At 44.4% G+C, this 121,896-nt stretch overlaps 4 protein-coding genes across 4 annotated transcripts; all 4 read right to left on the bottom strand.

The window, feature by feature from the left end:
* Nucleotides 1-8,172: 8,172 nt before the first annotated feature.
* Nucleotides 8,173-34,648, bottom strand: LOC137535261 (zinc finger protein 79-like). The gene is made up of 7 exons (XM_068257079.1): nucleotides 34,539-34,648; nucleotides 33,502-33,621; nucleotides 29,969-30,139; nucleotides 29,764-29,887; nucleotides 16,556-16,653; nucleotides 16,217-16,433; nucleotides 8,173-9,869 (listed from the first exon to the last, which is right to left on the bottom strand). The coding sequence occupies exons 2-7, from the start codon at nucleotides 33,583-33,585 to the stop codon at nucleotides 8,662-8,664; spliced, it is 1,902 nt and encodes a 633-aa protein (XP_068113180.1). The 5' UTR covers nucleotides 33,586-33,621; nucleotides 34,539-34,648; the 3' UTR covers nucleotides 8,173-8,661.
* A 13,020-nt stretch (nucleotides 34,649-47,668) lies between these two features.
* LOC137535247 (zinc finger protein 33B-like) lies at nucleotides 47,669-62,108 on the bottom strand. The gene is made up of 7 exons (XM_068257061.1): nucleotides 62,057-62,108; nucleotides 60,259-60,378; nucleotides 59,685-59,807; nucleotides 59,476-59,599; nucleotides 59,276-59,373; nucleotides 57,772-59,158; nucleotides 47,669-49,575 (listed from the first exon to the last, which is right to left on the bottom strand). The coding sequence occupies exons 2-7, from the start codon at nucleotides 60,352-60,354 to the stop codon at nucleotides 47,996-47,998; spliced, it is 3,408 nt and encodes a 1,135-aa protein (XP_068113162.1). The 5' UTR covers nucleotides 60,355-60,378; nucleotides 62,057-62,108; the 3' UTR covers nucleotides 47,669-47,995.
* Nucleotides 62,109-68,745: 6,637 nt separating this feature from the next.
* Nucleotides 68,746-120,699, bottom strand: LOC137537088 (zinc finger protein 585A-like). Its single transcript, XM_068259231.1, has 14 exons — nucleotides 120,634-120,699; nucleotides 114,871-114,972; nucleotides 114,580-114,747; nucleotides 114,401-114,494; nucleotides 114,181-114,278; nucleotides 112,330-113,540; nucleotides 79,369-79,430; nucleotides 76,736-76,836; nucleotides 76,461-76,631; nucleotides 76,252-76,375; nucleotides 76,033-76,130; nucleotides 75,590-75,931; nucleotides 74,877-74,979; nucleotides 68,746-72,860 (listed from the first exon to the last, which is right to left on the bottom strand). The coding sequence occupies exons 2-14, from the start codon at nucleotides 114,958-114,960 to the stop codon at nucleotides 71,938-71,940; spliced, it is 3,585 nt and encodes a 1,194-aa protein (XP_068115332.1). The 5' UTR covers nucleotides 114,961-114,972; nucleotides 120,634-120,699; the 3' UTR covers nucleotides 68,746-71,937.
* On the bottom strand, nucleotides 96,210-102,840 carry LOC137535266 (zinc finger protein 615-like). Its single transcript, XM_068257084.1, has 6 exons — nucleotides 102,763-102,840; nucleotides 101,943-102,036; nucleotides 101,692-101,767; nucleotides 101,485-101,582; nucleotides 99,095-99,383; nucleotides 96,210-97,839 (listed from the first exon to the last, which is right to left on the bottom strand). The coding sequence occupies exons 2-6, from the start codon at nucleotides 101,943-101,945 to the stop codon at nucleotides 96,803-96,805; spliced, it is 1,503 nt and encodes a 500-aa protein (XP_068113185.1). The 5' UTR covers nucleotides 101,946-102,036; nucleotides 102,763-102,840; the 3' UTR covers nucleotides 96,210-96,802.
* Nucleotides 120,700-121,896: the final 1,197 nt, after the last annotated feature.

Consider the following 121,896-nt stretch of genomic DNA (forward strand, 5'->3'; position numbering starts at 1 on the left):
GGGTACAATTGGCCAATGATTGCCTACTTTTACCAACTCCATGCAGAATGAGGGCCAACAGATTTTGAATACTATGGTTGGCTTATATGCATAAAGATCTGGTTTATGTAAAGTGAGTATGTACTAAACAAAAATGCCCCCGAAGATTTGTGAAAAGTTGGAATAAATGGATTTCTTACTATAATATGGAGTTAGTTGATTAGTACCATTCTGATACTGTTGTATATATGATATTGGAACTCTCTGGAGAGGGACTCCGGGGTGAGTGGACCTTGATACTTCACTGGGTAATAGTTACTGGACTGCATTGTTGTATTGTACTGTATTGGTCTTGTCATAGCACTGTTGGCATTTTAAAATTATCCAATAAAAAATATTCTTTCAAAAATATATATTCATTTCCTGAAATGTAGCATTTTTGTTAAGGTTTTGTTCCGACTAAAGAAACCATTTACTGTTTTTTTGGAGCACTTGCAAACTCCCATTCAATTGTACCGTATGGGACAGAAATAAAGTTTTACGCAGCATGGGGTGACTTTGCGCATTGGTGAAAACCGGAGCGCACTAGTGGGAATGGAGGAGCACAATCTGCAGGGTAGGCATAGCATCCTTGTAATCAGCAACAAGCATGAGTTTAAAAGTTTGCAAGTGGAACAAAGACCCTCTGGTCTCATCAAGACCTTAGAGAGGGGCTGGCCCACTACAAGGGCCCCCTGGTCTACAGAATGGCTGATGGTTGATGATTCTCCATGCTGAGATAACTGGTTCATGTCTCGTAGGTATATATGCACAGACAGCAACACATAGTCAGCACGGTGGTGTAGTGGGCAACACTCTACCCTTGCAGCACTCGGTCCCTGGTATGAATCCCAGCCAGGGCACTATCTGCACAGAGTTTGTATGTTGTCTGCGTGGGTTTCATCCGAGCACTCTAATTTCCTCCCACATCCCAGACACATACAGATACGTTGAATGGATTCCACCTAAAATTGGCCCTAGACTATACTGTATGTATATTAGAGATTAGATAGTGAGCCCCTCTGAAGGACTGTTAAGGGATAAAGCTATATACTTTGTACAGTGCTGCAGAATGTTGGCGCTATATACAGTACATACTAAATAATAACTAATTATGACATGGTAGGAGGACTCTCGGACAAGTTCAGGACCATCAATGGGCAGCTGGAGGTATTTTATTCCACCCTCTGCTGATGTCAAAAGGGGGGGGAGGGGGAGGTGGGGAGGCACTATTTCTTGTGAGTTGGCCACCACTGCACTATCCAATATATATTCCGCTTTACACAAGGTACTTGCAAGAAAATGCTAGTTTTCTCTAAAATTTTCCCAAAGCACACTTTATTCTATACAACTGACAGCCACCTCCACTGAACAGTAATCTGGCACATAATTATATCAATCTCTATCATTGGGGTCTACAGCTTTATTATTATTTGCATCATGCACATGGTTTACATGCAGTCTATAAAAAAAAAAAAAAAAAAAAAAAAAAAAGACATCAGGGATCATCCAAAAATTAGGCATGCGGTCTTGGAAAGCTTCTAGATATTGCCGCATTTTGTATTGTGTCGCTGTTGGGATAACAGAATCTTAGCCAGTCCTTGATTTTAAAATTACTCTACATCTCAGAATTCAACACAGCAACACAGCGTAAGGAGGAGGCAAACATGATAAGGGTTTAACGGAGATGATTCTGAAGACAAAAAAATTAGTGCAACACCACACACTTAACACACTTAACACAACATTATGCTCACTTACAGTAGAATACACACAAACATACATGGCAAAGCTATCTTTGGCTAAAGTCTATTCCTGAGTCCGGGATGAACAACTTTGGCATTTGGGCTCCAGAAGGTAAAGAAAAATATACCGTTCTTGGAGAAGAGAGAAAACTTCCTTCCTACAGCCATCTGTACCATGCAAAAGTTTGGGCAAAGTTTTAAAACCGACCAACTGATGAAGGGTGGAGGACCAGGAACATGGAGCTTGATTGTCCAAGTTTTATTCTGAGTCGTCCTACTTTGTTGCAGAGAAAAGGAGTGGTGAAGTGAAAGGATGGCCATGACAGCTCTAGATTATGAGTCGGCCAGAGTTCCAAGATGAACAGTGGAAAGCTTGTTTGATGGAAGACACAGAAGGTGAAGATGAAAGAAAGCCTTCTGAGCACCCCCCCCCCCCCTTCCTTTTAACATTATGACATGCAGAAACAGTAAAGAGAACAGATTCTATCATCTAGACCACTTTAGTATTTTCCTAGTCTGCCTCATTCTCATCCATGGCTATAGGTCTAATGTATACCTCATTTATGTAGCTACATCTAGCTTACCGAGCGATCATGTCTAGTAAGATGGAGGAAATATCCAGACTCTACAAGTACCTCCCTTACTCGAGCTAATTCACACACATTATGCAAATGGTCATTGTTTAAATGCAATGAAGGTGTGTGTGTGTGTGTGTGTGTGTGTGATGCTATTAATATATGTCTATGTAAGAAAAATAGCACTATTTGTTTATGATAAATGATGCAGAGGGCCCTCTACCCCTCTTTACCTGTAGAATGGTTGTTCCAGATTAACACTGAAGGCCTTTTTCACCTTTCTTGTGAGAAGTTCTCTGCTTTGTCCCCCTCCCCCTCCTGAGACCGTCCCTTCTCTTTGAGATGTAGATGCAGCGCAAAGACCTGACCTGCAGAGCTAGTTATCCAGTACTTGACCATGCACCTTCTCAGGAATTGCTTGGTATCCTCAATGAACAAATCTCTTCTCAGTTGCCTGGACAGCAGACACCAAGTCACTTTGCTTGTGTTTGCAGGTTAGTCCCTCAGAACATGAGAGTTATTGGCCTGGAGAGTAACTTGCGAACTTTGCAACTAACCTCAGCATAAAGCAATCATTCTCTGGCGAACTACATCTAAGGTATTGCTTGTTGATAGACTCTCAAGCTGTGGGCTGAAGGCATATGTGTGTCTGTACTGGGAGCACTCTATACAGCATTGCCTCTACATCACACTACCGGCATGTCCATGATGTATACAGGCTATGTGATGTAAATAATCTTTGCTGATTGTCATTGCAAAGCTGCATGCTGCATACTGATCGTCTATGAGGACAATTGACCTACTAACTGCAAGCGTTTGTCTTCAATGCTGTGACTAATCATCACCTTATCGTCAGCCTGTGATGTCTTTGTGCCTTTTCATTTATGTGCTTTGCATGAGCCGGACAAAAGTCGTACTGACTATGCTTTAGCTGCAGTGTGAATGGAGTACTCCAGACCAACCGCTTTGCAACACTGGACTGCTCAATTATCAAGCGGGTTTTTTTGATCTCTAATCAACCACCCTACCAGTCTGGTAGGATAGGAATCACATCATCTGATTCACCATCTGTTGCATATGGAAGTATATATTTTTTCATGTTGGCCAATAGGAAAGCTGTGTGATATGTGTGCTTGGATGGATGCAGGGAGCTCCCAGGTAGTATTATAGGGCAGTTGGATATTGAGGTTTGGGCAATTTTAAAATATTTTGTATAGATTTTTGATACTCATTAAAGTCTTTTTGATAAATTCACACTTTGTGTATGTAATTTTTGGTGTGTATCGTCTACCGCATGATTCCTTCCTAGTAAGTTTGTACTAGTTATCCAGTACTTGACCATGCACCTTCTCAGGAATTGCTTGGTATCCTCAATGAACAAATCTCTTCTCAGTTGCCTGGACAGCAGACACCAAGTCACTTTGCTTGTGTTTGCAGGTTAGTCCCTCAGAACGTGAGAGTTATTGTCTCAGTTTGTTAGCAGGTGTGAAAGGGAAAATGTGATTTTTTTTTTTAAGGGAAACCTGAGGTGAGTGACATATGGAGGCTGCCAAATTTATGTCATTTTAAACAATACCAGTTGCCTGGCTGTCCTGCTAATCCTTTGCCTGTAGTACTTTGAGCCATAGACCCTGAACAAGCATGCAGATCAGATGTTTCTGACTGGATTAGCTGCATGCTTGTTTCAGGTGTGTGATTCAGACAATACTGCAGCCAAAGAGATCAGCAGGGCTGCCAGGCAACTGGTATTGTTTAAAAGGAAATAAATATGGCAGCCTCCATCACCTCAGGTTCCTTTTAAAGATCGTCTGACACCAGCGACATACAGGGTCACATCGATGCTCAGAGATTCCTGAATCTCTCCTGTGTGGGTGGCCACACGTGTTTATGGCTACACGTTCAGCCTGGGAACCTGAATTATTAACATCTGTGCAACGAGGATGATTAAGCTACACGGTCTATGGGCTGGTGTCAGTGGATTACCTGTATACCCAAAACTAGCCATGCATTCAGCAAGTTCTGAATAATCAATACAACAATCAATTTTTTCCTTAGTTAAAAATCATTATTAAATTTCATCCAAAGCTGCAATGAGATGGATGTCAGAGTACATGGTCGGAAACTCTAAAGCTGCAATGAGATGGATGTCAGAGTACATGGTCGGAAACTCTAAAGTTGCAATGAGATGGATGTCAGAGTACATGGTCGGAAACTCTAAAGCTGCAATGAGATGGATGTCAGAGTACATGGTCGGAAACTCTAAAGTTGCAATGAGATGGATGTCAGAGTACGTGGTCGGAAACTCTAAAGTTGCAATGAGATGGATGTCAGAGTACATGGTCGGAAACTCTAAAGTTGCAATGAGATGGATGTCAGAGTACATGGTCGGAAACGCTAAACTCAATCTACAGTCCATCGAAAGCTGCCAAAATGACGGCCAATTCCTGTGTGATCAATTGACGTCGACTGACTAAATTTTGATTTATCAGAATTTAGCATCGACTCATTATTGATTGCTTGTCCTTATCGAACAGCCAAAAGTGTATTTGATTCATGTTCAATTGGATTTAGTAATCAAATGTTAAGGTCGATCAAGCATAAAAATTGCTAAGTGTATGGCTAGTTTTACCGTCTGGGCGTTTCCTTCCCCATTTAAAAGTGTGGAAGTTGATAAATAGGGATGGTGAATGAAATGCAAATAATTTCGAGTTGATGCAGGATTATGCACATTTTATATACAAACTTACGCAGCTTGGATATGAACCAATCAAATCCTGCTGAGGTAGACATCGATTGGAAAATTTTCAAGCTGCATAAATTTGCATAATTCTGTATCAACTTGAAATCATTTGCATCTCATTTACCTTCCCTACGGAGTACGGACAACAAACAAAGGGGCAACCAATCAGGACACAATAGAGTCCTGATTGGTTGCCCCTGGCTTCAAATTCCTTTATCGTGCCTATTAACGTTCTAATTTCTTGTACAATGGCCCATTTGTTCCAATTGTTGTGATCAATCAGAAACTATTGTTCAGGCCCTCCAGTGGAGGGGAACATAAAAAAACCAAAGAACCTTTCCAAAATTTGGATCCACAGAACGAGTGGTAAAAGGATCGTTTGTCACCATTAGTTGTCATAAATCTGCCCCTTGAGCAATTAGAGTGAGGATTTATTAATAGGTTTATAACATTACACTTCATGCATAAATCATTGAATTAGAAGTCTATCTCTTAAAGAGACACTGAAGCGAAAAAAAAATTATGATATTATGATTTGTATGTGTAGTACAGCTAAGAAATAAAACATTAAGATCAGATACATCAGTCTAATTGTTTCCAGTACAGGAAGAGTTAAGAAACTCCAGTTGTTATCTCTATGCAAAAAAGACATTCATTTCTACGACTTTCAAAAGTCGTGGAGAGGGCTGTCTTCTGACTTTTATTATCTCAACTGTAAGTGAACAGTTTTCTTTTTATCTGCCAGAGGAGAGGTCATTAGTTCGCAGACTGCTCTGAAAGAATCATTTTGAATGCTGAGTATTGTGTAATCTGCAGATATTAGAGAATGATGCAATGTTAGAAAAAACACCATATACCTGAAAATAAAAATATGAGAATATTTTCTTTGCTGCTAATCTTCTAGTAATTATTCATAGTACACAACCAATTCATTATATCATATATTTTTTTCGCTTCAGTGTCTCTTTAAAGCTATCAGGCTTATCAGAAAGGGGGACCTCGGCATGCATGAAGTACTGAAACTCCAGGAAAAGGTTATGGATATCGCTGACAAGGAATCGGGAACTTATTTAGTGTCTTTCCTGTTGTCCATGTTCACGTTTGGAGATACTTTTACACACTTCCTGTTTCTGTGAGAACTTCCTCTCTAAGCAACAGCATAATGACCTTTACAGAAAAGCATTTCTTTGTTACAGCTGATACAAATCCTGCAATAAATCTGCAGTGCGTCTACTCCCTGCTTTCATGGAAGCAGACATAAGGTTAACATTCCGTGTTTACAAATTAGCTGCTTTGCCAAGGCAGCTAGCTGACACAGCTGAGAGATCAAATTACACTTGTGATTAGTCATTAATTAGACAGACTAAACTCTCTGAATACATACAGGGTGAATTTCTCTATATTTACTTCTGTTCGGTGCAAGAGTTCAGGTCCACTTTAATGAGAAGCCTATTTGAGGAGGTCTTACATCTTCTTCTTGACTTAAAAAAAAAAGTGTGAAGTTTTATTTGTTGATATGCTTTTTGCTGTTAAAGACATTAGAATTACCCACTTCCTGTGCTCCTAATATGAATACACAGACAGCATTAAGGTGGACCTGAACTCTTGCACAGGACACAAGGAAAACATAACAGAAATACACCCTGTATGTATTTAAAGAGTTTATCCTGTGTAATTCCCCCTCATTTGTGTCTAATCACTAGCTGTAATCTGATATCCCGCCCTGTGTCACATGACTGCCTATGGCAAATAAGCTAATTTGTAAACACAGGATGTTAAACCTATGTCTACTCCCATGAAAGCAGGAAGTAGACACACTAAAGATTTATTGCAATTTATTGCAGGGTTTGTATCAGCTGTAACAAATGTTTTTCTTTAACGGTTATTATGCTGTTGCTTATCTTTTAGAGCAAAGAGGAAGTTCGCTTTAAAGGGAACCTGAAGTGAGAGGCATAAGGGGAATGAAATATTTATTTAACCACTTAAGGACCACAGTCTTAAACCCCCTAGTGACCGGGCTATTTTTTAGAATTAAGGCCACTGCAGCTTTAAGGGCTCGCTACAGGACCGCACAACTTAGCACACAAGTGATCCCCCCCTTTTCTGCAAATTTTACAAGCATTCACGGTGGAGAGGGAATATAAGCAGAGTATAGAAGCACAATGGCAGCCAGAATATGCAATGTGGCTGTCAAACTCCAATGCAGCTCTCTCCCTCTCCGCTTCACCACGTGACCATGACACACCCAGAGAGCAGGAAGACAAATATCCGAGTACAATTCCCAACATCCCCATTTCTGTTTACAAAAGGAAACAAACAACGTTCAAGGAACAATCACATCATACTGGTACTTGTTCATCCTGCCCGATGCCACTCCCTCGTGCTCCGCCCCACCCCCTTCCACTGAATAGAACAGCGCTTGTTCAGTCTGTACAGTACTTGTTCCCACAATGTCACCCTAACAAGTGAGCAATGATCGTTAAGGGAGACATTGACTGAGTGTGTGTATGAATAGATGCACTCCTGCATGCGAACACAGCTACACAATAGGAAGTTTTCATCTTAAATACTTACCTCCAAAGATAATCTTTTCCCATAGTTATTTTAAAGGACCATTGTCATGAAAATCATAAGATTTATATATATATATATATATATATATATATATATATATAAATCTTATGATTTATATATATATACACAAATAAGAAGTATGTCTCTTACAGAGTAAAATGAGCCATAAAATAATTTTCTCATCTGTTGCAGTCACTTACAGTGAGTGTAGAAATCTGACAGGATCAACAAGTTTTGGACTAGCCCATCTCCTCATGGGGGGTTCTCAGGGTTTTCTTCATTTTCAAAAGCACTTAGTGAATGGCGTTTGCTCCGTTCAACTGCCAAAAAAGTGTGCGTTAAGCAGGGAGGCTGTCCAGAATCATTGTATAAATCCTTTTCAGGGAGTGTCTTTATAAAAAATAAAGGCCATGCTGAGAATCCCCTATGGAGAGATGGACTAACCCAAAACCTGTTGGTAAAGTCAGATTTCTATTACTTACTATAAATAACACCAACATAGGAAAAAAAAGTGGCTTATTTTACTCAGGAAGAATTATACTTTTTAATTTGTATATGTTTACATATATTTTAAATGTTAAGATTTCCGCGACAGTGGTCCTTTAACTAATCAACACATGACTGTTTGAGAATTTGCTTTGTTCAGCGTGGGACATCGTCAGGCTTTTATCATGTTAAACAACAATAGACACTGCTCAGTCTAAGTGGCTAGTCTTTGGCTTTTCCAGTTTTTGATTTATGTCAGTTTTCAAGACCTAAAGTTAAAAAGGCATTTATAAATACAAAGAAAAATAACTTAAACTCACAACAACAAAACATTTGTAAAGCGCTTTTCTCCCACAGGACTCAAAACGAACAGAACTGTCTTAAATAAATAGAAAATAACCTAGAAATGTGCATTAGTATTCCTTGGATCTGCTTGGTAACGTTACGAAACCTTGCAAATGAATTTAAATATCTCTCCTTTCAGGACGTAAATCAGGGTGTGATGTCCAGAGACCAATAAGGATTATTTCATGTGAATTTTCTGGTGCGAAAGAAGGTTTCCCTTTTCTATGAAGCATTTCCCACATTTTGAACAGGCGAAAGGACGTTCGCCGGTGTGAAGTCTCTCGTGTCTTATAAGACTGGCTTTCTGCGTAAAACATTTCCCACACTCTGAACAGGCAAAGGAACGCTCTCCTGTGTGGATGATCTGGTGCTTCAAGAGGTTTCCTTTTTCGAAGAAGCATTTCCCACATTCTGAACATGAAAAAGGTCGCTGGCCCGTGTGACGTCTCTCATGGACGATCAAGCCCGCTTTCGAAGCAAAAGACTTCCCACACTCTGAACAAGAGTAAGGACGTTCACCGGTGTGGCTTTTCAGGTGTATCAGGAGGTGGCCTTTACGAATGAAACATTTCCCACACTGTGAACAGGAAAAGGGCCGTTCACCTGTATGGCTTCTCTTGTGCCTCAGAAGGTCTTTGTTCCTTTTGAAACATTTCCCACAGTGGGAACAGGAAAAGGGCTTATCAGCAGCATGAGTTTCTACGTGGGCATCAAGGCTTTCCTTGCATAAAAAACATATCCCACACTCTGAACATGAAAATGGTGCTTTTCCTGAAGGAAATTCAGCTTTCTGTTTGGGATTCTGACCATTCTCAGGGTCCGAGGAACGGGTGTGAATCTTCAAGTGTCTCACAAATACAGACTTGTCTTTGAAAGCTTTCCCACACTCTGAACACGAATAAGGGCGATCTTCATTGTGGACCCTTTGATGCCTGACAACCTGTGCTTGTGACGTAAAGCCTTTCCCACACTCCGAGCATAAAAACGGACGTTCTCCAGTATGGTGTCTTTGATGAATAACAAGGTGTGATCGGCAGGTGAAACATTTCCCACACTCGGTACAGGTAAATGGACGTTTCCGGATGTGTCCCTTCTGGTACTGTTCATATTCATTAAAATAGTGAAAGATATAATCTCTTGGTTTAGCATTATTTAAATGATCAGAAGTAGATTCCATGGGATTAGGTGCAACGGCTGATCCATCAACATCTTCAAATCTTGGCTGGACATTGGGGCTCATTCTGTGCGAGAGATCAGAATATTTCCCAAGGTTAGAATGATCTGTTGAGTTTTCCTCTGGAGAATTCTGTGTGGGGCTACCATCTTCTCCATAACGATCTGGTGATAACATAAACTCCTCTGAGGGGGTTCCAAAATCGTGCCCATCTGTTGGAAAAAAAACAGTTTTAAAATCTGGCGTCATCAGAATCAGAATCATTTATTTCGCCAAGCATGACACTATCATGCCTGGATTTGGGTTTGGCACATACAGGGCTCGGCATCTACAGAAACATGAAAAGTAGTGACAAGAACATGAAAAGTAGTGACAAAAAACAAGAGACATTACATGATAAAAGTAGTGCAATATACAGAGATGTACATGTTAAAGCATTAGCAAGATACTACAGATATTGGTGGCAAGCTATGAGGGCAGAGCCCGTGAGGGCAGCCAGTGCATAAGTTCCAAGCACAGAGTGGCAGAACATAAGTTGCCTATGACAGTGCCAATGACAGTGCATAAGTTCCAGGCACAGAACGGCAGAATGCCTATGACAGGACCCAGTCTGAGAACCTAAGAAGGATGGAGTGGAGGTGGAACGTGAGTGGAGTTCAAGAGATTGACTGCAGAGGGGAAAAAGGAGTTCCTGTGCCTTGTGGTCCTGGTGGGGATGACCCGGAATCTACGCCCTGAACGCAGGCGACTGAAGTAGCAATGGCCAGGATGAGAGGGGTCCATGGCTATCTTCAGTGCCCTAGTGCGTAGTCTCAAATTGTAGAGAAGGACAAGTGGAGGGAGGGGTCTCCCGATGATTCTCTCTGCTGATCTTATGACCCTCTGGAGTTTTTGTCTGTCGCTGACGGGGGAACCAGCGTACCAGACCAGGATGGAAGAGCAGAGGATAGATTCTGTGGTGGCACAGTAGAATCTTGTGAGGACCTGATGGGGCATGCCAAACTTTTTCAGCTGATGGAGGAAGTAGAGCCTTTTCTGGGCCTTTGCCACGGTGAAGCTGGTGTTAGCCTTCCATCTCAGGTCATTTGAGATGGTGGTGCCCAGGAGGTGGACACCGGGAACTATCGCCACATCAGTGCCGTCAATGTGGATTGGTGGAGGTGAGGGTGCATGCTTCCTGAAATCGATAATCATTTCCACAGTTTTTGCTGCATTAAGGACCAGCCTGTTCTCCCTGCACCAGTGAAAGATTCTGTCTACCTGCTCGCGATAGGCACTCTCGTCATTGTTGGTAATAAGGCCAATGATAGTGGTGTCATCTACAAATTTAATAACCTTGACTGGGTCCGCTGTGGATCTGCAGTTGTTCGTGTAGATAGAGAACAGCATAGGAGACAGGATGCAGCCTTGTGGAGCCCCCATGTTCCTGGACCGTGGATGGGAGGAAATGTCTCCCAGCTTGACAGATTGTGACCTGTGGGACAGGAAGTCTGAGATCCAAAGGCGTAGGGTGGAATGGACACCGAGTGCAGCCAGACCCTCCTGAAGTCTGCGTGGACAGATGGTGTTCAAGGCCGAACTAAAGTCCAGGAGGAGAATTCTGGCATACGAGACTGGCCTATCCAAGTGGTTGCTGATGAGCTTCAGGCAGATATTGATGGCATCATCAGTGGATCTGTTTTCTCTGTACGCGTATTGGAGTGGGTCAAGAAGGGGCGTGGTGGAGGACTTCAGAAAGGACAACCTTTTTGAGGGTCTTCATGATAACGGATGTTAGTGCCACAGGCCTGAAGTTGTTGAGGTCAGTGACACCTTGCTTTTTGGGGACCTGAATGAAGGTGGACCTCTTAAGACAGGCAGGGACCTTGCCCATCTGAAGTGACTTGTTGTATATGGTGGTGAGAATGGGGGCAAGTTGCCTAGAACAGGACTTCAGGCAGGCAGGGGACACGCCGTCCGGACCAGGGGCTTTCCTGGAGTTCATTGTTCATAGGAGACGCATGACGTCGGATTCACTCACAACCAGGGGGGGTGAACTTAGACTCGAGGCAAGGTCCGCTTGTGTCGGCTGGGAAGTGGGCGGTGACAGATCCCCCGCAGGCAAATCCTGGCGCTCAAACCTGCAGTAGAATTTACTGAGCTCTTCGGCCAGTTCGATGCTAGGTGGAGCGTGTTGGGGGAGAGGCTTATAATTGGTGGCAGCTTTAAGGCCTTTCCATACGGCACGTGAGTCATTTGAACAGAGGTTTTGTACCATCCTCACAGCGAACTCTCATTTGGCAACCCTCAATTCGTGATTGAGGTCATTCCTCACCCTCCTATATTCCTCCAGGTTGCCTGACTTATGCGCAGCTACCTTGCGTTTCCTAAGTTGCCGTAGCTTATTGGAGAACCATGGCTTGTTGTTCGGGAAGACTTTATAGGTTTTGGTTGGTACACAGGAGTCCTCACAAAAGCTGATGTACGAGGTTACGTTCTCCACCCACTCATCCAGGTTTGGTGTTTCCAAAGCCTGCTAGTCCGGACAGTCAAAGCAGGCTTGAAGTTGGAGCTTGGCCTCACTAGACCAAATCTTGGAGGATCTGAGGACCGGTTTTGCAGTCTCCAGGCGCCTGTTGTAGGTGGGGATGAGATGGATTAGGCAGTGGTCAAAGGAGCCCAGCGCTGCCCCCGGGACCGCTTTGTACGCATTTTTCAGTACAGTGTAGCAGTGGTCGAGAGTGGCCAAGTCTCTAGTGGGGCAGACAACATGCTGGTGATAGCCCGGAAGCTCGTGGCGGAGGTTGGCTCTTTTGAAGTTGCCCAAAACTATGAACAGAGAGTCAGGGAGAGATGTCTCCCACTGGGAAATGGAGTCGCTCAAGTCAAGCAGGGCAGAGTTGACATTGGCATCCGGTGGGATGTACACTCCAACCAGGACGAAGGAGGAAAATTCCCTTGGGAGTACACTGGCCTGCAGTTAACAAGAAGGAGCTCAAGGTCTGGGGAGCATTTCCTGGCTAGGCCAACAAATTCCCTGAATTGATTGCAGATCACTCGTCACATGCATTTGTTGGTGCTATGATGTTATTATGAGGAATGGAGATGTGTCCCTCATATGGTGTACAGTATCTCCTCCTCATTTGTTGGTACTATGATGTTATACTGAGGAATAGAGATGGGCCTTTCATATGGTGTACAGTATCTCCTCCTCATTTGTTGGTGCTATGATGTTATACTGAGGAATAGAGATGGGCCTTTCATATGGTGTACAGTATCTCATCCTCATCTGTTGGTGCTATGATGTAATACTGAGGAATAGAGATGGGCCTTTCATATGGAGTACAGTATCCCCAACCTCATTTGTTGGTACTATGATGCTATACTGAGGAGTGGAGATGGGCCTTTCATATGGTGTACAGTATCTCCTCCTCATTTGTTGGTACTATGATGTTATGCAGAGGAATAAAGATGGGCCTCTCATATGGTGTACAGTATATCCCCCTCATTTGTTGGTACTATGATGTTATACTGAGGAATGGAGATGGGCCTTTCATATGGTGTACAGTATCTCCTCCTCATTTGTTGGTACTATGATGTTATACTGAGGAATGGAGTTGGGCCTCTCATATGGTGTACAGTATATCCCCTCATTTGTTGGCGCTATGATGTTATACTGAGGAATGGAGATGGGCCTTTCATACGGTGTACAGTATCTCCTCCTCATTTGTTGGTATTATGATGTTATACTGAGGAATGGAGATGGGCCTTTCATATGGTGTACAGTATCTCCTCCTCATTTGTTGGTGCTATGATGTTATACTGAGGAATGGAGATGGGCCTTTCATATGGTGTACAGTATCTCCTCCTCATGTGTTGGTACTATGATGTTATACTGAGGAATGGAGATGGGCCTTTCATATGGTGTACAGCATCTCCTCCTCATGTGTTGGTACTATGATGTTATACTGAGGAATGGAGATGGGCCTTTCATATGGTGTACAGTATCTCCTCCTCATTTGTTGGCACTGTGATGTTATACTGAGGAATGGAGATGGACCTTTCATATGGTGTACAGTATCTCCTCCTCATTTGTTGGTACTATGATGCTATACTGAGGAATGGAGATGGGCCTTTCATATGGTGTACAGTATCTCCTCCTCAACTGTTGGTGCTATGATGTTATACTGAGGAATGGAGATGGGCCTTTCATATGGTATACAGTATCTCCTCCTCATTTGTTGGCACTATGATGTTATACTGAGGAATGGAGATGGGCCTTTCATATGGTATACAGTATCTCCTCCTCATTTGTTGGCACTATGATGTTATACTGAGGAGTGGATATGGGCCTTTCATATGGTATACAGTATCTCCTCCTCATTTGTTGGTGCTATGATGTTATACTGAGGAGTGGATATGGGCCATTCATATTGTGCACAGTATCTCCTCCTCATTTGTTGGTACTATGATGTTATACTGAGGAATGGAGATGGGCCTTTCATATGGAGTACAGTATCCCCAACCTCATTTGTTGGTACTATGATGCTATACTGAGGAGTGGAGATGGGCCTTTCATATGGTGTACAGTATCTCCTCCTCATTTGTTGGTGCTATGATGTTATACTGAGGAGTGGATATGGGCCATTCATATTGTGCACAGTATCTCCTCCTCATTTGTTGGTACTATGATGTTATACTGAGGAGTAGAGATGGGCCTTTCATATGGAGTACAGTATCCCCAACCTCATTTGTTGGTACTATGATGCTATACTGAGGAGTGGAGATGGGCCTTTCATATGGTGTACAGTATCTCCTCCTCATTTGTTGGTACTATGATGTTATGCAGAGGAATAAAGATGGGCCTCTCATATGGTGTACAGTATATCCCCCTCATTTGTTGGTACTATGATGTTATACTGAGGAATGGAGATGGGCCTTTCATATGGTGTACAGTATCTCCTCCTCATTTGTTGGTACTATGATGTTATACTGAGGAATGGAGTTGGGCCTCTCATATGGTGTACAGTATATCCCCTCATTTGTTGGCGCTATGATGTTAAACTGAGGAATGGAGATGGACCTTTCATACGGTGTACAGTATCTCCTCCTCATTTGTTGGTATTATGATGTTATACTGAGGAATGGAGATGGGCCTTTCATATGGTGTACAGTATCTCCTCCTCATTTGTTGGTGCTATGATGTTATACTGAGGAATGGAGATGGGCCTTTCATATGGTGTACAGTATCTCCTCCTCATTTGTTGGCACTGTGATGTTATACTGAGGAATGGAGATGGGCCTTTCATATGGTGTACAGCATCTCCTCCTCATGTGTTGGTACTATGATGTTATACTGAGGAATGGAGATGGGCCTTTCATATGGTGTACAGTATCTCCTCCTCATTTGTTGGCACTGTGATGTTATACTGAGGAATGGAGATGGACCTTTCATATGGTGTACAGTATCTCCTCCTCATTTGTTGGTACTATGATGCTATACTGAGGAATGGAGATGGGCCTTTCATATGGTGTACAGTATCTCCTCCTCATCTGTTGGTGCTATGATGTTATACTGAGGAATGGAGATGGGCCTTTCATATGGTATACAGTATCTCCTCCTCATTTGTTGGCACTATGATGTTATACTGAGGAATGGAGATGGGCCTTTCATATGGTATACAGTATCTCCTCCTCATTTGTTGGCACTATGATGTTATACTGAGGAGTGGATATGGGCCTTTCATATGGTATACAGTATCTCCTCCTCATTTGTTGGTGCTATGATGTTATACTGAGGAGTGGATATGGGCCATTCGTATTGTGCACAGTATCTCCTCCTCATTTGTTGGTACTATGATGTTATACTGAGGAATGGAGATGGACCTTTCATACGGTGTACAGTATCTCCTCCTCATTTGTTGGTGCTATGATGTTATACTGAGGAATGGAGATGGGCCTTTCATATGGTGTACAGTATCTCCTCCTCATTTGTTGGCACTGTGATGTTATACTGAGGAATGGAGATGGACCTTTCATATGATGTACAGTATCTCCCCCTCATTTGTTGGCACTATGATGTTATACTGAGGAGTGGATATGGGCCATTCATATTGTGCACAGTATCTCCTCCTCATTTGTTGGTACTATGATGTTATACTGAGGAATGGAGATGGACCTTTCATACGGTGTACAGTATCTCATCCTCATTTGTTGGTGCAATGATGTTATACTGAGGAATGGAGATGTACCTTTCATATGGTGTACAGTATCTCCTCCTCATTCGTTGTTCCTATGATGTTATACTGAGGAATGGAGATGGACCTTTCATACGGTGTACAGTATCTCATCCTCATTTGTTGGTGCTATGATGTTATACTGAGGAATGGAGATGTACCTTTCATATGGTGTACAGTATCTCCTCCTCATTTGTTGGTACTATGATGTTATACTGAGGAATGGAGATGGGACTTTCATATGGTGTACAGTATCTCCTCCTCATTTGTTGGTACTATGATGTTATACTGAGTCCATAAGAGAAAAGGGTAAAATATAAAGCCTTTCTTTTATTATTATTTACCTGTGCTGATATCTTCAGTAGATTCCTCCTCTTTAATGTTCCCTAGTATGTCACCCTCCTCCATAGATTGCTCATCACCTATTACACACGTCTCTTCTTCTCCCTCCTTAATTTTCACAGTTATTTCCCCCTCCTCTTTAGATAGCTGATCACTCCTCACATACATCTCTTCTTCTTCCTCTTTGACCTCAACTTTCATGACAATAAGTTCTTCATCCTAATCCACAAAACGATGGAAAATAAATACAGTACTTTTAAAATAAGTGTGCACTAATTAGACAAGATTACACAGATCAGAATGTCAAACAATTTTGGTTGTTGCCCCTCAGCTCCATCTACCTGATAATGGTGGGGCACGTCGAGTTGTTCTTGTTTAGTGTCCAGGGAATAAAGTGGACTGGTTGACCTCTCTGGTGGGTTTCCATCTCTGGATTGATCTGTAGGAAACACAGGCAATGACTGAGTACATGTTTATAAGTTTAAGAAGGCTTTAGTCAGACACCTCAAAGAGAATTAGGTCAAGTAGAGAATGTGGGAGCGTTGCACGACTATGACTGGAGCGAATGACATAAGAGTGGGGAAGAGCCCCGACCATCACGGCCCAACTCAGGACCATGTTACCGTGTCCTTCAGTGCTAGGAGGGAGGACTTCCCAATAAGGGTGGCTTCTGGTGGGCAGGGTAACCAATGTGTCCAGCCATCACTGTTGCTTGAATACCTGGCGTGCCATATTGGTAAATGATCTCTGGGGACACCTGTTTAGAAATTAGATTCTAGTCCAAGTACCATCTAGTATAAATACGAGGCTAAGTTCAGTGTGTTGTCCTATAGACTGGAGAGAAGGAGATAGTGCCAACTATCTCCTTCTCTTCATGATTGGGGACTTAGGACGTTGAAACCAATAGCCTGGCACGCTCCTCCTATTTTGTGGGTGCTGTTCCCCTCCTTTCTTGTCCTGTAAACTGGAGCATGTTAGTACTTCAACACTCGTAGTCTCCTCTCCTGTCACATTGTGATTGCTTCACTAAATTTATTATGCGTTTTCTCTCAGCCCCTACTTCTCACCTTATCTAAAACATACATTTTCAGCACTTACCAAGTAAAGAAAAAAAGGACTCAAAATTAAATGAATGACTATATTACATTGCCCGTCTTATTAAAGGTATGTTTTACTTGTTAGGTGATTAAAAAGTTTTATGCAGATGAGATTAAAAATAGATAAGGGGAGATGATTCAATAGAAAAGTTTTGTGAAGCAATCACATTGTCTGTATAATTCCATGTGTGGAACATCTGTAGAATGGAGATTATTCTTTTAGTTATTGCTTTTCGTATCCATAATGTTACTTATTTGCCTGTCACTTACCACCTGCCACTTATCTGGTTTGTTTTTTTACCAATTACCAACTGTCACTGATCTGCCGGTCACTTACCTGGTTTGTCTTTCACCGATTGTCACTGATCTGCCTGTCACTTATCTGGTTTGTCTTTTACCAACTGTCACTGATCTGCCTGTCACTTACCACCTGTCACTTATCTGTTTGTTACTTACCAATTGTCACTGATCTGCCTGTCACTTACCACCTGTCTTTACCTGCCTGTCACTCACCACCTGTCACTTATCGACCTGTCACCACCCGTCACTTAGTTCCCGGTCACCACCATCAATTATCTGTTACTTACCAATTGTCACTGATCTGCCTGTCACTCCCACCTGTCACTTATCTGTTACTTACCAATTGTCACTGATTTGCCTGTCACTTACCACTTGTCACTTATCTGCCTAAGGCTCCCTGCACACTGCAAATCCGTTTTCCGATTCCGATTCCGTTTCCGATTCCGATTCCGTTTCCGATTTTCCTTGAATACATTCAACAGAAAAACGGATCAAAAAATGCAGCATGCAGTTAAGATTAAAAATCTGAATCGGAATCGGATGTAAAAACAGATTAAAAAGCGGAATCGGAATCTGAAATGCATGCAGTGTGCAAGAGGCCTTACACTCACCACCTGTCACTGATCTGCCTGTCACTTACCACCTGTCACTGATCTACCTGTCACTGATCTGCCTGTCACTTACCACTTGTCTTTACCTGCCTGTCACTCACCACCTATCACTTATCTTCCTGTTACTCACCACCCGTCACTTATCTGCCTAACACTCACCACCTGTCACTGATCTGCCTGTCACTTACGACCTGTCACTGATCTACCTGTCACTGATCTGCCTGTCACTTACCACGTGTCTTTACCTGCCTGTCACTCACCACCTATCACTTATCTTCCTGTTACTCACCACCCGTCACTTATTTGTTACTTACCAATTGTCACTGATCTGCCTGTCACTCACCACCTGTCACTGATCTGCCTGTCACTTACCACTTGTCTTTACCTGCCTGTCACTCACCACCTATCACTTATCTGCCTGTCACTTACCACCTGTCACTGATCTACCTGTCACTAATCTGCCTGTCACTTACCACTTGTCTTTACCTGCCTGTCACTCACCACCTATCACTTATCTGCCTGTTACTCACCACCTGCCACTGATCTGCCTGTCACTTACCATCTGTCACTTATCTGTTTGTTATTTACCAATTGTCACTGATCTGCCTGTCACTTACCACCTGTCTTTACCTGCCTGTCACTCACCACCTGTCACTTATCGACCTGTCACCACCCGTCACTTATTTCCCTGTCACCACCATCAATTATCTGTTACTTACCAATTGTCACTGATCTGCCTGTCACTCACCACCTGTCACTTATCTGTTACTTACCAATTGTCACTGATCTGCCTGTCACTCACCACCTGTCACTGATCTGACTGTCACTTACCACTTGTCTTTACCTGCCTGTCACTCACCACCTGTCACTTATCTGCCTAACACTCACCACCTGTCACTTATCTGCCTAACACTCACCACCTGTCACTTATCTGCCTAACACTCACCACCTGTCACTTATCTGCCTAACACTCACCACCTGTCACTGATCTGCCTGTCAAACATATTTAATCTTTATTATCAGGTTGTCATTAGGTAAACTGAAATAGTGTAAGAACTATAATTAGAGGAACATATATATGCATATCTTATGGTATATGGCTAATGTAACTGTTTGCATGATTATCTCATGGGCAGTGTGTGTTTAATAATCCTATTATATCTGGTGTGCTGTGAATTATAATAACCTTATGACTTTCAGTTAAACTGAATGGTCACCTTTAACCTACTAAGAAAGAACTGCTTGTGAACAGTGAAATACCCTTTCACCCAGAAAGAATAAACTTTTGGTGAACTCTGTAGAATAAGAACTTTCACCTAGTAAAAGTATGAACTCTGAACGACCTATCAACTGTGTATAAACCCTGGAGTCGTAAATTTTAAGTTGGCTCCATCCAAGGCCAACTCCCCCTCACATGGATGGGACATGTCTAGACATGTCTGGCCTTTTGGTGACCCTGAAGGAATAAATAGTATAAATATGGCCTTGAAAAGCTCAGTTGGGATCATCAGAGAAACCCTATATATCGTATGGCTTAGAATGGGACTCAAATCTCAGGCTCGTGGGTTCGGACACCCAGGAAGGAGAGTTTGGTAAAATATCTTTTTAATTCATGTACTTCAGATGACCAAAGCTGTTAGATATTTATTATGTTACTTCAATATTTCTGATAACATTGTTCTATGTAATTTTGTATATTGCTTGTATATAACAAGAATACATTTTTATACAAAAGGATCTACGTCTAAGACTATTATTTCAATGGAGATATCTGTGATACTACAAATACATATTGTTGGTATGACAGTGGCTATACAGCCCATCTGACCCACTCCAGGAGAACTGACGCTTAATGTGAGTTTAGTATTCTCCATAGTTGGTTCATCTATTTTATATATAGTCCAACATGCCTGTCACTTACCACCTGTCACTGATCTGCCTAACACTCACCACCTGTCACTGATCTGCCTAACACTCACCACCTGTCACTGATCTGCCTGTCACTTACCACCTGTCACTGATCTACCTGTCACTGATCTGCCTGTCACTTACCACTTGTCTTTACCTGCCTGTCACTCACCACCTATCACTTATCTTCCTGTTACTCACCACCCGTCACTTATTTGTTACTTACCAATTGTCACTGATCTGCCTGTCACTCACCACCTGTCACTGATCTGCCTGTCACTTACCACTTGTCTTTACCTGCCTGTCACTCACCACCTGTCACTTATCTGTCTAACACTCACCACCTGTCACTGATCTGCCTGTCACTTACCACCTGTCACTAATCTGCCTGTCACTTACCACTTGTCTTTACCTGCCTGTCACTCACCACCTATCACTTATCTGCCTGTTACTCACCACCTGTCACTGATCTGCCTGTCACTTACCATCTGTCACTTATCTGTTTGTTACTTTCCAATTATCACTGATCTGCCTGTCACTTACCACCTGTCTTTACCTGCCTGTCACTTACCACCTGTCACTTATCGACCTGTCACCACCCGTCACTTATTTCCCTGTCACCACCATCAATTATCTGTTACTTACCAATTGTCACTGATCTGCCTGTCACTCACCACCTGTCACTTATCTGTTACTTACCAATTGTCACTGATCTGCCTGTCACTCACCACCTGTCACTGATCTGCCTGTCACTTACCACTTGTCTTTACCTGCCTGTCACTCACCACCTGTCACTTATCTGCCTAACACTCACCACCTGTCACTTATCTGCCTAACACTCACCACCTGTCAACTGATCTGCCTGTCACTTACCACCTGTCACTGATCTACCTGTCACTGATCTGCCTGTCACTTACCACTTGTCTTTACCTGCCTGTCACTCACCACCTATCACTTATCTTCCTGTTACTCACCACCCGTCACTTATTTGTTACTTACCAATTGTCACTGATCTGCCTGTCACTCACCACCTGTCACTGATCTGCCTGTCACTTACCACTTGTCTTTACCTGCCTGTCACTCACCACCTGTCACTTATCTGCCTGTCACTTACCACCTGTCACTAATCTGCCTGTCACTTACCACTTGTCTTTACCTGCCTGTCACTCACCACCTATCACTTATCTGCCTGTTACTCACCACCTGTCACTGATCTGCCTGTCACTTACCATCTGTCACTTATCTGTTTGTTACTTTCCAATTATCACTGATCTGCCTGTCACTTACCACCTGTCTTTACCTGCCTGTCACTTACCACCTGTCACTTATCGACCTGTCACCACCCGTCACTTATTTCCCTGTCACCACCATCAATTATCTGTTACTTACCAATTGTCACTGATCTGCCTGTCACTCACCACCTGTCACTTATCTGTTACTTACCAATTGTCACTGATCTGCCTGTCACTCACCACCTGTCACTGATCTGCCTGTCACTTACCACTTGTCTTTACCTGCCTGTCACTCACCACCTGTCACTTATCTGCCTAACACTCACCACCTGTCACTTATCTGCCTAACACTTACCACCTGTCACTGATCTGCCTGTCACTTACCACCTGTCACTGATCTACCTGTCACTGATCTGCCTGTCACTTACCACTTGTCTTTACCTGCCTGTCACTCACCACCTATCACTTATCTTCCTGTTACTCACCACCCGTCACTTATCTGCCTAACACTCACCACCTGTCACTGATCTGCCTGTCACTTACCACCTGTCACTGATCTGCCTAACACTCACCACCTGTCACTGATCTGCCTAACACTCACCACCTGTCACTGATCTGCCTGTCACTTACCACCTGTCACTGATCTACCTGTCACTGATCTGCCTGTCACTTACCACTTGTCTTTACCTGCCTGTCACTCACCACCTATCACTTATCTGCCTGTTACTCACCACCTGTCACTGATCTGCCTGTCACTTACCATCTGTCACTGATCTGCCTGTCTCTTACCACTTGTCTTTACCTGCCTGTCACTCACCACCTATCACTTATCTGCCTGTTACTCACCACTCGTCACTTATCTGCCTAACACTCACCACCTGTCACTGATCTGCCTGTCACTCACCACCTGTCACTGATTTACCTGTCACTAATCTGCCTGTCACTTACCACTTGTCTTTACCTGCCTGTCACTCACCACCTGTCACTGATCTGCCTGTCACTTACCATCTGTCACTGATCTGCCTGTCTCTTACCACTTGTCTTTACCTGCCTGTCACTCACCACCTGTCACTTATCTGCCTAACACTCACCACCTGTCACTGATCTGCCTGTCACTTACCACCTGTCACTGATCTACCTGTCACTAATCTGCCTGTCACTTACCACTTGTCTTTACCTGCCTGTCACTCACCACCTGTCACTGATCTGCCTGTCACTTACCATCTGTCACTGATCTGCCTGTCTCTTACCACTTGTCTTTACCTGCCTGTCACTCACCACCTATCACTTATCTGCCTGTTACTCACCACCCGTCACTTATCTGCCTGACACCACCTGTCACTGATCTGCCTGTCACTTACCATCTGTCACTGATCTGCCTGTCTCTTACCACTTGTCTTTACCTGTCTGTCACTCACCACCTGTCACTTATCTGTTTGTTACTTACCAGTTGTCACTGATCTGCCTGTCACTTACCACCTGTCTTTACCTGCCTGTCACTTACCACCTGCCTATCAATTACAGACTTGACACTTTCTGCCTGTCACTTATCTGCCTAAAAATTGGTGCTGGCCACTTATGTGAGGGTAACTTACTATTTAAAAACTTATTTTCTGGCTACTTATCAGCCTAACACTTACTGACTTTTCTGCCAAGTATGTATATTCCTGTCATCTACTATCTTTTATCTGCCTGGCTGGCATGTACTGTAAATGCTGCCTATTCCTGCAGTTTCCTGGAGCATGCACCCAAATCCCATGGCTAGGCGATTCAGGCTGTGGCTTTGCATAAGCAAGGGGTGCTGCGGCCCAATCCTAAACAGCTGTGGCATCTAGTGGAGATACGCCCTAATACAGTGGCTTGCAAAAGTATTCAGCCCCCTTGAAGTTTTCTACATTTTGTCACATTACTGCCACAAACATGAATCAATTAAATTGGAATTCCACATGAAAGACCAATACAAAGTGGTGTACATGTGAGAAGTGGAATGAAAATCATACATGATTCCAAACATTTTTACAAATCAATAACTGCAAAGTTGGGTTTTGCGTAATTATTCAGCCCCCTTTGGTCTGAGTGCAGTCAGTTGCCCATAGACATTGCCTGATGAGTGCTTATGACTAAATAGAGTGCACCTGTGTGTAATCTAATGTCAGTACAAATACAGCTGCTCTGTGACGGCCTCAGAGGTTGTCTAAGAGAATATTGGGAGCAACTACACCATGAAGTCCAAAGAACACACAAGACAGGTAAGGGATAAAGTTATTGAGAAATTTAAAGCAGGCTTAGGCTACAAAAAGATTTCCAAAGCCTTGAACATCCCACGAAGCACTGTTCAAGCGATCATTCAGAAATGGAAGGAGTATGGCACAACTGTAAACCTACCAAGACAAGGCCGTCCACCTAAACACACAGGCCGAACAAGGAGAGCGCTGATCAGAAATGCAGTCAAGAGGCCCATGGTGACTCTGGACGAGCTGCAGAGATCTACAGCTCAGGTGGGGGAATCTGTCCATAGGACAACTAATAGTCACAAAGTCCACAAAGTTGGCCTTTATGGAAGAGTCGCAAGAAGAAAGCCATTGTTAACAGAACACCATAAGAAGTCCCATTTGCAGTTTGCCACAAGCCATGTGGGGGACACAGCAAACATGTGGAAGAAGGTGGTCTGGTCAGATGAGACCAAAATGGAACTTTTTGGCCAAAATGCAAAACGCTATGTGTGGTGGAAAACTAACACTGCACATCACTCTGAACACACCATCCTCACTGTCAAATATGGTGGTGGCAGCATCATGCTCAGGGGGTGCATCTCTTCAGCAGGGACAGGGAAGCTGGTCAGAGTTGATGGGAAGATGGATGGAGCCAAATACAGGGAAATCTTGGAAGAAAACCTCTTTGAGTCTGTAAAAGACTTGAGACTGGGATGAAGGTTCACCTTCCAGCAGGACAACGACCCTAGGGCCCGTTCAGATCACAAATGCGGATGGCCATGCGTGCGGAACGCGTGCGAACCGCAACGCGTACGAACGCATGGCCATCCGCGTTTGTGCGCGTTGCGTGGCTGATCCCATCACTGAAAAGTGAATGGGACAGCCACGCGTTTTGTCAAAATCTGCATGCAGCATGCGTTCCCGGAACACACTGGTCCGGAACGCATGCAGTGTGAACATCAGACAGTGCACTCTATGCACTGTCTGATGTCATGCGTGTCGGCCTCCTGCACGCGTTTCCAAAACGCGGCTGTAAACATGTGCAGTGTGAACGGGCCCTAAACATAAAGCCAGGGCAACAATGGAATGGTTTAAAGCAAAACATATCCATGTGTTAGAATGGCCCAGTCAAAGTCCAGATCTAAATCCAATTGAGAATCTGTAGCAAGATCTGAAAACTGCTGTTCACAAACGCTGTCCATCTAATCTGACTGAGCTGGAGCTGTTTTGCAAAGAAGAATGGCCAAGGATTTAAGTCTTTAGATGTGCAAAGCTGGTAGAAACATACCCTATAAAACTGGCAGCTGTAATTGCAGCAAAAGGTGGTTCTACAAAGTATTGATTCAGGGGGCCGAATAATTACGCACACCCCACTTTGCAGTTATTTTTTTTTAAAATGTTTGGAATCATGTATGGTTTTCGTTCCACTTCTCACATGTACACCACTTTGTATTGGTCTTTCACGTGGAATTCCAATAAAATTGATTCATGTTTGTGGCAGTAATATGACAAAATGTGTAAAACCTCAAGGGGGCCAAATACTTTTGCAAACCACTGTAGGTATCCCGGAGATCAGAAGACATACATGTAGTCCTTAGACAGATAAGTAACTGGCAGATAACTGGTTGGCATAAAAGTGATAAATTGACACTTATCAATTTGTCACCTTTATGCCAACCAGTTATCTGCCACTTACTTATCTGTCTAAGGACTACATGTATGTCTTCTGATCACCGGGATACCTATTAGGGCTTATCTCCACTAGATGCCACAGCTGTTTCTAATTCGGCCGCAGCACCCCTTGCTTATGCAAAGTCACAGCCCGAATCGCCTAGCCATGGGATTTGGGTGCATGCTCCAGGAAACTGCAGGAATAGGCAGCATTTACATGCCAGTCTCGCCTGCGGGGAAATGCTGCATATTCGGACCTAGTTCGGCCTTAGTGGAAACGGGCCCCTACTGGGAAATCTGCTTTTTACTGTAGTACATGCCTTCATTGGAATCTGTTTCTTGTTGAGATCTGCATATTATTTAAATATTGCCACGATTACAGGTGCTTGGTATTGGTAATATATGCCTGTCTCTGATATAATTTTACTGTTGTTATTATGTGCATATCATTTGTATTTGCCAGTAGTTGCAGTTATGTGCATATCATTTGTATCTGCCTGTTGGTGTTATGTGAATATCATTTGTATTTGCCAGTTGTTGGTATTATATGCATATCATTTGTATTTGCCAGTTGTTGGTATTATATGCATATCATTTGTATTTGCCAGTTGTTGGAATGATGTGCATATCATTTGTATTTGCCAGTTGTTGGTAATATGTGCATATCATTTGTATTTGCCAGTTGTTTGTATTATGTGCATATAATTTATATCTGTCTATTGTTGGTATTGTGTGCATATCATTTGTATTTGCATGTTGTTGGTGTTATGTGTATATCATTTGTATTTTCCTGTTGTTTGTATTATGTGCATATCATTTGTATTTGCCAGTTGTTTGTATTATGTGCATATCATTTGTATTTGCCAGTTGTTTGTATTATGTGAATATCATTTGTATTTGCCAGTTGTTGGTATTATGTGCATATCATTTGTATTTGCAAGTTGTTGGTATTATGTGCATATCATTTGTATTTGCCAGTTGTTGGTATTATGTGCATATCATTTGTATTTGCCAGTTGTTTGTATCATGTGCATATCATTTGTATTTGCCAGTTGTTTGTATTATGTGCATATCATTTGTATTTGCCAGTTGTTTGTATTATGTGCATATCATTTGTATTTGCCAGTTGTTTGTATTATGTGCATATCATTTGCATTTGCCAGTTGTTGGTATTATGTGCATATCATTTGTATTTGCCAGTTGTTTGTATTATGTGCATATCATTTGTATTTGCCAGTTGTTGGTATTATGTGCATTCATTTGTATTTGCCAATTGTTGGAATGATGTGCATATCATTTGTATTTGCCAGTTGTTGCGTGTTATATGCATATCATTTGTATTTGCCAATTGTTGGAATGATGTGCATATCATTTGTATTTGCCAGTTGTTGGTATTATATGCATATCATTTGTATTTGCCAATTGTTGGAATGATGTGCATATCACTTGTATTTGCCAATTGTTGGAATGATGTGCATATCATTTGTATTTGCCAGTTGTTGGTAATATGTGCATATCATTTGTATTTGCCAGTTGTTTGTATTATGTGCATATAATTTATATCTGTCTATTGTTGGTATTGTGTGCATATCATTTGTATTTGCATGTTGTTGGTGTTATGTGTATATCATTTGTATTTTCCTGTTGTTTGTATTATGTGCATATCATTTGTATTTGCCAGTTGTTTGTATTATGTGCATATCATTTGTATTTGCCAGTTGTTTGTATTATGTGAATATCATTTGTATTTGCCAGTTGTTGGTATTATGTGCATATCATTTGTATTTGCAAGTTGTTGGTATTATGTGCATATCATTTGTATTTGCCAGTTGTTGGTATTATGTGCATATCATTTGTATTTGCCAGTTGTTTGTATCATGTGCATATCATTTGTATTTGCCAGTTGTTTGTATTATGTGCATATCATTTGTATTTGCCAGTTGTTTGTATTATGTGCATATCATTTGTATTTGCCAGTTGTTTGTATTATGTGCATATCATTTGCATTTGCCAGTTGTTGGTATTATGTGCATATCATTTGTATTTGCCAGTTGTTTGTATTATGTGCATATCATTTGTATTTGCCAGTTGTTGGTATTATGTGCATATCATTTGTTCATGTCACTCCCACCACCAACACCACGTGGAGAGCGACTCACCCTTTATGATGGACCACAAGTTACAATGGTCTGGAAGCGCATCTGGGGCATTTAAGGCTCCCCTCACCTGCAAACGCTATCCCTCCCTTAAGTTCCAGGAGTTTGATAGCGCTTAGAGTTTATCCCGCGGGCTCTCCCCCGCTCGGCCTCCCGGTATGGCCGAAGGTGTCCTCAATCCCTATGTGTGCGGGTCCGCTCCTTCCTTCCTCCTATCCCTTGTGCATTGAGTACGCCGTTCGTAGCTCCGCCCTATCGATTTCGTCACATTACACGTGACTCATCAGGGGTACGGAGCCACGCCGGCGTTGAAGTCCTATAACCTGAACTGGGGCTCTCTGATTGGGTGGTCGGAAATCCGTTCCGCCCACAAAAAAACTTTATCAAAAACTATGCTCTCCAGCGTGGTCTCAGAGGACTTGTGTTAGTGTAACCACGCCGGCAGGGCCAAGTCAGAAGACGTTTAATACTAGAGGGGTGAATTTATCCCAGCAAGAGTGGCTAATAGGTTACCTTTGCCCCACAAGTTTAATAAACTATGGTCATCCCGGTAAACCTACTGGGTGAGAGCCCACAGTGTACAAAGCACATACTCACATGTTCCATAAACTACATTAAAATATTTAGATGTTTTTCTTAAAAATACATATATAAAAGTACATATATAAAAATACATATATAAAACATACAACATGTATTTTTATATATGTACTTTTATATATGTATTTTTAAGAAAAACATCTAAATATTTTAATGTAGTTTATGGAACATGTGAGTATGTGCTTTGTACACTGTGGGCTCTCACCCAGTAGGTTTACCGGGATGACCATAGTTTATTAAACTTGTGGGGCAAAGGTAACCTATTAGCCACTCTTGCTGGGATAAATTCACCCCTCTAGTATTAAACGTCTTCTGACTTGGCCCTGCCGGCGTGGTTACACTAACACAAGTCCTCTGAGACCACGCTGGAGAGCATAGTTTTTGATAAAGTTTTTTTGTGGGCGGAACGGATTTCCGACCACCCAATCAGAGAGCCCCAGTTCAGGTTATAGGACTTCAACGCCGGCGTGGCTCCGTACCCCTGATGAGTCACGTGTAATGTGACGAAATCGATAGGGCGGAGCTACGAACGGCGTACTCGATGCACAAGGGATAGGAGGAAGGAAGGAGCGGACCCGCACACATAGGGATTGAGGACACCTTCGGCCATACCGGGAGGCCGAGTGGGGGAGAGCCCGCGGGATAAACTCTAAGCGCTATCAAACTCCTGGAACTTAAGGGAGGGATAGCGTTTGCAGGTGAGGGGAGCCTTAAATGCCCCAGATGCGCTTCCAGACCATTGTAACTTGTGGTCCATCATAAAGGGTGAGTCGCTCTCCACGTGGTGTTGGTGGTGGGAGTGACATGAATATTTGCAGCGCTGGTCAAGCACTTGAAAATTTTACAGTCAAATAAGAAGGATTACTCGCCTATTGTTGACTTCAGCGAAGCTAAAAGCTATTTTGTCTGGGGACATTATGGTAATTTATGTGAATTGGAACAGTATTGAAGGCGTTTAACTGAACCAGTTCCTTGTGTATTCAGAGTGGCTCATTATTCAGGGGTGGTTTCTTGAGCCATAAGTATTTTATATGTAGAAACTTGTATTGTTTTTACTGTGTTTTATTGTGTTTATTGTGATTTATCTCTCAAGGATTTGCTTGTCTGTTAATCCATTAATCCACTTCAGTGAGCGCGGGGCGTTACCAGTGTTTGCCGGAATTGATAGATGCATATCATTTGTATTTGCCAGTTGTTTGTATTATGTGCATATCATTTGTATTTGCCAGTTGTTGGTAATGTGTGCATATCATTTGTATTTGCCAGTTGTTGGTAATGTGTGCATATCATTTGTATTTTCCTGTTGCTGGTATTATGTGCATATCATTGTTATTTGCCTATTACATACTTTTGAGTTGAGTATGTTACCTGGCTGGCTTCACCCACAGTATGTTAAACCTATGCTTAGTTCTGTTGGCTGTTTCCACCACTAGTGACTTAGTATAGCAGGACAGGGTCACACGATCAGTCAGGGTCAAAGTATGGCAGCGCTAGTCAGTCACTAACGCAATAAGGTCAGGCAATTTGAATAGTGAAATTCACTAACTAGTTAAAGTTTTCTTAATACCAGGTTACACTACTTTCACTTTTTAATTGATTTTAAATTACTCTGCATATCGTATCTTGGGTGTGTGCCTCACTGGATGCCTACTGTGCTCACATCAAGCCCACTTAAGTAACATACCCCAGACCCATCACTGGTTTAGGTGGACCAACTGTACTAGTCCTGCTAATGCACAAGAATTGAAAGTCTCCTCTTACCCGGTGATGTGAGGAGAGGCGTATTCTCCATCATGCTGTCCTTGTTCCTTTCCTTGTGTCCTTCTATATACTGCCAATCTTCCATTGAGAAATTGACTGTGACATCTTCACACCTTACAGGAACCTAACACACACACAATGATACAGTCACCACATGGACACACCTCTTTCTGTTATTTGTCCCATAATTCCCAGCACCGCTCACCTCTCCGGTCAGCAGCTCAATAATCTTCTTGGTGGTTTCCAGAATCTTCTCCTCATGGTTTCCGTCTGGTGTCAGGCAGTGCGGTTGAAGCACTGTAGAGATTGACGATGCCTGGTGAATGTCACTGAGATCCAATCGCTCACCCGATGTTTTCTTCACCAATTCGTAGTCCTTTATCAAAAGAAACAACAATAACTTAGTTCTCCTACTCTAAACAGGTGTATGTGGTATAAATGGGCAGAAGAATGATACCATCGGGCTATCCTGAAATCCTTCTCATGTCTCCAGTCAGGCGTGTGTGTTATTAATAGAGATTAGTGATGATATGTGACCTCCCATAATCCTCCTCACCTCTCTAGTCAAGTGTGTATTATATTAACAGAGATAAGAGTGAAGTCACGTTTCTTCCCAGAGGCCTCCTCACCTCTCCAGTCAGGTGTGTGTTATTAATAGAGATTAGTGATGTCATGTGACCTCCCATAATCCTCCTCACCTCTCTAGTCAGGTGTGTATTTTATTAACAGAGATAAGAGTGAAGTCACGTGACTTCCCAGAGGCCTCCTCACCTCTCCAGTCAGGTGTGTGTTATTAATAGAGATAAGAATGATGTCATGTGACCTCCCAGAATCCTCCTCATCTCTCCAGCCGGGTGTGTGTTTTATTAATAGAGATAAGAGTGATGTCATGTGACCTCCCAGAATCCTCCTCACCTGTCCGGTAAGGTGTGTCCTTTTAATCACTTTCTGTTCTATGATGTGAGTCTCACGTCCAAATGAGTTACTGTAAAGATTCCTGGATGTGAGACTCATGTCCAGTACTAAAAAAATGCTCCCGCCACTCGTGCACCCATTCAATAGTGAATGATTGCTGCCGTAGCAGCAATGATTCAAATAAAGTTACAGGGGGAAAAAAAAGTGGAAAGTCTCTTTAAGTTAAAGTGACAGTGTCACATTAAAAATAGTGTGTGTGCGTGTGTGCGTGTGTGTGTGTGTGTGTGTGGTGACCTGCAAACTTGTCTCTCCAGCTGTTAAGGAACTACAAGTCCCACAATGCATTGCAGGAGTCTGACAGCCACAGTCATGATTCATAAAGGTAAATGCATTGTGGGACTTGTAGTTCCTTAACAGCTGGAGAGCCAAGTTTGCAGATCACTGGACTAATATCAACTATACTTGGCTTTAAAGTGGACCTGAACTCTTGCACGGGACAGAAGGAAAACATAGAAAAATGCACCTTGTATGTATCTAGAGAGTTTAGTCTGTCTAATTCCCCCTCATCTGTATCTAATCAAAAGTTGTAATTTGATCCCTTAGCCGTGTCACCTGACTGTCACGGCAGACAGGCTAATTTGAAAGCACAGGATGTTAACAATATGTCTGCTTCCATGAAAGCAGGAAGTAGACACAATGCAGATTTATTGCAGAATTTGTATCAGCTGTAACAAAGAAATGTTTTTCTTCAAAGGTTAATATGATGTTGCTTATCTTTTAGAGTAGAGTGGAAGTTCAGGTCTGCTTTAAAGGGAACCTTAAGTGACATGTGACATGATGAGATAGACGTGTGTATGTACAGTGCATAGCAAACAAATACATATGTTGTGATGCGTTTCTTCTTTCTCTGCCTAAAAGAGTTAATATTCAGCTATGAAACTACGGATAAGGAATTACAGCCATAAAACACTTTGCTCCTAATGATCCAATCTTTTTTCATCCAATTTTACCAAATCTGTGTAGTATAAGGGTAAATTGAGTGAATATGTTGAATGGATACTTTAGGCAGTTCCCTTAAGGGGGTCATACATTAGCCGACCAACCAACTAATCAACCATCCAATTCGATTATTATAATCGAATTGGATGAAAATTGGTGCTGCCAAGTGCATGCCCGACCGATAAAGCGACCAATTTCGGGACAGAAATTGGCCGCATGGTCGATCGGGCATGCTGGAAAATTTCGGGCTGAAGTTGGTTAGTCGGGTGCGCGGCGGTACGGCGGCCAAATTGCGAACGGGCGACGAGATGACGAAACCCCTCCTCTGCCGCCGCAATGTATAAATGTATGTAGTGTAGTGCATTTATACATTACCTGTCTGGTGTCAGCCTCCACGCGGTCTCCGTCCATCTCGCCGGGTTCCGCATACATGCTGGTGGCGCATAGCATCTGACATCAGACGATATGCGCCGCTAGCGTGTATGCGGCTTACCCCGCAAGATGGGCGGACACCGTTTGGAAGCTGCTACAGTACAGGTAATGTATAAATACACACACACTACATACATTTATACATTTTCTGGGCTGCGGCGGGGCGGACGCGGCGGCTCAGCCGATTCCCTGATGATTTCATGCTGAAATCGGACGAGAATTGGCCTGTAGTGTATGGGCAGATTCGACTAGAGACAAATGTATCTCTAATCAGATACTATTAGAGATACATTTGTCTCTTGGTCGAATCTGCCCATAATCGTTCTAATGTATGGCCACCTTTATATTACATAGAAATGGTAAGATTGAATGAAAAAGATTGGATCATTAGTGGCCACCATAAGAGGCCCAGTTCTCTGCCAGAAGAGGATAGATAAGAAAAGGTCAATAGTTCATATATTTGAGCACTCTGAGACACAGAGACAGGCCGTTACATTCTGCTGAGACTTTTAAGTTTTTAAACATAACATAAAATTGTGGAGCATCTAAAATTTATTTTTAGGAGAAAGAGGATAGATACAATTGTTTATCTCTTCACTTTGCTTTCACTTACGTTTCACTATAAGATTCCTGACAATGTTGGCATATCTGCTCTGTGGCTATTGATACAGCAATAACTTTTTATTACTTTTGCCATCAAAGTGTTACATCTTAAAAGATAAGCAACAGCATAGTAACCTTTAAAGAAAAACATTTGTTACAGTTTACAGAACTCCTACAATAAATCTGCAGTGTCTACTTCCTGGTTTCATGGGAGCACAGAAGGAGTTAACCTCCTGTGTTTACATATTAGGACATAACTCTCAGTACAGTTCAGACAGAGCTGACGGCTCATATTACACTTGTGAATCCTTGCTGAATTAAACAGGCTGTTCTAAATAACATGTTCACACACAGGGTGGATTTCTCTGTGTTTTCTTGTCTCCTATGCAAGAGTACAGGTCTGCTTTAAAGGACAACTGAAGTGAAAAGAATATGGAGGATGCCATATTTATTTCCTTTTTAACAATGCCAGGTACTTGGCGGTCCTGCTAATCTAATTGGCTGCAGTAGTGTTTGAATAGCACCAGAAACAAGCATGTAGCTAATCTTGTCAGATCTGACAATAATGTTCTGCTGCATGCTTGTTCAGGGTCTATGGCTAAAAGTACCATAGGCAGAGGATCAGCATGATAGCCAGGCAACTGGTATTTCTTAAAAGGAAATAAATATGGCAGGGTACATGTACTTCTCACTACATACAGTTGTCCTTTAAGGGGTAAAAAGCCAGGAATGTGAAGTGGTTAATAGAAATAAGAATGATGTCGGGTGACCTCCCAGAATCCTCCTCACCTCTCCAATCAGAAGGCAAATAATCTTCAGCGTAAGCTGCAATACTTTCTCTGTCGTGTGACTCTGTTCTTCCTCAATCCCCATTGATGGGGTCAGGTGATTTTTACCCAATACTTGAGCCTGTAGAAGAAGAGAGAGATATCGGAGAATTATCTGCACTGTTTTTTATCTGAATGTCTGGTACACACCATACAATTTCTCTTCAGATAGATGGGTCGAATATATAATTTCCAACAGGTCCATTCTGATTTCTGATCGATTTAGTTAGAAGTGATCAGAAAAGCAGATCGGACCTGTTGGAAATGATCTATTCGACCTATCTATCTTAAGATAAATTGTATGGTGTGTACCAGGCTTTAGATAGCCAAGAAAGCAGAAGTGAGAGGGATATGGAGGCTGCCATAATTATTTCCTTTTACAGGCTGGGGAAAGCAGAGATGAGCATACACTGCAGCTAGTTTACTATGAGTATAGGCACAGAATAACAGCTCATACTGTACATACTGGGGGAAGCAGAGATCAGTCCACGCTGCAGCTAGCTTACTATCAACACAGGCACAGAGTAACAGTTTATACTGTTCATACTGGGGGAAAGCAGAGATCAGTACACAATGCAGCGGGGTTATTATCAGTACAGGCACCGAGTAATAGCTTACACTGACATACTAGTGGTAGCAGGGAGAAGCACACACTGCAGCTAGTTTGCTATAGGTACAGAAACAGAGAACCAGCTTATACTGTACAAACTGAAGGTAGCATAGAAGTATGGGGTGTTTATCAATATTTGTAGATGTTTATATTCCAGCTCTATGTAGAATTTCTAGTTATGTTATCCATATCCCCCCCTTGTATGTAATGTATGCTGTATAACAATAATATATAGCATTCATGTAGCCATAAGTGGTTAAGTGACATACTATTCTTATTACAGTATACACATTTGTGTAGCAGCAGCTGTTAGTGGTGGAGAGTGGACACAGCTGATTGTACATATATTTATGAATTATACATTTTAAATAATAATCTCTTATTATTACCTCCAGTGCTGCCAGTCCCAGTAATGTCTCCTCACTGTTTCCTGTAGCTTCACCCCCTGGCACCAAACTTCCTGCCAGTACGTCCCTCCCTTTTCTGGTATGCGTTCCACCATTTCTTATGTATGCGTTCCACGTCGTGCACCATCTTGTGGAAAATATGTAAACTTCAGCCTTCCTACTGTCAAAGCATCATGCTACATTTTCACATTGGGTTTGAAATATTCTATTACTTACACATTACTAATTAACTTTTCTTACTTATTAACTGTTCTTCTGAGTGATTTCTTCATGTCTTCTTATCTGTATGGATTTTGTATGTTTGGTTTTTCGAAACCACTTATATAATGAGAAAAACAAAAATTTGCTTTCCTAAAACAGAAAGAATTTGCGATAATTCAGGTTGGAGTAAGCTCGAGATGTCTCCCAGAGCACCACTGCTGAATATATGCAAATTAACCATTGTACCCTTAGAAGCTAAACACACCTCCAGAACCGCTGGAATGCAATGATGTGTCAGCTTGTTAAATTGTACAGAGCCATAATAATCCAACATGCATACAGACTGTTTCGGATTGTTTGATCCTCATCAGTGCATGGCATGGATTAATTTGGCTCTATGGAGTAGGGCTTGTAAACCGAGAGGTACAGACTAACCAGCAAGCTCATGGTGACCCAGAACTCATTGGAGTGTGTAAGGGACTACAATGGTCCTAAAAGCCCCCTTACTAAGATGTTAAGAAAAACAAAAATTTGCTTTCCTAAAACAGAAAGAATTTGCGATAATTCAGGTTGGAGTGAGCTCGAGATGTCTCCCAGAGCACCACTGCTGAATATATGCAAATTAACCATTGTACCCTTAGAAGCTAAACACACCTCCAGAACCGCTGGAATGCAATGATGTGTCAGCTTGTTAAATTGTACAGAGCCATAATAATCCAACATGCATACAGACTGTTTCGGATTGTTTGATCCTCATCAGTGCATGGCATGGATTAATTTGGCTCTATGGAGTAGGGCTTGTAAACCGAGAGGTACAGACTAACCACCAAGCTCATGGTGACCCAGAACTCATTGGAGTGTGTAAGGGACTATAATGGTCCTAAAAGCCCCCTTCCTAAGATATAATATATATAATGAGGACACACAGCTGTACCTCTCAACCAATGACCTTAATTCCCACACATCAGGCAAATTTCTAACTGCTGTTCATTTTTCCACCATCTGTTTACACTTCCCCACCTGATAACCGTGACGGTCATTAACACCCCTATAACATTGCCTAATGGTATTATTTGATTTTTTTTTTCTCCCGTTTATCCCTCATATTCACTCTCTAGCCACTTCCTGTCATCTTCAACTCAAATCAGGGGTGTAACAATAGCCCTGCAACCCTCGCCTAGTACTTGGGTGCAGAGCAGCAGCAGTGGAGGTACCTTGTGTGTGCTCCCGTGTCTTAAAGGGATACTGTAGGGGGGTCGGGGGAAAATGAGTTGAAGTTACCTGGGGCTTCTAATGGTCCCCCGCAGACATCCTGTGCCCGCGCAGCCACTCACCGATGCTCCGGCCCTGCCTCTGATTCACTTCTGGAATTTCAGACTTTAAAGTCAGAAAACCATTGCATCTGCGCTGCCGTGTCCTCGCTCCCGCTGATGTCACCAGGAGCGTACTGCACAGGCCCAGTATGGTCTGTGCCTGCGCTGTGCGCTCCTGGTGACATCAGGGGAAGCAAGGACACGGTAATGCAGGCGCAGTGGTTTTCAGACTTTAAAGTCTGACATTCCTGAAGTGAACTGGAGGCGGGGCCATAGCATCGGTGAGTGGCTGCGCGGGCACAGGATGCCTGTGGGGGACCATTAGAAGCCCCAGGTAACTTCAACTCATTTTCCCCCGACCCCCATACAGTATCCCTTTAAACTCTCCTCTTCTTCTTCAACACCCCCCAGATTTAGCAGAGCAGCCACAGCGGAGCATAATACTTTACCTCATTCAGGCAGGACGTTATCTTCAATCCTGTGTGTAGCCGCATCCTGCAGCCTATTAGCTTACGGCTTCCAGTCACATGACATTAGGGTGGCCACTTGCAGAACCCCAAAAAGGAGGACATCACACCCTGAAAAGGAGGACATCGTACTGAGCGTGCCAAAAGTGGGCGTGGTCAAGCATCCCGTGGGCGTGGTCATGGGTGGGGCCAAATATACATGACCTTAGCAGTGGTGTAAATGGTCTGCTGGGGAAGTTTGAGCTCTGCCGTAGTGTAGCCCCCAAAAATAGATGTAATCCAACAGCATTTCACCAAAAAGACACGTAATCTGGTAGAAGTTCCTCCAAAATACAGATTATATGGCAGTGGTTCCCCAAGATAGACAATGTGGCAGCAGCAGTTCCCCCCAACATACACATAATCTGGAAGCAGTTCCCCAAAATACGCAAAACTTGGCAGCGGATCACCCAAAATACATGCAACACCCAAAATACATATAATCTGGCAGCAGTGGTCCCCCAAACATACACAATCTGGCAGCAGTTCCCCAAAATACGCAAAATCTGGCAGCATCCGTGCGCCTAACATACACATAATCTGGCAGCGGTTCCCAAAAATATACTTAATTTGTTAACAGCGGTTCCCCATAAATACAGATAATCTGACAGCAGTTACCCCAAAATAGGTACCCCCAGCATAGGTAGCCAGGTCTATAGGTGTCCCCAGTATAAGAAGTCATGAGTATAGTTGTCCCCAGAATAGGTAGCCAGGTGTATAATGTCCCCAGAATAGGTAGCCAGGTGTATAATGTCCCCAGAATAGGTAGCCAGGTCTTTGGGTGTCCCCAGAGTAGTTAGCCAGGTATATAGATGTCTCCGGTACAGATGGCCAGGTTTTTAGGTGTCCCCAGAATAGTTAGGCAGGTCTATAGGTGTCCCCAGTATATGTAGCCAGGTCTTTAGGTGTCCCCAGAATAGTTAGGCAGGTCTATAGGTGTCCCCAGTATATGTAGCCAGGTCTTTAGGTGTCCCTAGAATAGTTAGGCAGGTCTATAGGTGTCCCCAGTATATGTAGCCAGGTCTTTAGGTGTCCCCAGAATAGTTAGGCAGGTCTATAGGTGTCCCCAGTATATGTAGCCAGGTCTTTAGGTGTCCCCAGAATAGTTAGGCAGGTCTATAGGTGTCCCCAGTATATGTAGCCAGGTCTTTAGGTGTCCCCAGAATAGTTAGGCAGGTCTATAGGTGTCCCCAGTATATGTAGCCAGGTCTTTAGGTGTCCCCAGAATAGTTAGGCAGGTCTATAGGTGTCCCCAGTATATGTAGCCAGGTCTTTAGGTGCCCCCAGTATAGTTAGCCAAGTGTATAGGTGTCTCCAGTACAGATAGCCAGGTGTATAGTGTCCCCAGTATATTTAGCCAGGTCTATAGATGACATGGAGTGATGGGAGCCGCTGCAGCAAGCTAATAGGCTGCAAGGCACATCTACTCAGAGTGAAGAGGACTTTTCCTGCTGGAATAAGGTAAAGTATTGCACTCCACTGGGGGGCTGCTCTGCAAAATCTGGGGATACCAGAAGAAGGAAAGTTCAGGACTCAGGAACTCACACAAGCTCTTCTTACTAGTCCACACAGGCATGAGATGGAGAGGGGAGACCTGCTTCATTTTGCGGGGGGGGGGGGGGGCTCGCCTAAGTAAGTTTCACCCCTGCTCAAAAACATAGCTTTCAGGACACTACTACAATGCCAATACACGCCCTATAAAATCTTGTCTAGACTATTGTAAGGTGGAGTGACCATATTTTTGTGGGTCCATTGTGGGACGGGGAGGGGGGCGCTTGGCGAAAAGTGAGGAGGACTGAGGAGCGCGCAGTGACGAAGACTGGGGGGGGGGGGCCGCGGCGAAAAGTGGGCGTGGCCATGACATTGTATGGGCGGAGCTAACGTAATGATGTAACAGCGAGGCATAAGAAAGCAGTGTTTACACCATGATGTGGACAAACAAGACTTTGCATCATGGGTGTGCAGAAACTGTGTGATGCTAATAGTATACCGTAACCACAAAACAGCAAACATAGCCATTTATGACCATTAAATAATAAATGCAGTAACAGTTACCCCGGACACCAGAAAATAAACGCAATAGGCAACATGTCAGCACAAAACAACCGCAATGCGGGCAACATGTCAGTACAAAATAAACGCAATGCGGGCAAACATGTCAGTACAAAATAACCGCAATGCGGCCAACATGTCAGTACAAAATAAACGCAATGCGGGCAACATGTCAGTACAAAATAAACGCAATGCGGGCAAACATTTCAGTACAAAATAAACGCAATGCGGGCAACATGTCAGTACAAAATAAACGCAATGCGGGCAAACATTTCACCAGAAAAGAAACGCAACGCGGGCAAACATTTCACCAGAAAATAAACGCAATGCGGGCAAACATTTCACCAGAAAAGAAACGCTCTGCGGGCAAACATTTCACCAGAAAAGAAACGCACTGCGGGCAAACATTTCACCAGAAGATAAACGCAATACAGGCAAACATTTCACCAGAAAAGAAAAACAATGCGGGCAAACATTTCACCAGAAAAGAAACGCACTGCAGGCAAACATTTCACCAGACAAGAAACGCACTGCGGGCAAACATTTCACCAGACAAGAAACGCACTGCGGGCAAACATTTCACCAGACAAGAAACGCACTGCGGGCAAACATTTCACCAGAAATGAAACGCAATGCGGGCAAACATTTCACCAGGAATGAAACGCAATGCGGGCAAACATTTCACCAGGAATGAAACATAATGTGGCCAAACATTTCACCACAAATGAAACGCAATGCGGGCAAAGTACACCTGGAAAAAAAACATTTACTCACCTGGCAGAAGTCTTCCTCTGGCACGCTGCTCCGTCCCGGGACCGTCTTGTTCCTCCTGCTCTCTCTGGTCTCCCGCGCTGACAGGGCTACGGCAAGATGGCGCCCGAAGCCCAGTACTGGAGACACAAATAGGTCTCCAGTACAGGGCTTCGGCAGCCATCTTGCCGTAGCCCTGCTCGCCTGCCGGTGTCGGAACAGACACCGGAAGAGGAGGCTGGAGCGGGGCTGCAGGAAATGAACTGGCACGGCGTCTATAGACGCCGCTGCCAGTTCATGAAGAGAGAGTGGCCAGAGTCCCGAGGCCGGGACGTCCCGCTGCTTAAAGCGGGACTTTTCCCGGGACCTCATGCAGCCTGGGACAGCGGACCCCGAATCCGGGACGCGTCCCGGGCAATCCGGGACGTCTGGTCACTCTATGTAAGGGCATGTTCACACCTAGTGCGGTTTCAGATTTTTTTTTAAGCACCAATGATTTTGAAAATCACCCTAAAAGCGCTTCCCTATGAGAGTGTTTACGTATGAGCTGTTCAATTCCGATCCACTCACCAAAGCGCTGCCTGTACCATTTTCTAAACATTTTGACTCAATGGAAGGTATAGAGAAACCACAAAGCGCTTGAGAAAGGACTTTGTATAGCGATTTCCCCAGAGCTTTCATGAATAAAAACATTGGGGTTGATTCACTAAACCGTGCTAACTCACAGCAAGGCCGTGCTAGCATTTTGTGCGCATTATAACGCGTGTAATGGTTTTCACATGCAATCACGAATGTTTGCATTTGCACGCGAAAACTGTTGTGCGTTATAACGGGCACAAAACGCTAGCGCGGCCGTGCTATGAGTTAGCACGGTTTAGTGAATCAACCACATTGTATTTATTCATTTCCGGGTGAAAAAGTTCACTTCCTGACTGACATCAGGAAGTGAAAAAATGAATCGCTCTGCAAAAGCGCTTTTCTAAGCGCAAAGCGCAGGAAAAAAGCACTGAAAAAAACTTTCAATTAATCGCTCAGCGCTTGCAATAGCGCTGGAGATTTCTGATTTGAACAAGGCCTAATACTATGCTTTGTGGACTATCTAATAACAGACTTGCAATCCTCCTGTCTATACTTAAAGCAAACCTTTGATACTTCCCACATCCTCCTCGGCCACACTGCCGCTGGCTGGGAACGTCTTTTAGTTGACGGCCCGCCCCCTTTGTACATGAATGTGGATGTACTGCAGCTGTGTGATTATAGCTACGTCTGCACAGGAGCACTGAGCCTCTCATGTACGAGCAGCTTCGGCTTAGTGTACTTTTACACTTATGCGTTGTGTTCAAATGCGTTTTTAACTTTCCATAGCAGTCCATTGTGAAAAAGCTTCTGGCATCCGCAAAAAAAGCATGCAGAATGCTTTTTGTGGATGCAAAAATGCAATGCATTAAAACGCATTAAGTGTAAAAGTACCCTTACTGTGCAGCCCTGACCTTACTTGCACAGTAATGCAGTGGGGGTGTCTCGGCACCCTGTGGAGAAAAATTATAGGAGACAAAAACGGGAGCCCAATAGTGCAGTATGTCGATGTAAAAATGGATAATACAATTGAAAAATTACTACTCACAAAGGGGGGTTGCAGAGGGCAACCGACCATATGAAGCAGGTGGAGACCATAAACCCGACTCCACTCGGGGTAGTCCCAGCCGGGACCTGGATGTGGTCGCTCTCCTTGAAAAAGTAGGGACAGTCGTCCACTGTGGTGAAAACCACACGTGGTCTGTCACCACCCCTCAGACACTACGTGTGTGGGGGTATACTAAGCACAGTAGGAGTAAAAGAGGCGTCCTAGTTGAATAAAAGCGTCTAAAAACAGCTTAAAAATGAAAGTATGAGGTGGCTTACCTCAATGACGAAATCCTTGTATATCACAAAAGATTTTTATTTAGCACAGGCAACGCGTTTTGCGGGTCTGAGCCCGCTTCATCAGGCCAATAAAATGTGCCTACAATAGTAAAAGAGGTCCTCAATATAACAGTATAAACCACGCTATGTAATAATACAACAATAAACATTTGTGCGTTATGCAATCGTATCATAACAGTGCAATCACTCTCAGGGTGATCAATTAGTGAATTAGTCTCTGCTAAAAAGTTAATTCTTAATATAACCTGTATTAATCTTTTAGCAGAGACTAATTCACTAATTGATCGATTGATCAAGCTAACAAATAAGTGACCCATTGTAGGCACTTTTTAATGGCCTGATGAAGTGGGCTCAGACCCGCGAAACACGTTGCCTGTGCTAAATAAAAATCTTTTGTGATATACAAGGATTTCGTCATTGAGGTAAGCCACCTCATACTTTCATTTTTAAGCTGTTTTTAGATGCTTTTATTCAACTAGGGCACCTCTTTTACTCCTACCTTACTTGCACAGGCACGGTATCATGGCAACAGATCCAACAAGCTCTTGTCAGATAAATTCAGAGGGTCCGTGAGGACATTACTAACTAAAGCAGGTGCTGAATTTTACTTTGTTTTTTTTAGTCTCGGATGTCCTTTAAGGCCTCTTTCACAAGGGAAGCTGAACTGCACTCTTGTTGGGCAATTCGGCCTCCCAGTTGTCGGCCACGATTGCCATGTGGGTGCAATTAGAATGCAGCATAATGCCAATGTTTGTAACACCCTCAGAATGCAGCATAATGCCAATGTTTGTAACACCCTCAGAATGCAGCATAATGCCAATGTTTGTAACACCCTCACATATCAGCAGGGCCGGACCGAGGCATAGGCTGGAGAGGCTCCAGCCTTAGGGCGCAGTGTAAGAGGGAGAGCAGAATTCATTCAGCTGTCATTCCTAATTGTGTTTGAAGCAGAAAGAAATAAGAAAAGGGGATACATGGCAGTGACTGCAAGCCAGATAACTAGATATTAAGGTGTTGGGGAGGTTGTGGGCCCTGTGGCGCCTCTTAGTCTAATAGCAATCAGTGTGAGACGGCTAGGGTGGCAGGGATGGAGAGGCGCACTTTGGTGTCTCAGCCTTGGGTGCTGGAGGACCTTGTCCCGGCTCTGCATATCAGTACTCTGCAGCTGGGAATCATGCCTTGCTCAGATACAGTATGACTCCATAGGGGGCAGGGGGGTATAGGGAGTGGGAATTCAGAAAAATGCCAGTGTTTGTGACACCCACGCGTATTAGTGCTTAGCACAGGGTGGTGTTACTCAGCAGCAGGGAGCTGCGCCTTGCTCAGATATGACTCCATAAGGAGGTCACCTCTTCATGGTCAGTACTGAGCACTAGCAAGCACACGGCCTGTGCACCGGAGCAGCTGACACGTCATGAATTCACCACCTTCCGCCTCCAGAGTAAATAAATTATGAGTCAATAAATGATACAGAGTGATATAAAAGAGGCTTAACTCACCTGACTCTTTTCTTGCCCCTCCGGCCTGTCAAGCTCTTCACTGGCTGTCAATTAAAGTGGACCTGAACTCTTGCACAGGGCAGAAGGAAAACATAGAGCAATGCACCCTGTATGTATTTAGAGAGTTTAGCCTGTCTAATTCCCCCTCATCTGTGTCTAATCACTATGTGATCTCTCAACTGTGTCAGCTGGCTTCCTTGGCAGAGCAGCTCTGCTTCCAAAAAAGCAGGGAGTAGACACACTGCAGGTTTATTGCTAGATTTGTATCAGCTGTATCAAATAAATGTTTTTCTTTCAGGGTTATTATGCGGTTGCTTTAACCAGAGGATTTACTTCCAACTGTAACCTACAAAGCTCTCCACAATCTCTCTCCCCCGTACATCTCTCCTCTCTGGTCTCCAAGTATCATCCCAACCACCACCTCTGCTCTGACCAAGACCTTCTGCTATCCTCCCATAGATTGTTTGCCATTGTGCGGCACAAACCATTAGGAGCGATTATGGTTCGAAAGACCTGCCAGGATGGATTGGTCTACATGGACGTTAATTGCGGTCTTTTACTATCATTGGAACTCTTTTTTTTTAGATGATTCTTGGCTGAGCCTTCGTTTATCCTTCATTTCTGATTATTATTATTATTTAGGATTTAAATAGCGCCGTCATCCTCTGCAGCGCTGTACAGAGTATATAGTCTTGTCACTAACTGTCCCTCGGAGGAGCTCACAATCTAGTCCCTACCATAGTCATATGTCTGTATTGTGTAGTGTATGTATCGTAGTCTAGGGCCAATTTTTACGTGGAAGCCAATTAACTTATCTGTATGTTTTTGGGATATGAGAGGAAACCGGAGTGTCCGGAGGAAACCTACGCAGACAAGGGGGAGAACATACAAACTCCTTGCAGATGTTGACCTGGCTGGGATTCGAACCGTGGACCCAGCGATGCAAGGCGAGAGCGCTGACCACTACACCACCGTGCTGCCCACTACACCACCGTGCTGTCTGATGACCACCAATCCAGTCACATGATCACAGCTCCTCTGTCACTCATATGAGGCCACCTAGGGGTGAGGCACTGCGTTTGCAGGTAAACATTTTTGTATTTATGCCCCTTATAAACACGCAAGAAACTGGCAAAGCTTGAAGTGATGGTGACTTAGATGCCAGAAGGTGCGGAGGTGCAAGACCTGTTAAATGGCCCGGGGTGAAGGAGGGGTGCCCAGCTTCCTCCATCAAATTCAGACCCTCACACTCCCTCGACACAAGCTGGCTGTCCAGTGCCTCCCACTGCAAAGTTGCACAACAGAAGATATATTATCTGCTCCAGTGCGGGGTCCCCTCTTCCATCTGGTCTCCCTCACTCTCTTCCTCATTCTGGTTGTCTATATTGTGTGATGTTATGTGACTTGCAGAAGAGTCAAAGTGGGCAGCAGGGCAGAAAAGGGAACTTGGCGCTTGAGCAGGTGATATACCTACACACTATGGTGAGAGACAAAAGAAGAAATAAATCGAGAGCCCCAATCGTGTATTATTGATTGTAACAATGGTTAAATTGTCAGAAAAACAGAGATATACTCACAAATGTGGGTTGCCACCACAGGCAACCACTATATGCACTAGTGGGGAGAATGAACCTGTCCCCACTCAGGGTTAAGATGTCGCTCTCTGTAGGCAGGAAAAAAGGGTGATCACACCTATCCACTGGGTGGATATATACGGTAGATATTTTTGATTATACAGAAGTGCCAAAAGAATAAAATATCATTAAGAACATATTAAAATGGGGGGCTTTGGTGGACTTACCTCCCCAGAGAAGACACAACAGTTGTGGATCACATAATACAACGTTCATTCAAAACTCCAACAATTCTGCAAACGCTTTTCGCGGGTCTATAGCCCGATTCCTCAGGCAAAATACAACAAGGAGTACCTGAAAACAAAATGCATATAGGGAGGTACATATAAAAAGGGTCCAGAACATGTTATGTCAAATTGGGTAGGCATACTAAAAATATACTAAACATACTATATACTAAATATCCATTTTGAATAAACAGATAACTGCATGTTAAAGTGCAGCCTATATGGAATATTGGCATATTACATATACATATATATATATATATATATATATATATATATAAATATATAAATATATATATATATATATATATATATATATCACACAATTTGACATAACATGGGCTGGTAAAGCAAAGGTCGAATATTTAAACATGGATTGTGTATTCATTTATTATGTGCCCTGGAGAGCAACATGTTCTGGTCCCTTTTTATATGTACCTCCCTATATGCGTTTTGTTCTCAGTACTCCTTGTTGTATCTTTCCTGAGGAATCGGGCTATAGACCCGCGAAACGCGTTTGCAGAATTGTTGGAGTTTTGAATAAACGTTGTATTTAGTAATACACAACTGTTGTGTCTTCTCTGAGGAGGCAAGTCCACCAGTACCCCCCATTTTAATTCGTTCTTAATAATATTTTATTCTTTTGGCGCCTCTGTATAATCAAAACTACTACACACTATGGTGTATGGGAAGTGGGGGGGGATCTTATAGTTGGGTATAGTTGCAATGATGTCGGCACATGTTAAGAGGGATGGCAGTAATTATTGTGGAGGAGGGACAGAAGACACCAATTGTGAAAGAACGTTAGGGGAGAGCACTTGTTAAGGGAGAAGGAGGGGGGGGGGGGGGGGGGGGGGCGGGGTGCAATGATGGCCCTATCCAAACAACCTCTGAATAATTCTTGCGAGGCAGCCTTCATCTTTTTAAACATTTGTTTATTTTTCATATTGTAAAAAATACACAAAGAGGCACAAAGATCAATAACCGCAAGATAGGCAAAGAAAACCGTAAAGTGATCTCCCAGTATTCACCACCCAGCAGTCATAGGACATAGGTGCCCATTAATGGTACAACCTCACAGAAGATTATTCGGATTGGGCAACGTTGATGGTGCCAACTGGTCTGGAACGATCGATTTAACGACCGTTCTGTCGATCCGTTTTTCAGATCAATCACATCGATCTGACTTTTTTCTCCCTGTTTATGAGCCAGAACAATTATTTGCGACCAACCGTTGATCAGATCGTTCAGGAGATTGCACTGTTGATGGGCATTAAAGAGGAACTTTAACGAAAAGGAGAAAAAAATAAATCAATACATTTCGAAGTGAAAAGTTTAAAAAACAGAAGAGAGATTAAGAAATGATTGATTCACCATGGATTTTGTCCATATTGTTTGATCCACAACCAGCCTGCATGGAATCATCTTTACTACTGGCAAACATGAAACAAACCAGACAGCACCAACTGCCATTAGCTATAACCACACCCCCTAATAATGAGAGGCTAAAAGGTTGATTTTTTTAAAAATAGATTTACATATACACAGAGAGATACTGGTTGCTTTGCCACCATGCAACAAGGCTCCCACACAGGAGCCATGACTTGCTCTGATATGCGTGCGTCTGAAACGCGTGAGCTGTATTGCTGTTTGCCAACAATTGCCTCAATAAATATTGGACTTTTATCCTGAGATCGGTGCAGCGGAATTCTTATCTACTACATTTACCTGGCTCTTTGGTGTTCTGCTCCCGATCCCAGAAGTGCAGTGGTTGCGGAGCCCTGTTCCTTGGATTGTAAGGCTCCCACAGTGTGATGTCAGGACCTGGGTCCTGACATCACACTGTGGGAGGGGTTTCACAACAATATCAGCCATACAGACCCCCTGATGATCTATTCAAGAAAAGGCAAAGATTTCTCATGGGAAAGGGGGTATCAGCTACTGATTGGAATGAAGTTCAATCCTTGGTCACAGTTGCTCCTTAAGAATCCCTTACATTTCTAGCTCTTCAACAATTTCTAATTATTAAGGAGTCCCGCCCTTTTTCAGTGCTGACAATTTGTGAATAGTGATTATCCTGTGTTTGCACACACACACGGTAAATAGTGCATGTAAAGAACACACTGCTATTCTGCTACTCCTATTGGGAGGCTGAGAAGTGCCACTTTCCTTTCCAGTATCTAATATGTACTCATCTTTCAGCAAGGCTGGTGATGGGAACAAGGATCCCCCTCTTTACTAAGTCACTTCTGCCTGACCATTAGTAAGGATTGCAAGATACCCTCTTAGGGATAAGAGACCAGCTAAAAACAGGGAGGATCCAGGGCCCAAATACCAACCAGAGGAAGAACTGTTCAATATTTAAAGAGGAGCTGTAGTCAAAATAACATAAGGGATAAAATTGCTTTTTTTTTTTTTTTTACAATATTCATGTATAAATGATTTAGTCATAGTTTGCCCAATGTAAAATCTTTCCTCTCCCTGATTTACATTCTGAAATGTAACCCAGGTGGCCACAGCTTTAGTCCTGTCAGGTGATCTCTGGTTGTTTACTGAGAGTTCTAAAGCCAGTAAAAAACATCTCTGGTCTCCCAGCATGCTCTGGGAGAAGAATTCTGCATATTAAACAGCCTCACTGGAAGGACAGGGCTACATAGCAATATACAGCAATATATAGATATAAAAGTGTTTCTCATGTTGAAAGCAGGATAATTAAAGTAACCTGAACACTGATTGAGCATCTAGAAGAAAAAATATATCAAATGAACCTCCCCCTAAAGAAGGGTCCATAAATGGTGTGGATTGTTGGGGGGCAGCAATTAATTATCTGCATGCAGTCCACCATTTTCTCTGTCCCAGCTGCCGCTGCTGAACATTGAAGTGTCTGCACCAATATTGCACAGGCTCGGACGCCACAATAATGGACTACGTCTCCCTTCATGCATTGCGAAGGCTAGGGCCACATAATATCACCCCCCCCCCCCCCCCCAAGGTAATTGAATGCTTGTCACCTCCCAACATCCCACCCCATTAGTTTGTTGTTGTTTTTTAAACAGCTGCTCAGATCCCTTTAAGATACACATTAGTATCTTGTACAATTTATAACATTCTGCTAAGTGTCATTACAGCTGCTCTTTCATTCATTTTATTATTTCTCCATAAAACAAAAGTCATGTGTGAACTTAAAGGGTGAATCAACCTTCAAGATCCAACCTATAAAAGGGAGATACCAGTTTTAAATGGACAAACTTTATGAACATAGAAACTCGAGCCTTTAAAATGTTGTTATAATATAGTCACTAGCATCAGCAGGCGTGGTCTCCACCGTGTTGAATTAGAGGTCTTCCAGGTGGCTTCTCTGGTGTCTAATCAGAGCTCCGTTGTCAATAAAACTATTCCCACACTCTGAACATGAGAAAGGCCGCTCGCCTGTGTGTAGTCTCTCATGCCTTATGAGGTTGGCTTTCTGTTTGAAATGCCCGCTACACCATGAACAGAAAAACAAACCCTCTCCCATGTGGCTTGTCTGATGTGTCTGAAGGCTACCTCTCTCGGAAAAACATTTCCCACACTCTGAACATGAGAAAGGCAGCTCGTCTGTGTGTAGTCTCTCGTGCCTTATGAGGCTGGCTTTCTGTTTGAAATACGCACTGCACAATAAACAGAAAAACAAACGCTCTCCTGTGTGGATTACCTGATGCTTCCGAAGGTTACCTCTCTCGAAAAAACATTTCCCACACTCTGAACATGAAAATGGACGCTCTCCTGAGTGACGTCTCTTGTGGATCAGTAGACCAGTTTTCAAGGCAAAGCTTTTACCACACTGTGAACAAATAAATGGCCGCTCATTTGTATGACTCCTCTGGTGCCAGAGAAGGTCCTTATTTCTTATGAAGGCTTTCCCACACTGGGCACAGGAAAATGGCTCGCCACTGTGGAGTTTTAAGTGGTTATCGAGATTTCCTTTTAACGAAAAACATTTCCCACACTCTGTGCAGGAAAAAGGGTTCTCACCATTGTGAACTCTCTGGTGAGTGATGAGATTCGTCTTTGTCGTGAATGATTTCTCACACTCTGAACATGGGAACTTCCCCTTGTGAAATTTCCGATGTTTGCTGAGGTATGATTTCTGAGAAAAGCCCTTCCCACACTCAGAACAGAGGAACGGCCGTTCACCACTGTGGGTTAGCTGGTGTACGTTAAGCTTAGTTTTCTGGGCAAAGCATTTCCCGCACTCTTTACAGGAGTAGGGCATCTTGCCTATGTGCATTCGCTGATGCACCTTAAGAGTATTAATTCGAGTGAAACTCTTGTCACATTCCGAACAGACGAAAGGTGTTTCATCTGTGTGAACCCTAAGATGCTCAGTCAGATCGGCCTTGTGTTTAAAACACTGGCCGCGCTCAGAACAGGACTGAGGCCTTTCGCCAGTATGGAGCTTCAGGTGTCGGAAAAAGACCAATCTGTCTTTAAATGATTTCCCACACTCTGGGCACAAGTAAGGTCGTGCCTCGTTGTGGATTCTTTGATGTCTGGCGAGATCAGACTTGGTTGTAAACCAACTTCCACAATTTGAACAGGTGAACGAATGCTTAGCTGGGTGAATTTTCTTGTGTCTACTAAAACTTGATCTGGACATAAAACATTCTTCACAATCAGAGCATTGAAATAACGTCTTGTGTACATGGTTAGCATCATTTGAACAAGGAAAAGACGATTCTTTTGAAAGAGATGTGTCTGGTGATCCATCTACAATTGAAAGTCCTGGCTGCAGGTCTGATTTCTCTCTCTGGGAGTCGGTAGATGACTTCTCAGGATCTGAAGTATCCATTGGTCTCTGTCCATTATCACATAGACCATGATCTGCAGATGACATTAACTGTTCCTCAGAGGTATAGGAGAATCTATGGCCATCTGCTAAATATAAAACAGAGAAGTCATATTTCAGTAATGTTTTCTATATTGTAGTCACAAAACATGTACAAAAAGTTTACAAAAACATATTCATATGTAAGAATTTTTGCTGAAAATGGTAATTCGTATAGACCTTATTACCTTGATTTTGACAATAAATCATATTGGTGGTTAAAAAGCATATACTGGTAGTGTTTTTTTTTTTTTTGTACAATTTTTGACCAGTGCTAGTTCTTACCTAGGTTGCATACGACTATATGAGTTATGGATTAATGGTTTAACCATTTCAGCCCGCGGATATTTTTCACCTTATGCATTAGAGCAATTTTCACCTCCCATTCATTCGTGAATAACTTTATCACTACTTAACACAATTTATTGATCTATATCTTGTTTTTTCCACCACTAATTAGGCTTTCTTTGGGTGGTACATTTTGCTAAGAATTCTTTTTTTATAAATGCATTTTAACCACTTGAGGACCCACCCTTTACCCCCCCTCAAGGACCAGCGCTGTTTTAGCTGATCTGTGCTGGGTGGGCTCTGCAGCCCCCAGCACAGATCAGCGTGCAGGCAGAGCGACCAGATCGCCCCCTTTTTTCCCCACTAGGGGGATGATGTGCTGGGGGGGTCTGATCGCTCCTGCCTGCCGGGTGTTGCGGGGGGGGGGGCACCTCAAAGCCCCCCTCCGCGGCGAAATCCTCCCCCTCCCTCTCTCCTACCTGGCCCCCCCTGGTGAACCGGGCTGCACAGGACGCTATCCGTCCTGTGCAGCCAGTGACAGGCTGTCTCCTGTCACATGGCGGCGATCCCCGGCCGCTGATTGGCCGGGGATCGCCAATCTGCCTTACGGCGCTGCTGCGCAGCAGCGCCGTACAATGTAAACAAAGCGGATTATTTCCGCTTGTGTTTACATTTAGCCTGCGAGCCGCCATCGGCGGCCCGCAGGCCATTCACGGAGCCCCCCGCCGTGAATTGACAGGAAGCAGCCGCTCGCACGAGCGGCTGCTTCCTGATTAATCAGCCTGCAGCTGGCGACGCAATACTGCGTCGCTGGTCCTGCAGCTGCCACTTTGCCGACGCACGGTATAAGCGTGCGGTCGGCAAGTGGTTAACAGGATTAATAAGAAAAAAATGGGAAAAATTCATTATTTCTCAGTTTTCAGCCATTATAACTTTAAAATAATCCACGCTACAATAATTAAAACCCATGTATTTTATTTGCTCCTTTGTCTCGGTTATGACACCATTTAAATGTTGTCTCTATAACAATGTATGGCGCCAATATTTTATTTGGAGATAAAGGTGCATTTTTTCCGTTTTGTGTCCATCACTATTTACAAGCTTATAATTTAAAAAATGTTCGTAGTATAAGCCCTTCAAATGCATATTTAAAAAGTTCAGACCCTTAGGTAACTATTTGTTGTTTTTTTTTATTTTTTTCCATTAAAATTTTTATTTGGGTAATATTTTGGTGTGGGACATAAACAATTATTTTTTAACCACTTGAGGACCGCAGGCTTTACCCTCCTTAAGGACCAGACCCTTTTTTTCCATTCAGACCACTGCAGCTTTCACGGTTTATTGCTCGCTCATACAACCTACTACCTAAATGAATTTTGGCTCCTTTTCTTGTCACTAATAAAGCTTTCTTTTGGTGCTATTTGATTGCTGCTGCAATTTTTACTTTTTATTATATTCCTCAAAAAAGACATGAATTTTGTCAAAAAAAATGATTTTTTTAACTTTCTGTGCTGACATTTTTCAAATAAAGTAAAATTTCTGTATACATGCAGCACGAAAAATGTAGACAAACATGTTTTTGATTAAAAAAAAAACCCATTCAGCCTATATTTATTGGTTTGGGTAAAAGTTATAGCGTTTACAAACTATGGTGCAAAAGTGAATTTTCCCATTATTAGCGTCTATGACTTTTCTGACCACCTGTCATGTTTCATGAGGGGCTAGAATTCCAGGATAGTATAAATACTCCCCAAATGACCCCATTTTGGAAAGAAGACATCCCAAAGTATTCACTGAGAGGCATAGTGAGTTCATAGAAGATATTATTTTTGTCACAAGTTAGCGGAAAATGACAGTTTGTGACAAGAAAAAAAAAAAGTTTCCATTTCTGCTAACTTGTGACAAAAAAAAAATGAAATCTGCCACGGACTCACCATGCCCCTCTCTGAATACCTTGAAGTGTCTACTTTCCAAAATGGGGTCATTTGTGGGGTGTGTTTACTGTCCTGGCATTTTGGGGGGTGCTAATTTGTAAGCACCCCTTTAAAGCCTAAAGGTGCTCATTGGACTTTGGGCCCCTTAGCGCAGTTAGGCTGCAAAAAAGTGCCACACATGTGGTATTGCCATACTCAGTAGAAGTAGTATAATGTGTTTTGGGGTGTATTTTTACACATACCCATGCTGGGTGGGAGAAATATCTCTGTAAATGACAATTGTTTGATTTTTTTTTTTACACACAATTGTCCATTTACAGAGATATTTCTCCCACTCAGCATGGGTGTGTGTAAAAATACACCCCAAAACACATTATACTACTTCTCCTGAGTACAGCGATACCACATGTGTGGCACTTTTTTGCACCCTAGCTGCGCTAAGGGGCCCAAAGTCCAGTGAGTACCTTTAGGATTTCACAGGTCATTTTTGTTTCAAGACTACTCCTCACGGTTTAGGGCCCCTAAAATGCCAGGGCAGTATAGGAACCCCACTAATGACGCCATTTTAGAAAGAAGACACCCCAAGGTATTCCGTTAGGAGTATGGTGAGTTCATAGAAGATTTTATTCTTTGTCACAACTTAGCGGAAATTGATTTTAATTGTTTTTTTCACAAAGTGTCATTTTCCGCTAACTTGTTACAAAAAAATAAAATCTTCTATGAACTCACCATACTCCTAACGGAATACCTTTGGGTGTCTTCTTTCTAGAATGGGGTCATTTGTGGGGTTCCTATACTGCCCTGGCATTTTAGGGGCCCTAAACCGTGAGGAGTAGTCTTGAAACCAAATGTCGCAAAATGACCTGTGAAATCCTAAAGGTACTCATTGGAGATTTCTCCCACCCAGCATGGGTATGTGTAAAAATGCACCCCAAAACACATTATACTACTTCTCCTGAGTACGGCGATACCACATGTGTGACACTTTTTTGCAGCCTAGGTGCGCTAAGGGGCTCAACGTCCTATTCACAGGTCATTTTGAGGCATTTGTTTTCTAGACTACTCCTCACGGTTTAGGGCCCCTAAAATGCCAGGGCAGTATAGGAACCCCACAAGTGACCCCATTTTAGAAAGAAGACACCCCAAGGTATTCCGTTAGGTGTATGGCGTGTTCATAGAAGATTTTATTTTTTGTAACAAGTTCGTGAAATATTACACTTTGTGAAAAAAAAAAACAATAAAAATCAATTTCCGCTAACCTTTGACAAAAAATAAAATCTTCTATGAACTCATCATACACCTAACAGAATACCTTGGGTGTCTTTTTTCTAAAATGGAATCACTTGTGGGGTTCCTATACCGCCCTGGCATTTTACGGGCCCAAAACCGTGAGTAGTCTGGAAACCAAATGTCTCAAAATGACTGTTCAGGGGTATAAGCATCTTCAAATTTTGATGACAGGTGGTCTATGAGGGGGCGAATTTTGTGGAACCGGTCCTAAGCAGGGTGGCCTTTTAGATGACAGGTTGTATTGGGCCTGATCTGATGGATAGGAGTTCTGGGGGGTGACTGATGGGTGTCTCAGGGGGTGGTTAGAGGGGAAAATAGATGCAATCAATGCACTGGGGAGGTGATCGGAAGGGGGTCTGAGGGGGATCTGAGTGTTTGGCCGAGTGATCAGGAGCCCACACGGGGCAAATTAGGGCCTGATCTGATGGGTAGGTGTGCTAGGGGGTGACAGGAGGTGATTGATGGGTGTCTCAAGGTGTGATTAGAGGGGGGAATAGATGCAAGCAATGCACTGGCGAGGTGATCAGGGCTGGGGTCTGAGGGCGTTCTGAGGGTGTAGGCGGGTGATTGAGTGCCCTAGGGGCAGATACCCTCTATTAGGGTAGAGAACAGATGTAAACAATGCACTTGGGAGGTGATCTGACGTCGGATCTGCGGGCGATCTATTGGTGTGGGTGGGTGATAAGATTGCCCGCAAGGGGCAGGTTAGGGGCTGATTGATGGGTGGCAGTGACAGGGGGTGATTGATGGGTGGCAGTGACAGGGGGTGATTGATGGGTGATTGATAGGTGATTGACAGGTGATCAGTGGGTTTTTACAGGGAAGAACAGATGTAAATAATGCACTGGCGAATTGATAAGGGGGGGGGTCTGAGGGCAATCTGAGCGTGTGGGCGGGTGATTGGGTGCCCGCAAGGGGCAGTTTAGGGTCTAATCTGATGGGTAACAGTGACAGGTGGTGATAGGGGGTGATTGATGGGTAATTAGTAGGTGTTTAGAGGAAAGAGCAGATGTAAACACTGCACTTGGGAGGTGATCTGATGTCGGATCTGCGGGCGATCTATTGGTGTGGGTGGGTGATCAGATTGCCCGCAAGGGGCAGGTTAGGGGTTGATTGATGGGTGGCAGTGACAGGGGATGATTTATGGGTGGCAGTGACAGGGGGTGATTGACAGGTGATCAGTGGGTCATTACAGGGAAGAACAGATGTAAATAATGCACTGGCGAATTGATAAGGGGGGGGTCTGAGGGCAATCTGAGCATGTAGACGGGTGATTGGGTGCCCGCAAGGGGCAGATTAGGGTCTGATCTGATGGGTAACAGTGACAGGTGGTGATAGGGGGTGATTGATGGGTAATTAGTGGGTGTTTAGGGTAGAGAACAGATGTAAACACTGCACTTGGGAGGTGATCTGACGTCAGATCTGCGGGCGATTGGTGTGGGTGGGTGATCAGATTGCCCGCAAGGGGCAGGTTAGGGGCTGATTGATGGGTGACAGTGACAGGGGGTGATTGATGGGTGATTGACAGGTGATCAGGGGCGATAGATGCATACAGTACACATGGGGGGGGTCTGGGGAGAATTTGAGGGGTGGGGGGTGATCAGGAGGGAGCAGGGGGCAGTTTAGGGCATAAAAAAAAATAGCGTTTACAGATAGTGACAGGGAGTGATTGATGGGTGATTAGGGGGGGTGATTGGGTGCAAACAGTGTTCTGGGGGTGGGCAGGGGGGGGGGTCTGAGGGGTGCTGTGGGCGATCAGGGGGCAGGGGGGGGGGGGAAATCGGTGTGCTTGGGTGCAGACTAGGGTGGCTTCAGCCTGCCCTGGTGTTCCCTCGGACACTGGGACCACCAGGGCAGGAGGCAGCCTTGTATACATTACAAAGTGTATTATACACTTTGTATGCGGCGATCCGGGTGCTAGTAACCAGCCGGCGCTTCCGAACGGCCAGCGGGTTACAGCGCGAGGGGGGCGGAGCCAGTCGCCAGTGGCTGATCGCGTCACGAATGACGCGATCGCTCCGCCCATGCCCGTACAAGGACCGCTGTCAATTGTACATGCGGCTGTCCTTGCGGGATCCACTTTCCGGCCGCCCCTGTGCAGTGGGTGGTCGGGAAGTGGTTAATGTAATTATATGTGTAAATGTTAATGTAAAATATATGTTGATGTAGTTTTACTATTCTACCTTGAGTTTATTTTTATTTTCAAAAATGTTTTATTGGTTTTTCAATATAATAGAACAACTCAACAGTGCAATATCAAAGTGCGTTTTACAAACCGCAACTTAGTGCAAATTTATATGCATCGCAGGGTACAACAGAATCTGCAAGGGCAGATAATATTACATGTGGAAACATTTTGGATGTCAGCAGCTCGAAGGCATCAATTACTGACATCCCAAGTCAACATTAAACTAGTATAAAAAGTACTTGAGGAGGGGAAACCACCATACAGTGTCGGCGGTTTAATGATCTTGACAGTTTATACCGTGTAGATTTCTGTGTAGACCAGAGGTCGCGGAAGTGCTGAATAATATGATCATGGACCAATCCATGGGCCACTCTATACGTTTAGCCGACAGTCTGTGAGTAGCTATTGTTATTTATTGCCTCCTCCTGATGGGACAGAGACCATCAGGGAGGAGGTAAGAGAGGAAAGAGAAGAGAGCAAAAGAGAGAGTGATAGGAGAAGGGGGAGGTAAGAGGAAGATGGTGCCGAGCTGCTACCAATCCCATTATAGTGATGGAATCAGAAGATAAGGAAGTGCCTAGGTGAGATCGTTTAAGCTATACTGCTGTGAGAGACGCAGGAAGCCAACGGGAATAATGTATAAAGTACGGTTTCCAAACTTTTTCGAACTGAGGGAGTGTGTCATCTACTGTGGCTTTCATTCTGTCAAAACATAGGGCATGACTAAGGTTGGATTTCTTGATCACCGGAAGCACAAGGAGGACGGGGAAACTTTTTTTTGCAGAAAGACTGAAGCCTCTAGTAAGAGAGCTTCGGTTTTTCTGCTGGGGACACGGATCGGTGATCGGGAACCACGTTCCTGTTCACTGATCCCAGGGCTACCGGGGGACAGCACGGGAGCGCGCCGAAGCGCAGCACCACAGCAAAGCCGCCGCCTGGACGTGAGGATCACGTCCGGGCGGCTGAAATGGTTACCGGTAATGTACAAAAACTTGACTGCCACAGATGTATGGAGCTTTAAAATGGAAGGTTGGGTGCAGATGTAAAACCTAGAAAAATTATAATAGAGGTAATAATAACTGTGGTACACTAATTCAAAGAAAATCTATACTGATAATACCATTGTGGAGTGGTGAGGTGGTATGTGGTTGAAAATACGTTGTTTTATTGGTTGGTACTGTGATGTTATACCGAGGAATGGAGATGTGCCTTTCATATGGTGTACAGTATCTCCTTCTCATTTGTTGGTACTATGATATTATACTGGGGAATGGAGATGGGCCTTTCATATGGTGTACAGTATCTCCTCCTCATTTGTTGGTACTATGATGTTATACTGAGGAATGGAGATGGGCCTTCATATGGTGTACAGTATCTCCTCCCCATTTGTTGGTGCTATGATGTTATACTGAGGAATGGAGATGGGCCTTTCATATGGTGTACAGTTTCTCCTCCTCATTTGTTGGTACTATGATGTTATACTGAGGAATGGAGATGGGCCTTTCATATGGTGTACAGTATCTCCTCCTCATTTGTTGGTACTATGATGTTATACTGAGGAATGGAGATGGGCCTTTCATATGGTGTACAATATTTCCTCCTCATGTGTTGGTACTATGATGTTATACTGAGGAATGGAGATGGGCCTTTCATATGGTGTACAGTATCTCCTCCTCATGTGTTGGTACTATGATGCTATACTGAGGAATGGAGATGGGCCTTTCATATGGTGTACAGTATCTCCTCCTCATTTGTTAATATTATGATGTTATACTGAGGAATGGAGATGGACCTTCCATACAGAATAAAAATAATTTGATATGTGATATAAAACTTTCAATATTAGATGGGTATATTACATAATGTTCAGTACTAGAGATGAATTAAAAAAAAACAGTTTAGGTTACTTCTGCTGTGTTTTAACAGATATAGGGCTTGATTCACTAAGACAAATAGCACGCCTTATCAAAGTTAGCACGCCTTATCACAGGAGTCCAGAAAACTGTTTGGGTTGAGGGCCGGGTCAACATACTTCAGACTGCTGGGGGGCCGGAGGATACATAAAATGATGTATACGTCTTTGCCGGGCCGGACAGTAGAGCATACCCAGGGGAAAACCTGCAGTCCAATTGGAATTGAATTTGATTGGAAACCAGCGACTAACTGCTTTCTGGCTTCCATGTGGATGGGTGGTGCCAGCACTGCTATTCTATATGCGGACCACCAATATTTAAAGATGTAGCTGACCGCATCTATAAGTAATACATTTTGTGCGTGGGGGGCCAGTAAAAAAGCCTCAGGGGACCACATTCAGGACCACTGCCTTATCAAGTAGCATAGCGAACTTATGCCTGCTAATTGGCAATGACGAGAGCTGCACTCATCCTGACCTGAGCCCCTGCGGGTTCGTAGAGTTCGCTATGCTACTCTGATAAGGCGTGCTGACTTTGACAAGGCATGCTATTTGTCTTAGTGAATCAAGCACCTAATGTTCATAGCTCAGTCTTATGCTCCCATTTCAGCATTTAGTGTTCATTACTTACCTTTGCCTATGTTTACAGAAGTTTTCTCCTGTTTAATTTTCCCTTCGATTTCACATTCCTCCATAGCCTGCTGATCACCCCTCACATACATCTCCTCCTCTTCCTTTTTATTTGTCTTTATCATGTCACCCTCCTCAATAGACTGCCGATCACTCCTTACATATGTCTTTTCTTCCTCTTTAATTGTTGCTATCATGTTACCCTCATCTGTAAATGGGTGATCATCCTTCACATATGTATTGTCTTCTTCCTTAAGCTTCCTCATTTTTCCCTCAACAGGCTGCTGATCACTCCTCATATAGGTCTCTTCTTCATCCTCTTTAATTGTCCTCATCATGTCACCTTCCTCCATAGACTGTTGATCAATCCTCACATACAACTCATCTTCTTCCTCTTTATTTATTCTCATCACATCATCCTTCTCTGTGGACTGCTGATCACTCATCATATATGTCTCTTTTTCCTCTTCAATCATCCTCATAATGTCACCCTCCTCTGTAGACTGCTGATCCCTCCTCACATATGTCTCTTCTTCCTCTTTACTTGTCCTCATCCTGTCACCCTCCTCCATAGATGTCTGATCACTCCTTACATACGTCTTTTCTTCTTCCTCTTTAATTGTCCTCATCCTGTCACCCTCCTGCATAGACTGCTGATCACTCCTCACATACATCTCTTCTTCTTCCTCTTTAATTGTCCCCATCATGTCACCCTTTTCCAGAGACTGCTGATCACTCCTCACATACATCTCTTCTTCCTCTTTAATTGTCCCCATCAGGTCACCCTCCTCCATTGACTGCTGATCACTCCTCAGATACATCTCTCCTTCTTCCTCTTTAATTGTCCCCATCATGTCACCCTCCTCCATAGACTGCTGATCACTCCTCACATACATCTCTTCTTCTTCCTCTTTAATTGTCCCCATCATGTCACCCTTCTCCATAGACTGCTGATCACTCCTCACATACATCTCTTCTTCTTCCTCTTTAATTGTCCCCATCATGTCACTCTTCTCCATAGACTGCTGATCACTCCTCATATACATCTCTTCTTCTTCCTCTTTAATTGTCCCCATCATGTCACCCTTCTCTATAGACTGCTGATCACTCCTCACATACATCTCTTCTTCTTCCTCTTTAATTGTCCCCATCATGTCACCCTCCTCCATAGACTGCTGATCACGCCTCACATACATCTCTTCTTCTTCCTCTTTAATTGTCCCCATCATGTCACCCTTCTCCATAGACTGCTGATCACTCCTCACATACGTCTCTCCTTCTTCCTCTTTGATTGTATTAATCATATCACCCTTAACAGCAGACTGTTGGACACTCCTCACACATGTTTCTTCTTCTTCCTCCTCTTTAATATGAATCGATTTTTTTCCCTAAACCCACAAAACATGAAATCAGTATTCAATATCTGAGCACTAATAATCTGACACGATGTAGAAAAAAGATACGTTAGAGTGACTACTGAGTTGTAAACCCTCATATCCACCTACCTGATAATGTAGGGGAATGGTGTGATCTTCTTGTGGACAATTCTGGGTATAAAGAGGACCTGTACATATCGCTGGTGAGTTTCTGTTATTAGATCCATCTGTAGGAAACATACACAATGACTGAATGCATTGTCTCTATGTGTTTATCAGATCATGGGGGATATAGGTGGACTCTCCATGAAATGAAAGTCTCCTCTTACCTGGTGATGTGAGGGGCGGCTGATTCTCCATCACAGCAACCTTGTAGATGTCCTTGTGTCCTTCTACATACTGCCACTCCTCCATGGAGAAATAGACGGTGACATCCTGACACCGCATAGGAACCTGACACACATAATGATATAGTCTCCACCAAGGCATGCCCCTTTCTGTTAATGGATAATATCCCATAATTCCCAGCATTGCTCACCTCTCCTGTCAGCAGCTCCATCATATTGTTGATAATCTCCAGAATCTTCTGCTTCTTGACTCTCTCGGGTGTCAGGGAGTAAGCGGTGGTCATCTGGTCACCAAACTTTAGAGGAAGAAAACTCTGCAATGCAAAAGCAACAAAGTAGTAGAATACAGCATTACCCGTCTTGCTTGTCTCCTCCTTTAGGCGTGCTTTTTTATGAAAGAAAATGTCACTTCCAGAATCCAATAACAAGTGTGACATCACCCCTCTCCCATAACAAGTGAGTGAAGCTATTATCTCACTCCAGTGTACCCATAATGCCTCCCCCTCCAGGTGTTGCAGAACTCCCTCCTCCTCGGGCTGTAGACAGAGCTAAGAATGCAAGCATGATTCAGTTGCAGTTACCTGTTCAGATTGGCAATTGTTCCCATAGATCTGTCTCTCTCATCTACTCCTATCAATGGTGTGTGACATCATATAACTGTATCAAGCACCCCTGCCTGACTCAGACTACAGTGGGAGGGGATCAGACATAGCAGCAGCATAATGGTTACCTAAGAATGCAAGGAACTCCCAGAGTCCTCCTCACCTCTCCAGTCAGCAGGTAGATGATCTCCAGGGTGAGGTCTATTATCTTCTTGGTCACGTGACTTAGATCTGTGTCCATTCTCACCCGTGAGGTCATGTGATCTGCACAGAACACTGTGCTCTGCAGAAAGATAACAAACAGAATAATTATCTGGACTGCATCGCTGCACCTTCTGGGTCACTAGGCAACAAAGAGATGCATCTCATTCCATCCCAGCAGCCCCTGAGAACCAATACTCTTCTAAGCATGACTGGTACTCTCACGCTTAGAGTATTGGTTCAAACCTTCTGAAATCATCTGAATATGCATCTAGTATTTTACCAAGCTTCAATATACTGACACACCTATGATTACTCTGATGTTACTCTGATCCTCCCACTGAATCTCTCCATGCGCTTCACAGTAAGTCATCAGCTGCCAAATGTTACTGAGATGGAAGTGATTACTCTCAAATGCACCATATGCAGATCCAACAGAAAGCAGGACAAGCACCCATGTGTAAGAGATGAGGTGTGCCCAGGTCAACAGCCTCCACCCCACCTGGACTGTAGTGTCGCTCATGCAATGCAGGACAGGAACCACCAACCGTGATTTAAAAGAAACCTGAGATGGGGCCACAGCAATACATACCTGGAGCTTCCTCCAGTCTCCTCCGGCCTGATCGCTCCCACGCCGTCCTCTTCTGACTGCCTGTTCACCTGTAATTGGCCCCAGAAAGTCCTCCGGCCCAGGGCCAAGTGTGCATGCGAGGCCCAGCCGTAAACATGCTCCCGCCGCAATCATGTTGGACAGCGTGGGAGCGATCAGGCCAGAGGGGGCTGGAGGAAGCCCCATGTATCTATATTTTATTGCTGTGGCCCAATCTAAGGTACACTTTAAGCTCTTTTAATTATCACATCAAAGTCATAATAAGCAGTAGTATAGAGATAGATGCTGTTTTGAGCTTTCTGTAGATCTCTATCAAGCTGTTAGCCATATGCAGAGCCAGCATCCCTACGGAGGTGTAGGATCCCGCCTGCCTGTGGAATAAGTGAGTCATTGCAGTAAACCAGCCAAGCTGAAGGGCTGCAAATGGAGCACTACATTTTACTTCCTGCTTTGTGCTGACTAAAGGATTAATGAGACGTTGTGCAGGTGCAGAGCTACTGTACCTGACTGTGCAGAATGTTCCCGGTCACTGGAGCGCGGCCGGATGCTAACGCAGGGGCAGATGATGCTGAACTGGCAAGATCAGCATCTGCAACAGAGGGGATCCCGGGACACCAGAACTGCGGCAAGAGACATATTGGCTACCAGGGGCTGAAGGAAGTCCCGGTTAAGCAAAACTTGTTTTTTTTTTCTTCTGACCCTTTAAACAGAGGTTCTATTATATCATGGTTTACTATGCCAGACATTACACCCATATACTTATAATGAGGCTTGGCTGGGACTTGGACATTGGTTTATTATACCCCAATGTTTACTACATCAGTTCACTATAACAAGATTATACTGTATACTTATATTTCCATCAGAGATCTCCTCTTACACCTCCCTCATTCCTCCAAGGCCTAAAAATAGCACATTATGCTACTAATACTAGTTATCAGCTGTGATCCTCTGGTGCACAGAGTGATGCAAAACTTATTAACGTTCTCTATACAGCAGCACTGTGGAGTACATGAGAGAGATAAAATAATAGTAAAATAATTGTAAATATCATTATAGAATACCATATGCTGAGTATTGAGGAAAAAGATTAAGATAACAATTACAGTTATTAGAATTAAAATAAAATAAAAGTCGAATGTCTTACTACCTCCTCCTCTGCCAGCCCCAGCAAGGTCTCTTTTCTACTTCCTTCAAGCTCGCTCCTGACAAGGAAGTAGTTGTGCGTTCCACCTCTTTCCCCACATTTCTGGATTGTGCGTTCCAGTTAACATGAGTGAGATCGCCATCTTGTGGAAATTATAATAAAAAGCAGTTCTTCTCTATTTTTTAGCAGATTAAAAAAAATATATATATATATACTATACTTGGTTACTTTGGTCGAAAAAAAAACTAACAGGATATCATATTTTCCGCTTCAGAGTATTCTGCAAACATTTCCTTTTTTTTGTCTACTAACCTATGCCGAGATTTCCCCTCTCATGAATGATTTTGCCTGCTTCCCCAGAATAAAGGCAGGTCCTGTCCAAGGTCAGCATTATTACCGGCATAAACTAGCCACCAGCTTTGTAATTCGTCTGAAAAGCTCTCCTGCACTAACTGGCTATATTGTGATATCAAATATAATAGACACTACGCAAAGTGCATAGGTTTACCAGAAATACTGTATTTTCCGCTGTATAGGATGCTCCGGAATATAAGACACACCTTGGTTTAGAGGGCAAAAACCAGGGGAAAAAAATATAGATATACTAAAATATCTGGTGCATCCATATTCCAGGAGCATCTTGCACATGTTTTCCCCGAAATGTTGTCCTCCTGTATCCCCCAGTCTGCCCCATGTGTCCTCTCCTCCTGTGTCCCCGATGTCTGCCTCTTGTTGTCCCCCCATTTGTCCTCCTGTCTCCCCGATGTCTGCCTCTTGTTGTCCCCCCATGTGTCCTCCTGTCTCCCCATGTGTCCTCCTGTGTCCCCCATGCCTCCTCCTGCGTCCCCCCAGTTTGTATGCAGCGTGCCCGGAACCACCCCCCCTTCCCCCCCGTGCATGCCTCTGCTTCCTCTCCTGCCCCCCTCCCCCCCACCACCACCCCCGGTTGTGTAGCAGCAGAAGACTACCTAATTTTTTGGGAGTGTAAGTGCTTCTGATACGGTGGGAAACTTGGTAAATCAATCTGCGATAAAGACGCATGTACCGGTGAATAGAAGGAAAGGTCCAGTAACAGAGGGTTCAAAAAGCACCAAGCAGACCCAAAGACTCCAGTGTCCTGGCCTGGGCTCTGTAAGCTTTCAGAATCATAGTTTTATCTGCATAGTGTATTGTTCAGGGCCTATACAGTGAGCCCACTCAGGGCCGGGCCGAGGCATAGGCTGGAGAGGCTCCAGCCTCAGGGCGCAGTGTAGGAGGGGGCGCACAATTCATTCAGCTGTCATTCCTAATTGTGTTTGAAGCAGAAAGAAATAAGAAAAGGAGATACATGGAAGTGACTACAAGCCAGATAACTAGAGATTAAGGTGTTGGGGGCCCTGGGGCGCCTCTTAGTCTAATAGTAATCAGTGTGTGACGGCTGGGGTGGAGGGATGGAGGGGCACACTTTGGTGTCTCAGCCTTGGGTGCTGGAGGACCTTGTCCCGGCTCTGAGCCCACTTTACCTCCAAAGGGACCTGACAGGCCCAATGCTTCCAGAATAATGTCTGTGCACGGCTCAGACAGAACATCTTGTTTAAACTTCAAGTTGTTGTGTCAGGACCTGTTTCCAAGTCCTTGACATGGTCAGCTAGGATAAGTTGCTTTTTATCAGATAAGTCCGGTTGCCTCTGAAACACTAGCATATCATCATAACTGTTAGTCCCTGCTAATTTTTGATTCAGACCTTGCAAATTTATACCTGCTTAATGGGAATTTGTAGGTCATATTTAATTATTTTTATTGATTTGCTACATTATGCAACAGTGTCAACTAAATAATAAGGAATGAAAATTGCAAACTTAAGGTGACACTGAAGCCAAAAAACAAAAAAACAAAAAAACACGATATAATGAAATGTATGTGTGGTCTGGATAATTCAAAGAACATTAGTAGAAAATAAACGCATCTCATATTTTTTTTTTCTGTTAGCTTTTTTTTTATAGCATTGCATTATATTGTCATATTTGCAGTTTGTTCTGCTTTATAATTTAAAACTAGCTTAAGACCGCGTCACGCCAACGTGCGTCTCCGTGGCGGCAACCCCAGGACCGCCTAATGCTGGGAATACACGGTTCATTTTTGTAGCTGATTACATGATTCGATAGATCATTTCTGACATGATCGATCACAGGCTGAAGCCTATGACAGCCGATCCCAGTGATTGGCTGGCAGGGGGAGGGAGGGTGGGGATAAAATAAATACCGGTAGTAAAAAATATTGTAAAAATAAAGAGATCAATATTTATTAAAGAAAAAAAAAAACATCTGGGGGGCAATCAGACCCCATCAACAGAGAGCTATGTGCTGAGTTGTGCGGCCTTGCAGCTTGGCCTTAAAGCTGCAGTGGCCCAATTAACAAAAATGGCCTGGCCTTTAGGAGTGTTTAGTACTGTGGTCCTCAAGTGGTTAAAGCGGAACTGAAGATTGGAATAAATCAGGACTCTATTGCGGGCTGGAACATGGAAAAAGACACGTGTGGCTCAAGACGTGCAGGCGCAGTTGGCGTTGCCTTATAAGTCCACGCCAACTGCGCCTGTGCGTCCTGAGCCACGTGTATCTTTTTTCATGTTCCAGCCCACAATAGAGTCCTGATTTATTCCAAAGAAATGAAAGTAGCTGCCGGCGGGAGAATGGAGGATCGTGGAGGACTGGCGCGAGACAGGAAGGCTGCACGGGCTGGCAGAAGCCCCAGGTAAGTGAAGCCAGCTGTGTGTGGTTTGGTACTAGTCATGGAGAGAATCCAAAAACATAACAACAAAAGTTGTTTAGGTGATTCCTTTAATGTTTACTTTAAAAGGGACACCGTCCCCCGCAGACATCCTGAGCCCGCGCAGCCAGTCACCAATGCTCCGGCCCCGCCTCCGGTTAATTTCTGGAATTTCAGACTTTAAAGTCTGAAAACCACTGCGCCTGTGTTGCCGTGTCTTCGCTCCCGCTGATGTCTCCAGGAGCGTACTGCGCAGGTCGAGTATGGTCTGTGTCTGCACAATATGCTCCTGGTGACATCAGCGGGATTGAGGACATGGCAACGCAGGCGCAGTGGTTTTCAGACTTTAAAGTCTGAAATTCCAGAAGTGAACCGGAGGCGGGGCCGGAGCATCGGTGAGTGGCTGTGCGGGCTCAGGATGTCTGCGGGGGACCGTTAGAAGCCCCGGGTAAGTTCAACTCATTTTCCACCGACCCCCGACAGTATCCCTTTAAGTTTCTTCTTCAGGCATATTTCAGAACTGGATCAGAACCATAGTTCTGAAAAATGCCTGAAGAAGAAAGAAATCTTGTACAGTTAGTCATTAAAGGTATCACCTAAACAACTTTTGTTGTTATGTCTCCAGGTAAGTGAAACACTTTGTTTTATTACAAACTTCAGTTCCACTTTAAAAGCTAATGACCCTTTCAACTTGCATGCAGTAATCACCTTATCTGATGCTGTCTATCACTGTTCCTTTGATGCACACGTGCTCAGTAAGCAGTGACCAACTTGGTCATGGAGCTCAGAGAAGCTCTTTTGCATAGATAACAACTGACGTTTCTTAAATCTTCCTGTACTGGAAACAATATATGACTTGTGTCTTTGCTATTAATGTTTTTGCTTCAGTGTCAATCATGAGTATTACCGAGGAAAAAAAAATTGCCAATTCTCCTAACATGTAAATTTCCCCTGGTTCAGGAGGAGAAAGAAAATTAAGCCAATCAATAGAAGATTTAACAGAAGATGGAAAATCTGGGGGGGAAATATATTTTAAACAAAAACGGTAAGCTTTTGCTACAGCGACTGGGGATCTGCGTTGGGCCCTGGGCCAAAGGATGCTCAGATGTGCCCTCTACTTTTTCTCCAAGGCCCTTTGATAGCAGAAATGGGGGATGGCACCACAAAAACACAGAAACAAGGGGCACCCAAATATTGCAGTAGATCCTTGTAGGGGAAAAAGTGAATGGTACTCACAAAAAGGCAAACAAAAAAATACGTCAAGTGGAGAAACCCTGTCTCCACTCACGTAGTCCCGAAGTCTTCCTGTGTATGGTTGCTAGCTTCAAAAAGAGGAGGACACCAGCTATGCAAATTGGTGCTGGGGACCACACCCTCCAGTGGAAGGGAACCGCACAATGGGGGAAAGAGCCGAGGCACCCAAGGTGAAATAAATTAAGTTAAAAACAGTCAAATAGAAAATGGACGGGAGGCTTGCCTCAAACAGATAATACTACAAATCATGCAAAAGGATTTTATTTACACAATGGTGATATTTTTTGTGGGGTCCAACCCACTTCCTCAGGCTAATAATTCCTGCCGATGTAATAACGCAGCCGAGCTCTGAGAGCCTTTTTGTTTTTAACTTAGTTTTATCTGCAGTTGGAAGCCTCTTCCCCCTATTGCATCCATTAAAGCGGACCTGAACTCAGAACTTCCTCTCTGCTCTAAAAGATAAGCAACAGCATAACAGCCTTTCTTTGTTACAGCTGTTACAAATCCAGCAATAAATCTGCAGTGTTTCTACTTCCTTCGTTAATGGAAGTAGACATAGGGTTAACATCCTGTGCTTTCCAATTAGCCTCTATGCCGAGGTAGCCAGTTGACACAGCTGAGGGGTCCAATTCCAACTAGTGATTAGACACAGATGAGGGGGAATTAAACAGGCTAAACTCTCTAAATACATACATATCTCTGCATCATAAAAAAGAATGAAATACCTTTGGATAGGGTAGGCTCTGGAGTCCATAGAGCCTTCCCTGTAATCTTTCTGTTCCTCATTCCTGAGCTTCCTCCAGTGAAGTTCTGGATCTTCGGGACTCTTCGGCTGTCTTTGCAAACACTCGAGTTCCCAAGTAATTCAGAAGACGAGCCCATCCATACGGTGCATGCACGAGCCCTGACTTGCTTACACTCAGTACGGATCCACTCATCCTCGGAAGTACTCGCACCCCCAAGTAATTCCAAAGACGAGCCCATCCATACGGTGCATGCACGAGCCCTGACTTGCTTACACTCAGTACGGATCCACTCATCCTCGGAAGTACTCGCACCCCCAAGTAATTCCAAAGACGAGCCCATCCATACGGTGCATGCAGGAGCCCTGACCTGCTTACACTCAGTACGGATCCACTCATCCTCGGAAGTACTCGCACCCCCAAGTAATTCTGAAGACGGATCCATCCATACGGTGCATGCACGAGTCCTGACCTGCTTACACTCAGTACGGATCCACTCATCCCCGGAAGTACTCGCGTCCCCAAGTAATTCTGAAGACGGACCCATCCATACGGTGCATGCACGAGCCCTGACTTGCTTACACTCAGTACGGATCCACTCATCCTCGGAAGTACTCGCATCCCCAAGTAATTCCAAAGACGAGCCCATCCATCTGGTGCATGCACGAGCCCTGACTTGCTTACACTCAGTACGGATCCACTCATCCTCGGAAGTACTCGCACCCCCAAGTAATTCCAAAGGCGACCCCATCCATACGGTGCATGCACGAGTCCTGACTTGCTTACACTCAGTACGGATCCACTCATCCTCGGAAGTACTCGCATCCCCAAGTAATTCTAAAAACGAGCCCATCCATACGGTACATGCACGAGCCCTGACTTGCTTACACTCAAGTACAGATCCACACATCCTCGGAAGTACTTGGGGGCACAAGTACTTCTGAAGGCTTCTCGAGGAGTGCCAAAGAGGTATTCAGCCAAGCCGGTCAAAGAACTCCTCGGAGGCCGGGCGCTGGAACGAGGATACGGAGAGAGGACCGGGAAGACTCTATTGCATCTAGACCCTTCCCTAAACCTAGGTGAGTATCTAAGTATTTTTGTTTGTCCCGGTTTAGATATACTTTTATTGCAGGAAGTTTAATAGTAATCCAGTTCATTAACTTCTACAAAACTCAGACACAAAACAATAACACTGATCTTTTTTATTCATATTTTTCATAGAAGGCCACAATTATAAAGGAGAAGACACACCTTACAGTAAACAGAAGGAAGAACATGAAAGAGGAAGTATATACCAGCAGCATCAGTGAACAGGCCTCACCATTCACAGGCGACATTCAGATACACTTCAGCGCTTTAAAATAAACTGCTATAATCAACATCATAACCGATGTACAAAACAAGTCATTTTGTGAATAACATTATTTGAAAAAAATATATATATTGTGCATCCATCAAAATAGCCTTACTGTGACACTCTAACGGCAAGCGACGCATTTCAAAACACACCACATAATTCAAAATATGTTTCCATGAAACCCAGGAAACAGTACATCGGTTTGGTGAACAGCACTCCACGCCCACTCTCCACTTCCTTACAGGTGCTCACTCAGAACTCCTGTTCTCTACAACTGTTGTTATCTCTACAGGGGCCTACGGTATGTTTGATGTGAAGCCTCCGCTATTAGTAGCCACAGTTCACATAGTGGGCGGCCCTGGCTCACACTATTTAGCGGTCGCCCAAATTGGGGGTTTAGGGTGGGGGAGAAAAGGGCAAGGTTAGAGGAGTTAAGGTCAGTTACCCATTGGAGGATTAAGGTTAGGCAGCCATGGGGGTTTCATGTTAGTTGTCCACCGTGGGGTTAAGGTTAGGCACCACCAGGTGGGAGTTTAAGCTTAGGCACCACCAGGTGGTTAAGCAACACCAGGGGGGGGGGGGGGGGGGGTTTAGGGGAGGAGTTAAGAGTAGGCACCACCAACCAGGTGGGTGGGGGGAGGAGTTAAGGGCAGGCACCACAAGGGGGGAGGTTGTTAGGCACTAACAGGTGGGGAAGTTAATGATAGGCACCAGCGGGAGAGGGGGGGGGGGGGGGTCGGTTAAGGTTAGGCACCACCGGGGGGGGGGGGGGGGGTTGGTTCTGAGTGAGAGTAGGGAGAGGTTAATTCATAATGAAATATTGGCAAATATTACCGATATTTTCCTATATAAATTAAGTAGTAGAAGATCAGTAAAATTATGGATATTCTACTACCGCTATTTCCTGCGCCCCTTTCAAACTGTTTTTTCCTCAGTTTATGCCGCAACCAAATTACCATGCAACACTTTTAAATGTATGTATCTAAAGGACCTCAAGAGCTATTTGGACAAATGGCGAGACATAATAATGGGACTCATCTCCTGGTCCATCACAGCAAGCTATATGAAGTATGATTCCTACAGGACTGGTTCTCCAAATACATGGATCTGATACTATATTGATTTATCTCCTGGATCCTGACAGGGATTATGATTATGATAATAACTGTACTAATGTACAACTTCTCCTCTCTAGGCCACATCCAGATCCTTCCACACAGACAAGTAGTAATGGGCATTGTTAACATTTTGGATGCACAAACAACAAAATGCTTAATACTTAAAAAAAAGTTAAATAAGAGATCAGTCCTTCAAGTCCGGTCAAGCTTCATTAACTACCATTCTGAAGAGAAGATGCACCTGGTGGTTGATAGTAATCAGTGGTTGTTCAGAGAAGTGGTTTCAAGTTAAATAGCTGCAAGCAGAGCCGGGACAAGGTCCTCCAGCACCCAAGGCTGAGACACCAAAGTGCGCCCCTCCATCCCTCCCACCCCAGCCGTCACACACTGATTGCTATTAGACTAAGAGGCGCCACAGGGCCCACAACCTCCCCAACACCTTAATCTCTAGTTATCTGGCTTGCAGTCACTGCTATGTATCCCCTTTTCTTATTTCTTTCTGCTTCAAACACAATTAGGGATGACAGCTGAATGAATTCTGCGCCCCCTCCTACACTGCGCCCTGAGACTGGAGCCTCTCCAGCCTATGCCTCGGCACGGCCCTGGCTGCAAGTTACTTCTTTTTATATTTGCAAAAATGTCTGCTACATCTGTTGAAACTATTTATTCTTCTTGATATGATCTTGGAGCTGAAGTTTTAGTTGGATTACCATCTGGACATCATAGGCATGGTCCCAAATTAACTCATTCTATGACAACAAGGGTCCGTCTATCTGGGGAGCGTGCCGTCCATGAGAATATGTCTGTGGCACAGAGTATTTGGCAAGTGGTTTTGAGAACTTTTACCAGTTATAATCTTATTTACAGAATATTTGTGGCACTTCTTGGACACTTTTTAGAGCTGCACTGTTGGTTTTTGTTCTTTTATTTTGAGGAATACAAGGTAATGAGTGGGAAGACTGGGAGTTAGGCTGGACCCTCACAATGAATCACAGGAACAAACAGGACCAGATTCCGGAAACAAATCTGAGGGAAAATAAGGAAGTTTCAACTGGACATTTTCTCCTTTTTATGCACTAGAAAACATCTTTAACTCTACTCAAGAAGTCTCCTCAGTTCCTTTAATGTATAAAAACAGCTATCCAATTAAATTGTTTTTGTGTAGATTAGTCCTAATGTTTACTTGCCCACTGCTAAGGATCTTCAAGCTCATTTACTTAAACCTTCACTTTTAACACATTATCATACATTTACCATGTTAAGTCATACAGGGTCTTTATTTTTACATTAGATTATTCAAGGACAGATTTTTTTTCTTGGTGACCAAATGCAAGTTCTTTCTGGATTTTTTAGGCCTTTCAGACTACGACAAAGAAGGGTTCTCTAAATGGTGAATGTTAATGCTTTATCACCTAATGTTTCCATCTGCCTCGTCACCAGTCCCTTTGTTCTTCTGAGGCATGAACTGCTTTGGGAAGTCGTTTGCTCATCCTTGGGAGTTATTTTAAGCCTCCTTCCTAAATGATATGGTCTAGGATTACAAATATTCTTATTTGCATATTATTATTATTAAATTGTTCTGAAGGATGAACTGGACTTGTGGAGGCTCACAGGATTGTTCTTAGAGGTCTTGGCTGGGTTGCTTGCATCTTCTCAAGACAAACACAAATTGGCTCGAAGTTAGATCCTTCCATAATTTCTCTGGGACAATCACATTCAACTAATTTTAACCCATTTGGGACTAACATGCTCTGGACGCCTTAACACTTCCTGATCACTGTGATTGGCTCACAGTGATCAGGCGGTCAGGAGACAATGAGAACGGCTCTTGAACGATGTACGGAATTCCGTTGTCTAAAGAGGAGATCTGTGCTGGCGTGACTGCTCTATTGCATCCCAGGCTCGGTGCTAAAACTACACCACATCAGGCTCAGGCGACCACAGGTGCGGCGTAGTTTTAACCATCAGTGGTCCCGAGCCAGTTATACAGCTAAGAAATTGGAAGCTTCTGCAAAATTATTGTCACACTCTGGAAACTTCAAGACTGCTTAAAACACACCTGAAGTGAGAACCACATGGTGGCTGCCATATTTATTTGCATTTAAACAACATCAGGTGCCTGGCAGCCCTGCTAAACTTTTATGCACCAGTAGTGTCTGAGTTACACACCTGTTCAGGGTCTGTGGCTGAAAGTATTAGAAGTAGAGGATTATAGGGACAACTGGGAAACTTGCATTCTTTAAAAGGAAATAAATATCCACCTCCATTTTCCTTCTCACCTCAGGGCCCCTTTAAATGACAACACTGAAAGCTTGAACCATTTCCTCAGTGTAGATGAGGCGACAGGTGTCTCCCTGTCACAGGATAGCTCACACTGGGTTGACTAACACCTACTTCTAAATTTCTGGGTATTCATTTCCTCCACCTCATTTTTGGCTGGGAAGCCTTTTAGCAATTGCCAATGAGTTGAAACTGCCTTATTTTCCTGTGGACAAACCAAGATGTGGATAAAAGGTAGCCGTCACAACCACCCAAAAACGATGTCTGGGGTTCCCTTAGAAATAATAAGAGGTGACTCCACCCACCAAATTCCTCAATATCTCAGGCTGATGTTATGGAAGCTCCCCACCTTCGTTAGACAAGTTACTTTGAATAGGACAAGTCAAGCTATGAAATGCCACTGAAGAATTCGGAGCAGAGAGTGTGCGTCCTCTGATGCTGATTCAGAGTCACTTTCTTTGAGAATCCCTTTCCGCACTGCAGACACAGGAAGGGGCGCTCGTCGGTGTGACTCCTCTCGTGCCTCAGCAGGTTCTCTTTATGGGCAAAACGTTTCCCACACACTGAACATGAAAAGGGCCGCTCACCTGTGTGGATTCTTTGGTGCCTCAGCAGGTTGTATTTCTGAATGAAGCCTTTCCCACACTCTGTACAGGAGAAAGGCCGCTCCCCGGTGTGGGTTCTGCGGTGTCTCAGGAAGACCGCTTTGCTGATAAAATACTTGCCGCAGTCCGAACAGAAGAAAGAGCGCTCGCTGGCACGGATCCTCTGGTATGTGGGAGGGAGCCGCACCTGCGGAAAGCTCTGCTCACATTCCGGCTGCGGGAACGAGCGCTCGCAGGTGTGACTCTTCTGGTGCCGGAGGAGGTTTCCTTTATTAGTGAAGCCTTTCCCACACTCTGAACATGAAAATGGCCGCTCGCCCGTGTGACTTCTCTGGTGTATAATAAGCACCGAATTACTCCTAAAACTCTTATCACATTCAGAACAGGATAATATCTTGTCACCTCTGTGCGTGACCGAACACGATTTGCTGGAGGACGATTCCCCGAGATCGAGAGGATCCTTTGCTCCGTCTATGCTGTGAAAGTTGGGATGGATGTGCGGAGTAAACATATGCGATGTATGAAACGCATCCTCAGGGTTGCCGAGATCCTTTGGCCTGTCCAGATTGTACATTTGGTGATGTAATGTTTGGGGGGCGGGGTAAACTCCTGGAGAATACTGTGTGGCGCCATTATCTTCTGCATTATACCTGGGGGGTAGCATGAAATGCTCCTCTAGGTGGGTCCCAACATCGTGTGCATGTGCTGGAGAAAAAGCAAACGTTACAACGCATCAGTCAGGAGCCACAGATGTCGCTCAAGTATTTTCCATAGACTTGGTTACAATTGTAAAAAGTATATAAGCAACAGCGGATGACGCATGCGATATGACCACACCCCCTGAGTCCTGCGGCACATCAACTGCAGATGTAGTGGGGGCCTAAGTGAGGGGTCAGTTATTTGCAAAGCAGGGATGTTATCTGCAGTCAGGGCTGGCACTTCCATATGGGCAAAGGGGGCAGTTGCCCCAGGGCCCCGCATCCATAGGGGCCCCAAGTGTCCCCCTCCACCTCACTAAATGATGTGGCTGCTGGCCAGAAGCCCTCCGCTCCCCCCCCCCCACACACACACACAGCGTAATGGAGGGGGGCACGTCAGGCTACTACACTTGGGGGAAGTTGGGGACACATATAACTACCATACTGGGGATGGAGGGGTGGGGACATTTGGCTAGTGTCTGGAAGGAAGGAGGAGGGAGCACATCTGGCAATGAAAGTGGGGGTTTGGTCATTAGGGGAACATCTGACTACTATATGGGGAATGGAGGGGGGATGGTCAGGGGGTTCCCCGGCTTACTTTTTCCCCAGTGCCCTGTTGCAGCTAGAACCGGCCCTGTCTGTGTTAAGCTGCATCATGTTTGGCATTTCGGTTATTACATAAATAAAATGCTGCACCAATGTATGAGCTGTGTGATGCACAATTTATACTAGTGTTCCGCTGTTACAGGCAAAATGCCCGGTGTAATGACAACCTGTGCTGTCCTACATCATCAATGTGTATTGGCTCTTAGATGGGTAAAACCACTTTTCACCCCTACCTAACACTACCCTACCCCTTTTAGAAGCCTAACACTAACCTGTATATGGGGAGAATGGATAGAGAACCGATTAGGAGACAGAAGGAGAAGAGTGGTGATAAACGAAGCAAACTCAAATTGGAAGCTGTTAGCATTGGGGTCCCACAAGGGTCAGTACTAGGGCCAACTCTCTTCAATGTATTTATTAATGATTTAGTAGATGGAATACAGAGTAATGTAGCCATATCCACAGATGATATAAAATTATGCAGAATTAACAAAACTAAGCAGGTCAGTGTAATTTTACAACAGGATTAGGAATTTAATGTAGATAAACGTAAGGTCATGCACCTTGGACGTGCCACTGGTAGAGCACCAAATAAGATAAATGGCATACAGCTGTGAACATCAGACTCGGAGAAGGACTTGGGAATACTGGTTGATGAAAAGTTACGCAATCGTATACAATGCCATGCAGCAGTAGCTAAAGCAAATAAAATTCTAGGATGTATAAAACAGGAAATAATAACTCGAGATGCTAGTACACTACTTCCTCTGTATAAATCACTTGTGAGGCCGCATCTGGAGTATGGGACACAGTTTTGGGCACCACAATATAGAAAGGAGAAGCTCTCTTGCATAGATAACAACTGGAGTTTCTTATCTCTTCCTGTACTGAAAACAATATGAGACTCATATTTGTGCTGCTAATGTTTTATTTCTTATCTGGACTACACATACAAATCATTATATCGTACGTTTATTTTCACTTCATATTCCCTTTTACAGAGGACCTGAACTCTTGCACAGGACAGAAGGAAAACATAGAGAAATGCACCATGTATGTATTTAGATAGTTTAGCCTGTTTAATTCCCCCTCATTTGTGTCTAATCACAAGTTGTAATTTGATCTCTGCCCTGAGTCACATGACTGCCATAGCAGAGATGGCAGAGAAGCTCAATTGAGAGCAAAGGATGTTAACAATATGTCTGCTTCCATGAATCAGGAAGTAGTCACACTGCAGATTTATTTCAGGATTTGTATCAGCTGTAGCAAAGAAATGTTTTTTGTTTAAAGGTTATTGTGCTGTTGTGTATCTTTTAGAGCAGAGAGGAGTTCTGAGTTCAGGTCCACTTTAACAACAACAAGAAAAAAAAAAGGTAATTTTAGGTTACGTTAACAATAGATAAGGTTACATATTCACCTGCAATTGGCATTCCAAATTTCCCAGGGACCATCATTTCACCATTTGTCAAGGACTGCCAGTCTTCTCTATCTTCATATTTCACATGAGTCAAATCTTCACCCTGGGCCCACAAAAGGACAAAAAAATAAAATGTCTACGCTTTTGTACTACTTAAAGCGAAATATAACCCTGCATTTCAACTTTGCTCTAAAACATTATTTACAGTATATTATATGCAACCAGCATTTATTTTTTTACTAGACCATTGGAAGGGTTAAACAGAGCTTTTAAGTTCCTGGAGATTTCTGCAGACGCATCTGAAGTTGACATAGATACATTTTGTTTACATAAATGTATCTAAGTGTTGAATGTGACTCACTCTCTCTGACTGAGAAGGAGTTGGAGGACAGCCAAAGAGTGTGTAACATTTCTCAATAGATACATTTAACTAAATAGAATGTAACAATCTGAACTTCTGCATATCTCTCCAAGGAACTTTAAACCTCTGTGTTTAACCCTTCTAATGCTGGTCTAGTAAAAAAAAATGCTTTTTGCATATAATATGCTGTAAATAATGATTTAGAGCAAAGTTGAAATGCAGGGTTATATTCCGCTTTAATAAAAAAACCTTTTGAAACTAAAATGTCTATGATACATTACCGAGATAAGCACAGAACAACAGAATTGCATTTAGCTCTAAGTTCTAGTAAAAAAGAAAATGACATAACTACCTGACAATGGCGAGGAACGCTGTGATCTTCCTGCATATAATCCCACGACTGAAACGGGCCTGAGGTGATATCTATAGAACACTCCTCTTCTTTAATGATCCTCTTTATTTCTCCCTCCACCATAGACTGCTGATCATCCCTCACATACGTCTCTTCTTCTTCCTCAGGAATCGTCCTCACCAGGTCACCCTCCTCCGCAGGCTGCTGAGAGCATCGCACAGGCATTTCCTTATCTTCCTCTTTAATCATCTCAGATGGTTTAACTTCCTCCATAGACTGCTGTTCATTCCTAACACACGTCTTTTCTCCATCCGTCCCGTTCACCTCAATTGGTTCCTCATCCTAATGCACAAAATGAAAGAAAATGCAACTCTTCAAATGCAGGTGGAGACTACGTAAATTTTAAAGTCACAGTTGAGTTATAGACACTCAGTCACACCTACCTGATAATGGTGGGGGGTGGTGTGATCTTCCTGTGGACAATCCTGGGAATAAAGAGGACCTGTACATCTCTCTGGTTGGATTCTGTTACTTTGTCCTTCTGTAGGAAACACACACACTGACTGAATACATTGTCTCTATGTGATTATCAGATGATGGGGGTTCTAGATGGACCCTCTGTACTGCCCTCTCCTGCGCAAGAAATGAAAGTCTCTTCTTACCCGGTGATGTGAGGGGTGGCTGATTCTCCATCTTGGTGTCTTTGTAGAGGTCCTTGTGTCCTTCTATATACTGCCACTCCTCCATGGAGAAATAGACAGTGACATCCTGACTCTTTTCAGGAACCTGAAACACACAATGATACAATCACCACCCAGACACACCCCTTGTTGTTACTAAATAATGTCCCATAATTCTCAACTCCACTCACCTCTCCTGTCAGCAGCTCCATCATCTTGTTGGTGACTTCCAAAATTTTCTTTTTATGGCTTCTCTCGTGCTTTACAGATTGAGGTGGTGGCACTGGTGTGGAGGATGGTCCATGTAGATTCTCGATTGGTGTTGATGGCTCACAAGATGTGTCCTTTGTGCCTTCATAGTGCTATGTGAACAAAATAACAGTCAACATCAATCATCCAGTTTGCTCTGTGTATAACTAACAGAGATAAGAGTGATGTCATCTGACACTCCCAGAATCCTCCTCACCTCTCTGATCAGCAGGTATATCATCTGCAGGTTGAGGTTTAATAATTTTCCGGTCATGTAACTCTTGTCTTCATCGGGCTTCATTGATGTGGTCATGGGATCTACAGGTCAAGCTCTTCTCTGTGGAGGAAGAACAAATTGAGTATTATTTCTCCAAGCTGCTGAACTAAGAAGGTGAATAATTGTGCTATAACGTTAGACACATCAAGAACGCTGAAAATAAATATAAAAACTTGATTTTCGTATTAAAAAAAAGCCTAAAAAAAAGGCAGCTTCTATATTCGCTGATTGTTTGATCTCTTCATTAGGACGTTGTGAAGACTCAAATATAAGTTGATGTAGAAGTTATAGGGACCCTGAGCAGTGGGAATAAAAATTAATCACAAATGCAAAGGACAGAAGCATCTATAAGGCAAAAGAATATTTCACTACTTGATTTTAATTAAACAGAGGTAACTCAACCTTGCATTTATTTACACTCTCAGATTTTCCATTGGTACAGCGGTGGGCACAATACTGTGCAATTACTCATTCAATTTTCATATTTGGTGCAGAGAACCTCCCTCTGGACGTTGGTCATGCAAACATTCAGAAAGCTGAAGCTTCCAGGGGATAGGGGAGTCCCCAGCACATGCAAAGGTCTGTCTTAAATTTGCCACTGATGAGTAATTTAGAGAAGGCTTAGGAGAAAGTGCTGTGGTCAGATGATACAAAAACCAAGCTCTTTGGAATCAACTCAAAAGGCTGTCTTTGGAGAAAGAAAAATGCTGAGTATACCTCAAAGAACACCATCCCCACAGTCAAGCATGGGAGTGGAAACATTTTGCTTTGCAGCTGTAGGACACTGCATAGAGCGAACAATGAACCTTTATGTTTTGGATGAGAACCTCCATTCCTCAGGCAGAACATTGAAGATGGGTGATGAATGGGTCTTCCAGCATGACAATGACCCAAAACACCCCTATGTGCCTTATTTTTCACTCAATCTCACCCCTCTCTGTGCCTCATCAGAGTACGAGTGAAATTGCCGCTGGGAGACTTGGGTGCAGGATACAGCCGATATACGGCTTATTCTGCACAAGTCCCGGCGGCGTTAATTACTATTCCCCCTCCAGGTCCACGTGGATGGTGGAGAATTACAGCTCCGTCTTCCGACGGCGCCGAAGTTGCTTGCTGTGCGCCACTATAGCGTAATCTCTATTACGGTCTATGGTGGCACCGGCTGCACCAAACTCTCCTGTGCTGGATCCGTGTTCACCTCATTATATCCTCTTATACCTCTAAGTGCCTCCTCATATCTCATCCTTCTCTGAGCCTCATACCTTACCCCTTTTGGTGCCTCACCATACCTCATTCATAACCATATCTCATCCCCCTCTCTGTGCCTCAGTATAACTAATCCTTCCTCATACCTCGCCCCTTTTGGTGCCTCATCCCTCTCTGTACCTCATACTTCACCATATCTCATCCTTCTCTGAGACTCATGCTTCACCCCTCTCTGTGCCTCATCGCTCTCTACTTCACTCCTCTCTGTACCTCATCGCTCTCTACTTCACCCCTCTCTGTGCCTCATCGCTCTCTACTTCCCCTCTCTCTGTGCCTCATCGCTCTCTACTTCACCCCTCTCTGTACCTCATAGCTCTCTACATCACCCCTCTCTGCACCTCATCGCTCTCTACTTCACTCCTCTCTGTACCTCATCGCTCTCTACTTCCCCTCTCTCTGTGCCTCATCGCTCTCTACTTCACCCCTCTCTGTACCTCATCGCTCTCTACTTCACCCCTCTCTGTACCTCATCGCTCTCTACATCACCCCTCTCTGTGCCTCATCACTCTCTACTTCACCCCTCTCTGTGCCTCATCGCTCTCTACTTCACCCCTCTCTGCACCTCATCGCTCTCTACTTCACCCTTTCTGTGCCTCATCGCTCTCTACTTCACCTCTCTCTGTGCCTCATCGCTCTCTACTTCACCCCTCTCTGTGCCTCATCGCTCTCTACATCACCCCTCTCTGCACCTCATCGCTCTCTACTTCACTCCTCTCTGTACCTCATCGCTCTCTACTTCACCCCTCTCTGTACCTCATCGCTCTCTACATCACCCCTCTCTGCACCTCATCGCTCTCTACTTCACCCCTCTCTGTGCCTCATCGCTCTCTACTTCACCTCTCTCTGTGCCTCATCGCTCTCTACTTCACCTCTCTCTGTGCCTCATCGCTTTCTACTTCACCCCTCTCTGTGCCTCATCGCTCTCTACATCACCCCTCTCTGCACCTCATCGCTCTCTACTTCACTCCTCTCTGTACCTCATCGCTCTCTACTCCACTCCTCTCTGTACCTCATCGCTCTCTACATCACCCCTCTCTGCACTTATCGCTCTCTACATCACCCCTCTCTGCACCTCATCGCTCTCTACTTCACCCCTCTCTGTGCCTCGTCACTCTCAGTGCTTCACCATATCTCATTCTTCACCATATCTCATCGCCTTCTCACTGTCTCATACCTCACCCTTCTCTGTGCCTCATTCCTAACCATATGCCATCCCTCTCTGCGCCTCATATCTCCTCCCTCTCAGTGCCTCACCACACCTCATTCCTCACCATATCTTATCACCCTCTCTGTGTCCCATACCTCACCACACATCATCGCTCTCTGTGCCTCATATTCTCCTCCATTTCTATAATAAATTGTACTCTCCCTATAGGAAGATTTGATAGTATTAAATGGTCTCCTATTACCTGCTGTGCTACCAGTCCCAGCGATGTCTTCTCTCTACTTCCTCCCTCTTTACCTCTCTGACTTCCTTTATCTCTGCGTTCCAGAGCTGCCCATGTATGCGTTCCACCACCACCACTCGCCACCCTGTGGAGATTACAGGAACTGCAGCCTCCAGCTGACTGCTATAGCCATCTTGTGGTCTGTAACTGCTACCTTATTCAACACCACTCAAAACCCATTATATTTCAATTTTATTTCCAACATTTTTCTCATAATTCACAATAACTATTAAAGGAGCAATATGGCGAAAAATGGTAAAATATGTGCAAACATAGACAAATAAGAAGTACGTTTTTTCCCAGAGTAAAATGAGCCATTAATTACTTTTCTCCTATGTTGCTGTCACAGTAGGTAGTAGAAATCTGACAGTAGCGACAGGTTTTGGATTAGTCTATCTCTTCACGGGGGGATTCTCAGGGACTTATTTATTTTCAAAAGCACTTAGTGAATGGCAGTTGCTCTGTCCAACTGCCAAAAAACGGTGTAGTGAGCAGTGAAGCTGGCCAGCATCATTGTTTAAATTCTTTTTAGGGAATATCTTTATAAAGAATAAAAGCCTTGCTGAGACTCCCCTATGAAGAGATGAACTAGTCCAAAACCTGTCGCTTCTGTCAGAATTCTACTACCTACTGTAAGTGACAGCAACACAGGAGAAAAGTAATTTATGGCTCATTGTACTCTGGAAAAAAACCATACTTCTTATTTGTCTATGTTTGCACATTTTAAATTTTACAAGTTTTCCCCACAGTGTTTTATGTGATTATATAGCAGTGACATCTTCTGCAGAACTTTACAGAATATATAGTCATGTCACTGAGCGTCCTCAGAGGAGCTCACAATCTAATCCCTACTACAGGCAGTCAAATGTGCTATTATTAAATATTTATATAGCGACGACATCTTCTGCAGTGCTGTACAGAGTCTTGTCACTCAACTGTCCCTCAGAGAGGCTCACAATCTAATCCCTACCATAGTCATGTATAATGTATCATGTATTGTATGTATTGTAGTCCAGGGACAATTAACTTATCTGTATGTTTTTGGGATGTGAGAGGAAACCAGAGTACCGGAGGAAACCACCACAGACCTAGGGAGAACATACAAACTCCATGTAGATAGTACCCTGGCTGGGATGCATACCAGGGACCCAGCACTGCAAGGCGAGAGTTCTAACCACTACGCCACCGTGCTGTCCAATATGTCCTACCATATTATTATGTATTTATTTAGCACAGACTTCACTGACTGTTCTCAGAGGAGCTCACAGTCTAATCCTACCATAGTCATAGTATAATGTCCTACCATATTATTATTATGTATTTATATAGCACTGACATCTTTTTTTGTGTGCACTTTACAGAGTTCATGTCACTGACTGTCCTCAGAGGAGCTCACAGTCCAATCCCTACCATACTCATAGTCTAATGTCCTACCATATTATTATTTATTTATACAGAACTGGCATCTTCGGCAGCACTTTACAGCATACTCATGTCACTGACTGTCCTCAGGAGAGCTCACAATATAATCCTACCATACTCATAGTCTAATGTCCTACCATATTATTATTATTATTATTATTATTATGTAATAATAGGATCCATGATACATAATAGATCAGCTCAGTATAGGTTAGATAGGTCGGTGCCCTCAATATAGCTTAGCTATGTATGTGCCCGCAGTATAGGTTAGATAGGTAGGTGCCCCCAGTATAGGCTAGATAGGTAGGAGCCCCCTGTATATGTTAGGTAGGTGCCCACAGTATAGGTTAGATAGGTAGGTGCCCCCAGTATAGGTTAGATAGGTAGGTGCCCCCAGTATAGCTTAGCTATGTATGTGCCCCCAGTATAGGTTAGATAGGTAGGTGCCCCCAGTATAGGCTAGATAGGTAGGAGCCCCCTGTATATGTTAGGTAGGTGCCCACAGTATAGGTTAGATAGGTAGGTGCCCCCAGTATAGGTTAGATAGGTAGGTGCTCCCAGTATAGCTTAGCTATGTATGTGCCCCCAGTATAGGTTAAATAGGTAGGTGCCCCCCCATAGATAATTGAGGTGGGAGCCACAGCCACATTCTCAGCCACGTGGAGGGGAGCCTGACTTCTCCCTCCCTTCCTCTCCCCTCTCTATGCAGAGTTAGCACAGCAGGAAGCCTGGTAAGAAGAACTCATCTTCCTGCTCGCTCCAATCTCCGTCACTTGCCGCTGGTCTCCTCTGCATATCCGCTGATACACACTCTACTTCCTGATTAACAGGAAGTAAAGTGTGTATCGTAGAGTGTGTATCGTAGAGTGTGTATCAGCGGTTATGCAGAGACCAGCAGCAAGTGAGCAGCGACTGGAGCGAGCAGGAAGCAGGGGATTTGCGCATACCAGGCTTCCCGCTGCGCTAACTCTACATAGAGGGGGGAGCACAGAGGGGAGCCCCGGGGAGAGGAAGGGAGGGAGAAGTCAGGCTCCCCTCCGCGCAGCTGAAATTCAGTGTGGCCGCGGCTCACCTCTCCATTCACACCCCCTCATCGCGCTCAGGGCGATCGCACGGCCCTAGAAACGTGGCTGCCAAGGTCTATAGCTAAAAGTATTAAAGGCTGTTTGCCCCTTACCCACACCCTTCACCAGGTTTCCAATACTATCCATTACCTAACCCCATCCTGACAAGACCGTATTTATATTTGTTGTGCCCATAGGCCAAGTATGCTGTGGCTCCCCTCTCTTGTGCTGTAGCGCCCCTCTTATTCCACGTGCAGCCCCCTCTTCTATGTGTATCATCCAAGTACAGCAGCCCCCTCCCATTCCACGTGCAGCCCCCTCTTCCATGTGTATCATCCATGTACAGCAGCCCCTCCCATTCCACGTGCAGCCCCCTCGTCTATGTGTATCATCCATGTACAGCAGCCCCCTCCCATTCCATGTGCAGCCCCCTTTCCTATGTGTATCATCCATGTACAGCAGCCCCCTCCTATTCCATGTGCAGCCCCCTCTTCTATGTGTATCATCCATGTACAGCAGCCCCTCCCATTCCATGTGCTGCCCCCTCTTCCATGTGTATCATCCATGTACAGCAGTCCCCTCCTATTCCACGTGCAGCCCCCTCTTCCATATGTATCATCCATGTACAGCAGCCCCTCCCATTCCATGTGCAGCCCCCTCTTCTATGTGTATCATCCATGTACAGCAGCCCCCTCCTATTCCACGTGCAGCCCCCACTTCTATGTGTATAATCCATGTACAGCAGCCCCTCCCATTCCATGTGCCGCCCCCTCTTCCATGTGTATCATCCATGTACAGCAGCCCCCCTCCCATTCCACGTGCAGCCCCCTCTTCCATATGTATCATCCATGTACAGCAGCCCCTCCCAATCCATGAGCAGCCTCCTCTACCATGTGTAACATCCATGTACTGCAACCCCTCCCAATCCATGTGCAGCCCACTCTTCCATGTGTAACATCCATGTACTGCAGCCCCTCCCATTCCACGTGCAGCCCCCTCTACCATGTGTAACATCCATGTACTGCAGCCCCTCCCATTCCATGTGCAGCCCCCTCTTCCATGTGCATCATCCATGTACAGCAGCCCCTCCCATTCTATGTACAGCTCCCTCTTCCATGTGTATCATCCATGTACTGCAGCCCCCTCCTATTCCATGTGCAGCCCCCACTTCTATGTGTATCATCCATGTATAGCAGCCCCTTTTTTTCATGAACAGTTCCCTTGAGCATCAATTTACATTTTCATGCATTGCTACCCATTTCAACCTCCTCTTTCATATGTAGTAACCCCTCTACAGCCGTCCAAGGCCCGGGCCTTTGTGGTCTTTATAGAAATCCGGCCCTGCATCCTGATAGGGAAAAGTTTGACTTCAAGATGTGTCCACCGCTTGGCTTTGACTTCATGTATGGATAGCCAGAAACAAGGCAGGTATTCATATTTCTTATTTTATCGCCACTTTATAATACTGATATAGCAGTAGAGTATGGTGCCATGTTAGCCATCAGTAAAAGCAGGAAGTCTTGAATCACGATGATACCATTTATTGGCAAACTCAAAGTAGACCTGAACTCTTGCACAGGACAGAAGGAAAACATAGGGAGAAATGCACCCTGAATGTATTTAGAGCATTTAGCCTGTCTAATTCCCCCTCATCTCTGACTAATCACAAGTTACAATTTGATCCCTCAGCGCTGGCTGCCCTGGCAGAGCAGCCACGTTGTAAACACAGGATGTTAACCCTGTGTCTGCTTTCATGAAAGCAGAGAGTAGAAACAGTGCAAATTTATTTCAGGATTTGTATCAGCTGTAACAAAGAAATTGTTTTTCTTTAAAGGTTATTATGATGTTGCTTATCTTTTAGAGCAGAGAGGAAGTTCTGAATTCAGATCCCCTTGAAAAGAAAAACAGTAAGCTTTCAGCCAAAAAGCCTTCTTCAGACTCTGTTCCTATACGCATACAGGAACAGAGTCTGAAGACTAATTAGCTGAAAGCTTTCTCTTTTTCTGATAACACATTCAGTGTGTTCAATATAAGCTGGCACTTCTATTCTTACATTGACAGTAAGCAAGCTGCAGTGTGTACCGATCCCCCAACCCGAGACAAAGATCCCGAAGACAAGCATAGAGGTATGTTCATGGGGGATCCCATAGCTCCCAACTGTCCCTCTTTTGGAGGGACAGTCCCTATTCCGGAACCCAGTCCCTCTGACCTCATTTGTCCCTCTTTCATGACTCATGTGCAGATCTATGTAACTATATATTTTTTCTATTGAAAAATCTGTTTAATTGACTCTAAACTTTATTCCCAACCTTTAAATTGATATATTTCTTATTTTCAAATGTTACTATGGAGGAAAATGAACCAGGATAGGAAGGACCAGTGTGGTTTGGATTATAAAACATATTTTCCCTATGGCATATGTATGGTATGCGTGACTAGGGGTGTGTCTGGGGCATGGTTGGGGGTGTGGCAGGCATGTGGATAGGGGTGTGGCTTAAGTGTACCTCTTTCTTATCTCAAAAAGTCGGGAGGTATGAGATCCACATATCTCTGTGCGTTGTTTGACTTTAGCCAAAAGTCACATTTTTCAAGGAGTGATTATGAGAGCCGGGGAGGAACGTTGAGAGGACTGGACAACACACAAGTAGGAGGAACAAGGAAAAGACTGGACAACACCCCAGAGGCATGTGGCACACACTACTGCACAGACTCAGCTGAACAGCACAAAGAGATGAATGAGCTGTGGATGTGATGTCACAGGAAACGGAGAGCCCGCCCACACCGGGAGACCTCTTGAATTGACTTTCTTTTTATTATTATTTAGTATTTATATAGCACTGACCACTTTCCCCTAGCTTTACAGACTATATTGTATATAGTCTTGTTACAAACTGTCCCTCAGATGAGCTCACAATCTAATCCCTACTAGGGAGGGTCAATGAGATGCAAATAATTTCAAGTTCATGCAGGATTATGCACATTTCGTGTACAAATGTATGCAGCTTGAAAACTGACCAATCAAACGTTACCTCAGCAGGATTTGATTGGTTCATTTTCAAGCTGCATACATTTGTATACAAACTTTGCATAATGCTGCATCAACTCGAAATTATTTGCATCTCATGGACTATCCCTAATCCCTACCATATTCGCATGTCCATCGTAGTCTAAAGCCAATTTAGTGGGAAGTCAATTAACTTATCTGTATTTTCCTTTTAAACAATACCAGTTGCCTGGCAGTCCTGCTGATCTCTTTGGCTGCAGTAGTGTCTGAATCAAACAATTGAAACAAACATGTGGCAGAGTAAAAGATTTGCATTCTTGGTTAAGGTATATGGCTACAAGTATAATAGTTAGAGAATAAGCAAGACAGCAAGGCAATCTGCAATGTTAAAAAGGAAATATGTCAGCCTCCATATTCCTCTCACTTGAGGTGTGCTTTAACCATTTAACGGCAAACTAACGTATTAAAACATCATGCTTTTGCCTGTTAATGCGGCGCATTCCCGCTAATGCTTTTGCCTGTTAATGCGGCGCATTCCCGGTGCATTCCTGCCGCCGCTCTGCACGTGTTCACGCCGCTACCGCCGCCGTTTCCGTCGGGTTCCCGTGCTGGGTGATTGGGGAAGAGGACTGAGCGGTCCTCTACCCAATCGCACTGCCTGGAGTGAATGGACGCGACCGCGAACAGCGGCCACCTCCATTCACAAAAACAGGAAACTGTAACAGTTTAATAAGGTGTAAAAAAAAAAAAAAAAAAGTGATCACCTCCTATACGGGAGAGTGTTCAGCCAACTTGTGGCCAAAAAGTATATTACAGATACAAAGTACGTACATATAGAAGTAAATACACACTATTAATAAAATTTATGAAATTACACTTCCAACCCCCCCCCCCCCCCCCCCCCCAAAAAAAAAACCACTTGTAAAAAAAATCAGCTTCAAATAAATAAATAAATAGTTGCCTTAGGGACTCAGCTTTTTTTAATCTATCTTTTATGGGGGGAAATTAATTTTAATTTATTATATAGGGGCTTGTAATTATGGGCAGAAGAAAAAAAAAAAAACAGAACAGAAAAATAACACCTATATTTCAAAATAATATATTGTCGCCATACATTGTGATAGGGACATAATTTAAACGGTTTAATAAAAACTAGGACAACTGGGCAAATAAAATATGTTTGTTTTATCCACAGGAGAATGTTTAATTTTAAAAGTATAATGGCTGAAAACTGAGAAATAATGATTTTTTTTTTATTTTTTTTGTTTTTACCCATTAAAACGCATTTATAATAAAAAAAATTCTTAGCAAAATGTACTACCCACAGAAAGCCTAATTGGTGGTGAAAAAAAGGAGGTATAGATCATTTTCTTGTGATAAGTAGTAATAAAGTTATTAGGGAATTGTTATGATCACTTTTGCAACATGTACTGCTGGCTGCAGTTTTACCGAAGACCAGCAGTTTTTGATTTTTTTGCGTGCATTTGCTCGCATAGTTTTGCGTGCGCTTACACTGAGCGTTGATTCCATCTGCAGTCGCTCTGAAGTTAATGACAGGTTAATATGCTTTTGTGAAAACAAACATTGGCTATCATTCATAAAGCATTTCCGCATGCGGAGATGCTTAATACCGGTGACTTTACCGACCACTCTGCAAAATCCCCAGTCATAAAGGCTCTTTCCGCATGAAAAGCTGACAGAGCGATACATTTCCGCCTTGTGCAGAGTTTTTCTAGATTTATCTAGAAAAAGTTACAAACACGTCCATTCATAAAGATTAGAGCAAGCGGTATGCAGAAGGAAAATATCGCTTGCTCGACAGTAGCGATAGGCGGGCGGATGACGTGTAAATGAATGGGACGGACCTCCCAAGCAGCATCAGGCAGAGGAGCGCACGGAGGGAATCAGGCAGCTTTTATCTTTCCGCATGTCTTCCGCCACGCTACCGCCAGCTTCCTCCAGAAAACCTCCGCACTTCTACCGCAACAGGCAACTTCTTTATGAATGACCACCCAGAAGTCTTAAGTACCGGTTGCGGAGAAGAACGGTGTTTTCCCGCACTACCGACTGCACCTTTATGAATGATAGCCATTGTCTGTTGCAATGGAGTTGCAATCCCTTTCTTGCAGGCTGCATATCATTGTCTGCTCTTTCCTGCTGTCAGCCTGTGATTGATTACCATTCACCTGTGTGGGAATCTGCATGTCTGCTCCCATTGGATGACCTCAGTATAAAGGACTGCTTCCTGCAGTGCTCCATGGGCTATCATAGTCTCAGATTCAGTCTGTTACTCTGTCCGAGGCCCCCCGTTCCTAGATCTCGTGTGGACTGCGCTGACTCCTGCGAAGGGGTCAGTGAGTCCTTCCTGTTCAGCTCTTGTTATCAGTATTTGCTACTTTGCTAGTCTTGCATCATATATCGGTTCATCGCCAATATATACGCATACTAGCGCGTTTGTTATTTTCCTTGTATTCGTGTTACGTTAATACATCAGTGTCGCTGATATATACGTACACGAACTGTTTATATCCTGTGTTCAGTCAGTCAGCTTCCAGCACGTTTCGGTAGGTTGTGCGTATCGTGATCACCCGTGCTTAGTTAGCTCAGTTCTGCTCCTGTTACCTTGTGTGGATTGCGCTCACTTCTGCGTAGAAGTAGCGAATCCCTCCTAGTCCTGTTCCTGTTACCTTGTGTGGATTGCGCTCACTTCTGCGTAGAAGTAGCAAATCCTTCTGAGTCCTGTTTCTCGTATTATTTCCAGTTCCTAGCTAGCGTTCCTTGCTTATGTTATATATCGGTTCATCGCCGATATATACAGGTTAGTCAGTCATTTGTAACTTCATTGATAGCTGTAATTGTAAATACACTAGGAATATCGTTTCTATTGTATTTAAGTATTGTTTGTGGTTGCTCGGATCTACGCCTGCCCTGTGCGCCACATCTCCTACGGGAGTCAGTCCTCTCCTCCACTAAACTGGGGATACCCTGGTTCCTTGTGCTGGCGTGTGTACCTCCTTCACGTCAGAATCCGCATTGTGGGCTGACTGTGGAGAATATACCACCAAGCGTAACAGGAATAAAAGGGAGGAGCACTGACAAGTGAAAATTGCTCTGGTCCGTTAGAGTAAAAACCCTTGGGGGAGAACTGGTTAAAGGCTACACAAGGTGACATGTGACATGATGAGTTACATGTATGTATAGTGCCAAGCACACAAATAACTACGAAGATGAATAGGTAAAAGAAAGCATTGGCACTACAGTGTATATCAGAGGGTTGCAACTGTACCATCCAGGGCCTGCTAGCTTACCAATCCACCATGTCTTGCATGCTGACATAAGGAAGTCAATATCAGCATAGAAGGAAACGGGCAGTAGTTGGCACTGCAAGCAATTTGGTTTAATCAACGACTAAAGTGCAACAGCACTGTTGTAACAGTGCAAGCTTGTGCAGCAATTCAAAAAATGGGTGCACATACCGGTCCTAGTGGGCAGCCAGGGGGTGGTGGGTGCAGGGCACAACTGCCTGACGGCTGTTTTGCGCTGGTATCGCTTCTACGGAGGCTTAGTGCTATTTTTTTTAATTGCTGCATGAGCTTGCACTGTTACAACTTTGCTGCTGCTCTTTAGTGGTGGATTTAACCGAATTGCTTGCAGTGCCGACTTCTGCCTCTTTCATTCTATGCTGACACAAATAACTAGGCTGTGTTACTTTTTCTACCTTAAGGCCTCTTTTACAGTGGGATGTTGCGTTTGATGCGACGTTAAAGTCACACAACGTGCCCCTGATGAAGCGCATGTAGGTCATGAAATTGGACGTTATTTTGTACTACGTTATATATCGCTTGGTGCGCCGTTTTCATCGCATACTGATGGAACGAAAACAGCGCATGCGTTACATTTATTAAAAAAAACAAACACATTACTGAGCATGTGCAACACACATAACGCAGCAAATGTATTGCTAAACGCACAGCATGCAGCACAGTCTAAATATTGCTACACGTTACACACAGGCCCGGCCCTAGACTTTTTGCTGCCTGAGGCAAGCTTTAAGCAACCCCCCCCCCCATGGGTATGAGGGGCCGCTGGAGCTGGAGGGGATAGCGGGCAGGAAGGGAATATTGGGCCTAGCGGCGGGGAGGGGGGCCAGACCCCCCCCTCCCTCGCCTGGGTCCCCCGTCCTCCGCTCCCCTCCAGCTTTAAAAAGTTGCGTGGCTGGCTGGCTGGCTGCAGCTGTAAGAGGCAACGGGCGGGGATCACTCACCTCTTCCTCATTCCAGCCTAGCCTGCGCTCCACTGACGTCACTTCCTGCTACGCCGCAGGAAGTGACGTCAGCGGAGCGCACGTTGGAACGAGGAAGAGGTGAGTGATCCCCGCCCGTTGCCTCTTACAGCTGCAGCCAGCCACGCAACTTTTTAAAGCTGGAGGGGAGCGGAGGACAGGGGACCCAGGCGAGGGGGGTCCGGCCCCCCTCCCCGCCGCTAGGCCCAATACCCCGTTCCTGTCCGCTATCCCCTCCAGCTCAGTCGGCCCCTCACACCCACGGACGGGGGGTGCCGCCCCCCCCCCCCCCCCCAGAAGTGCCGCCTGAGGCAAAAGTTTCACCCCGCCTCATGGGCGGGCTGGCCCTGGTTACACACAACACAACATGTGCACTGTGAATGTCGCACAGACTTTGTATTGCTGTACGTTAGTCTGCGTTATAATTTTTTATAACGTGCGACTTTAACGTCCCACTGTGAAAGAGGCCTAAAGCTAATGGGAATCCATATGTAATTAAAACAAAGTCAGATACTCACCTAAGGAGAGGGAAGGCTCGGGTCGTAATGAGCCTTTCCTCTCCTCTCCCGGTGCCCTCCGTGCTGCGCTGGCTCCCCCGTTCAATTCCCCCACCGCGGGGACTTCGGAAGTCTTCGGGAGCCGAGTCTTCCCGAAGACAGGCGGCTCCATACTGTGCAAGCATGAGTGCGTCATAGAGGGCGCTCGCGCGTGCGCATTGTACAGCGGCCCGTCTTTGGGAGCACTCAGGCTCCCGAAGCATTTCCGAAGCCTCCCTTGGGCAGGGAAACCGTTGTATTTGACCGAAACGGTGGAATACCGCTACGGGTGAGCCAGCGCAACAGTGGGGACCGGGAGAGGAGATGGAATGCTCTATGGGACCCAGAGCCTCCCTCTCCTTAGGTGAGTATCTGACTTTTTTTTTCCTAATTTCGGTTCCCATTAGCTTTAAAGGATAACTGTAGGGAGAGGTATAAGGAGGCTGCCATATTTATTCCTCCTTAAGCAATACCAGTTTCCTGGCAGCCCTGCTAATGTCTTTGGATGCAATAGTGTCTGAATAACACCAGAAACAAGCATGCAGCTAATCTTGTCAGTTCCGACATTAATGTCGGAAACACCTGATATGCTGCATGCCTGTAAAGGGTCTATGGCTAAAAATATTAGAGACAGAGGATTAGTAGGACAGCTAGGCAACTGGTATTGCACAAAAGGAAAAAAAACATGGCCGCCTCCCTACAGTTGTCCTTTAACCACCTTAGCGGTATGGACGAGCTCAGCTCATCCATTACCGCCAGAGGGTGCCGCTCAGGCCCTGCTGGGCCGATTTTGATGAAATAAAGAGCAGCACACGCAGCCGGCACTTTGCCAGCCGCGTGTGCTGCCGGCTGCGATCCGCCGCGAGCAGCGGCAAAAGAGGGTCCCCCCAGCCGCCTGAGCCCTGCGCAGCCGGAACAAATAGTTCCGGCTGCGCTAAGGGCTGGATCGGAGGCGGCTGACGTCAGGACGTCGGCTGACGTCCATGACGTCACTCCGCTCGTTGCCATGGCGACAGGAGAAGCCAAACACGGAAGGCTGCTCATTGCGGCCTTCCGTGTTACTTTTGGCCGCCGGAGGCGATCAGAAAAACGCCTCCGGAGCGCCATCTAGTGGGCTTTCATGCAGCCAACTTTCAGTTGGCTGCATGAAATAGTTTTTTTTTTTATTTAAAAAAAAACCCTCATGCAGCCGCCCTGGCGATCTTAATAGAACGCCAGGGTGGTTAAAGAGTTAAACATCAGGTATGCAAGTGACAGGGTCTGTGTGGGTTGCACTATAGCATAACCCTCACTGATAAGGAATTGCAGCCATAAACCCTTTCCTGGCAGTAAATGGCATCTGAGAGCAGGAAAGAGATAGAAAGAATCAATAATACATAGATTTTAGCACTGGCATACTTCAATGAATATGTTATTGAGCAGAGACAATGAAACAGTAAAAACTTAAAGGGACTCCGAGCACCTCTCATGGGTATGCCCAGTACTGCAAAGTACTTAAAGATGCATACCTGTAGCTTGTGCTCTCCTCGTTCATTTGATGCCTGAATCGCCGTTCTACACCAAATAGTTTTCATTTGATTTCAATTTAAAAAATTGCGGCTGCCATCTTGGCTATGTTATAACTTCCATGTCACCCCTGTCTTCTCTGTTAGAGAAGTGCTTCACTGAATGAGGAAGAGGAAGTGACATGCATGATAATTACAAGAGGCTCCTCCAGAGGGGTCATAGCACGACTTTGTTGGAAGTCGTCTGTCTTAAAGGCATACCCATGAGAGGTGCTCGGAGTCCCTTTAACAAGTAGATTTAAATGTAAAATAAAACTGTGGGATATCTAAAAAGAAAAAGTAATTTTTAGGAGAAGGAGGATAGATACAATTGTTTATCTCATTAGTTTATTTTCACCTTGTGTTTCCTTTAAAGGATACATCTGAGCTTTAAAAAAAGAAAGGTTTTACTCACCCCGGCTTCATCTAGCCCCTAGAAGTGTTAAGGGACCCACACTGTGGTTCTGCAGTCAGCCAGGCCTCTGGTATCCCCTCCATATCTGCCAGTAGACGGGTTCTTCTGCACATGCTCGGGTGCGCCTCTCGTCATTGCCCTCCCGATGCCAGGAGCGCTCTGCACAGTTAATTTCTCACTGAACTGGCAAGCACAGAGGGCTCTCGGCACCGGGAGTGCAATTCCGAGAGCCGCTTGGCACAGCCGCACATGTGCAGATGATCCCGACCTAACCGCAGGTTGTGCTCTTCCAGAGAGGAGACCAGGAGTCCTGGCTGACAGCGGAACCGTGGCGTGGGACCTTACACACTTCTAGGGGCTGGATGTGGTGAATAAAAAGTTTTTTAAACTTTGGACATATCCTTTAAGCTGATGTGTAGGGGGCATACAGTACATTATGTAATAACTATCTTATACTGTGATATGGTTACAGCAAATCAGTGGCCCACACTAGGGTTTACCCTGGTGCGCCTTCCATTGTTTTAAAGGACACCCGAGGTGAAAATAAACAAATGAAATAAATCAATTATATCTATCTTCCTTCTCCGAAAAATTACTTTTTAAGATATTCCACAGTTTTATTTTATATGTAAATCTACTTTTCAAGTGTTTACAGTTTTATTGTTTTTGCTCAATGACACATACATTGATGTATGTAAAGAGCTCAAATCTATGAACTATTGACTCTTTTTATCTCTTTCCTGCTCTCAGAAGCCATTTTCTGCTAGGAAAGTGTTATATAGTTGGAATTTCTTATCAGTGAGGGTCACACTGTAGTTCCTGTCTGAGTCAGGACTGAGTCAGCCACTTACATACCTGATATTTAACTCTTTCAGGCAGAGAAAGAAAAAAAAAGGAACACAGCATAGTTATTTGTGTGCTAGGCACTGTACATACACGTCTATTTCATCATGTCACATGTCACCTCGGGTATCCTTTAAAGAGAACCCGAGGTGGGTTTGAAGAATATTATCTGCATACAGAGGCTGGATCTGCCTATACAGCCCAGCCTCTGTTGCTATCCCAAACCCCACTAAGGTGCCCCTGCACTCTGCAATCCCTCATAAATCACAGCCACGCTGCTGACAAACAGCTTGTCAGAGCTGGCTGTGTTTACATCTGTAGTGTCAGTCTCAGCTGCTCCCCCGCCTCCTGCATAGCTCCGGTCCCTGCCCCCGTCCCTTCCCTCCAATCAGCAGGGAGGGAAGGGATGCAGGCGGGGACTGGAGTTCTGCAGGAGGCAGGGAGAGCAGCAGACTGACACTATAGAGATAAACCAGCCAGCTCTAACAAGCTGTTTGTCAGCAGCGTGGCTGTGATTTATGGAGGGATTGCAGAGTGCAGGGCGACCTTAGGGGGGTTTGGGATAGCAACAGAGGCAGGGCTGTATAGGCAGATCCAGCCTCTGTATGCAGATAATATTCTTCAAACCCACCTCGGGTTCTCTTTAAGGACCTCTTTGCATTCATTGTTTACATCAGAGCTTCATCGATGGATGGAAAGATTTGAACGGAGTCCAAAATAAGAAATTGTGATTTAAAAAACAATCCATACAGAACATCAGCTATACGCTGCATGGATGAGACATATGGACATCGTAAGAGATTGGGGTCATCCAAGGGGTCCCCTCCCTAATCAAGTGATCTTCCATCTTCAGTCTCCAAAGTTCCAACACTAACCACATAAATAATTAGAAAGTCCTGGTTCCAACATATGCTATGAGGGGAGAACTGGATGTTTACAGATGTTCAGATTATTCACGGAAGTTGTGCTTTTGGGGATGATCACAGTGATGTCCAACATAGACTGTGCCATGCTTTCCCATGCTGGGAGAGGTAGGAGAGAAGCAATACAATGCAAGTCTAGCAGAGAAGCCTAGCAGAGAAGCAGCATGGTGGAGTAGTGGATAGCGCTCTCGCCTTGCAGCGCAAGGTCCCTGGTTTGAATCCCAGCCAGGTCAACATCTGTAAGGAGTTTGTATGTTCTCCCTGTGTCTGCGTGGGTTTCCTACAGGCACTCAGGTTTCCTCCCACATACCAAAACATACAGATAAGTTAATTGATTTCCCCCTAAATTGGCCCTAAACTATGATACAGGCAGTACACGATACATACATTTGACAATGGTAGGTATTAGATTGTGAACCCCTCTGAGGGACAGATAATAAATACTTTGTACAGCGAAGCGCAATATATCAGCGCTATATAAATACTTAAATAAATAAAGTTACAGGCATACATGTAAAAAGGGCATTGGGAAATGTAAGGGCAGGGTGAAGCCGAAAACAGCTCACCCTGCTGTGGCAAATTTCCTCGTGGCATTAATGACTATTTCCCTTCCAAGGCGGCATACAGTGAGCGTAAGATGCAAGTATTACTATTATATTATTACTTGCCTGGAATTGGGTTTGGCACAATACATATCTCAAGTAGAAGAAAGAGGTAGATACATGGATAGATAAGGCACACAGACATGCTGTTGACAAAAGCAAGAAAAGACAATATAAATTGTGCAGAACAATTCCAAATTTTGTGACACTAAAATCAGATAAGTTTTTAGTCTTGTAGGATGGTTGACCAAAACACAGTCTGGGCCACATCCTAAGGAGGGGGGGGGGGGGGGAGGCGGACACTGTTGCCTGAATTGAGCTGCTTTTATCGTAATTTGTGCTCCGGCTTTTTCTGGCACCCAAATTACTCACCGAGTGCCGCTGAGGCCGTAATTCACATTATAGACTTAGGCGACGCCCGAATGTCCCGACCACATGGCGCCCTTCACCTGTCTCAAGTTACAGGCAGATGTTGCTGTAACTTAGCTCCTCTGCTAATTCTTGTATTTATTTATTTTTGTGCAAAAGATTGCAGAGAAAAAAAAAAACAGTAGGGCTGCACTTAAGCTGTTTTTTAAGATGACAATTGGAGCTCATTTTGGCAATTATCACCCAATGACCAGCAGACTAACATTAGGTGGTGGGATTCAGTGTTATGTCAGTTGGTTATTAGCAGTTAATCATACCCATAAGGGACCATGGGAAATGTAGTCCCATATCCAACAGGCAGCTGGTACAGAAAGCAGCGTACAAGACTCTGAGCAAAGAATGATAATGTCATCCGAATACTTAAAGCTTTACTTTGTAAACATTATATAAAGGTGGGTCAGGAGAGCATATGGAGAAGCTAAGAAGCTAAAGATCCTCTTTCATCGGGTCTTGGAGGTGCAAAATCAAACTCATGTAATGGTGAATACAATCATTGGGGCTTTAACAGTGTAATGCTATGTTTTTGGCGTTGCTAAGGCCTCACACTCGACTCACACCAGCCTATAGGCCGGGTAAATACATAGCTTACAACTTCACACTGTATTAGGATATTTATTCAATTATTTACAGGTATAACAGTGAATCATGGATAAGTAATAGAGTAAAGAATCAATACATTACCGGATATTGCATCATCACTCCGTATCGGGGACCAGCGATCGTCTTGGAGGCAGCGCATACACAACATCACACAACTCGTCAGTAGTGGAGAGTCCCATCAGAGCAAGGGAAATCTCTCTGTCTTATACTCATAGCTCCACCCATTTTCCCTATTGCATCCTGGGGATGCTCAGGCATGAGTTTCACTACGGTTGGATGACTTATAGTCAATATTTTCATGAACAGGACTAGTTCTAGTTAAGTCGTGCAATCCCTGAAACAGTTAATTCAGGGTTACGCGCTTATTGCAACACAATGTTATATAACCATATCACGTGCCACGCATGCTCAGTACTTGCTGTGATAGGGTGTAGTCGGCCTTCAGCCTATCCACAACGTGGAAGTATGATTCATCCCTCGTGATCACTGCGTGATCGCAGCGCAAACAACATGTTTTCCTGACTTGTAGTAACCTCTTGGTCTGTCCATGGTTTTTTATGGAGAATGGTCTCATCACTACTAAAAGATACAAAATATATATCCTCTCTACCTACAGACTAGCTTGCTAATGTGTTTCTCACCTAACAGCCAGTCATTCACACAGACTCTTCAGACTTGTATCACAAACAGTTCCCAGGCCACGGCTTCTCCGGCCTGCTCCCATCAGGCCAGAGGTTTTGGGACATCTCCACCAGGACCGTTAGGCATAGGAACTCATCCTTCCCCTTGGCTGTCAACCTCTTTAACTCCCTCCACATACTCAACCTCCCCCCCCCCCCCCAACAGTGTCCGCCTCCTCCCCCCCCCCCCCCCCCCCCTCCTTAGGATGTGGCCCAGACTGTGTTTTGGTCAACCATCCTACAAGACTAAAAACTTATCTGATTTTGGTGTCACAAAATTTGGAATTGTTCTGCACAATTTATATTGTCTTTTCTTGCTTTTGTCAACAGCATGTCTGTGTGCCTTATCTATCCATGTATCTACCTCTTTCTTCTACTTGAGCTATGTATTGTGCCAAACCCAATTCCAGGCAAGACCCAGTCATGCTTGGTGAAATAAACAATTCTGATTCTAAACATCAATTCTAAACATTCGTCACATGATAGATTTTAGTACAGTGCAGCTCTCTGTGTGCTATACCACAAGAAAAGAAGGCAACATCAATTTCTGCAAGAAATTGCTTCCTAAAGGACTCTGACAGAGGAAAGTTAGAAGAAAAAAAAAAAAACCATATCACAAGCAGATATGCTTTTCTGATTATACATATTGTCATTCTCTCCATGACTTATTTATCATCTTCTGGTTTTCCTAGAAAACAGTCTAAGTCAGCTACTGATATAACAGTCCCCAAAAACACAACTTCCTGTAAAAATCAGAAGCAAAAAATTCAGTGAACTCCTAGACCTCCCCTTCACAAAATGAGGTACAAGCAAAGAAGTTTGAAGTCGTCCAAAACAGTCACTTTTATGTTGGACCTTTGCTGCAGCATCTTGTCCTATGCAATTCCTCTACAGACTGAATAGTTCTGTCCATGATTTGTTGCCCTAGATCTGCCACCTACTGCATATATCAGTGGCCATTTTTCTTCCGGTGTTTGGTTAGACTGCCTTTCTCTGTGTAACTTTTCCCGCACTCCGCACATGAGAAAGGATGCTCTCCGGTGTGAATCCTCTCATGCCTAAACAGGTGTTTTCTCAGAATGAAGCATTTGCCGCACTGCGAACACTCAAACGGGCGCTCTCCGCTGTGGCTGCTTTGGTGCGTGCGCAGGTTTCTTTTGTAAATGAAATCTTTCCCGCACAATGCACAGGCGTAAGGCCGCTCGCCCGTGTGACTTCTCTGGTGCGTCAGGAGGTCTCCCTTTTGGACAAAACTTTTCCCACACTCTAGGCATGAGAACGGGCGTTCGCCTGTGTGAGTTCTCTGGTGGACTTGAAGGGTCTTCTTGCAAGCGAAGGACTTCTCACACTCCGAACATGAAAATGGACGCTCGCCGGTGTGACATCTCTGGTGTTTCAGGAGGTCTCCTTCCTTTGTGAAGCGTTTCCCACACTCTGAACAGGAGAAAAGATGCTCGCCCGTGTGCATTCTCTGGTGCGTCAGCAGGTTGTTTTTCCGAGTGAAATCTTTCCCGCACTCTGAACATGGAAAAGGCCGCTCGCCTGCGTGAATTCTCTGATGCGTACGAAGGTCTCTTTTCTGTATGAAGCCTTTCCCACACTCTGAGCACACAAACAGTTTCTTGCCTGTGCAATTGATCTGCTGTGGGCCAACAGAATGGTTTCTAAAATCATTATCCCAGTCGGAGAGCGGCAGAACTGTATCCTCCCTGTTCTCAGCAGTATGCAAAGTCCTGGACGATGACTCCTCAGAATTAGATGGATCTGATGATCTCCCAACATGTTTCATTCTAGGTTGGACATTTACAATAATGGCTTGCAGTATGTCAGAAGATCCTCCAGGATTAGACTGGCTAGGTAGACGATCATTATAGTGTGGGCTATGATGGTCTCTTTTTGGAGAATATTGTGGGATGTCATTATCTTCTGCATCGGAATCTGGAGAAGAAGTAACATTTTCCGAGGAGCTTCTCACATAGCGTCCATCTGTTGGGGAAATAAAATAGTATTAAAATGGAGGTGGGCCTTTCATGTGGCGTAGAGTACCTCCTACTCATTTGTTGGTACTATGATGTTATACTGAGGAATGGAGATGGACCTTTCATATGGTGTACAGTATCTCCTCCTCATTTGTTGGTGCTATGATGTTATACTGAGGAATGGAGATGGGCCTTTCATATGGTGTACAGTATCTCCTCCTCATTTGTTGGCTATGATAGTGTAATGGTTAAGGGCTCTGCCTCTGACACAGGAGACCTGGGTTCGAATCTTGGCTCTGCCTGTTCAGTAAGCCTGCACCTATTCAGTAGGAGATCTTGGGCAAGTCTCCCTAACATTGCTACTGCCTATAGAGCGCGTCCTAGTGGCTGTAGCCCTGGCGCTGCGAGTCCGCCAGGAGAAAAGTGCGATATAAAATGTTCTGTGTTTGTTATGTTATACTGAGGAATGGAGATGGGCCTTTCATATGGTGTACAGTATCTCCTCCTCATTTGTTGGTACTGTGATGTTATACTGAGGAATCGAGATGGGCCTTTCATATGGTGTACAGTATCTCCTCCTCATTTGTTGGTACTGTGATGTTATACTGAGGAATCGAGATGGGCCTTTCATATGGTGTACAGTATCTCCTCCTCATTTGTTGGTGCTATGATGTTATACTGAGGAATGGAGATGGGCCTTTCATATGGTGTACAGCATCTCCTCCTCATGTGTTGGTACTATGATGTCATACTGAGGAATGGAGATGGGCCTTTCATATGGTGTACAGTATCTCCTCCTCATTTGTTGGTACTATGATGTTATACCGAGGAATGGAGATGGGCCTTTCATATGGTGTACAGTATCTCCTCCTCATTTGTTGGTGCTATGATGTTATACTGAGGAATGGAGATGGACCTTTCATATGGTGTACAGTATCTCCTCCTCATTTGTTGGTACTATGATGTTATACTGAGGAATGGAGATGGACCTTTCAAATGGTGTGCAGTATCTCCTCCTCATTTGTTGGGAGCACGAGGTGGTAAGGCTATGTTGTTCATGGAATAGTGATTGTAAACCCTGCCCTTCCCAATCACTATAGTTGTATGAAAAGGTTTGATAAACCTTGATGATGTATGTAATAAAATCAATCAATCAATCAATCAATCATATCAGAGGAGACAACTGCCAGACCATCTGAATGTGGCCTCTATAGTTGTCTTAACTTCCATTTCTGTTCCTGCATTTATTACATATTGTTTACCTGCATTGATATCTAGAGGCCATTCCTCTTCTTTAGCTGCCTCTAACATTTCTTCCTCCTCTGCAGTCGGCTGCTCACCCATCTCATATATCTCTTCTTCTTCTTCATCTTCTTCATCCTCCTCCTCTTTTATTGTCCTCAGCGTGTCACCCCCCAGAGACTGCTGATCTTCCCACTCATATGTGTCTTCTTGTTCCTCTTTAACTATGACCAACATGTCTTTATTCTCCGTTAAAAGATCATCGTGTCTTCCATATGTATTTTCTTCCTTTTTAGTCAGTTCATTACCCTAAAGCCAGAAAATAGCAATCAAGCCTTACACACCTTTTATTAAATCCTGAGTCTGGACAGGTAAGATAAAAATGCCATTACGTAACTTGGCAGGTTCCCTAAAGTATTGCAGCACACTTCAATGGTCATAAACAAGCCACTCTTGTTTTCTATTTCTCTTGGTCACAGATCTCCTGCTGTTTTTTTCAAATGAGAGGGAGGATCCAAGAGGAGGGGATTGTGTGTGCAGCCAGTCCCTGCTTCTGCTTCAGGATGGGAATGGGACAGGATTATACAGCAACAACACTGGTCAGTAGATCTTGTTGCGGAGATCTGACTCATGAGGAACCACTAAGGCTGGGTCCACACTGGTTCACTTGCAGATCGGATCCGTTTCAAACGGATCCGTTTATCCAAACTTTTTTTTTCTCCCCTCGTTTTTCCCGAAAATGCATTTTGTAGCATACGTTTCCAGTCCGTGGAAACGTATTGCCCAGCCGTGGAGGGAGAGAGGTCGCCATGCTAGAGGGGGTAGCAGCCAGGACAGGGGGGGGGGGGGGGGGGCAGCGGTTAGAAGGGGGGGGCAGGTCAGCCCCCTCCTCCCTCACCTGGGCCCCCCGTCCTTGCTCCCCCTCCAACTACTTTGCGCAAAACCTGTGTAACGTATAGCGGCAGCGAGTAGAGAGCTTATCTTCTTCCTCCACTCGCCACTTGATTTCTTGCTATGCCGCGCTCTATATTTCGGAGGTCGGCACTGCAGGAAGTGACGTGGCGAGCGGAGGAAGAAGGTAAGCTCCCCGCTCGCTGCCGCTATACATTTTAGGTTATGCGCAAAGTAGCTGGAAGGGGGGCGGGGACGGGGGGCCCAGCTGAGGGAGGGGGGCGACCCCCCCTCCCAGCCAACCGCTGCCCCCCCCCCCCCCATCCTGGCTGCTACCCCCTCTAGCATGGTGACCCCCTCTCCCCCCCACAGTCTGTGACACAGAAACTGATCCGTTTTTGTGTCCAAAACTGCCTGTGTAGTGGGGTATCCGTTTTCATAATCGCCTTCACTATCCCTCTGTATATCCGGAGCTATGTGCGGTCCGGGGGAAAAAATGCTGCAAAGACCGGACTGGTAATAGCATGGGGATTGCCATTGGGCTGCAAAAGACCAATGGGAATCATCAGCAACAGGGAGAATTCTCATTGGTTCATGTTGGACCATTGAAAACCCTAGGACAGCTGATATTGGCTGGAGGTAGGGAGGGAGAATAATAATAATAATAATAAAAAAGCGCTAAATATATTTAAAAATAAATACAATAAATATTTATACAGTATATAAAAAATGAACATCCCAGCAGGGATCAGAGCCCACCAACAGAGACACTCGTTAGTGTGCAGAAAAGAGGGGGGGGGGGAAATCACTTGTGTGCTGAATCTTAAAGAGACTCTGTAACATGAAAAGATCCCCTGGGGGGTACTCACCTCGGGTGGGGGAAGCCTCCGGATCCTAATGAGGCTTCCCACGCCGTCCTCTGTCCCACGGGGGTCTCGCTGCAGCCCTCCGAACAGCCGGCGACTGTGCCGACTGTCAGTTCAATATTTACCTTTGCAGGCTCCAGCGGGGGCACTGTGGCTGCTTTCCGTTCCGAACTACACGGAAATACCCGATCTCATTCGGGTCCGCTCTACTGCGCAGGCGCAGGACACTTGCGCCTGCGCAGTAGAGCGGACCCGACGGCGATCGGGTATTTCCGTGTGGTTCGGAGACGACAGCCGTCAGAGCGCCTGCGCAGGAACCAGGAAGGTAAATATTGACGTCACCGCTGCACGGACTCCACGGAGGGCTGCAGCGAGACCCCTGACGGATGGAGGACGGCGAGGGAAGCCTCATTAGGATCCGGAGGCTTCCCCCACCCGAGGTGAGTACCCCCCAGGGGATCTTTTCATGTTACAGTTCCTCTTTAAAGCTGCAGTGGCCTAATAAGTGGAAAATGGCCTGGTCACTAGGGGGGGTTTTGCCTGTGGTCCTTAAGTGGTTAACAATATCTTCAGTACAGTTACATCACTATGAAATATATAATCTTATTCCATCTGGAAACACCTCTAAGCTGTAGAAACTGAGTTCCACCTACCTGATAATGGTGGGAGATGGTGAGATCTTCCTTTGGACAATCCTGGGAATAAAGAGGACCTGTGCATCTCTCTGGTGGGTTTCTTTTACTGGATCCATCTGCAGGAAACACACACTGAGTGAATACATTGTCTCTATGTGATTATCAGATGATGGGGGTGGACCCTCCGTACTCTCTCCTTTACAAGAGATGAAAGTCCCCTCTTACCCGGTGAGATGAGGGGCGGCTGATTCTCCATCATGATGTCCTTGTAGAGGTCCTTGTGTCCTATAAACTGCCACTCCTGCATGGAGAAATAGATGGTGACATCCTGGCACCTTATTGGAACCTGACACATACAACGATACAGTCACCATACAGACACACCCCTTGCTGTTACTACATAATGTCCCATAATTCTCAACACCTCTCCCGTCAGTAGTTCTAATGAAATTTTTGGTGCCACTAAGAATCTTTACCATGTTGTTTTCCTGTAGTGTCCGGGACTAAGGTGGGGCCTCTGTGATGGGTCCGGCTTCTAGGCATCAGTAGCTCAGACGATATCTTCTCCACCTAAATAATAATATATAGTAATATAATAACCCTGTGTACATTTCCAGATCACAGTCTGACCTCCCAGAATCCTCTCCTCTCCAGTCAGGTGTGTGTTTTATTAACAGAGATAAGAGTGATGTCATGTGACCTCCAAGAATCCTCCTCACCTCTCCATTCAGATAAGCAGCAGCAGAGATTGAGGGTCACAATGCTGAATGCTCACGCTCTGCAGGCAGCTCTACCTCCATCACACAGTTGTCCTATCTCTGAGAATACATTAGCATCAGATCAGATCAGTGCAGTGGGGGTCAGTGCACAGTCCCTGGGGATTATTGGGGACAGAGTGCATAACAGATTAATCAGAGTGGTTGAGCAGTGGTAAGGGGGTGGGGGATACCTGTGTATTAGGGAGAAGCAGTGCTTTGGGTGGGGCCAGTGGATATTAATGGGGGTAGATTGTATTAGAGATGAATGAGGGGGTGGGAGCAGTGAAGTGGGAGAGGGGATGCGTGTGTGTTTTCCTATATTAATCTGGAGATTTACTTACTCTGGAGATTAGCCAGAAACGCTAAGCAAGCATCTAAATCCTAACCTCCCACAGCTATGTGTTCCAAAACCTATAACAATCATGGAGGGTGTTATGGTAGTGAATAGGAAGACATTCCATAAGCATTTCTACGATCTATTGGTATCATTTTATTCAATTAAAAAAAAAGAGAGAAAAAGAAAGATAAATACATGTACCTCCTCTGCTGCCAGTCCCAGCAATAGTCCCCCTCTGCTTCCTGCCCCTTCACCTCTCACTTCCTGTCTATGCGTTCCACCACTCACTATTTGTCTGTCTGCAGCTCGTCACCAGTTCCTATTTATGCGTTCCACCCCTCTGTTTGGTATTTAGTTCAACACTTCCTTTCTATGCGTTCCACACACTCACTATTGTCTACAGCTCATCACTTCCTTTCTTTATGTTCCATCTGCGCTGCGAGAGAATCACCACCCGGTGGAGAAACGAGGAACTGCATGTGACTTTTTTTTTTTTTTTAATTATTATTATTATTATTATTATTTTATTAATTTTTAGCATAGGGACCAGTTTATCACCAGTAATGCTTGCATTCAGTCTATAAACACTGATATATCTGATGTTCCAGCACTGCACCCTTCTGTACAGTGCTCTGATGTTAACTTATACGTCACCCCAATTGTAAAATTTCACAACATTGTTTAATTCTCCACAACATTTTGTGGAACCTCCCAATTGGACTTCAGAGGGGTTTGCCCAGTGGTCCTCAAACTACGGCCCGCCGGCCAAATGCGGCCCGTCGAGGCTTTTTTACTGGCCCCCCAAACACAAAATGTATAACCTATAGATGTGACCCACTGCACCTTTAAATGTCAGCACCCCACATACAGAATAGCAGTGCTGGCACCACCCATTCACATACTGTAGAAGCCAGAAAGCAGTAATTTGCTGGCAGCCAATCCAATTCTACATCAGGTGACACTGCTGTCCAATTGTCACCTGGGTTTTCACCTGGGTATGCTTCACTGTCTGGTGCACAAAGACGTTCTTCAGGCCACGAATGACTGAATGGCTGCTGCTGGGAGTTCTCCACCAGGCATGATTGGCAGGGAATCAATACCTAGATTCAATGTTATGTTTTTCAACATCATTTTATGTATGTTCCGGTCCCCCTGCAGTCTGAAGTATGATGACCCGTCCCTTGACCGAAAAAGTTTGGGGAGCCCTAGTTTAGCCCACACACTGTGCAGATGTTCCTGAACACAACGCAAAGTATTTGGTTGTGCCATTCATTATGTATGCCATCTCTGCCTGCGTCTTACTCTGTCCTGTCTTCTATGGATCTGGAGCTTAGTGTCTGTACTAAAGCCTGGTACACTTATCCAATTTTGATTGGCTAATGACTGACCAAATTTACGACCTTCATGTAGTCTGGGGGGCAACAGATCGTGAATACAATGAACAGATCGTGAAAGTAAGCTCTCATATTACATAGAGGTGATAAGATAGGTCAATCATTAGCCAATCAAAATTGAAAGCTTAAAACACACCTTCCAGTTTTGAATGGCCAATCATTGACCAGTTTTACCATACTACATGGTGGTAGTAACAATTGGTCAATCAAAATTAAAGGTGTGTACCAGGCTTAAGAACAGATTGTGTAGGGAAGCTCTTATACTGCATGGAAGTGATAAATTGGCCAATCAAAATTGTGTTTGTACCAGAGCTGATATAAAGACGATGTTCTTATAACATCTTGGTGTTCTGGACTGCATACAAATAGTGTTGTAGATACATAGCCCAAACAGACATATATGTATATGTACTGATTTTTGCATATCAATGACAAGAAACACTGTCTTTATATATGTGAGTATCTATGTAATGTATATTATTTTTGTTCAAGAGATATAAGACTTACTTTATTAAGTCTGTTGTAAAAATTTTCAAAAACTGTTCAATAAAAACCATTGAAACATATAAAGACGATGTTTCATACATACCCCGGGCTCCCTCCAGCCACATGCGCACGGATCGCTCCCACGCCGCTGTCCTCCGCTACCTGCAGCTTCGGTACCGGGTGCTATCACTTCCGTCAGTCGGAGCCAGTCTGACATAAGAGAAGTGCGCTCTTTGCGTATCTCTCCAGCAGCCACTGGAAAGATACGTAGAGGGCGCTCTTCTCCTGCATAGACTGGCCCTGAGTGGCTGAAGTAACGGGACCCCGGTATTGGAGCTGCAGGCAGAGGAGGACGGCGGCGTGTGAGTGATCCGTGCTCATGGGGCTAGAGGAAGCCCGGGGTATGTAAAAAATGTTTTCTTTATATCAGCTCTGGTTTCCTTTAAGGCTAATTTCACACCAGGACGTTGCGTTAGAGGGGGCGTTAAGGTCGCATAACGTCCCCCTAACGCAACGCCTGGTGGTGCTGGATCTGGACGTCAGAGTGAGCTGCGTTGTGCAGCTCACTCTGGCGTCAGTGATGCCGTGATGCGCACTCTTGTGCGCATGCGGCATCACGTGGTCCCGTCGGCCAATCGCCGCACAGAGCGGCCGCTCCAGGAAGTGAACACTGCACGTCACAACGTGCAGTGCATATTAATAAGCCATGTGCCTGGCCGCTCTCCGCTCCTCCACAACATTACTGAGCATGTGCAAGCAGTCTAACGCGGCTCAGCCGCATCTAAAGTACTGCATGCAGTACGTTGTCTTGTGACGCAGCGTTACAATATAACGCAACGTCCGCACTGTGAACAGCCCCATTGATTTTTCATTACTGTGCGGTGGGCTGCGTTACAGGCTGCTCTAACGTGCGCCTGTAACGTCCCACTGTGAAACCAGCCTAAAAAGGAACTAACACATCCAATGTTAATTAGCCAATTTTACCACTTTCGTATAATATGAGCGATTACCTACATCTGATAATCATATTCAAAATCTATTTGCCCTCACACATTACACATTGGCTGAAGGGCTCTGTTCCACTGGGAAACGTGATCACAAGCACAATCACTCTGCAATGGTGCAACTCGTATTTTACACACGCCGTGTTTGCACCTTCAGGAATGGAGTGCAATAGCATGAAGAATTGTGCAAGCTGGCGATTGCATTCTGGGAAAAAACAAAATGCACTAATGGGAAATGAGCACCGTGCTGCTGCGATCGGCAAGAGGCCTGCAATCCACTTTTTTGTATCGGATCGCAGCCTAGTGGAAAAGTCGAAGTGTGTAAAAACCCTGTGTGTTATGCAGGCATCAAACCAACAAACGATGATTCAGGTAATACCCTTTATTAACTGTGTATTTTTTATTGCAAGCTTTCAAAACATTAGGCTTCTTTTTCAAGCATTATACAGACCTGGATCAGAACCGTAAAAAAGGGAAAGCAACATACAGATAAAATAAACTTACAGTAAGAAAGTTTCACACTGTTTAAACAAAAGCTTGAACAGAAAAAGCTAGGTTCAGGATTACGTTTGAATCTTTACACTATTTGGCCTGCATCCTAACAGAATTTTTAACATTTCCAGAGCTGATTAACAATAAAAATTGTATACATACCTGGGGCTTCCTCCAGCCCCATACGCATGGATCGCTCCCACGCCGGCGTGGAGCCTCCTCAGCAGAACTCTGGTGACCTCAACCCCATTACAACTGAGGCCACTATAACCTTTTGCAGCACATAAGTGCCCTCCCTCCCCCCATGTAGAGTAGTGCAGTGGTGGAAAGCAGCTGCTCCAGCATGGGAACCATTCCTTTTCTTCTGCACAGTTTCCCACTGCCATTCTCCTACATACAGGCCTTCAAGCAATCCTGGAGAGGATCAGTGGGCATAGAGGTGAATGGATGGAGCACATGGGGGGTACTGAGGGAGGATGGCGCAGTATCAGAGGAGGGAAGTCAGACCCACCATTGGCCTTGGTCTCAACCACAGCTACACTGCCACTCCTGATGTTTACCTGCATTATATGTCCAGTGACTGCAGTGTTAATGGCGGGAGATGACTGCAGCTACAGGGACAGCCCAGACAAAGCTCTGCTGCCTCCAAGGTGTCTGCTGACATCTGTAACTTACTAACAGTAAACTAGCTGCAGTGTGTGCTGATCTCTGCTACCTCCAGTATGTACAATATAAGCTGATACTCTGTGCCTGTACTGATAGTAAACTAGCTGCAGTGTGTGCTGATCTCTGCTACCCCCAGTGTGTACATTATAAGCTGTTACTCTGTGCCTGTACTGATAGTAAACTAGCTGCAGTGTGTGCTGATCTCTGCTGCCTCCGGTATGTACAGTATAAGCTGTTACTCTGTGCCTGTACTGATAGTAAACTAGCTGCAGTATGTGCTGATCTCTGCTGCCTCCAGTATGTACAGTATAAGTTTTTACTCTGTGCCTGTACTGATAGTACACTAGCTGCAGTGTGTGCTGATCTTTGCTGCCTCCGGTATGTACAGTATAAGCTGTTACTCCATGCCTGTACTAATAGTAAACTAGCTGCAGAGTGTGCTGATCTCTGCTACCTCCAGTATATACAGTATAAGTTGATATGCTGTGCCTGTACTGATAGTAAACTAGCTGCAGTGTGTGTTGATCTCTGCTACCTCCAACATAAGCGGTTATTCTGTGCCTTTTACGGATAGTAAACTAGCTGCAGTGTGTGCTGATCTCTGCTACCTCCAGTATGTACAGTATAAGCTGTTACTCTGTGCCTGTATTAATAGTAAACTAGCTGCAGTATGTGCTGATCTCTGCTATCTCCAGTATGTACAGTATAAGCTGTTACTCTGTGTCTGTACTGATAGTAAACAAGCTGCAGTGTGTGTTGCTGAAATGTTGCTATTGCACTAAAGCATTTTCTTTCTAACCTCCCCTATTCTAATTTTTGTCTCTCCACTCCTTAGTATCAGCAGGAGTGATGAGGTGATGAACCAGATGAACAGTTAAGGTCACAAGCCTGTATTTTAAAACAGAAACCAGCATTAAAGTGGACCTGCACAAGACAGAAGGAAATATAGAGAAATGCACCCTGTATGTATTTAGACAGTTTAGCCTGTCTAATTCTCCCTCATTTGTGTCTAATCACTAGTTGTAATTTGATTTCTCCCCTGTGTCACATGACTGCCATGGCAGATAAGCTCATTTAAAAACACAGGAGGTTAATAATATGTCTGCTTCCATGAATCAGGAAGAAGATCCAAAGACATAACAATACCTTTAATGACTAATTGTACAATATTCCTTTGCAAGCTTTCGAAACTAAGGTTCTTAAAGTTTTAAAAGGTTGCAAAGGAATCTTGTACAGTCAGTCATTAAAGGCATCACCTAAACAACCTTTGTTGTTATGTCTTCGGATTCTCTCCATGACTAATACCAAACCACACACAACTGGCTTCAGGAAGAAGACACATTGCAGATTTATTTTAGGATTTCTATCAGCTGCAACAAAGACATATTTTTTTCTTGAAAGGTTATTATGCTGTTGCATACCTTTAGGCTGCTTCCACACAGGGACGTTACAGGCGCACTTTAGTGCAGCCTGTAACGCTCCCCCAACGCACAGCAATGTAACACAAGTGGGCTGTTCACACTGCCCACGTTGCGTTACATGTAACGCTGCACGTTGTAGTGAAAGTGCAGCATGCTGTGCGTTTTAGCGGCTTTAGCCGCGTTAGACTGTTTGCACATGCTCAGTGGGGGGGCGGAGAGGAGGCGGGGAGATGCCGCTACAGTAGCCGCGCACATGGCTACTTAATATGCACTGCACTGGCGGCCGCTAATTGGCCGGCGGGATCACGTGATGTGGAGTGTCTTGCTCCGCATCACGTGGTCCCGCCGGCCAATCAGCGCCACCCTGGGAGACCTCATGCGGATAGAGCCGCCTAACGCGGCTCACTCTAACGTCCTCTCCCGCACCACCAGGCGTTGCGCTAGGGGCACCTTATGCGACCATAACGTCCCCTAAAACGCTACATCTTGGTGTGTAAGTAGCCTTAAGAGCAGAGAGGATGTTTTGAGTTCAGGTCCGCACTGCACCATCGATGTATGCTAACAATTTCATTTTGCAATTGTGGGTTTTGCAGACACTGGTTGATGTTCATTTAGTTTATAGTAAAAGAGGAACTGTAGTGAAAATAAAATTATTTTTTTTACAATACTCATTAATAGATTATTTAGTCAGTGTTTGCCCATTATAAAATCGTTCCTTTCCCTGATTTACATTCTGAGATTTATCACTGGGGGCGGACATCTTTACTGCTGGTAGGTGCATTCACTGCAGAATATTTGTTTATTCTTTGTTTTGAAGCCAGTAGAATACCTGGTTTCCCAGAATGCTCTGCAAGCAGAATTCTGCATGTATAAACACCCCTTGGCTGTGACATCACTGGAAGGATGGGGTTAAACATAAATATATTTATTTACTGTATTTATAAAGTAAAAGAGGAACTGTAGTGAAAATAGCTTTTTTTTTTTTACAATACAATAGATTATTTAGTCAGTGTTTGCCCACTGTAAAATCGTTCCTCTTCCTGATTTACATTCTGAGATTTATCACTGGGGGGTGGGACATCTTTACTGCTGGTAGGTGCATTCACTGCAGAATATCTGTTTATTCTTTGTTCTGAAGCCAGTAGAAATAATATCTGGTTTCCCAGAATGCTCTGCGAGCAGAATTCTGCATGTATAAACACCCCTTGGCTGTGACATCGCTGGAAGGATGGGGTTACACACCAATATAATTATTTATTTATTGTATTTATAAAAGTGGCAACATATTACATATCGCTGATATACAGTAGTATATAGGTAAAGGAAATGTTTGCTACTGCGCTCTACTATATGTCACAGCACAGTGTCTGTTCAATTTTTCCCAGGCTTGCTGGTTTGCTTACATTCTCCAGCAAAGAAAATGGGCACTATGGCAAAAAAATGTAAAATGTAAAATATGTGCGAACACATACAAATAAAAAAATATGTTTTTTTCCAGAGTAAAATGAGCCATAAATTACTTTTCTCCTATGTTCCTGTCACTTACAGTAGGTAGTAGAAATCTGATAGAAGGTACAAGTTCTAGACTAGTCCATCTCTTCATGGGGGATTCTCAGGGATTTATTTATTTTGAAAAGCAATGGCAGTTGCTCTGTCCAACTGCAAAAAAAACTGTGTAGCGAGCAGGGAGACTGGCCAGCATCATTGTTTAAATCCTTTTTAGGGAATATCTTTATAAAGAATAAAAGCCTTGCTGAGAATCCCCTATGAAGAGATGAACTAGTCCAAAACCTGTTGCTTCTGTCAGATTTCTACTACCTACTGTAAGTGACAGCAACACAGGAGAAAAGTAATTAATGGCTCATTTTACTCTGGAAAAAATGTACTTCTTATTTGTCTGTTTGCACATATTTTAAATTTTACAATTTTTCATCATAGTGCCCCTTTCACCGCTTTCGGACAATGCTGAAATATACGCCCTGTTTGGGAGCGTTTATCCCTGCCAGGGCGCAGATTTCATACACCACCACCACCACAGGCTCTGGCAGTTCTTGCTGCTACCGACGATCTCTCCCTCGCCGCAACCCACTTACCCTGCTGTCAGTATGACAGCAGAGCTCTGTGAGCCAGTCAGGAGCCGATTACTCCCGACTCCGTGATCACTGTGAGCCAATCCCATTGAGCTCACATTGATGACACGGTCAGAAGCCAATGAAATCATCTCCTGACCGGCTCACAGAACGATATGAGGGCAGAGCAAGTAGAATGGGGCGATGGGTGAGCGGTGTGATCGGCGGTAGCAGCGATTCCATGCGGTGTGAGGTTGGCGAGTCCCGGTTTTTGGTGACAGCGGTCTCTCCTTAAGGACCAGAGACTGCTGGTACTGAAGTGGTTAAAGTCCACCTGAAGTGATTTTAAAAAACAGAAGTTAGGTCCTTGCCTTAGTAGTTACCGATCCTCAGCAGCCAATCATTCCACTGCTGGACTATCTAGAGGCTTCCAGAGGGATCTAACCTTTTTTTTTTATTGCTTCAGGTGTCCTTTTATGTAAATCAGAGAAAGGGGTTGGACTTGTTGTTAGGGGTGTAGCATGTGATATAATAACATTTCTGTGAAGGGACTGGTGAGTTATTATGGACAGGACACCACATAGCAATGACAGCACCCCGACTTGAGAAGAAAGCACGTTTATTAGAAAATAATATAAATATTGCCATGCTTACATACTTCTGTTTATATCCATTTCCTTGTAATCCCAGAAAATTAAATCTCTCTTCATTGTGCATGATCAAAGCTAGGGCAGAGTACAGTGCTGAAAGTACAGCGACCAGTCAGAGCAAATCTGTCCTCTTCTGAGAGTACAGAGACCAATCAGAGGTCAGTCAGAGTCAGTCTGCCCTCTGCTGAGAGTACAGTGACCAATCAGAGGTCAGTCAGAGTCAGTCTGCCCTCTGCTGAGAGTACAGTGACCAATCAGAGGTCAGTCAGAGCCACTCTGTTCTCTGCTGAGAGCACAGCGACCAATCAGAGGTCAGTCAGAGCCAGTCTGCCCTCTGCTGAGAGTACAGCGACCAATCAGAGGTCAGTCAGAGCCACTCTGTTCTCTGCTGAGAGCACAGCGACCAATCAGAGGTCAGTGAGAGCCAGTCTGCTCTCTGCTGAGAGTACAGCTACCAATCAGTGGTCAGTCAGAGCCAGTCTGCTCTCTGCTGAGAGTACAGCTACCAATCAGTGGTCAGTCAGAGCCAGTCTGCTCTCTGCTGAGAGTATAGTGACCAATCAGAGGTCAGTCAGAGCCTGCTGGGGGGAAAGTTATGAGGGTGAAGAATAAATCTACCTTGTATGTTGGAAAACAACATGCAACCCTCGAAACATGTTAGACACAGGAAATAAAGCTGTCAGTAAGGGTGCTGCACATGACAGTAGGCAAATTTCTAATGTTTCAGCAGCCCTGCAATGTCCTGATATGACCCAAGCAAGGCTGTTCTAGACCAGGTTCTCCATCATTCTCCAAGCTTAGCATATAAATCCCTATTATGCTGTTAAAAGACAGTTGAAGTGAGAAGAAAATGGAGGCTGCCATATTGATTTCCAGTTGCCCTGCTGGTCTATTTGGCATCAGTAGTGTATAAATTACATTATCTTGTCAGATCTGACAATGTCAGAAACACCTGATTTGCATATACTTGTTCAGCGTCTCTGGCTTAGGCCCTGTTCACACTGGGGATCGCAAAACGTGTACTTTCACTGTACATTTGCATGATTTTTGAGTCACCGCGTTTCACAAATTTTTAACATTTGAACTGCAATCACTCCAAAATCGTGGAAAAGCGCTGCATGCAACACATTTTTGTTTTCTGTGAATCGCCGGCAATCGCTGCAGTGAGATCACTACCATATACTATCGCTTTTCAAAGTGCTAGCGATCACCGGGGATTTGGGAATCTATGGAAAATGCCCGCAAATCGCCCTAGTGTAAATGGGCCCTAAAAGTATTAGAGGATAGGCAGGATAGCCAGGCAACTGGTATTGTTTAAAAGGAAATTAATATGGCAGCCTCCACTTCAGGTTTCCTTTAACAGATCAATTCATGGAGCAAACACTACCACAGATAGGTCACCAGCATCAGAGGTCCTGCATTATGTGCTTATGCATTCATATATCTTTGGCTTTAAAGCATTTCCCACACTCTGAATACACAAAATAAAATAAACTATACTTGCCTGTGTAATTTCCCTGCTAGGCAAAACAATGTCTGCTTTCTGCATAAAAACCCTTTCCCACACTCAGCATAAAATACCTCACTTGCCATTGTGAACCCTCTGGTGTGTGCTAAGGTGCGATATCTGAACAAAACATTTCCCACACTCTGTACATGCATACGGTCTCTCGCCAGTGTGCCTCCTTCTGTGTTTCAGAAGGTCTTGCTTCCTCAGGAAACATTTCCCACACTCAGGGCAGGGAAATGGCTTCTGGCCGCTGTGGACTTTCGAATGTTCTTTGAGGCTTCCTTTCTCTGCAAAGCATTTCCCACACTGAGCGCACCGGAACGGTTTCTCCCCAGTATGAACTCTCTGGTGCAAAACTAGCTTTGATTGGGTGAGGAATAACTTCTCACACTCTGAGCAGGAATAAACCTTCTCACCAGTGTGGACCCTCAAGTGTAAACACAGCTGACTTCTTGTTTGTAAAGATTTCCCACACTCTGCACAAGACAACGTACAGTCTGCTGAATGAATTCTCAAGTGTTGGTCGAGGCTGTATTTTTGGTTGTAACATTTCCCACACTCTGGACAGGAGAAAGGGCGCTCGCCGGTGTGGGTCCGGACGTGAAAGTTAAGCTTCTCTTTCTGCCGGAACCGTTTCCCACACTCCGAACATTCGTAGGGCATCTCACCGGTGTGGCTTCTTTGGTGGGTGTGGAGCATAGACTTCCATGGAAAGCCTTTCCCACACTCGCCGCATACAAATGGCATTTTCCCCGTGTGGCCTCGCTGGTGGGTGATCAGATTTTTTTTCTGCGTGAAACACTTCCCACACTCTGGACAGGAAAATGGACGGTCACCCATGTGACTCGCAAGATGCCTCCGTAGGTGAATTTTCTGCACAAATTGTTGGCCGCACTCTGAGCACACGTAAGGCATTTCATCGGTGTGGCTTGACAAATCTTGGTCAAGGCTTGATTTCTCAATGAAAGATGGCTGATCCCTGTTGTGTTCTTGCTGATGTTCAGAGTGATGTGATTCCCTTCTGAAACCTGTACTTTCGTCAGCACAACATAATACTTCTTCAGGTCTAACAGTCCCGGAAGAGGATTTTTCTGGAGAAGATGGATTTGGAGTCCTAAGTGCAACAGCACAGGACATCCCAGAAGATGACTGACCACCTCTCCAATATGTTTCTTCTTCCTTAATTGTCCCAATCATGTCTCCCTCCTCCATAGACGGCTGATCACTCCTCACATACGTCTCTTCTTCTTCTTTAACCTCAATTTTCACATCCATCACATCTTCACACTAAACCAAAAAAATCAACATTATAATAAAATTGCACTTCACACAAAATCATATTCTCAGAGTGGGAGGAAACTATGCGGTTGATTCACTAAAGGAAATAGCGCAAGTAACCTCCTGTTACTTGTACTATTTCCACAGCGTGCTTTAAATGTAATGCGGTTTACGCTATTAGTGCTATTAGCTGGGTAGCGCACATATAAACAAGAGTGCACGCTATGCTGCAGTCACTGCAGCATAGCGAACACTATAATCTTAAGCCTCCTTGCAGCATATAAGGAGCGCTCCTCTACTCCCGCCCTGAGCCCCTGCAGGTCCAATCACTGTAGAGGACGTGATACCCACCCTCTGATTGGCCCAATAGGCTGCCTGGCACTTCACAAGGGGGCTTAGGGCGGGAGGGGAGCGCTCCTTATATGCTGAAAGGAGGTTTAAGGTAATAGTGTTTGCTATGCTGCAGTGACCGCAGCATAGCGTGCACTCGTTTATATGTGCGCTACCCAGCTAATAGCGCACATAGCGTAAACCGCATTACATTTAAAGCACGCTGTGGAAATAGTGCGAGCAACAGGAGGTTACTCGCGCTATTTCCTTTAGTGAATCAACCCCTATGAGTTGTAGACCCTCATTTCTCATTATCTACCTCATGAAGGCAAGTGTAGTTATGTTCTTCTTGTGGACAATCCTGGGAATAATGAGGACCTGTACATCTCTCTGGTGGGCTTCTGTTACTGGATACATCTGTAGGAAACACACACACTGATTGAATACATTGTCTCTATGTGTTTATCAGGTGATGGAAGGATCCAGGTGGACCCTCCATACTGCTCTCTCCTGTACAAGAAATGAAAGTCTCCTCTTACCCGATGATGTGAGGGGCTGATTCTCCATCATGCTGCCCTCATAGACCTCCTTGTATCCTTCTACATACTCAGGTTTCCGATACCCTTTAGGAACCTGACACACACAATGATACAGTCAGTCTACAGCCACACCCCTTGTTGTTACTGCATAATATCCCATAATTCCTAGCACTGCTCACCTCTCCTGTCAGCAGCTCCATCATCTTGCAGATGACATCTAGAATCTTCTTCTCATTGTCCGCCTTATTTGCCAGGGAATAAGAAGTGGGCACTTTAATGTAGGACAGTCCATGAAAATGGCTCCTGGTGGTCAATAGCTCAACAGATGTCTTCTTCACTCTGTTTTCCTGCATGAAAACATAAGTTGACAGCCATCACTTTATACAGTCCCAGAATCCTCCGCACCTCTCCAGTTTGGTGTTTTGCCCTGGTATGAGTTAGGTCATGTGACCTCCCAGAACCCTCCTCACCTCTCCGGTCAGCAGGTAGATGATCTCCAGGGTGAGGTCTAGTATCCTCTCAGTCACATGACTCCAGTCCTTGTCCGGGGTGGTAGTCATGTCTCCTGCAAGCTGATGAGTAAAAACATAGAAATTAGCTGGTCTATAAAACTCAGGCGCATAGTAAGATGGGGTAACAATATACAATTCTGACTCCCAAACCTGTTCTCAAGTCCCACTAACAGTGCGCATGCTGTGGTGGGAGGTCACACAGGGTAGACAGTAACTGTTGCTGAGAAACGAATGACCCAACCGATGCACGAGGGTAGCTACCTGCAAGTCGAGCACTGCTGATGGGACCTGAGGAGAGGTTTGAGGTACACCGTAATGCAACATGAAGGCTTCATTCACCAGTGTCACCACACCTTCCAACCTGCTGAGGCAGCAAATTCGAGATTGCATTTTAGGTACACACTATGCAATTTACACTTCAGATCAGATTTCCGATAGAGAAAATGAACGGATCTGGGCGAAAAAAATATACAGCCTACAAATTGCGAGAGACCGATCTCAAGCTCAAAATCAATCTGTTTCTCGATAGGAAGCAGATCAGACATGCTGGAATATATCGACCAAAATACTGGCTATCCTTTCATATGTCCTTTTGATTCATTTTCGATTGATCCTCAATCAGGAAAATGATCAGCAATCTGATTGGAATTTGAAAAGATATTGCATATATGTATACGCTAGCTTTCTTCTATATCCTATCGATGGGAGATCTGAATATTGATTTGATCACTCGCTCGAATAGGATCTGAAGTCAAAATTGTATGGTGTGAACCAGGCTTTAATTTGGGACAGTAGTAGTAGTTTTTTTGTGTAAAACATTTAAATTGTGTTTCAGTCAGGGCTGAGGAGTCAGAGCAATTTTTGGGTACATGGAGTTGGTGATTTCATAAACGGAGGTGTCAGAGTTGGAGTTCGATGATTTTTGTACCCACTCAATAGGCCTGCAAGGGCTATGGAGTCAGAGTCGAGGAGTTGGAGCAATTTTGGGTACCTGGATTCAAAGTAAGTGGTTTCATAAACTGTGGAGTCGAATTTGGAGTTGGATGATTTTTGTACCCAACTCCAAAGCCCTGGTTTCACTGGAAGTCGAGGGAAATGCAGTTTTTGTATAAATATACAAAAAAAAAAAAAAAAAAAAGAAATCACATTTTGTTAGTAATAGGATGCATTCTATATGCAAATTTAATTGATAACCATGAAGAATTTGCATTGAGAAATTTTGCATACAAAAGTATTAAAGAAACCGCAAACAAAACCTTAAAAAAATCATCAAAAATCAACAAATGCAGTAATGCGTGTATGAAAACATGAATGCTTTTTCCCATAGACAAGCGAATACTTTCATAGTAGAGGAATAAACTTTTTTTTACAGCCATCTACATAAGGCCAAAAATACAGGCAAATGAAAAGGAAACATGGTCAGAAGCAGGGCTGTGGAGTCGGTACAAAAATCATGGGACTGCAACTTCGACGGTGGTTTCATAAACTGAGGAGTCAGACTCCGACTCCAGGTACCTAAAATTGCTCTGACTCCGACTCCTTGACTGACTCCTTAGTCTAATTTTTACAAAGGCTATGGATTTGGTTCAAAAATCATCCGACTCCTCAGTTAATTAAAGCCACTGACTCCAGATACCCAAAATTGCTCCGACTCCAACTCCTGGACTCCAACTCCACAGCCCTGGTCAGAAGGATTTAGATCCCAGATAGGGACCGTCCTAAAAAAGGGAGGGGCTGTTGAGAACTGTGGGGAATCCAAAACCGAATCTCTACTAAGCTAACAACGTTAGATAAACACAACAAGGTTCAGAGTTAGTGGATATAAAAGCACAGCAATACTGACTCCCAATCTGATAAGCAATTCAATCAAGTTGGCCAACAGATAATTCTTCTGCCAACTGACCTGCTGTCTGATAGTTGGACATGGTGGTAAATACTGATTGATCCTCGTAACATCATCTAACTTGTGGAAACCACCAAGCAAAATATCCAAAACTCAACCCAGCTAGCTGGGCACTAATTTCCTATGTAAGTACAGTACAAGACCTTCTCATCCAATGTCACACCTGCTACAGGAAAGCCATTGAGAGCGACTCCCTCATCAGGCTTACTGAGAGGAAGCTAAGAGCGCTCAAAGCTGGCAGCAATGCAAGAGGCGATCCTACAACTCACTGGTGTCTCCTGCCTTCCCACTGCTTACAGTGAGTTTTCTGGGCCTAACCTGGGATGCGGGATGGGAGGGACAGAAAAGACAGGCAGGCCAATGTCTGGAGGCAGGCACGGGATATTATGTTACATACCAACGCATAAATACATAAATATATATAGGTCATGGGGTAATGTGCTGCACAATAAAGAAAACATTCACAAATAATGTTGTGAGACATTATCTGCATGCTCGAGTATTGTCCACACCTCCACAGTACCACAAAGCTGCTCATCCACGAGTGGCTTCATGTTACTGCATAATGGCTGACCATACTCGCTCATTCGCAGTACATCAGCACTGGCCCACAGACAGGAGTGCGGCCACAGGAACTAATACAACAATCGCTTGTCAGACCCAAAATATAATAAGACAGAATCTTACCACATATAATTAAGCAGTGCTAACCCGCCATCACAAATATAAGTACGCTGCCCAGAAACAGCTCAGTGGGGGACACAAAAGAAGAAAGACGGGTAGTCAAGAGTGGCCCCTTAACCCCACCCCCAAGTACGTCTCTGATCTGTGGGCGGGTCAATGTTTTCAGAAGGTGGGCACAGAGCACAAGAGCGTCCAGCTGCTGGGACATTTAGCAGCCCACCTGGGACATCTGGTGTCCCACCTGGGACATATTTGTGCCTGGGATGGGGACCCTAATTCAGGGGCATGTCAGCTCAGTGGCATAGTGGATAGCACTCTCGCCTTGCAGCGCTGGGTCCCTGGTTCAAATCCCCCAAATCACCATCTGCATGGAGTTTGTATGTTCTCAATTTGTCTGCAAGAGTTTCCTCTGGGCACTCTGGTTTCCTCCCACATCCCAAAAACATACAGATAAGTTCTTTAGATTGTACGCTCGCAAGGGCAGGGCTCTCTCACCCTTTTGTGTCTTGGATTTTGTTACACATTTATTCATATTAAAATGTTGTTACTGTAATTACCAATTCTGTACTTTATACCGATCAGGGCCGGATTTAGGCCAAACTGCCTAGGCCGCCTAGGCTAAACTGGTCTAGCATTTCCAAGCTTGCAAATGCTGCAATGCAGGGAGATCAGGCGAGCGCCTGACCGCGGCTTTGGAGACTGAAAGGAACAGGAAGCTCCTGCATTGGAGACGAGCGGAGAAATTAGTGACACTGATGGCTGCTGCGGTGTGAAAGTGAGCTAGCTACCTATACTGAAAGGGGGGGGGGGTCAAAAATTGAGGGATTTAGGCCCAGTGCACACCAAAAACCTCTAGCAGATCTAGCGTTTTTTGGAGCGTTTTTGTGTAGCAGATTACAAATATTGTTACAGTAAAGCTGTTGCTGAGCAGCTTTTGCAACAAAAACGCCTGGAAAACCGCTCTGATCTAGCGTTTTTCAGAGCGGTTTTCCACTTTCCTATACTTTAACATTGAGGCAGAAACGCCTCAGAAATCTAAAAAAATGCTGCAGCCCCCTGAGTTTGCATTTGTGGAAAAAATGAACCTCTCTGGTGTGCACCATCCTATTCACTTTCATTAGCCAAGCGGTTTTCCCCCTGCAAGCGTTTTAAAAACGCTCCAGAACCGCTCCGGTGTGCACCAGCCCTAAGAGAGTCATCTGGCTACCTATACTGGAGGGGAGAGGGTGAAGGAGTAATCTGGCTACCTATACTGGAGGAGAGAGGGGGAAGGAGTAATCTGGCTACCTATACTGGAGGGGAGAGGGGGAAGGAGTCATCTGGCTACCTATACTGGAGGGGAGAGGGTGAAGGAGTCATCTGGCTACCTATACTGGAGGAGAGAGGGGGAAGGAGTCATCTGGCTACCTATACTGGAGGGGAGAGGGGGAAGGAGTCATCTGGCTACCTATATTGGAGGGGAGAGGGGGAAGGAGTCATCTGGCTACCTATACTGGAGGGGAGAGGGGGAAGGAGTCATCTGGCTACCTATACTGGAGGGGAGAGGGGGAAGGAGTCATCTGGCTACCTATACTGGAGGGGAGAGGGGGAAGGAGTCATCTGGCTACCTATACTGGAGGGGAGAGGGGGAAGGAGTCATCTGGCTACCTATACTGGAGGGGAGAGGGGGAAGGAGTCATCTGGCTACCTATACTGGAGGGGAGAGGGGGAAGGAGTCATCTGGCTACCTATACTGGAGGGGTCATCTGGCTACCTATACTAGAGGGAAGGAAGGAGAGGTCATCTGGCTACCTATACTGGAGGGACAGGGGGAGGGGTCATCTGGCTACCTATACTGGGGTGGAGTCACCAGGCTAGCGATACTAGAGGGAAGGGGGATGGTTTATCTGGTTTATACTGGGGGGGAGGTTATCTCGCTATCTATACTGGAGGGAAGGGGGGAGGGGTCATCTCACTACCCATACTGAAGGGGGCTGACTGGTGACAGTGGCCTTGGGCGGTAAAGAGTACAAATCCGTCCCTGATACCGATTCTGTATTTTGTATCAACTTTGATTTAATATATTGGAGTATACCATTGTCTGCATTATTTTGTACCCCATATTTTTTCTTACTTTATACAGCGCAACGGAATATGTTGGCGCTTAAAAATAGTTGATAATAAGTTAATTGACTTCTCCCTAAAAACTGGCCCTAGGCTATGATACATACACTACACAATACATATATAGACATAGGATGGTAGGGATTAGATTGTGAGCTCCTCTGAGGGACAGTTAGGCCATATACACACATCAGACTATAGTCTTTTGAAAATGAAAGATCACAGACCAATTTTACTCCCTTCCATGTAGTATGAGAGCATTTCTAAACAGTATATTCTATGGAGCGGAACTCCCCATCAGATAGAAATCTTTGCAAGATGCTGCACACACAGATGCTGTACAGACACAAAAGATCAGTATCTGCAAAATATCGGTTCCTGCCAAAGATCCGTTCCTGCAAATTGCATTCATAGTCTATGAGATCTGCAGATCATCATACACACCTTGTTTAACTGACATTCATCTGCAGATCAGACAATCATCTGCAGATCTGAAAATCCATCCTGGTGGATCTGATCTGCAGATGAATGGCTGTTAAACAAGGTGTGTAGGATGATCTGCAGATCTCATAGACTATGAATGCATTATGCAGGAATGGATCTTTTGCGGGAACAGATCTTTTGCAGATACTGATCTTTTGTGTCTGTAGAGCATCTATGTGTGCAGCATCTTGCAAAGATTTCTGTCTGATGTGGAGTTCAGCTCCATAGAATAGATTGTGTAGAGTATGGCTCTCATACTACATGAAGGGTGGTAAGATTGGTCTGTGATCTTTCATTTTCAAAAGACTATGGTCTGATGTGTGTATGAGCCTTTAGTGACAAGACAATATATACCGTGTACAGAGCTGCAGAAGATGTACACCCTATATAAAATACACATAATAATAATATTAGTGCTCTTCCCCCTCTTACTACAGCTCACTAAAGTCTCCTATCCTAATCAGATTTACCAGCAGATATTGGTGTGGAGGGAGAGGAAAGAGAGGGTTACTAAGCGTAAATTCAAAATAATACCTTAAATTGGGTACCTTATTTACTCTTATACACGTCCAGATCCATCAGTATCTCCTCTGACTTCCTCATTCCTGTGTGTGCCAGAGAGTACTTCCTGTCTGCAGATTAAGTGATCTTACCACCTACTGGAGAATAGACCAACTGCAATGTACATTTTCTTTTCTTTTCTTTTTTTTTTTTTCCCCCCACCACTTGAAAAATATAATTAATTTTCTCATAGATCTAAAAGGAATAGGATGAAGCTGAACAAGGACTTTCAGATTCTGCAGGCGAATTAATGATTAACTGTCAGCTTGAATAATTAATGGTTGTTCTCTCTTGTGATCATTTTATTATTTATCACCATTTGATTCTATGTTGGACACCTCTGTCTAGATCAGCCTTTCTCAACCTTTGTACCTTGGAGCAGAGCCGGGATAAGGTCCTCCAGCACCCAAGGCTGAGACACCAAAGTGCGCCCCCCCCCATCCCTCCCACCCCAGCCGTCACACACTGATTGCTATTAGACTAAGAGGGCCACAGGGCTCACAACCTCCCCAACACCTTAATATCTAGTTATCTGGCATGCAGTCACTGCTATGTATCCCCTTTTCTTATTTCTTTCTGCTTCAAACACAATTAGGAATGACAGCTGAATTAATTCTGCGCCCCCTCCTACCCTGCGCCCTGAGGCTGGAGCCTCTCCAGCCTATGCCTCGGCCCGGCCCTGCCTTGGAGGAACCCTGTAAATAACTTTTGGGTCTCAAGGAACCCCTGCAAACTATTTTTTGGTCCCGAGGAACCCCTACATTAATTTTTCAGGAGGCATGGTCTTTAAATAGGTTAGGCTGCTAATTTCACTATCTCCTATTACACTGCCACTCATTATACTGTCTCCTGACCCCCCCATTTAGTGCTTCTTGTTACAGTACCACCTATTATAGTGTGCTCTATTATACTTCCCCCACGATGGGGTAAAATGTCAAGGAACCCCTGCAGAGTCCTCAAGGAACCCTGGGGTTCCAGGGAACCCTGGTTGAGAAAGCCTGGTCTAGATCATATTGATCCTAATAAATCCAGTCCATGTTTTTTTTATGCATTTGCTCAAAGGGTCTGGGTGTTACCAAAGTCACTAAGGAACTATTTTTTTTACACACCTGAACAATGTCTTCTGTTTTGTGCTTAGTACTGAACAAGTTCTGGCAGTGATCACAGCACAGGAACAGAAGGATAGACGGGTTGCTAGTTGGGTCACAGTTAGAAGATGGAATAGAGAGGGAAAGTGTATGGAAGTCTAG

This window comes from Hyperolius riggenbachi, chromosome 10 (genome assembly GCF_040937935.1).
Source record: "Hyperolius riggenbachi isolate aHypRig1 chromosome 10, aHypRig1.pri, whole genome shotgun sequence".
NCBI classification, from domain to species: domain Eukaryota; kingdom Metazoa; phylum Chordata; class Amphibia; order Anura; family Hyperoliidae; genus Hyperolius; species Hyperolius riggenbachi.

Coding starts and splice junctions, on each gene's coding strand:
- LOC137535261 (XM_068257079.1), bottom strand. CDS start 33,585: ATGGGGATTGAGGAAGAACAGAGTCACACGACAGAGAAAGTATTGCAG. Junction 16,654..29,763: donor GCCTCTCCTCACATCACCGG/GTAAGAGGAGAC, acceptor TGTTTCCTACAG/ATCAATCCAGAGATGGAAAC. Junction 16,434..16,555: donor ACGTGCCCCACCATTATCAG/GTAGATGGAGCT, acceptor TTTGTGGATTAG/GATGAAGAACTTATTGTCAT.
- LOC137535247 (XM_068257061.1), bottom strand. CDS start 60,354: ATGACCTCACGGGTGAGAATGGACACAGATCTAAGTCACGTGACCAAG. Junction 59,600..59,684: donor TGGAGCTGCTGACAGGAGAG/GTGAGCAATGCT, acceptor TATGTGTGTCAG/GTTCCTATGCGGTGTCAGGA. Junction 59,374..59,475: donor GCCGCCCCTCACATCACCAG/GTAAGAGGAGAC, acceptor TGTTTCCTACAG/ATGGATCTAATAACAGAAAC.
- LOC137535266 (XM_068257084.1), bottom strand. Junction 99,384..101,484: donor CCATCTCCCACCATTATCAG/GTAGGTGGAACT, acceptor TTCTGGCTTTAG/GGTAATGAACTGACTAAAAA. Junction 97,840..99,094: donor GCCTCTAGATATCAATGCAG/GTAAACAATATG, acceptor TTTCCCCAACAG/ATGGACGCTATGTGAGAAGC.
- LOC137537088 (XM_068259231.1), bottom strand. CDS start 114,960: ATGACTACCACCCCGGACAAGGACTGGAGTCATGTGACTGAGAGGATA. Junction 114,279..114,400: donor TCAGCCCCTCACATCATCGG/GTAAGAGGAGAC, acceptor TGTTTCCTACAG/ATGTATCCAGTAACAGAAGC. Junction 79,431..112,329: donor CAGAGGGTTCACAATGGCAA/GTGAGGTATTTT, acceptor ATCTTCCTATAG/GGAGAGTACAATTTATTATA.